At 45.4% G+C, this 144,179-nt stretch overlaps 1 protein-coding gene across 1 annotated transcript; it reads right to left on the minus strand.

The window, feature by feature from the left end:
• Nucleotides 1-5,219: 5,219 nt before the first annotated feature.
• Nucleotides 5,220-104,101, minus strand: LOC115098444 (vomeronasal type-2 receptor 26-like). Its single transcript, XM_029614954.1, has 6 exons — nucleotides 103,609-104,101; nucleotides 69,888-70,129; nucleotides 47,198-48,013; nucleotides 32,845-33,072; nucleotides 32,026-32,149; nucleotides 5,220-6,133 (listed from the first exon to the last, which is right to left on the minus strand). The coding sequence occupies exons 1-6, from the start codon at nucleotides 104,099-104,101 to the stop codon at nucleotides 5,220-5,222; spliced, it is 2,817 nt and encodes a 938-aa protein (XP_029470814.1).
• Nucleotides 104,102-144,179: the final 40,078 nt, after the last annotated feature.

Raw genomic sequence — 144,179 nt, forward strand, 5'->3', positions numbered from 1 at the left:
CTTTTCCTCTGACCAGCTGGCTGCAAAACCTGGAGGCAGAGTAAGAGGTTCCCAGCATGTTGTCAGGCTTTGAAGGGCCCTGCAGCACACTCACACAGGAATTATGCTTTAATAGTGGCTTTATTTGGAAATTGTGACAACAAAACAGTTCCTGACTATGCACTGCAGGTTAACTTAACAGAAAGTTCACAATTGGGTAAAGCTTATTTCCAGTCCAAGCATTTGGTCTGAGTCTTGTTTCAGTGGATTGTCTTCAAGAACAGCACACAACATTATTGCAGACAAGACTTCTGCTTACAGACAAGGTAAAGGACTTTGAGACTTAATGATACAGTATAACACGAATACACATCAGAGGAAGAAATCACTGTTTGAATCCAGAATCCCACATCTTTTTTGACCAATCTTGACCCGCAGGGAAGGAGCCAAACAACAAGCTATCTACTAGGGATGTGAATCGTTTTAGGACGATTAAGATTATCGTCCGATAATTTTAATATCGTCTTAAACCGTTATGGAACACAATACAATACAGATTCTAACGATTTATCGTTATAAATCGTTAGAATCGTGAGCCGGCACACTAAAACCCCCTAAAACCCACCCCCGACCCTTTAAATTAAATCCCCCACCCTCCCGAACCCCCCCCCCCCCAATAACTTAAATAACCTGCGGGTCCAGCGGCGGTCCGGAACGGCAGCGGTCCGGAACGGGCTCCTGCTCCTGAATCTTGTCGTCTTCAGCCGGCGCCATTTTCCAAAATGGCGCCGAAAAATGGCGGCGGCCATAGACGAAAAAGATTGGACGGCAGGAGGTCCTTCCGGACCCCCGCTGGACTTTTGGCAAGTCTCGTGGGGGTCAGGAGGCCCCCCACAAGCTGGCCAAAAGTTCCTGGAGGTCCAGCGGGGGTCAGGGAGCGATTTCCCGCCGCGAATCGTTTTCGTACGGAAAATGGCGCCGGCAGGAGATCGACTGCAGGAGGTCATTCAGCGAGGGTTCCGGCGCCTCGCTGAACGACCTCCTGCAGTCGATCTCCTGCCGGCGCCATTTTCCGTACGAAAACGATTCGCGGCGGGAAATCGCTCCCTGACCCCCGCTGGACCTCCAGGAACTTTTGGCCAGCTTGTGGGGGGCCTCCTGACCCCCACGAGACTTGCCAAAAGTCCAGCGGGGGTCCGGAAGGACCTCCTGCCGTCCAATCTTTTTCGTCTATGGCCGCCGCCATTTTTCGGCGCCATTTTGGAAAATGGCGCCGGCTGAAGACGACAAGATTCAGGAGCAGGAGCCCGTTCCGGACCCGCTGCCGTTCCGGACCGCCGCTGGACCCGCAGGTTATTTAAGTTATTTGGGGGGGGTTCGGGAGGGTGGGGGATTTAATTTAAAGGGTCGGGGGTGGGTTTTAGGGGGTTTTAATGTGCCGGTTTTTCGATTTTTCGATTTTTCGATTTTTAACGATTTTTCACGATATTTTACCCCCCCAAACGGCAACAATACGATTCCCTCCCCCTCCCAGCCGAAATCGATCGTTAAGACGATCGAGGACACGATTCACATCCCTACTATCTACCATCTGAACCGAGCTCTCCTTGAGCCAGTCTATTGCTCTGTACATAATGCACTGGTTCTGAGCAAAGCAGACCCTGGTTCAAACCAAGCACTATTTTATCCCCGACACCAGGCTACAGTGGGAAATTGTATGTGTAGAGTGTATATTATTGTATTTGTTTTAATCTACAGGATGGTGAGAGAATCCTGATTTTTGGGAATGTGAGAGGATCCACCTTAGCAGGCAGTAAGAATGCTTGGGAGAATATTATTTCATTTTCCATAAAATGTTGTTTGGTTTCTTACTTTAGGAAATGTTCACTTGGAAAATTGTGTGGTGACACCCTGAAGATGGGTGCATGCACAAGAAGGGCTATCGTTTAGAATGTAAAATAGTAGCGTTGGGATCACACAGAATGCCCTAAAACTACTAATTCGAATGGTTAGAGGTATTTTCTATGTGCTTATGTTTTTACAGTTGTTGCAGAATGCTGTGGCTCTTCTTATCTCAGGAATGCATGAGAGACCATATAGTAACTCCTGTCTTTGCTGATCTCCTCTGTCTCCTTATTCATTTGAGAATCAAATTTAAAACAGCACAGTTAGTGTAGAAACTTTTATCTCCTGTATTAATGTAGCACTCTGGGTTTATAATCCCACAAGAGCGCTCCATTCTAGAGATGTGTATCGTGTGATCGATCGTCTTAACGATCGATTTCGGCTGGGGGGGGGAGGGAATCGGATCGTCGCGGTTTTGTGTTTTTAAATATCGTGTAAATCGTAAATCGGGGGAGGGCGGGAAAACCGGCACACTAAAACATCCCTAAAACCCACCCCGACCCTTTAAAATAAATCCCCCACCCTCCCAAACCCCCCCCAAAATGTCTTAAATTACCTGGGGTCCAGTGGGGGGGTCCCGTTGTGATCTTCCACTCTCGGGCGTCGGGCGCGTTGATAGAAAATGGCGCCGGCGCTACCTTTGCCCTGTCGTATGACAGGGCAAAGCAGCACCGACGCCATTTTGGTTCCTGTTCCCCTACGTCACGAGCATAGGAGATCGCTCCCGGACCCCCGCTGGACTCCCAGGGACTTTTGGCCAGCTTGGGGGGGCCTCCTGACCCCCACAAGACTTGCCAAAAGTCCAGCGGGGGTCCGGGAACGACCTCCTGCACTTGAATCGTGTTGCCGTACGGCCGGCGCCATTTTGCTGTACGGCAATATGGCGCTGGCCATATTGCCAAAACTGAGATGTTTTGGCAATATGGCCAGGGCAAAGGTAGCGCCGGCGCCATTTTCTATCAACACGCCCGACGCCCGAGAGTGGAAGATCACAACGGGACCCCCCCCCCCCACTGGACCCCAGGTAATTTAAGACATTTTGGGGGGTTCGGGAGGGTGGGGGATTTATTTTAAAGGGTCGGGGTGGGTTTTAGGAATGTTTTAGTGTGCCGGTTTTCCCGCCCTCCCCCTTCCCCTCCCCCTTCCCCCGATTTTCGATTTTTGACGATAAATCGGGGGAATTCCTATTAAATATCGCCTCTAACGATTTTTGACGATTTAAAATATATCGGACGATATTTTAAATCATCAAAAAACGATTCACATCCCTACTCCATTCTGCGCAGATATCCCTTCAGTGCAGCATGCTCAGTTGATAGACACCAGGGAATTAGCATTTTCTATAGCCCCTCATTTTCATGAATCCCAAACCCCTCCTGAATCCTTTCAAAAATTTGCATTCGTGCCATGTGGTACAGGGACTATCGCGTGCATTATGGCATTAACGCCAAAATGCATTTTGATGAATGACCCTGTATAATTGGAACTGTGTACAGGGTTTTCTCTGTTTCCTTATTTACTGTCTTTTGATAATGTTTTGTATGCTTTATCGTATGCCATCTAAGGCCTTGGCATAGGTGGGATATAAATTAAATAAAAATAAAGTAAAGGGTTGGGCTAATCAATCTGTATAGTGATTATTACTAGATTAGTTTTTTGTTTAAAAGTGAGGTATAAGCCCACGTATTAGAATGCCGATACCAGATGTAGAGCCGATTGTGATTAATATGCACAGTCATGATAGAAATGTGTTATGGTATACCTTGCTTGTGAAGCAAGGTATACCATAACACATTATGTTTTCCAAAATTTGAAAACACTGGGGAAAGATATAAGGAAGAAGTAGATGATGTGCTCAGACTGTATATACACTCTTGCCACAGTCACATTGTGTGGATTTTTGACTTGGATTTCCTGAGTTAATCTCCAGTAGAGCATCATAGTGTATGCTGTTCCATGTTTGTTATTTTTCTAGGGTTAGGTCTCTGGGGTCTCTCTCTGAAATGAGTCTGATATGAGTAAGGAGACAGAGTACCGTATCCCTTTATTTTGTCCATGGTTTGTTGGCAACCTTTAGTTGATTGAGGAGGAAGTTTATTCCCTACCCTTTCTACCTATTTGGTTTTCCCTTTCAGTGAACTTTTGTTATTTTCATGTTTCTGAGGATCCAAGGGCCTGGGGACTCTACATTTGGGCTGTCTGAAGAGGGAGGTGCCTTTTTCCTAGAAAGGATCTGAGAAGAAGAGGTGTCATAGGTCAAGAATGGACTGTTATCCATTCTCAGAGAGGAGGAACTGGACAATCATGATTTGAGATCTTGTGCTACGGATATGTGGGAATTCTGAAGAGAAAACTGTGAAGTAGATGATGTGCTCAGACTGTATATAAACTCTGAAGAGAAAACTATGAAGAGAAATAGAGAAGAGTGCAAGAGAGGTATGAGAACGGGATTGTGTTTAGTAATGGAAGTAAATTTGGATACATTTCTACCCATGCCAATGGGAAGAATTGGAAATGAAATGGTGATATGAGAAAAAGTGAAAGGCCAAATTATCCCCAGAACTGGCTGGGAGTAATGGGAGAATTTTTTGCTGACATGGATGGTTTCAAATTTTCAAATTTTCATTTTGTGAAGCTTAATTGGACTGTTTTTAAATTAGGCTGTTAAGGACCATCAATTTACTGTTACATCATATCAGTAAAATTAAATTGGAACCCATCCAGTTTCCAGCATGGAAATTGTGCAGTTGTTTGGGGCAATCTTGAATCTTCATTTATTTAATTTATATTCTGACTTTTCAGGCACTTTAAAGTGGATTATATTGAGATACTGTAGGTATTTCCTTATCCCAGTGGGCTGACAATCTAAATTGTACCTGAGGCAATGGAGACTGAAATGTCTTACCCAAGGTCACAAGGAACAGCAGTGTGAACCCTGGCTTACAGCCCACAGCTCTAACTGCTAGGCTAATCCTCCACTTCATCAGTGCTGTTGTTGACAAAGGGACTGAAGGAGAGAGTTTGGGAGGTAAACAATGTAATAATGCCTTGATGTTGAGCTTCCCCCACAGGGGATTCTGGACACTCAGAGAGGTATATTAAGTGTGAGAAAACTGTGCAATTAGGGTCCAAAACTGAGATGTGAACCTTTAGGTGCAGTATCTGGGATTTTCTGCCTAGGGGTAACACTATCATTACTGTGAGACTGCTTATTGTTTTTAGCCTCTTGGGAAAGTATATTTATGGAGGCTGACAAATCTGGAACTATTTTGAATAATATAGTATGAAATTGTCTTTTCAAAATCCGTTCAGGTGATACAAATGGTTTATCATTTTTACTTCCTGCTTATGGTTTGTTTCTTACTAAATGTTGTCACATTTTCAGATCCCCATGTTAGCAAAATGATGTAGCACTTGGGCAGAAATATGCAGGCAAGGACACCAGTGCTGGAGGACAAAATGGCGAATATCTCCACGGCGACCATGTATTTCCCACGAGTGCTCAGATAGGCTGGTAGGAAGGAGGTCCAGACACTAAGAAACACCGTCATGCTGAAAGCAATCCACTTGGATTCATTGTAGCGGTCTGGAAGTTTCCGGGCTTGGAATGCTACCAGGAAACTGATGCCAGCCAGCAGGCTCAGGAATCCCAGCATGCAGTAGAAGGCGATCCGTGAGTTCTCATTGCACTCCAGGAGGATTTTGGCTGGTGAGTCCTTCCAGTTAATCTCTGGGAAAGGGGGATACATGGACACCCAGGTGAAGCAGATGATGGCCTGAATTGACAAACAGCTTAGGATGATAGTGACTGGGGTTCTATAACCTAACCACCTTCGGTACATGCTGTCTGGGGACCTGGCCTTGAAAGCCACCACAACCACAGTGGTCTTGGCAAGAATACAGGCCACACAGAAAGAGAAAACTAGGCCGAACGCAGTCTGGCGCAGAGTGCAACGAAGCTCCATGGGCTTCCCAATAAATATGAGAGAGCAGAGGGAGCAAAAGATGAGGGAGACTAGGAGGAGGTAACTGAGGCCTCGGTTGTTGGCCCTCACAATAGGGCTGTGTCTGTGTTGGATGAATATCACCAGGAGCAAAGCAGCAATCACTGAGAGGAAAATGGCAGCAGCTCCCAAACAAACCCCCAAGGTGTCACTGAAAGAAAGGAACTCCACCACTCTCCTGATGCACCGATCTCGCTTCTGGTTGCTCCAATGGTCATCTGGACACTTGAGGCACAAAATGGCATCTGTAAGAATATAAACAATAATTAGTGCAGTTTCAAATTATAGATTTCTAGAATCCATTCATGGATAAAAGAGGTGAAAAGTTAAGAGTCTGACAGAATATATCTGGACTCTTAAATACTGGATCAAAACCAAACTAAGCAAAGCAAGTTTCCTAGACTTCAGAATGACTGACTTCAAGAAAATTAATAGTTATGCTAAGGAAGCCTTATGAGGGCTAGGAGGCTGTAAGAGATACAGAGGGTATTATGGACATCATAAACAGTAGTAATGAAATTGGAATAAATATTTGAGGCACACATGATGATAACAAGGGAAAGAGAATGGTTCACCAAAGAGGAAGAGCAAAAAAGTAAATAAATAAAATTAATGACATTCAGACTATACAGACTCAGAAGGAGAACAGACTAAATTATAAAGTGAAGCAAGAGTAGGCAGGGGAGAGAGTTTGTCTGGCAAAAATGTAAATGATGGAGTATATTTCTCAATCAGTAAAGATAGAGGATAAAACTTTCTTTCTTTAGAAACGTAGCCCCTTTCCATATTTTAACTTCAAAGGGAGCTTGCTGGACCTGAAGTTTTGTTTCCAAGCAAGAGGGGAAGATACACTTCTAAGCCCATAGGGTTCAAACCCACCCCAACCCTTCCCATTTATTAAAATATGGAGGCCCCAACATGCAAAACCACTCACCATAGCTCACCCTCCCTAGCACCCCCAGGACTCACCAAAAGTCCCTTGTGATCTTGCAGGGGGCCCGGGAGCACTGGGTGCCTTTTTCCCCTACCATTTGAGAGGGACTACTGGTTCCATTGGGCAGCCCCTCTCACATGGTAGGAGGAAAGGGCGGTCGGCTCCATTATGATTCATAGCAGCTACCAGTGCAGGAGCAGGAGGTTGCTCCTGGCCCCTCTCCCCCCGCTAGACCAACAGGGATATTTGTTTAGCCCTGAAGGGGTGATGGGGTGGACTAGGGTGGACGTAGGGGTCTGCATGTGGGGGCAGGGCTCCATATTTTAATAAAAAGAAACGACCCTAGCTAGTCCAGGGTCGTTGAGGGTAACATGGGCGCGAGCAGAGCGACGGAGGAAGCGGGGCGGAGAGAAGGAAAGGGGGGAGCTGGGGGGGGGGGGGATGCGGCCAGGCACCAATGGGACGCGGCGAAATTCAAAAGCTGTCTTCCCATTGGTGCATCGCCGGGTCTTAAGGAAGTCAGAGCAGGATCAACGGCAGTTGGAAATCAGGCAGCGGAGCAAGCGGAGGGTTCTTTGCTTGCTGCGCGCCTGGGTTCCACCTTCGGCGCGTGCGGGTGTACGGTTTTCGGGTTGCGGTCGGTGGCGGCGCGATCGCGATGTGGCGCTCCACCGGGCAGCAGTGGTCTCGGCAGCGAGGGAGATCCGGTGTGCGGCCTCCGGCGGGCGGGCCGGGAGACAGCCGGGCAGGGGATGAGGTGGCGCGCGATCGGTCCCCCGAGGTGAGTTTATTGGACTCGGGCGCTGGAGCGGGGGTTCCGCATGCCCATTGCCCGCCCCCCCCCTCGGTCCTGGCGCCGTGCCAGTGGGAGGTTGACTCGGGAGAGAGTGGCGCGGAGCCGGAGAGCCCGCCCCCCTCCCGGCCCTGTAGCCCGGGCTCTCACTTCAGTCTGTGGCCGGCGTGTGCGGGCAGGGAGGGTGTGGCCGCGGACACGCGGCAGGCCTTGGCGCCGACGGGGCCTTCCTTCCTCGGGGGTTCGATGGCTGACGATGCGCTCAGTCTGCGGGATGCCCCCGGACACGTGGTGGCGAGGGGCTCGGAGGCCTCTGTGAGCGAGGCGTTGTCCACGGCGGGGGGGCGCGCCCTAGGCGGCATCCAAATCCCGGGCAGACGGCACAGAAGCGGGGTGAGCAGGCCTTCGCGGCCGGGGAACCCGGCCCCGCCCGTCCTCGTGGGCGCACGGGTTCGACCGGACGGCGGGGGAGCATGGTGCGCTGGGGATCCGGGTGGGGGGGGGGGGGCTCTCCGGTGGCCGTTCCCAAGAGTCGAGGCACCTCGCGTGCGGTGCGGCGCCGTTCCGTACAGCAAGGGGCGGCCCTTTCCCCCATGCCGCGGCTGTTGGCGGGGCACCCTCTCCCCCCCCCCCCCCCCGGAGAACGGCCCGGTGGATGCAGCGGCCTTCATTGCCGATATTCTGGGCCACATGGCGCGGGCCGGGTATAGTTTCCTTCAGGGGCCTACCGAAGCCGGTGGCCGTGGAGGCACGGGCACCAGGGGCTGGCCTGGGGGTTTCGAGACACCCCAGGGCGAGCAATTTTTCCCGGGCGCGTTAGGCATTCCCGGGGACGTGCGGTGCGCGGGAGCGCAGGGAGGGCGGCTCCCGGGCAGCGGCGCGGGCCCGAGCGGGTTGCCAGCAAGGGGTGCGGAGGTCCCACGCGGGGCCAGCAGCTTGGGGAGTTTCGTTGCAGCAGGAGAGGAGGAGGAGATCCCGGGCCCATCCAGCTGCGAAGCATGGCGGATGCAGGAGAGCATGGTGTTGGGAGAGGCGGCGGATAGGTGGACGAGGGTCGGTGATGGCGGTGCGGCGACGGCAGCGTGCGTGGAGGTTCCAGGACCGCAGGAGGCGGGCGCCCCTGGAGGGGACGCGGAGGCGGGTAAGTTAGGGTTGGGGCGCGGGCTCAGGGGCCGGGGGGGTAGGAGGCGGGGGTCGTCGGGGGATTCCAGTTCAGGCTCCTCGACCTCTATGTCGCCCTCTAGCGAAGAGGTGTGGAGCAGGAGGGGGGTGTTGGGCGAGGGTCCCAAGTGTGAGACGAGCAGCCCCACTTCGGCGGCTCTTTCCGAATTGTGGGAGGGGGGCCCAAAGCGATTGGTGAAGCGGATCAGGAAAAGGAAATTCGTCAATATATTTAAGCTGTTGGAGGGTAGGAGGGGGGGGAAGCGGTTATCCAAGAAAGCAAAAAAGCGCAGGCGGGAGAGCGGGTCGGAGCCGAGAATCGCCAAGAATGTAGTAAATTGGATGCGGGGTTTCTTACGGTTGGCGAGCGTGGTCAGCCACTTCGATCCGTCCCAGTATGGAGGGTTGCTGTCCTACGCGGACAGCATTCTGGGTGTGTTTCGGGACTATGACGGTTGGGCTTGGCTCAATTATGATGAGAAGTTCCGGGACAAGATGGCGGGGAGCAAACTCATGTCCTGGGGTACCCAGGATATCCATCTGTGGCTGACGCAGATGACCAACAAGGTGGCAGGGGGGGCGAAGAAGGGGCTAACGGGGGGCGTGGCCGGCGCGGCGGGGAGTTTGGCGCCGGTGGGAGGTGGGAAGGGGCAGCCCTTTTGTGGTGGGGGGGGCGCAGGCGGGCGGGACAGGAGCTAGGAGCGCTGGGGGGGGCGGCGGACATTTGTTGGCGCTTCAACAAACTCAATTGTTTGTTTCCGGAGTGCAAATTTCGGCACGCCTGCGCTACCTGCGGGGGGGCTCACTCCGCCATTAAGTGCGCTCAAGGAGCGGGAGGGGGGCCTGGTAAAGGGGCTAAGTAGTGACATGTTGGCGTGCAAGGTGGACTCCCCTATCTGTGTGGAGGCGCTGGAGGAGGGTCTGCGGGTTTACCCGGATCGGGTAGCTGCTGATTTGCTGCGGGAGGGTTTTAGGGAGGGATTTCGAATCCCATATCAGGGCCTGGGGCAGGGGGGAAGGGCACGGAACTCGAAGTCGGTGTATAAACTGGCTCATGTGGCCAGGGCAAAACTCCGGGATGAACTGGACTTAGGAAGGGTGGTGGGGCCGTTTCAGGACAAGCCGTACGATGCACTTGTCTCCGTTGGCGGTGATTCCGAAGAAGGCGGAGGGCAAGTTTAGACTGATTCTGAATTTGTCGCATCCACCGGGGGGCTCCGTTAACGAGTTTATCCCTAGGACTGCGTGCACGGTGAAGTATGCGTCTTTCGACGAGGCAGTGGCCTTGGTCCGCAAGGCGGAGAGGGAGGCTCAGCTAGCCAAAGCGGACATCGAGTCCGCCTTTCAGCTGCTCCCGATCCACCCTTTGTCGTTCCCGCTGTTGGGATTTTACTTCGAGGGAGGTTACTTCATTGATCGTTGTTTGCCAATGGGGTGCGCGGTGTCATGCGCCTTCTTCGAGGCGTTCAGTACGTTTATTCATTGGGCCACGAAGACCCATACGGCTTGCGCGGATTCGCTGCACTACCTGGACGACTTTTTATTTGTGGGGCGGGGTGACTCGGATGACTGTCAACGGCAGTTGCAGGATTTCCTGAGGACTGCGGAGCGATTTGGCGTGCCCATTGCGCAGGACAAGACGGAGGGGCCGGTCACCAGGTTGACCTTCCTAGGGATAGAGTTGGATTCGGAGGCCATGGTGTGTCGCTTGCCGGTGGGGAAGGTAGATCAGTTGCGGGACTTGGTGCATAAGGTTAAAGGGGTGGCGAAGGTCACCTTGCGTCAGATGCAGTCTCTCATTGGTTCCTTGAATTTCGCCTGTCGGGTGATCCCCATGGGGCGGGAGTTCATTCGTCGTCTGTCTGCTAGGACGGCGGGGATCCGGGCGGGGCATCACTTCATAAGGGTATCGCGACCGGTGCGGGAGGAGTTAGAAGTATGGGAGGCCTTCTTGCACTTGTTCAACGGGATCTGTGTGATGCCCGAGCCGGAAGTGTCCAACGTGGACCTGGAATTGTATACGGACGCGGCAGGGGCGGCGGGTTGCGGGCTATACTTTCGGGGCAAGTGGTGTGTGGCGCCCTGGCCGGCGTCCTGGATCGAAGGGGGCGTGGTGCGGCAGATAACTTTCTTGGAACTGTTTCCTATCATTGTGGCGCTGACCCTCTGGGGGGAGGACTTGGCTAATAACCGGGTAGTCTGGTGGTGCGATAATTTGGGCGTGGTACAGGTGGTCCACAGTCAGGCAGCGAAATGTCCCAGGGTATCGGCTTTATTGCGGGTCATGGTCCTGTTGTGCCTTCAGTGGAATGTGAATTTAAGAGCTCGGCATGTACCGGGGGTTCAGAACATTATAGCGGATGCTCTCTCTCGTTTTAAGTGGGACGTCTTTCGGGCGGCGGCGCCTCATGCGGCCCGGCGGGGAGAGCAGGTCCCAGAGCACTTGTGGAACCTCGGGGAGACGACCAATGGGAGTTGATCCGGTGATCTGTGGCCCCGGCAACGTGGAGAGCCTACGTAGCTGGGAACAATGCTGTGACTCATTTTCTGTTATCTTTGGGCTGGGGGGGCGGCCGGGTGCGGGAGGCTGAAGTGGTGCAGTTCATACTGTGGGCAAAGGGAGCGGGCTTTTCCTTGGCGTCCGTCCGAAGCCAGTTGGCGGGGTTCGCGTTCTTTTGCAAGCTGGAGGGGCGCGGTAACCTGGCGCGTTGTTTCCTAGTCAAAAAACTGTTAGACGGGTGGGGAAGGGGGGGGGGGCGTAGGGAGGATGTTCGGAGACCAATCCGGTACGGCGATTTGCTCGGGTTGGCCAACGGGTTGCGGGGGGTATGTAGTTCCGAGCACGAGTTAGTGTTGTTCCGTTTAGCGTTCTCCTGGGCGTTCTTTGGAGCTCTTCGCATTGGGGAGCTGGTCGCTCGGGCTAGCAGGGACGGGGGTCAGGAGGGGTTGCTGGTCGGCGATGTGCGCGTCTACGCGGAGAGGGTGGCAATCCGTATTCGGAGGTCAAAAACGGATCAAACAGGAAAGGGCGCGTGGATTGCTTTAGTCCGCGCGGAGAGTGAGCGGGTGTGTCCGGTGCGCTTGACGCTGGCTTACGGTCTGGCTAGACTGGGGGTTGGGGGTCATTTCTTGGTGCATGCGGATGGTTCCCCTCTTACCAGATATCAATTCGTGACGGTCCTGCGCAGAGTGGTGGAGAGTCTAGGGTGGGATGCGACGCGGTACACGTCACATTTGTTCCGTATTGGTGCAGCCACGACGGCGGCGGGGCTGGGGTGGCCGGCTGAGCGGATACAAGCGTTGGGGCGGTGGAAGTCGGAGGTTTTCAGGGCGTACGTGAGGAAGTGACGCTTCCGGCAGGTTAGGGGTGCGCCATGGCATTGCTGTTGGTAACGGGTTTGTTTGTATTGCAGATCGGGATCGGGAGGTGTCGAGACCGGAGTGTGCCTGGATTGTGGGTCATTCCTTTATCCGGAGAGCCCACCAAAGGGCTAAGCGGAGGCCTTCTGGAGAGAATTTGAACTTGAATCGTGCTGAAGTCCGGGTGCGCTGGATCAGAAAAGGGGGGATGAAATGGAACGAATTGTGCGACATTTTGCAAGGCAATATTGACAGATGGGGGGTCCCCAAATGGATCGTTATTCATTTAGGCGGTAACGATATCGGCAGGTTGACCTGTCGGGAATTCATCAAAATCATTCGTAAGGATTTGGCTTCACTTATGAATCGATTCCCGGACACTAAAGTGGGTTGGTCGGACGTGATTATTCGACTCAGGCACCGGGAGGAGCCCATCTGGCGCAACGGTGTGAAAAAATTGAATCGTCAAATTGGGAAATGGTTGGTGCGGGAAGGGGGGTTTTGGATTCGTCATCAGTGGTCCTGGGACTTGCTGGAGGGTTACTTTGTAGGGGACGGGGTGCACCTTTCTGAGGTGGGAATGGATCTGTTCAATAATGCCTTGGAGGAGGGGTTTCGTCAGCTGATGCGTTAAAAGGGTAGGGCCGCAGTGGGGGGACAAAGGCCGTAACTGGTCTTTGTTGGTGGCGGAAAACCCGAGCCATATGCTGTATTGTGTATTGGAATAATGTTATGGACTGTTCGGAGGGGGGGAGGAATGCCCGTGTAACTTGGGGCCGTTACACGGGAAGGCCTAAAGAGCAAGGGGGGGGGCCGATGCTCAGGCCGCAAAGCTTACCCTCGCTGATGCCGTGGCGGGGTAAGTTGGGGGGGGGGGGGGAGAACGCTGGCTTACCACCGGGCCGCGGTGGTAAGCGAAGAAGAGGAGGCAGCCAAGGAGGTGGAGGGGGGCATGGTTATTTGAAAGCATGTTAAGATAGCGGCTCGGGTTAGGTTAATAAACTGCGGCCTTTGTTAATACCATACACTTGTCAAGTAGTTTTTATTACAAGGGGGGGAGAGAGAGGAAATGCAGCTGCCGGAGCGAATGTCTCAAGTCCCAATGTTAAAAGAAACGACCCTGGCTAGTCCAGGGTCGTTGAGGGTAACATGGGCGCGAGCAGAGCGACGGAGGAAGCGGGGCGGAGAGAGAGAGAGAAAGGAGGGAGCTGGGGGGGGGGGGGGGGGATCTGGCCAGGCACCAATGGGAGGCGGCGAAATTCAAAAGCTGTCCTCCCATTGGTGCATCGCCGGGTCTTAAGGAAGTCAGAGCAGGATCAACGGCAGTTGGAAATCAGGCAGCGGAGCAAGCGGAGGGTTCTTTGCTTCCCGCCCTCCCTCCCTTGGATGTTTGGGAGTTTGAAATGTATTTTGGTGCTTGTCGCAGTAGGAGGCGGAAAACCCGAGTCATATGCTGTATTGTGTATTGGAATAATGTTATGGACTGTTCGGAGGGGGGGAGGAATGCCCGTGTAACTTGGGGCCATTACACGGGAAGGCCTAAAGAGCAAGGGGGGGGGGGGGCCGATGCTCAGGCCGCAAAGCTTACCCTCGCTGATGCCGTGGCGGGGTAAGTGGGGGGGGGGGGGGGGGCAGAACGCTGGCTTACCACCGGGCCGCGGTGGTAAGCGAAGAAGAGGAGGCGGCCAAGGAGGTGGAGGGGGGGCATGGTTATTTGAAAGCATGGTAAGATAGCGGCTCGGGTTAGGTTAATAAACTGCGGCCTTTGTTAATACCATACACTTGTCAAGTAGTTTTTATTACAAGGGGGGGGAGAGAGAGGAAATGCAGCTGCCGGAGCGAATGTCTCGAGTCCCAATGTTAATGGGAAAGGTTGGGGCGGGTTTGAGTTTTGTTTTATTTTAAACTTGTTTATTGGCTCCCCCACAAAATAAATTATAGGAAAAACAACACAAAATCTCATGGCTTTTCCTATTGCTTTTTTAAATTCCCAAAATACAACAAAATAGGAAATATCATCAGCATTTCCTATATCATTGCAAAGAAATCCCTAATTCCCACTGCACGCACCTGCTTCTGACTCTGAACAACAAGATTGGACCAGAACAGAACCAGAAGACTGCAGACCTAGAGAAGACATTCTCAACCAAACTATGCTGATCCACAGAAATATTGGGAAACTTCAAAAGACTCAAGCAGACTGCAGAGAAGAAAGAAACCTACTGATTTAAGTTAACTATAAAGGAATTTTGAGAACTAAAGAGTGCAATTAACTCAGAAAGCATGGCTTACAGCATAGGTACTAGGGATGTGCAGAAGGAAAAAAATTTGTTTCGTTTCATTTTTCATTTCGCTGGGACCCCAATTCATTTCATTTGGTTTATAGAAAAAAACCCAATTTGTTTATTATTTTCATTTGGTTTTCATTTGCCATTAAAGTCAATGGGGGAAGTATTTGCAGCCTATTTTTGGCTGCAGAATTGGGGTTTTCTTATCAATTTGGATGAAACTTCTGGGGAGCAATCATCAGAACAAGAAAAGAGCTCCAAGGTACTTAGACTGTGGCAAAGTGGCACCAAAGTGGCATGAATAGCCTAAGGTACTTTAAAGGGGCAAAGGGGTACCAGGAATGGCAAGAGTGCTTTAACAGAGATGCAAAGCAGCAGCGAGAGTGACAAAAGAGAGCACCAATAACAGTTGTATGAACTCTCGAAGGTAACATGACAGGCAAAGTGGCAAGAACAGTGGCAGCAACATCCTACAGCACAATGAAGGGGGAACATAGCAAGCAGAAAGAGTGTCAGAAAAACCACAAGGTGCCAATAAAGGGACAAAGCAGCAGAAAGACTAGCACCAACACACTGAGGAACCATGATAATGGCAAGAACACCACAAGGATTTGAGTGAGTCATCTCGTGTATGGCAGCAAGGCAGAGTGGCAGAAAGATGATAGGGGCAAGACAAGCTGGCAGAGCTGAGGTAGTCTGGTCCCTGTGGTTTTGATAGGGGCAAGACAGGCTGGTAGAGCTGAGGCAGTCAGGTCACTGTGGTTTTGATAGGGGCAAGACAGGCTGGCAGATCTGAGGTAGTCAGGTCTCTGTGGTATTGATAGGGGAAAGACAAGGAGGCAAGACAACATGAGGCTCAGCCCGCGGATGGCGTTAGGCTGGTAGCAGTGGCCCCCCGGCGCACCGGGACCAGGTCTTCTCGAGTCATGTTGTTTGTAAATGCAGCCGAAAGTGGGTAGTAAACTCCATCTAAGGCTAAATACCGGCACGAGACCATTAGTTAACAAGTAGTTCAATAAAAAAAAAGTACAGTAAAAAAAAGCCTGGCTGCCTGGCAGGCACAGCAGCAAAAAAGAACAAATATCTTTTTCAGCAATAGAAAATTAATTGTAGCAAACTAGCAATAGCAATTGAATAAAGATAAACCCAAGAAGAGGGGAGCAGGGTGAAGGGGGACGGGGCCTCTTGCATAAGAACATAAGAAATTGCCATGCTGGGTCAGACCAAGGGTCCATCAAGCCCAGCTTCCTGTTTCCAACAGAGGCCAAACCAGGCCACAAGAACCTGGCAATTACCCAAACACTAAGAAGATCCCATGCTACTGATGCAATTAATAGCAGTGGCTATTCCCTAAGTAAAATTGATTAATAGCAGGTAATGGACTTCTCTTGCAAGAACTTATCCAAACCTTTTTTGAACCCAGCTACACTAACTGCACTACACACGTGTGTGTGTCCTGCCTGCATGTGCATGTGACTGCTTATGCATGCACCTGTGTGTGTGCCTGTGTCTATTCATGTGTGTGTGGGTACCTGAGTGAATGTGTGTCTCTGCTTGTGTATGTCCGCCTGTGTCTATGTACCTGTGTCTACTTGTGTATGTACTGTGTGTGTGTGTGTGTGTGTGTGTGTGTGTTTTATCCTATGTGGGAGCTTGTGTCAGTGCTTCTGTGTGTGTGTGTATGCCTTTATCTGTGTGTAAGTCTGTGTGTATGTGTACCTACCTATGCATATATCTGTGTGTGTTTGCCTAGGTGTGGATGTGCCTATGTTTTTGTGTATGCATGTCTTTCTGCCTGTGTGTATGTGTTTCTGCCTTTGTGTGTCTGCCTGTGCCTGCCTGTGTATGTGTGTGAGCCTGTTTGTGTGTGCATGCTTGTGTGTGTGTTTGGGAGCCTGTGTGTGTATCTATGTTTGTGTGCCTATGTGTGCGGTACTGCCTGTGCCTGTGCCTGTGCCTGTGTCGGTGTTTCTGTGTGTGTGCCTCTATGAGTGGAAGCCGGACTGATAGGGCGCGACTGTCAACCAGGGCGTACTGACCACCCGACCCGTCTTGAAACACGGACCAAGGAGTCTAACACGCGTGCTAAGACCTGAAACATGATGAACTATGCCTGGGTGGGGTGGAGCTGTTGTGTGTGCAAATCTTGGTGGTAGAAGCAAATATTCAAAAAGAGCCCCGGGGAGAGTTCCCTTTCCTTTGTGCAGGAAAGGGCTCCCTAGAATGGGTTCGCCTCTAGAGTGGGGTGTTTCGGTTGGCATCTAGTGAGCTCTCACTGGTCTCTTAAAATCTCATGGACGTAGCAGATATACAAACGAGAATTTTGAAGGCCGAGGCGGAGGTTTCCATGTGAACAGCGGTTCAACATGGGTCAGCGGGTGTTAATAGATAGGTGACACCCAGGGAGAGTTCCCTTTCTTTTGCGCAGGAAAGGACTCCCTGGAATGGGTTCACCCCAGAGTGGGGCCCAATTATTCAAAGTGTGGTGAAGTGGAGAAAGTTTCCATGGGAACAGCGGTTCAACATGTGTCAGTGGGTACTAAGAGATAGGCGACACCCGGAAGAGTTCCCTTTCCTTTGCGTAGGAAAGGCTCCCTGAAATGGGTTCACCCCAAGAGTGGGGCACGAGCCTTCAAAGTGTGGTGAAGTGGGGAATGTTTCCATGTGAACAGCGGTTCAATATGTGTCAGTGGGTACTAAGAGATAGGCTACACCTGGGAGAATTCCCTTTCCTTTGTGCAGGAAAGGGCTCACTAGAATGGGTTCACCCAGAGTGGGGCATGAGACTCGAAAAGTGTTGCAACGTGGAGGAGGTTTCAATATGAACAAAGGTTCAACATGGGTCAGTGGGTGTTGAGATAGGCGATACCCAGAGAAAGTTCCCTTTCCTTTGTGCAGGTATATTGTGGTTTGATATGTCACTTTTTCCTGAACTGGTTCACTGCCAGAAGAAAATGGCATCTTTTTAATTTGTGAAAGATAATTCAACAGGGGATGCTTTTAGAGCAATAGAGACTGCCGTTTGTGAAGCAAGAACTGAGCTGGAGATTATTTGTGAATACTCAAAAGCTATTAACTGTACTTATGCACTTCAGCTGATGACTAAGGAACTTGAAGAGCTCTCAGAAATAAGAAAATTGCTACTTAAGTCCAAATCTACAATATCAACTTATGTTGACTTTATACCCTACACAGTACCTCTATAAACTATGGGAACACAAAGGATGAACTAGAGTACAACCACCACCAGTTTTCTATAGTACTAGAAACATTAATGTTGGCACCTAAGAAAGATTTAGGGAAAATGGCCCATATTATGAAGGTCATGAAAACTAATGAGATAAGAAATATGCAAGCTCCAAACATCTTAAGTCAGCTTTCTATGTTCTTACATTCCAATGTTGCAAAACAGGAAAAAGAATATTCTGGAAAGAAGTGATGCACAAATAGATGAAACTGAAATTAGAGATACTAGAACTAAACTCAGAGAGACCCAGCGTTTGGGATCAGGCCCTTGTAGTGACGTAAGGGCTGGACAGACAGGCACAGCATTTGGGGTTAGGGCATTGTAGTGATGGTAAGGGCTGGACAGACAGGCACAGCATTTGGGGTCAGGCCCTTGTGGTGACATAAGGGCTGGACGGGAAAGGCACATCAGTTGAGGTCAGGCCCTTGTACTGACATAAGTGCTGGACAGTGGACAGACAGGCATAGCGTTTGGGGTCAGGCCCTTGTAGTGACATAAGGGCTGGACAGACAGGCACAGCGTTTGGGGTCAGGCCCTTGTAGTGGTGAAAGGGCTGGACAGACAGGCACATCAGTTGAGGGCAGGCCCTTGTAGTGACATAAGGACTGGACAGTGGACAGACAGGCACAGCGTTTGGGGTCAGGCCGTTGTAGTGATGTAAGGGCTGAATGGGCAGGTACATCAGTTGAGATCAGGCCCTTGTAGTGATGTAAGGGCTGGACAGACAGGCACAGCATTTGGGGTCACACCTTTGTAGTGACATAAGGGCTGGACAGTGGACAGACAGGCACAGCGTTTGGGGTCAGGCCCTTGTAGTGACTTAAGAGCTGGACAGACAGGCACAGCATTTGGGGTCACACCTTTGTAGTGACATAAGGGCTGGACAGTGGACAGACAGGCACAGCATTTGGGGTCAGGCCCTTGTAGTGACGTAAGGGCTGGACGGTCAGGCACATCAGTTGAGGTCAGGCCCTTGTGGTCACATAAGGGCTGGACAGTGGACAGACAGGCACAGTGTTTGAGGTCAGGCCCTTGTAGTGACTTAAGGGCTGGACAGACAGGCACAGCGTTTGGGGTCAGGCCCTTGCAGTGACGTAAGGGCTGGCCAGTGGACAGACAGGCACAGCATTTGGGGTCAGGCCCTTGTAGTGACGCAAGGCTGGACAGACAGGCACAGCGTTTGGGGTCAGGCCCTTGTAGTGACGTAAGGGCTGGACGGGCAGGCACATCAGCTGAGGTCAGACCCTTGTAGTGACGTAAGGGCTGGACAGTGGACAGACAGGCACAGCGTTTGGGGTAAGGCCCTTGTAGTGACTTAAGGGCTAGATGGGCAGGAACAGCGGTTGAGGTCAGGTACATGTGCTGATATTATCTGGAGCATATGAGGCAGTTGGAGCTGCTACAAGGCTTTAAATTACTTTTATTCATCTTGCCATTCACAGGGAAAATCTGGAATCCCAAGCAAAGGCATGTTTATTTTCAAAAACACTAGCATTTCCACCAACTCTGGTGCCAGCCTTGAGCGATGAGGGCTCATGATATCCCGTCATTGAAAATACACGTTCACTGGGCATGCTAGTTGGTGGACATGACAGATATTGCTGAGCCACTTTGGATAGGTGTGGGCAGACAGTGGACTTGTGTGCCCAATATGCCAGCGGATCTGTCTGCATGTCTTCTATGGGCTCTGTGAGATATTGTTTCACTGACATTTCTGCTGGTGCCTCCTTTGCTTGGGTGGGCTGAGAGTCCTTCTTGCCAGCTGCTTTCACTTTAGCCTGTGCCAGAACAGATGATTTTTTAGGAGCAACATGGCTTTGGCGTACTGAAGTGGTGGAGGAAGTACTAGCTATCGCTGACAGAGTGCTGCTCCTGCTTCGGCTTGCACTACTCTCTGAAGTGCCTGCTGTTTTCTCCTCTGCTTCATGACTAATCTGTTTCTACCTATGGCATTCCTGTTCACGGACGTTTACTAAAGGAAAATTGGTTCTTACCTGCTAATTTTCGTTCCTGTAGTACCAAGGAACAGTCCAGACTGCTGGGTTGTGTCTCCCTTCCAGCAGGTGGAGTCAGAGAAAAAACTTGAAGGCACCCTCTGATAGCCCAGTGTGCCACCTGCGATCCCTCAGTATATTCAATATCAAAGCAGAAAATTTAAGTTGAACAATCAATGACTAAATCAAGAACAAAAAATGCAAGCAAAGAGGGCTAAAAACTATATACAGAAAAAGAGCACTGGTATAAAACAGTATCCAAAATCATCATTCTTCATAGTCTCCTAAACTTTGCAGAGAGAAAAAAGAAACAATGGAGCAGACTCTCCAGAAAACTACATCACTGGGCGGGCGTCTGGACTGATCCTTGGTATTACAGGAACGAAAATTAGCAGGTAAGAACCAATTTTCCTTTCCCTGTACGTACCAGGATCAGTCCAGACTGCTGGGATGTACCCAAGCTGCCCTAAATGGGGTGGGATCCGGAGAGTCCTAAGCATACTGTTGCCAAAGGAATCAACTTCCGGAGCTCGGACGTCTAAACGATAATGCTTAGCAAATGTGTGCTAAGATTCCCAAGTCGCTGCTCTACAGATCTCCTGCTGCGAAATGCATTGGTTCTCAGACCATGATGCCGCCTGAGACCTAATCGAACGAGCTTTCAGACCATCAGGTACTGGCCGGCCATGACAAATATATGCCGAAGCGATGGTCTCCTTCAGCCATCGTGCAATGGTAGCCTTGGAAGCCTGACATCCCTTCTTAGGACCGCTCCATAAGACAAAAAGATGGTCTGAGAGATGAAAAGCATTAGTTACTTCTAAGTATTGCAGAAGCACCTGGCATACATCTAACCTCCTCAATTCCTGAGCCTGAGGAGAAGACCGATCCAAATCTGGAAACGCCGGCAGCTCCACAGGCTGGTTGACCACTTTAGACAGAAAGGAGGGTACTGTCCGCAGCGAAATCCCCGAATCCGAGATGCGCAAGAACGGTTCCCGGCAGGACAAGGCCTGAATTTCCGATATACGCCTAACGGAGCAGATCGCCACGAGGAATACCATCTTGAGGGTTAAATCCTTCAGGGAAGTACGTTTAATAGGCTCAAAAGGAGGGCTGCAGAACCCACGAAGTACCAAATTCAAACTCCACGACGGACAGAGTGCTCGAATCGGCAGATTTAAATGTTTGGCCCCTTTAAAAAAATGAACCACATCTGGATGTCCTGCAAGAGATGTACCATCAATATTACCTTGCAAACAGCCCAGCGCCGCTACCTGAACACGCAGCGAACTGTAAGCTAGTCCCTTCTTTAAATCTTCCTGCAAGAATACCAAAATGTGCACTATAGTGGCTCGGCACAGAGACACTTTCAATTCGCTGCACCAAGAATCGAAAACCTTCCATACCGGAACATAATTAAGAGAGGTAGAGGTTTTCCTCGCGCGGAGCAGAGTAGAGATAACCGCATCCGGGTACCCCTTCTTTCTCAACTGCCACCTCTCATAAGCCAAGCCGCTAGACAAAAGCGAGCTGCCTGATCGAAAAATACTGGACCCTGCCGAAGCAGATTGGGAAGATGACCGAGACGCAAGGGACCGTCGACCGCTAGGTTGATCAGGTCTGCGAACCACGGTCTCCATGGCCACTCCGGAGCTATGAGAATCACAGGATCCCTGTGGAACTCTATTCTTCTCAAGACTTTTACTACTAGCGGCCAAGGAGGAAACAAATAGAGTAGCACATCGCGGGGCCATGGAAGGACCGCGGCATCTACCCCTTCCACCCCGTGTTCCCTCCGGCGACTGAAAAAGTGAGCCACCTTCGCATTCAGGCGAGTAGCCACCAGGTCCAGTTGGGGTGTCCCCCACCGACGAGTAAGGAGCTGCATTGCCTCCCCGGACAGCTCCCACTCTCCGGGGTCTAGCTGCTGGCGACTGAGAAAGTCTGCTTGAACATTGTCTACTCCGGCTATATGAGAGGCCGCCAAACGAACCAGATGGCATTCCGCCCAGACCATCAACCTGTCCACCTCTGTGGCAACCAGATGATTCTTTGTACCACCTTGCCTGTTGATGTATGCCACCGTTGTGGCATTGTCAGAGAGAACTCTCACCGATCGACGATGAACAAGTGGGAGAAAACTGTGTAACTCTAGACGAACCACTCTCATCTCCAAGCGATTGATGGACCACTTGGACTGCTGAGGTGTCCACTTTCCCTGAGCCGATTGCAACTGGCAGACTGCTCCCCAGCTGGAAAGACTGAAATCCGTCGTCACAATTATCCACTGGGGATTCTCTAGTTCCATCCCCTTCTGTAAGTGACTGGGAACTAACCACCATTCGAGACTGGACCTGGCGGGCTCCATGAGGGGCAGTGGGAAAGCAATGCCCTCTGCAATGGTCGCAGATGTGCAAACGCCCAGGGAACCACCTTAAGAGTAGATGCCATAGAACCAAGAACTTGCAAATAGTCCCACACCATGGGCAAAGGGAGGGCCAAAAGGCGGCACACCTGAGACATCAGCTTGAGCATTCTTTCCTGTGGGAGAAAAACCTTGCCCACAGCCGTGTCGAAATGGGCGCCCAGGAATTGTAATCCCTGGGAAGGTACTAATTGACTCTTTGCGAAGTTGACTACCCAATCGAGAGAGCGAAGATGATGTAAGACTGCCTGAACCGCCACTTTGCAAAGAGCTTCCAACTTTGCCTGGATGAACCAGTCGTCCAAGTAGGGATGAACCAGAATCCCCTCTCATCTGAGGGCTGCTGCCACCACCACCATCACCTTGGTAAACATTCGAGGAGCCGTCGCTAGACCGAAAGGGAGTGCCCAAAACTGGTAATGTTCGCCCAAGACCATAAACCGGAGAAATCTCTGATGATGCTCCTGGATTCCTATGTGCAGATAAGCCTCGGTCAGATCCAAGAAGGCAAAAAATTCACCTTTGTGGAATGCCTCAATGATGGACCTCAACGTTTCCATGCAAAAACGGGGCACCCGAAGCATCCTGTTGACCGTCTTTAAGTCCAGTATCGGACGGAAGGATCCCTCCTTCTTGGGCACCATGAAGTAGATGGAGTACTGTCCAGTCCGATGTTCGGTCATTGGGATCGGCACAATTGCCCCTAGATCCTTCAACCAGCCCAAGGTCTGGAATATCAACTGTTGCTTTATCTGGGGCCCGCAAGGCGACACCACGAATAGGTCCCATAACGGGTGAGAAAAATCCAACACGTAACCTTGTTCTATGATGTTTAGAACCCACTGATCCGAGGTGTTCTTGACCCATTCCTCGCGAAACAGAAAGAGACATCCTCCAATCTCCAGAACCGAGGAATGGGACGGCGCACCTTCATTGGGCAGACTTGGTGGCAGAGAAAGATTGGGAGGCTCCCTCACGCAGAGGCTGTCTCCCGTGAAAGGAATGGGCCCAAGCCTGGGACCTCATGGATGTCTGCCTCGGAGCAAAGGACAGGGCCCTACCTGTCCGGAAACGGCTTTGACCCTGAAAACGAGCCCTGAATGATCCAAATGTGCGAGAAGAACGAGGCTTGTCCTCCGGGAGCTTGTAAACCTTATTATCCCCCAAGTCCTTAATGAGATGTTCCAGCTCATCACCAAACAACAAGTTTCCTTTGAATGGGAAGGAACCCAGCCGCGACTTTGACGTAGCGTCAGCCACCCAGTGGCGGAGCCAAAGAAGCCTCCTAGCAGAAACTGCAGAGGCCATCGTGCGAGAGGAGGTAAGTAGAAGATCATATAAGGCATCAGCAGTGTAGGCCACTGCCAACTCCAAACGATTCGCCTGGTCCAGCTCTGCTGGGGGGAGATCTTGAGAGGTGAGCAACTGTTGCACCCACCGAAGGGTAGCTCTCTGCATGAGGCTACTGCAAACGGCCACCTGAACACCGAGCACCGAAACCTCAAAAATCCATTTGAGAAGAACCTCGAGCTTCCTATCCTGGAGGTCCTTCAGAGCAGTGCCTCCCGTCACCGGAATGGTCGTGTGCTTAGCAATCGCAGAGACGGCCGCGTCTACATTAGGGACCCTCAGCAACTCCAAGGACTCCTGCGGAAGCGGATAGAGTTTTTCCATGGCCCTACTAACCCTCATAGTGGCCTCTGGCGTGTCCCATTCCCGAGTAAGCAGCTGCCAAAGCTTCTGGTGAAAGGGAAAGGCTTTAGGTGGAACCCTCAGCCCTGCAAGAACAGGGTCCCCTGGGGAAGGATCTGCCACTGGCTGCGGTGCCGGAATATCAAGCTCTTCCAGAACATGAGGGAATAGAGGGTCCAGCTCCTCCCTGCGAAATAAGCGGAGCACCTGTGGGTCATCCCCTTCCACGAGAGCAGAATCTTCAACATCATCGCCCTCAGGGTCTGCCGTGGAAGGGTCTTGGGGCGCGGGGTCCAGGGGAATAGCTGGTGGCAGAACCACCTGAACAGGGGCTAGATGGGATATAGGAACTGCAGGATCTACAGGCCCTTCCGCAGGTCTAGGGACCTTAGCCGGTGGAGCCTGCTGCCAATCCAAATCTGCTTCTGCCTCCAAATACGCTTTGTGCAGCAACAAAATAAACTGTGATGAGAAAGGATGTTGCCTCTTTAAGAGCCCCCCCCCCTGGGGGGGGCAAGGCAGAAGGAGGCAGGGCTTTTGATTCCCCTTTTAAAGGCCGTTCGGGGTTTAAACTATGAGGGGGAAGCGGCGGAGGGAGATCCCCTCCTCCCAGACATTGTGCAGCATTGGCGCCCGAGAATTCCAAAATGGCCACAGTTCCCGTGCTTAGCGGGGACGGGGCAGGCCGATGGAGAGGAGCCGTCTGAGCCCTGCCTAAGCCGTGCGAATGCGGCAGAGATGCTCTTCTGCCTGAAACAGGCAGTTCGGAAGGCCCTTTGCCCCTGGGGAGGCAACGGTGACAGAGGCTCTCGCGGGAGTGCCGTGCTGTCGGCTCTCCACACGCCGAACACCGCGATCCCCGCGGCATGGCAGAAATAGAAAAAAAAATTCAGTAAATTCCTCCGGAGCGCCGGGTACTTAGAGCAGGCTTTAAAATTTATTTATTTATTTATTTATTTATTTTACAAAAAATGGAGCCGGTGCATCAGGGGAATGTACCTCCCTGGAATGTAACAGGAAATAGCTCCCTTCAGAGGAATGAAGCGTCTCTGGAATTGGAGGGGGGAGGGACCGGCCCACCAGTAAATCCCCCCTACCCGGGTATTAATAATTTCCTCTGGGTAGTAAGGCTTGTGGGCACAAGGCCCTTTATGCTGCTCTAACCAAAGTTATTTAATGGAAAGTAAATCCTCTTTTTTTTTAAGTACTTACTAAGGCTGATCTAGTCAATGATTATTAAGGAGTAAGGAACCTCTTGTTATTAGAAACAAACACTCAATTTCAGAAAGGGTCAGGACTGCAGGGAATGTTTTCCTTCACCTGCTGGAGTCAGAGAAATACTGGGGGATTGCAGGTGGCACACTGGGTTATTAGAGGGTGCCTTCAACTTTTTTCTCTGACTCCACCTGCTGGAAGGGAGACAGAACCCAGCAGTCTGGACTGATCCTGGTATGTACAGGGAACAGCAGGTTCTTAACAAATGTGAGACAATCGGACTTTAGGGCGAGTTTCCCTTTCACACGGGGATCACAGGCTGTGGTGAGCATGTATCTGTGGTCTTTTGTTAAAGGTCTTAATCTCTCTAGCACCTGCTTCTGCAACAAGTCCAGACAACACAGCACCTCTTCTGTCATTCCCTCTTCCTGTTTAAAGCCCTCCACATTTTTCTCCAGAAAATTAACTATAGGGTTGATATCAGCTAAGGTGGCACTTTTGGAACTCAGCTCCTACGTGGCATCCTTGAAGGGCTAAAGGATTTTTACCAGCTGACTCATGACTAACCAATCGTGATGTCCTAGGGGACTATGCACACCTATCTCCATTTCCAGAGAAAGGTCTTGAAGGGCTGTCTGCTGCTCCACTAACCTCTGCAGCATCATATAGGTGGAATTCCACCTGGTGCCAATGTCTTGAATGAGATGCTTGTGAGGCATCCTCAAATCAGTCTGCTTTTCACGGAGAACCTGCCCCGCCTTCACACTTCTGTGGAAGTGTGTTGCTATGTTCCTGCACTTGTGTATTAACGTATTCAGGTATTCATTCTCTTGGTGCTTGGACTCAAACTCTGGAGCTGACTTCACTACCAGGTGCAGAGTGTGTGCAAAACATTGGATGTTCTGAAAACCCCCGTCGGATATTGCCTTTACCATGTTTGCACCATTGTCTGTGACAAAGAACCTTGCCTGAATATTCCTGTCTCTCTGGTGTAGCTGCCAGCCCGCCAGCATCTATCTGATGTATGCTAGAATATTGGCTGAGGTATGGGCATTGTCAATCAGGTGGGTGTGCAGTAAAGCCCATCTCCACCCTGATACTTGTTCACTAATAGAGCTGCTGCCTGCCTCTACCTCAGCCAGATCCCACCAGTGTGCTGTCAGGGAAAGGTAAGAGTGTGCAGCATTCTTGGTGGTCCAGATATCACAGGTGAAATGCACACTCCCCTCTGCCTTAGCTAGCAGTGCTTGGATGCAATTTCGACACTGGTTGTACAGGCTGGGGATGACCTTTCTGCTTAATGTGGTTCTGGAGGGGACTTTGTAATTTGGAACAAAGACCTGCAACAAAAGCTTGAAACCCACATTCACCACTACCTGCAAGGGCTGGTCATCAAGGGCAATCATTTCCCCGATGCTCCTGGTTACAACTTTTGAGGCTGCCTGCCTCCTTCCCTGGGATAGCGTTACCGAATACCATCCCATTTCCTCCATGGTAGGTTGTCGCTTCTGACACATGGCTGCTAGAAGGGGCTGAGGGCATGGGATGACTCTGCTCTTTTTCAACCACTTTACGCTGCCTGTAAAAAGGGGTCCCCTGACTGGTACTGCCCCAATCCCCAGATGTCAGTAGTGTTGGGTGTTGCTTCTGCATATGATGCATTATGCCAAAATGAGTTAGATGTCCCATTTGCTTGCCTCTGCTAATATCCTTGGCACAGTAACTACACTGAGGAAAACGCAGGTCCTCCCTCACTTTAAAGTGGCTCCAGATCACAGATTTCTTTCGTGATCCCTTCTCTATAGCCTTCGGGGTGGATGCTGGCACTGGAGTTGAAGTAGTGGGTGCACCCTGAGAAGCAAAGCCAGGGACATCAGTCATTCTCTGTGCCTGCGCTGACTGCTCTTCCTCCTCCTCATCATCATCAGTTTCATGACTCCCCTCCACCACTGAAGTGGAGGCTAAGGCAGAACTAACTAATCCTCCTAAATCTTCTTCAGCTATGAAGACTTCCATTTCTGATGAAGAGAATCCTATACAAGATGATTCTTCATCAGAATCAGATTCAAACAGTGCCTGCGCTGCATTGTCAGCGCTAACTTGAGTCTGCTGTAGCACTGCTGCTTTTGGTTCTCGTTCTTTTGTTTTGCATGACTCAGCCTCACCTTCCCTCACCTCCAAAATAACAGGGTCATAAACAGGTGGTGGCGGTGTATTATCTTTAAATTTCATTTTTTTCCGGATGGAACTGCCTGCCCCTCCATAGATTTTAGTTTGGAACAGCTCCCTTTTTAACTTTATTGGGGGACTGGCACTGCCTTTTGAAGTGCCTCCTCTGCCAGTCCCTGACATCATGGATTTAATGTCACTGCCTACTAGGGATTTCAATTAAAAGAATTATTTCTTTATTGGTGACTGAACTCGTCTGTACCAATATATGTGAGTGTGGAAAACTACACACACACACATACAGACACACAGTGCAGTGCCTTGCTGTCCTCTACAACTGAGACTGCTGTATGTGCATAAAAAAAAAATTAAAACTCCAGATGCCTACTGGGGATTTGGATTAAAAGAACACCGCTGTACCAATATATGTGAGTGTGGGAAAACTACACACACACACAGACACACAGTGCAGTGTCTTGCTGTACACTACAATTGACACTGCTCTGTGTGCACAAAAAATGAAACTCCAGAGAAAAGACTGGAAGCCTGAGCAATCCCAATTCCTACAGTGTTGCTGCTTGTTCTTTGAAAATACCAACTCTCAGACAGCCACTGCAACTCTCACACTATCTCTCCACCCACACCATGCAAACCCTGCCTGCAACCTACCCCATGGGGGTAAGATCAGCAGCAAAATGCCCTGCTGGCAGCTTGTCTCAGTGGTAGAGACAGAGAGACAGGCTGAGTTCAATAAAAAAAAAAAAAAGTACAATAAAAAAAGCCTGGCTGCCACAGCAGAAAAAACAAACAAATATATTTTTCAGTAATGGAAATTAATTGTACCAAACTATCAAAGTAGCAAGCATTGCAATAGCAATTGAATACAGATTTGAGATACTCAGAGAGTAGCTCAAATAGCAGCAACCTCCTCAGACAAAAGCCAAGAAGAAAGTGCACTGCGTGGCGCACTGCGTGCTATGCTTGCTTAAGTTAGAAATACAGCAGGAACAGCATCAAAGAGCACTGGGGTGGATTTTAAGAGCCCTGCTCGCGTAAATCCGCCCGGATTTACGCGAGCAGGGCCCTGCGCGCCAGTGTGCCAATTTTACATAGGCCTCCTGGCGCGCGCAGAGCTCCGGGACTCGCGTAAGTCCCGGGGTTCTCCGAGGGGGGCGTGTCGGGGGCGTGTCGGGGGGCGGTCCCGGTCGTCGCGGCGTTTTCGGGGCATGTCGGCAGCGTTTTGGGGGCGGGTATGGGGGCATGGCTACGGCCCGGGGCGGTCCGGGGGCGTGGCCGCGCCCTCCGTACCCGCCCCCAGGTCGCGGCCCGGCGCACAAGAGGCCCGCTGGCGCGCGGGGATTTACGCCTCCCTCTGGGAGGCGTAAATCCCCCGACAAAGGTAAGGTGGGGGCTTAGACAGGGCTGGGTGGGTGGGTTAGGTAGGGGAAGGGAGGGGAAGGTGAGGGGAGGGCAAAAGGAAGTTCCCTCCGAGGCCGCTCCGATTTCGGAGCGGCCTCGGAGGGAACGATGTAGGCTGCGCGGCTCGGCACGCGCCGGCTATACAAAATCGATAGCCTTGCGCGCGCCGATCCAGGTTTTTAGCAGATACGCGCGGCTCCGCGCGTATCTTCTAAAATCCAGCGTACTTTTGTTTGCGCCTGGAGCGCAAACAAAAGTAGGCCTATTCGCGGAGTATGAAAATCCGCCCCACTGAGAGCAGCAAATGGCTGAAATAGAAAAATGCTTCACTCTGATACGTTGGCATTCTGGTCTCCTTGCCAACCTGTCTGACCCACTCTGTGGCAGGGCTGTGAGGCCACTTATGACTCACAGGAAAGGGCTGGTTGTTGCTATGGATACGCTCTCATGGCCTTCTCCTATTTCAAATGGCTGCTAAGAAAGCATTGCGAGCCAAAAGAATGAAACTAATATGATATGTTTCATTCATGGGGGATCACCATGCATTTCGCGGACCCACGAATCAAACGAACAGGGACCTATTCATAGTGGATTGCACATTCATTGAAAATGAATGCACATCCCTAATAGATACCACGAGGCAGCTCTATATGGGACAGGGAGAGAACTGCCATCACTGCAATAGGAACTGATATGCAAAAACAGCTCAGAATAGCAAAAGTTCCACACATAGCAGGGGGTGAGACTTGTAGGCAGGAACAATCTACAAGCTTCCATTTTATAACACATTTTTCTATTTTTAAAGGAATTTGATATAGAAAGTTTATTAATGTTGATACCATGTTTCTATCCACTATAATATAACAATTTAGATGTGCAAGAATGATTTTTAAATTATTATTATTTGAATTATGTATTTATATGTGTCATTTTTTATGTATTTTTAATGTATTTATACATTTTTTTTTATTTGTTTTTAATTAAAAACCATTATAGCCCCTGAGGCAGCTCATCTCAATGAGCAAAACTTGTCCAGAGTCAGGCTCCTACTGTTACTAGATCAATAAGGGAATCTTTGCTTCTACCGATCTTTGTTTCCTGGTTGCTATTGTGCCACTTTGGATCGGCTTCCGTGTTATTTCCTGGACGGTTAAATAAAGGTCAGTTATTTACCCTTTCAAATAACATTAAAACAAGAGTACACGCCATGAAACTAACAACCAGCAGATTCAGAACAAATTGTAGAAAGTAGTTTTTCACTCAGTGCACTTTCAAGCTGTGGAATCTGCTGCCAGAGGATGTGATCAAGGCAACTAGCAAAGTGGGATTTAAAAGAGTTTTTGACAAGTTCCTGGAGAAAAAGTCCATAACACATTATTAGCCATTAGAGATGTGAATCGGAACCGGAATCGGTTCGGATTCCGGTTCCGATTCACATGTGGTTTTTTTTTTCCTCGGGCCCGATCGCAGTTTTGTTTATCGGCTGCGCCCAAGTCGATAAACAAAAAACCCACTCCAATCCTTTAAAACTAGTCCCTTAGCTTCCCCCACCCTCCCGACCCCCCCCCCCCCCCCAAAACTTTTTACAGGTACCTGGTGGTCCAGTGGGGGTCCCGGGAGCGATCTCCCATTCCTGGGCCGTCGGCTGCCACTAATCAAAATGGCGCCGATGGCCTTTGCCCTTACCATGTGACAGGGTATCCGTGCCATTGGCCAGCCCCTGTCACATGGAGGGAGCACTAGATGGCCGGCGCCATAGCGTGGGCCATCCAGTGCCGAGCCGATAAACAAAAAACCCACCCCGATCCTTTAAAACTAATCCCTTAGCTTCCCCCACCTTCCTGACCCCCCCCCCCAAAAAAAAATTTACAGGTACCTGGTGGTCCAGTGGGGTTTTCCTATCGTTTTGGGGGAGCCCCCGGTTTCTGACGATTTTGAAAATATCGACAATATTTTCAATCGTCCGAAGCCCGATTCACATCCCTAGTACTAATAGCCTGTCTGAGTCCTCATCTTCCTATTGCCTATTGTATTTGGTCATACCAGCACAGTTCCTGTTTTCAGAACCTTATAACTGCGCATATAATGTTTATTATTATTCTATCCCAGTTTCTCAAGTAAAGAATCCTTGCATACTGCCACAGGAGGTCAATCATTTCTGCTTCACCGTCAAGAGGCGATAAAATAAGACACGCGATAAAATGGGCGCTCGTATTGAGCTTTCTTAACGCGCGCATATCCACCTTTCCTGGGCACCCAATGCTATATTTAAATGCTCTGCCGTGTTAAAAAGGACGTGCTAGGTAACAGTTGGGCATCCCTAGCACTCAAAAGCATCGGGTACACAAGAATTCCCTGTTAAAATGTAATTTCCAAACTTTACCAGTTTTTGATGTAAACCAGCATGATGTCCAAAACTAATGCCGGTATATAAAAATGTTTAAATAAATAATAAATAAATAAATAAATAACCGTGGTTGTGCATGCATCTCTAAGAGGTATTGTATCTCCTCACCCTTCATGAATAACCAATTTTAAATGTAGTTTAATATTTGTTTGTTGAATAAAAAGGCATTAGCTATTCATGATTGAATTCTTGATATCAAGCCTGCTTCTGTGAGGCTGTAGAATTGTGACTCTTTAAAATCAAAGGACCTATTTTGGTTGACCTTTGCCCCCTGCCAAGATCCAGGAAGTGAGGAAATGTTTTAGCAGGATTTTAGAAAATTTGTTTTGTTTCAAAAGCAGTATTTTTGGTTTTTTTCATGAGTCCTTGCCTCATGGTATGACTTAATGCCAGCTCCAAGGCTGGCGTTAAATTTGCCACATTAGAAAGGATGTGTTGGGCAACCGGCAATTTTCTGCATTGGGACCTTACATGTGGTGAGCACTATTGGCTACGTATTTGTTTGGATGCGCGTTTTGGATGTGCTAATCCTCTTATTGCATCTGGTGTTATGCTAGCGCATCCAAAATGCATGTCCAACTGCACATGGACCTATGCACCAGACTGAGTGTACTTTATTGCATGCGCTCCTCAGTGTTTCTCCTGGAAGCATGGGGGTTCCCAGCTGCACATTCCTAGTTCTGACCGTGAACAAGATTGGGTCAAACTGGTATCATAAGAAAAACCCATAAGCAGCACCAACAGCACCCAACAGAGCTGGTGCCCATGCTCCAGAACCAGTAAGGCTACTCTAACTCTTCACTACTGCGAAACAAAAAGGAAAGGGCAGAAAGATTTAACACAATAATTATTTTCATCAATTAAGCTCTATCCTAACAGTAGGAAAGTGAAGACCTGATAGTTAAGAAAAGGTGACCTCCAGTGCATTACATTGATTTTCATCACTGGTTAGGTGCATTTCAAGGTTTCCTTGATGCCCCTGTCTTTCCCCCTCCTCTTTTCTCTCTCCCTTCACTGAGGTAGGTCTCACCGGTTTGGTTGGAGATCTCTCCCTCGGGACAGGGGGTACAGTCGAAACAGCAGACAGGTCGTCCTTCCTGTGGAACTTTCCTGTACCCCGGGAGACAGCTCTCACTGCACACGGAGCGTGGGACCTGAGGGGGAAAGGGAAGGGAACATTAGTGCTGTCTAATGGTGAAGAGAGAGTTACAGAGCCTGACGATTCTCCTATACATTCCTGAAGACAGAGAAGAGATTCTCATGAAAATAGTGAGATTCTATTCTTTTCCTGAAATTCATTCTGTTCTAGTGGAGGATGATATTTAGAGCCATTTCACCTGGTCTGTCTAAAACTTACTGTCTTCAGGATGTCTATAAAGCATGCGTGAGGTTCACAGTGCACACATTTAATTGAGTCAGAAAGAGGCATTCCTGGGGGCTGTGTCTAGATGGGAGGAATAAAACAGCCTGCACACACAGCATTTTCCCAAGCCTGCTCACTGTTTTATCCCCCTCCGCCACCCGTACAAGTGGCAGTTGCATGGCTGCTTTTAATGCACATCCTTTCTGATAGCTAATTTATAAAAAGAAACTATCTGGGCAGCTTCCCCTTGGAAACTACATTCAAAGTGCAATAAACAAACCCTCAGCTACTGGGCTTTAGTTGTAAATTGCCCCCTTACTATTCTCTCTCTTCCTGTTTCTATTCTATTTTATTCTAGTCTACTCCATTATGACCTGTCCCTCTATTCTGTTCTTTTTATGTTCCATTCTTGTATCTATTATATTCTAAATTCCTACCTTCCTAAATATAATTTGTTTTGGAGGGGGTGGGAGGGTAGAATATTACCTGGGAGTATTTCCTTCCCCATTGAATGAGGCTCTTATTTAGGCTCAGCTTGCTGTCTTTTGATGCCAGGGGATCATAGAAGCCCACTGTCAGGTATCTGTTGCCACCATCAGGGGTGAGCTGCCAGTTTATGATGTCAAAGGCAGAAGAAGTCTCCCCAAGCTCGTTGAAGTACAGCTCTTCTCCCACTGGGTTCTGGAAGTGGACTCGTTTCAAGTGCTGGAGAACCTGGATCCCAGCAAGGTGAACAAAAAAGGATAACTGAATAAAACCATAGACTGTCTGGTCCATCTCTGACTCCTCCAACACCCTTCCTGGCCTTATGCAATGCTGTGCAATGAAAATATCAGCCAATCAAAGGTCAGCATCCTCGTTGATGGGGTATCCTCTTATTTCTATAAATGTGTCTCTTATATTGGATACTGATTTTAGATGGTGTCTAGGCTGTAGAACACACTATTCCTTTTTTAAATTTAAAAATAAACATTTATTGAATTTTAATGGCTACAATAACCATGAAACCTTACAGCAAAGCATTTACACAATACAATAAAACATAAATAAATAAATTTCACTCACTGCTTTACCCATTCCACCCTCCCCTACTAATGTAATTGTGTCACAGAAATGAAATCACACTTGTCTTTTGTCTGCAGTTTTTGGGAGGTAGGTCTGGGTTAAGCAGTGGGGGGGGAAGAGAATGAAGTGGTAGAGGGCCTAGGTAAACTGGTGGAAGTGTAGGTGAAGTGGAAAAGGTGTCCGAGAACTGTGATTAAAAATATGCAAACATGAATTTTCATAAGCAGAGTATGCACATACTTTATAAAACACCTGCATCTAAGCTTAAAGTGTAGTAAATACGCACCCATTACATTTCATTTGTGTGTACAATGTGGGCAAGATTTTCAGAACGTTACGCGCAATACCGGACTTGCGTGCACCGGGCCTATTTTAAAAAGGCCTGGTGACGCACATAAAGCTCCGGGACGCATCTAAGTCCCTGGGCTTTCAAAAAGGGGTGGGGAGGGGGTGGGGTGGGGCGGTCCGAGGGCGGGGTCAGAGGCTTCCGGCACAGTGCCCATTTGCCGCTGTGCCGGGAGATCGTGTGCCGGCAGTTGGCCGGCAGGCGCAACAGGGTAGGATAGTTTTTTTGATGGGGTTAACTTAGGGCTGGGGGGCGGGGGAATTAGGGTAAGGGAAGGTGGGGTGGAGGGGTAGGGAACGGGGGAAGGCAGCACGGCTCAGCGCGGGCTCGGCATGCGCAAGGTGCACAATTGTGCACCCCTTGTGTGCGCCGACCCCCGATTTTATAACATGTGCGCGCAGGTCTTAAAATCTACCCGTGTTGTTTCTTTTACAAAATAGATATAGAAAATATTTGACTCCCTGCATCAAAATAATGTGCACATACTTAAACACACACGTATTTTTGGGGCAGAGATGTGCGGTATTTTATAAACTCTCTGCCTCATGCCGCACATTTTGTGCACACTATTGAAAATTACCCTCTAAAGAATCCATTTTCAGAAGATTTTCTTGGCTAAAATTGGGTTTCAGCCAGATAGATCTTCCATGTTTAAAACTTGGCCCCTTAAGTGATTAAATCAAATTCTAAGACCAGTGAAACCACACAAATTTAACCAAGGAAGTTGAAGGTATTTCCGGGGCACAATCTCGAGTGATAACGGGCTAAATGTGCCCTAAATTTGGTTGCTTGCACTCTGCTACCTTCCTCTGGACCCTGACATTTTTTAAAAAGCTCCTGTGCCATGATTTGCCTCCTCCCTCCTCCTTCCTGGCCCTCCCCGAGGCACACACTGCTGCAATGCTGAATGCGGACACACTCTGCTCTTCTGCCGAGCTTGGCTTGAATTTATTTGGGATGAGTTTGTGGGGGTGGAGAGGAGGAATGGGGTTCAAGATCTTAGAGATGAAGGGAGGGAGGAATTGCTCCTCAGAGAGAGTTTTTTGTAAGTTGTCAGTTACCTGGAAGGAGGGAATGGGTGAAGATTGTTGCACAAGCACTTTTCAAAAAACGCTAGCCAGGATCAGGAGGGAGGAGGGAATACTGACTAGTTGGGGTTTTTTGTTTACAGAGAACTTAGTTTTGCTGATTTTCACCATTAACTGTCTTAAGGCCTAGATCCACTAAGTCGTAATTATTTTATTTTTTTCTACAGGAGGGATCCCACTATCACAGAGGGGGGGAGGGAGGTGTCAAGGTGATAATGGGGCCCCTCCCATGAAAAACATTGCAGCTCCATTTGAGGTATCCCTGACTCCTTAAAGCAGGGGTCAGGAACCTTTTTGGCTGAGAGAGCCATAAACGCCACATATTTTAAAATGTAATTCCATGAGAGCCATACAATATGTTTAAAACTAAATACACGTAAATGTGTGCATTTTATGTAAGATCACACTTTTAAAGTACAATAAGTCTCTGAAAATATTACACCAGGCCTTAAGACACCAATACATCTCCTATTAGGAAAACGGACCAAGTCAGGCTGCTATAGAGTCCTACACAGAAACTACACGCCAGCAGAAAACCTCACCTGAATCACGTGCTGTCCCTCACCTAACATAGAATAAAGAGACCAAAACGCATAACAAGAAGCATGCAGAAAAAAACTGAATTGGAAACTGCAACAAGCCAGAGTCTCTGTATGCAGTGTAACAAAGGAAAAAAGAAACATCACCCATCCTTATAAAACAAATCAAGAAATATAAAATCAGCAGCAGTAAAACTGTACTAACAAAAAGAACATATTTTGAAACAGCTGATGAGTGGAATATCCAATAATTAAAAACTCATATAAAACATTTCCAGATACCAACAAAATATTTCAAAATAGCAGACACAAAGACCTAGTAATGAAAAATAATAAGGATACAAAAATGCTTTTGCTCTGCATACCTGGGAACGTTTGATATCCAGGTGTCCTGAGATTGTTCTGAATTAGCAGGAGGTGGGGTGGTTTGCTTGGAGCTTTCTCCTCTCTCAGTCACATACCAGCGCTCTCTCTCACACTGGCTCTCAATGACACACCTATACACACATGCTCTCAGTCACTCACATATACACATGTTTTTTCTCTCTCACTTATATAGGCTCTTAATTACACATTTACACACATGCTGTCTATCTTTTCACGCTTACACACACACACACAGGCTTTCAATCACATAAATACATGCTGTCTTTTTCTCACACACAGACTCTCATTCACATGCTTGCAAACATGTCCTCTCTTTCTCTCATTTACACACAGGCTCTCAATCACATACTCACATGCTCCCTCACCTAAATCAGCTCTCAATCACACACAGACACACATGGTCTCTCTCTCTCATTTAAACACAGGCTCTCAATCACATACTCACATGCTCCCTCACCTAAATCAGCTCTCAATCACAGACACACATGGTCTCTCTCTCTCATTTAAACACAGGCTCTCAATCACATACTCACATGCTCTCTCACCTAAACCAGCTCTCAATCACACACAGACACACATGATATCTCTCTTACTTATACACACAGGCTCTTAATCATACATACACATGATTGATTTCTCTCACACACAGAGCATCTCAATCATACACACGTACTCTTTCACACAAACAGGTTTTCAATCACAAACTTACACATACAGGTTCCCAATGGTAAACTTACATTCATGCTCTCTCTCTCTCTCTCTCACAGGCAGGCTCTCAATCACAGACATACTCTCTTTCACATGTACAGGCTCTCAATCAATCATTCACATACATGCAATCTCACACACACACACACACACAAACACACGCCCCTCCGCGGCCCGGAAGAGGAAGTGGAAAGTATCGGATGCCTGCACGGCAAGAAGAGGCCACGCTAGTGCGCTCGGCATCGGCCCGAAGAAAAGAAGACTGCAGCGCGGCTCGGAGGAAAATGAAGAGGTTCAACCGCGGCCGATGGGACTCCGCCTCCGCGAGGGCTGAAAATGGTTAGCGTTGGGAGGAGGCTGCTGCTGCCGCGAGTTCCCGGGGTGGGGGTGGGGGAGAGAGAGAGTGAATAAGCAAGCAAGCTGTGTTTGCTCGCTCATTCACTCTCTCTCTCCCCCACCCCGCGCTGCAGTCTTCTTTTCTTTGGGCCGATGCCGAGCGCACTAGCGTGGCCTCTTCTTGCTGCGCAGGCACCCGATACTCTCCACTTCCTCTTCCGGGGGGCGGGAAGAAGAGAGCACGTCGGTGCCGCTGACTCCAGCTGTCCTGCCGCGTTCCGCCCGGGCTGACAGCATTTTAAGCCCGGGCGAGGAGGACCGGGGAGCAGCTGGGTCAGCGGGAAAGTGTGGCGACTGTCTGCGAGACAGATGCAGCCCTCAAAAGAGCCATATCTGGCTCGCGAGCCATGGGTTCCCGACCCCTGCCTTAAAGTAAAAAAAAAAAGTTTCCCATTCAAGCGAGGCAACAGACACCCCCATACCCCCAAAGGTAAAAATAAAGGGGTCTATTTTAAAACCTGTGCGCCCGCAACCATGTGTGCGAGGTTCCCAGTGCGCATGTTATAAAATACGATTCCCGTGCACACTTGCGCTGCCAGTTTTAATATCAGCGCACGTATGTGCTGGCGGGTGGCAACACACACACACACACACACACACACACACAACAGGGGGGATTTTACAAAAATATGTGTGGCGACGCATGTAGGGTTTTCCCAGTTCCATACCAGTCCGCTCCAATTAAGGACTTCCCTATACCTCTTCCTACTCTGCCTCCCTTTTCCCCTTTTCCTCTTCGACCCCTAACCCTTACCTAGCTTACGTGCATTTTTTTTATTTTCTTACTTACAGCTCCTTCGGAGCAGAAGTAACTTCTGCGCGCCCACTGGCTACCGACGTGCACTTCCCCAGGACAGCATCTAATGGCGTTGTCCCGGCCAGCCCCATCCCACCCCTCCCCTCCCCTCCAGCCTGCCCCTTTTCAATAGCCCAGCACTCTTGCGCATACCAGGAGATACTCACATGGATAGGCCTTTTCTAAAATACGCTTGGTGCGCGCAAGGCCGGCCGCGAGCATATTTCCTGGATTTTACACGTGCCGGGCTTAAAAAATTTGGGTGAAAATGCATTTGGGTTGCAGGGTGATACCCCTACCCCAATAATAAAATTAACTTGTTGGAGTATAGTGAACCCTCCAGGCACCTCTCTCCCAAAAGCCATCAGCAAAAATCAAAGGGACGCCCCCTCCCTCCTCCTCCCTCTCAAATGTATCTAAAAACATGATTGGGGTTCATGATGCCCCCCAGGCACATCCCCTGACCCTCCCCTCCCACACTCCTTGAACCTTTAAAATAACAAGAAAGTCTCACGATGGGGCCTGGGGTGCCCCAGCATCCAACTTGGTCAACAGCATTTTACAAATTGGTGGCCAGTCTGACCTTGCCCATGTCAACTGTTACTTTTTGCCATGGCACTTATTAGCATTTGCAAGGCTCTTTAAATATAACATGGCAGCCTCAGGACCTGTGATAGGGTCCCAGAGCTCTAACGTTACATTTATTGATTTTTGAATAGGTGTTGTTGCTATATCACGGCTGAACATTTTCTCTTTTGGTCACAATAATATATTAACATGAACTTGCTTATCAATGACCTTCTTTGCATGCATTTGCATTATTCATGCATGACAATTGCATGCATAGCAGGTCATTGTAATAGGAGAGGGGAAGATGGGCAGGGCCATGCATATTTTTGCAAATATCGCATGATATTGCAGTGATAGTGCTCTATTGCATGATATATAGAGTATATTGCATAATATACGCTGTTTAATATGTGTAGAGCACTACTGAGACTTGATGCATCAACCCAGCCACACATTTGTACCAGCTAGATTTAGCAGAATTTTCAGCTGAAAATCTGCCTAGAAATACCCAATTAAAATGACCTGGTTATCTTGGCCTTATAGAGGCTTTTTGTAAATCAACCACTAAGTCTTGGGAAGGGTAAAAAAAATTGTCAAAATTGCACTTAGGTTGCACCAGTTTCCAAAGTGGATTTATTCACATGGCAACTTTGAAAATTACTTCACAAAATGTATCTAGCACAAGTTACATCTGCTATTTGTTGCGCACAAAGGGGTAGATTTTAAAAGCTGTGCGAGCGCGTCCATGCGTGCTCACTACCCAGCGCGCACACATGGACATGTGATTTTATAACAGGTGCGCGCAGGCACGCGCATGTTATAAAATAGGGGCTTGGCGCGCGCAAGGGGGTGCACAATTGTGCACCTTGTGCAGTGGCAGATTCCCGAGGAAGACCGGCCCGGGGATTCGCCACCCAGGCCGGTCCAGGATGCATCACGTGGTCTGCCGAGCATGGTTCCGTCACGGCCGCGCACGGCAGACCACGTGACTGGAGCGACCGGCCCACCGGGGGATGCCCGATCCCCCCCAATAGGCCAATCCGCCCCTGACCTTGCGCGACGAGCCACGCTGCCTTCCCCCTTTCCCTTTCCCTTCCCCCTAGCCTGACCTTCCCACTCTTTTCCCTAACCTTTCCCCCCCAGCCCTACTGTAAACTCCCCTGACTTTTATCTTACCTTTTGTGCCTGCCAGCAGCCTGCTGGCACGCGATCCTACGACACAGCGGCAATATCCATTGTGGTCGGAGGCCTCTGGCCCCACCCTCGCCCGGCCCCCAGACCACCCCTTTAGTAAAGCCCCGGGACTTTCACGCATCCCGTGGCTTTATGCGCATCTCCAAGCCTTTTTAAAATAGGCTCAGCGCGTGTAACCACACCCCCCACCCCCCTTCCTACGTGCATAAATCCGATTTCAGAGCTGCCTGGGAGGGAACGGGGGAAGGCAGCGCAATTGTGTACCCCTTGCATGCGCCGACCCCTGATGTTCCCTCTGAAATCAGAATGGCCTCGGAGGGAACATCCCTACCCCCGCATCCCACCTTCCCTTCCCTTCCCCTTCCTCCCCCGCCCTTTCCCCCCCCTACCTTTTTGGTCTTCTTTTTTTGTTTCTAAACTTACTTCAGCCCTGGGGCTGAAGTAAGTTGCGTGCGCCAGCCAAATGCCAGCACATGATCCCAAGCACCGCGGCAAATGGCTGCTGTGCCTGGAGCCTCTGGCTCCACCCCTGACCCAGGACAGCCCACGCCTCGCCCCCTCCTTGCTCTTTTTGCAAGCCCTGGGACTTACACGCGTCCCGGGCTTTACGCGCATCGCCAAGCCTTTTTAAAATAGGCCCGGTGTGCGTAAGACCAGTTGTGCGCATGAATCCTCCGGATTTACGCGCATAATCTTTTTAAAATCCAGCCCATATTGAGCGGGCAGTTTAGTAAAAGGTCTATGCTGAGTGTAAAACAGTTTTATGTGCAGAAGTCCCTTTGAAAGTTACCCCCTTATTTAAGTGAAACGAAGAACATTTAACCATTTTCTTATTCATTTCCTAAAACATAGGAATGAACCATTGAGAAACAACTGACCCATCGGTAGAATGCCCGCTTTACTCCACATCTCAAAGGCCTGGGATGAGAACTCTTCCTTCAGCCAAGGAAATTAGATTGGAGGTAACACGAGAGATGAGTTTCTCATACCTCACTCCTGGTCTCTGGAGTTCCCTCCCTCTTAGTCTGTGCATTGGAAAGGACTTTGCCAAATTCAGTCAGGCCTATTAAGACATACGTCTTCTCACAGATTTTTGGTAATTAATTTTATTTGAATTGAAAGTGTGGGAAGCTTTTTTGGAAGAGTTTAATGGGGTGTGCATAATACCAGATAAGGAAGTAACAAATCAGGAATCGGAATTGTTTTCTGATGCGGCGAGGTCATCAGGCTTTGGGGTGTATTTTCAAGGTAAATGGTGTGCTGAGCCATGGCCGGAAGATTGGGTAGTAAAGGGTATCACAACGAACATAACATTTCTGGAATTATTTCCCATAGTGGCGGTGCTGGCTATTTGGGGTGAGGAGCTTGCTAACAAGCGAGTTGTTTTTCGGTGCTACTGACCTAGAGTTTTTCATTTTGCCCCCTACCCCTGGACCCCTATAAGGTTTGAAAAACCCAAATTTGAAACGGTTCGCTAATAATGATGCTGCTTTTCTAACTGGATAGGCTTTTAATCCTTTCCTCAATTCTTCTAAAACTATTGGAGAAAAAGCCTTTGCAAACCGCACCTCATTGCTTACCTCCTCTGCTCGGGGTAACGCTAAGACTCACTGCACATTTGGTTGCTGGTTGCGCTCCACTACAAACTGTGCAGACATGCCGGAACTTACAGTCCGGAAATAAACAAGTGGCTTTATTAAATCACCAGCGCACATCTCCTCCGCTCCCTGCTGGCTTAGCTGCTGCCCCCCTTTCGCCACGCTTCCCAGGCTCCGAAAGGAACTCACACCTCCGCCTGAACTACTCATCCCTCCTCCACTACCTACAACTTTTGGCCCACTGGCACCCTTGTTTGTCATCTGGGTAAGCCATAGATTAATATATTGCGTTCCCCAGGACATGTGCCTATTACCCTCCATTTTATCCCTAAGCCGCTCATCATAGTTTATTTATTTTTTAATTTATTTAATGTTTTTATATACCGAAGTTCGTTAATAACATCCCATCGGTTTCCAAAGAACAAAAATGCAGCATAAAGGCTTTACAATAAAATTGATTTTGAACCGGGGAGGGGAGATAATAAATAAAAGAAGTTAGGAGGTAGGAAGGGGGAGATAAAGGGGAGGGGGAAGCTGTAAATACATAGGGGGTGTTAAGGGATATTATAATAACCGCCTTAAAATTATGTACAATCAGTAGGTATATGATACTAATGTCAAGTGAAATACCGGTATGTAAGATACTGGTAACACGCAGGAAATATGAAATGGAATAAGTAATAATACGTAACAAGCAAGAGAATTTACATTTTACAAATAAATCAGAACGTTCAAAGCTTTGCATGGTACAGTAGGGGATTGTGAGAAATTGAGGGCTGTAGGGTTATGAGGGTATCAAGGGTGGGCTTGCTTGAACAACCAAGTTTTGAGTTTTTGCTTAAATTTTTTTGGACAAAGTTTTTGGCGTAAATCAGTGGGCATGAAGTTCCATAAAGCCGGTCCTGCAATGGATAGTGAGCGTCCCTTCGTGGAAATGAGCTGTGTGAGCCCAACCTTCATAATCCTTAAAAGCCCCCAGGATGCTGTTGGCATAAGCCAACAAAGGCCCATACTGCTGAGGCTCGAAATGGCCTACAACTCTGGCCAAACACAAAAAAACCCATAACCCAATTTAAGATATTTTTGGAAACCTTAGGTCCTGTCTCTCTATCCTTGTCCTTCTTCTTATTCTTCTTTTTGTCCTTCCTCCCTCCTCTCCTACCTTCCAACAATTGGAAAATATTAATATATTTGCATTTCCTAATCCGCCGTCGCAGCCTCCTGGGCACTTTCTCCCACAACCCTGTTAAGAACACTAAAGCTGGATGGCTCATGTCCTGCATTGGGCCCACCCTGTAACTTGATCTCTTTTCCCTCTCCGACTCACTTGACAAGGAGGACGAAGACTCTTCTGAACTACTATCTGACTCCGTACGGGATTTCCTATCCCTCCTCCTTCTTTTCTTTTTACACTTCTTGGGCTTCGCCACCAAGATACGAAACTCCTGGCTCCTCTGGTTCCTTAATGCTCGGCAGCCATCGTCCCATCTCTTGCCTCACCTCTGAGCATGAAAAAGCTCTGTCCCTCCATGCTTCTTGTTTTGAAGTGCCTGGATACGCTCCACTTTCAGCCTCTGTGGGAACAACAGAAAAGCCAGCAGAACTGCCCAAACATCTACACTCTGCCTGCCCTGCCCAACCTGTTCCCCTTGAAGTGGTAAATGCACTTTTCCCCTGTATGTCCCTTGGATTTTCTCCTTTTCTCCAGTCTGAATTTATAGAACTCCCCGGGCAAACATGGAAATCATCAATCTCCTCCTCAAACCTGTCTTGAGGCTCCCCAAACTAAGCACTTCTAACGCTACCCATTTCCTCCCACTGCCTACCCTGCATCGACCTTAACTGACCTTCATTTAGCTCTCTCTCAGGGTTGTAACTGCAGCACTCATGCCTGCCCACCTGGGCTCAGCTTCCCTTGGCTGAGGATCTGCTGCCAAAACTTTATATGCCCATAAGATGACCAGGTCAGCTTCCTTGTTGACCCCCGGCCTTTTCCTACCTCTCTGAGTGCCCCTGAGGAACCCTTAATCTGACTGAGACTCTCTCCCAGGCGCAAGACTCTCCTTCTGCACCTGGAAGCTTACCCTTCTGCTTTTTGCCTGTGCTCCAGTCCCTCTATTTGGACGACTCAGTGCAGTGGACTGTCGTACCCTCCCACCACGAGCCGGGGTCCCAGACTGTCCCCTCAAAACCCCTTTCTTGAACCTTTGCGAATCTTTGACCTCGGGCTCCAGCAGTGCATTCCTAACCGAGGATGGTGCAATTAACAGATCCCCTGAAACATCCAATGAAATGTCAGGAGAATCAAATTCCTCTGAGCTGAAATTCTGAGAAGGGGAGGGGGATGGCTTAGCCTCAGGCCCACTCTTCCCTGAGACGGAATGGGAGGGTGGAAGGCGGGGAGTGAAGGGAAGGAGCAGGTGGCAACGCCAGACTTGCCTGCAGCTGTGGCCCTCTGAAGCCTGGGGCCTCAGCCGAGGCAGACCGCTTCACATTCCCTTCACAATCAGGACCCGGACCGCCAGGTTTGGCTCTCGTTTCCCTGCACCTGCGCTGCATTTTAGTCACAGCCAGACAAGGACTCACAAAGAAAACCACAGCGATGACAGAGAATTATTTCTTTTTTTTTTTTTAACTCCCCGACTGCGCACCGGCATAACGAGACTCCGGGAAATGCTATATATATATATATATATATATATATTTTTTTTTTTTTTTTTAAATTTTAAACTCAGTGTGAAATGCGGCGGCAAAACCCTTTTCTGATCTCACCTCCCTCCACCACGATTGTCTGCCGGCAATGCTGAGCCCTGTCTGTTGCCTGCAGCCAGCCAATAGCAACACCGCAATTTCAAATCACTGGTAGCTTGCTATTGGCTCCCACCCTTTTCAGCTTCCACTTCCCCCCTAACACCCCCCCCCCCCCCCCCACCAGGACGTAGCCGGTGCGTGCCTCTTCTTCCATTATAGTTAGCAGCACGGGACAAGCCTGCACCGCTGCTCATTAAAGGAGAGAAAGAGAACACTTACAGAGAGTTGCACTATACAAAAGAGACAAAAGATAGTAAAGTAGTTTTTTTTTCAAACAGAAAAGTGGCCAACTTATCTGATAAGTACTCTTATGGGGTAAAGTACCGATTCTAATTATTTTCATTTTTTTAAATGTGTAGACATCGATTGAAATATAACAAGAACATTGTTAAATGTTGATCCTGACAGTTATTGCTGTTCCATACTTCTTAAAACTTGCTAAAGAGTAATAAATAAAAGTTAATATTTCCAGTTATTTGTATATAACTGTATTCCATCTAACCCATGGATTCATCAAAATGCTTAAATTTAATGGAAATAGCGCCCGCAATAAAAAATAGGGGGTGTTTATGCTAATTTCTCTGCTCCCGCATCACATAGGTAATTTCCACATTGATAAAAAAAGGGGGCATGGTGAGGGTAATTTCTCTGCTCCCGCATTGCATAGGTAATTTCCGCGACATGCGATACATTTATGTTAGGATCCTGCCTGCAGCTGCCCTGCAGGCAGTCCCCTTCCTTCCTTTAGTGAAGCCGTCGCCGATGCCGTCCTCCGCGGCCCAGAGGCCGGGGCTGTCACCAGTACCTCGCGGCAGGCTGAGCCGCCCGAAGCCGCCTTTGATCTCTGCGGCTGGAGCCGCCACTAGGGTCCTTGGTTGAGTGGCAGGGAAGCCGTCTTGGCCGCTGCCTGTCTCCACCAGTTCGCAGCAGGGAGCCGCTTCCTCTCGGGCCTTCTACGCGGCAGGGATGCCGCTGATGTCTTCTGCCTTCCAGCTTCCTCATAGGTGCAGGTGCATGCCTCTTCTCAATATTTAAAGGGCCAGCGACAGGAAAAGCCCTGCAGCCCTCACCAGTAATGTCATCACTGTTTGCCCGGATCAGCCCTATAAAAGGGCCCAGCCTCAGTTCCTCAGGGCCTTTGGATCCTGTCTTCACAGCGTCTGTGGTCTTCTTCCTGATCCAGGTCCTCTGTGGTCTTTCTGTGCCTTGATGGATCTTCGTTCCATGTTCTTTGTGTTCCTGAACTTCTTCGCCTTGATGTTCCTTGTCTTGTCCCTCATTGGACCTCCCTCGTCGCCTGTTCCATGTTCCTGATGTTCCAGATGTCCAGTTTTCCTGATGTCCAGATGTTCCATGTCCAGTTGTCCTGATGTTCTGTGTCCTGACTCCGTCTGTCTCATCTTCAGCTCTTCGTCCAGTTCCCAGGTCCTTCATCTATTCACCTTTCCTGGCGTGCCACCGTCATGGTCCGTGACCAGCCATGGGGGGCTATGTAGGGTGCCTCGTGGTACAAGGCCTTCTTCTTGTCTGCAGTGCAAGCCTCCAGAAGATTCCTGTTTATAATGCCTTGTTTTTGAGAATCCTGAGTCTTGAATTCTGAGTCTTGAATCCTGTCCCGGTCTTCGGAGTTCCTTGTGTCTGCTTCCGTTCATGCCCAAGACTCTTCCAGAACCTGCTCCACTGCAGCATGGTCCACAACCAGCCCCTCTATTGAATCTTTGTCATGTTCCAGTCTCAAGTTCCACTTCTTTGCCTGCAGTCTGCTTCGCGTTCAGCATGGTCCGCGACCAGCCACAGACAGCTGTGTAGGACGCACTACAATGCAGTTCTCACACAGTACTTTCGCCTGAGTCCTGAATCCTTGCCTGAGATCTCCAAGTAACCTAAGTCCTTGTATGAGTCTTCTGAATATCCTGAGTCCTCCGAGTATCCTGAGTCCTTGTCTGAGTCCTCCGAGTATCCAAGTCTACATCTGAGTCCTTGGAGTATGCTGTCTTCATCTGAGTCTTCTTGTTCCTGCCCTCAGCCTCCGTCTGGCCTCACACGCTCGTCGTTCCCAAGCCGCGGGTCCAGAAGGGCTATCGAGTGGACGGAGGGCTACTCTCAAGACCAGCATTCCTTTGCTGGGTCTCATTGGTGCATGTAGGTCCAGTGGAGGGCTGAGCCTGCCTTGTTCCTGTTACGGTTATTCCTCACCTTGTCTTCAGTCCAGCCTTGCTCCTGCTCTGCCCATACTCGTACTTGCTCACCTCTCACGGTCTGTCTTGGGGCTCCTCCCTGAGCTGCACCATGATCCAAGGGCTCACAACCTCCCTTGAGATAGGACCGCGCCTCTGCGCTCCTAACAATTTATTTTTCGCATCGCATGCTGATTAATCCACCGTAGAGAGAGAAAGGGTGGGGGGAGAGAGAGAGAAACCACCTCTGTAGAGGCCAACATGTAAGTCTACTATTTATACCACTGTAAGAGGGGGCACTATTAACTTGAGGTAGGTTTTGGGAGGCAGAGTAGGTTTTTTGTTTTTTTTGGGGGGGGCAGTTTTACATATACAAAGGTACGAATAGCAAAGTTGACATCAGTGAAGATTTTCTGTCATTTGGAGCGATGAAAGGTAAAAGAGGAGTTCATTTGTACAATGTACTCTCTTCCTAGCCGAAAAGCAAGATTATAAATGACCCCCTACATTATTTCCATTAAGACTCTGTCTTCCCTCTCTACTCCATGGGAGACTGCCTGGGTGCGTTCTGTCCCTTATTTCTTTGGAAGAAGACCCAGCAGGAAGAAGAGCATCATATTTTTCCTCTCTCAGTTGGTACTTTGATAACCTCTCATAGTTACACTATTTGAAATTTTCCAGTTAGCCACCGATGCGGAAGAGTCACTACCACGAAGTGTCCGATTGGTGAGAAGTGTATTTATCATGGAAGATACAGAATGGAGCAGCTGATCATTCTTACTCTTCTGCTTTGCAAAGCTCCACAATCCCAAAATAATATATACTTTATCATATATTTTGAGATTTTGTTATCAGTCACTTTTGTGCCTAGACCATTACCCTTTTTTTTTTTTTGGAATTCAGTATCCAGTTCTTGCCAAGGTGACAACCCATGCACTCCATTTAGCTCCAGTTTACTCAAGTGCCATTAGGTCATAATATTAATAATGATTGTTTCCTTCCTCATAATGTACATGTATACTTCTAAAATATTTAGTTGTAATTACAATATGTAAATGATATGCACTATGATTATTATGCTTTTTCACTTGTAGCACTATAAATACACTTGCATACACTATCATAGTTATAGTAGTTTAGTAAAAGCAGTCAGTCAATTCTCACCTGCCAAGGTTGAAAATCTCTAAAGCTGGAGCAATTTCCTCTGACAGAATTACAGGACAGCAGATTATGCAAGGCATGGGCCAGTGCATAGACAGCATTGTAGGCAGAGTAACCATACCGCATGTTCTTCACATCATAGGTGGAGCTTGGCAGGTCTTCCAACCTCTCTGTACCCATGCAGGGCTTCTTCTCTCCACTTGGAGCCTTACCAGTCTTATTAAGGCCCTCTTTCCACTCACACTCAAACACATGTTCCCAGAAGGGCCTGAGGAAGATGTCAGGAGAAGAGTCAGTGGGATGATTCTTATATTGAAAGTCGATGAAAGAGGGGACATACATGGAATGGATTGTGGCCCCAATGGTGCCATGCAGCACCTCCCATAAGCGCCTATTGAAGAATAATGGGGATACCATAAGAGATTTGATGAAGATCCAGACCTTCCTCACCTGCCCCAGTGCCATCTCTTCTAAGACTGGTTCAATCTCATTTGGGTATCCATACACAATGATAACTTCTGCACTTGATGTACTTAAGATTTTCACCAGATTCTGAATTCTTATTAAGCTCCCATCATTGCCAAGAGTTTCAGAGAAGGCCACGCAGACCTCTAAGCGAGCAAGCTCTGTCATCAGGACCTGGGCTCCATGCAAACCATATTCAGTGGAGGAGAACAGGATGCCCACCCAGGTCCAACTGAAATGAGCCATTAATTGGGGCACTAAGTAGAGCACGGCCTCCATATTACCAATCGTCCTCAGGAAGGAAGGGAACAGGCGTTTCTCCCCCAGGTCTGGGAATGTAGATCCAAAGCTGATCTGGACAAGAGCAAAAACAAAAGTTGAAATGATGAGCTTCAATATTTACAGGGGCAAAACCAGAGAAAAACAAAAGCCCGCAGCCTTCGCACCATGGCGGTGCGCCGGCTGCCGGCTTTTGCACCAAATAGTGCCACCGTGAAACTAGGTGCTATTCAGTGTGCTACTGCAGACAATAACGTTGGAAACCTTATCGCTGGCAGCGAACACACCGCCGACTCCTCCCCTCCCCACTCCGACTCCTCCCCTCCTCCTAATTTGCATGGCCTTTTTGCATGGCCTTATCGCACGCAATAAAGCTTTAGAAAATAACCCCCTTAGATTGTATGCCCTCTGGGGATAGGGAAATACCTATTGTACCTGAATGAAATCCACTTTGAAGCGCTGAAAAAAGTGCGAAAAGCGGAATATAAATCTAAATAAATTAAAAAAAAAAAATATCCCCAAAAGCCATTAAAATATTTCAAGACAGTAGATACATCAAATAGCACCCCAAAATTAAAACTAGTAAAGATTTAAACATCTCCTACTCTTTATACATGGAATCTTTTGATGGCCAATCACCCTGAGATTACTGTGGATAGTGGAGAGGGTGAACAAAGAAGGAGATAGATCACAAGACCTTAAAAGAAAGTTCTTTATTACAATTGTTGGGCAACTTTCACAATTGTAATAAAGAACTTTCTTTTAAGGGCTTGTGATATATTTCCTTCTTTGTTCACCTTACGGCTACAATAGATCATCTTCCTTGTTGCTTTTTGGGGAGAGGGTGGCCACATAAACTTTATTCTTGTGAGGGAGTACACAGGAAACTCCCTTCACCCACCTTAAAGGAGTGGCCACAGCTATCCAGTCTGATCCTCCATAATGATCAGCCCTGAAAGAGTTTTTGGATGAAGGGAGGGTCCATTCCAGTGTTGCCAACCTCGCTTATTTACTGCGAGATTGGGCTTCTTTTTCTAGTCATTCGTGCTTTTTTTTTTCCGATTTGCAGGTTGCTTTTAATTGGACTATTTTTTCTGCCAGTCCATGCCGTTATCCAGGGGTTACCCTCATTCCAACAGCATCATCTTCACTTTGACTGGGCTACTTTACAACTCACCTGGTGAGGCCAAGAGTGTAAGGATTCCTGCCTGGAGCACGTGAAACCTTCTTATCTCGTGACTATGGTCACAACACTTACAGGGCTTCCTCTGCAGTACATGGACTTTAAGGATGTCTTCTCAAAGAAAAAGGCAGAAATCTTGCCAGCTCACTACATGTACGACTGTGGAGTTTTGCTCCTCCCAAATACCAAGACCCCGTGGGGATGGGTCTACCATTTGTCACTCCCCAAGATTCAAGCCATGTCTGATTACATCTGGGAAAACTTGAAACCTGGGTTCATTCGTCCTTCTTTCCCAGCTGGATTGGTGTTTTTCTTCATTGTGAAGAAAGACAACTCCCTCAGGCCATGCATCGACTACTGCAGCCTGAACACCATCAGAAAGAAGGACCGTTATCCCTTACCAGTAATAACAGAACTCTTTGACCAAGGCACAAAGATTTTCCAAAGCTGGACCTCAGTGGAGCATACAACCTCATCCCTATCAAGGCTAGACTGAGTGGAAAATGGCTTTTAACACTCACCACAGACACTACGAGTATCTAGTTATACCCTTTGGGCTTTGCAATGCCCTAACAGTTTTCCAAAAAATGGTCAACGAGCTCCTTCGTGACTTATGCTACACATGTGTGGTCATGTATTTAGATGACTTATTGATCTTTTCTCAAACTCTCAGGACCCACCATCACGATGTTTGTACAGTCTTGCAACATCTATGAGAGAACAATCTATATGCCAAGTTGGAAAATGTCTTTTAGAACAAAAGGAGTTCCCCTTCCTGGGGTATCTTGCCTCTCAAGACAGGTTCTGCTTGGGACCTGACAAAGTAAAGGCCATCAAGGACTGGCCTCGTTTGGTGGAGTTTCGGGTTCTACAAAGATTCTTGGAATTTGCTAATTATTATCGTCAATTTATCCCAAACTCCTCCTCCGTGACAGCCCCCTTTACTGCTCTCACCCACAAAGGCACCAATACCAAGAATTGGCCATGTGAGTCTTTAGAGGCATTCCAAGAGTTGAAAAATACCTTTGTGGATGTCTGCGTCATCCAGACCCTATGTAGCCCTTTATCTTAGATGCTGATGTCTCAATTCTTGGTGTAGGGGCGGTCTTGAGCCAACATACCCCAGAAGGAGTACTTTGTCCATGTTCTTTCTTCTCAAAGAAGTTCTCCCCCATGGAGTGTAATAACAGCAACAGAGATCAAGAGCTTTAGGCTGTCAAATTAGCCCCTGAGGAATGGTACCATCTTCTTTATCACAAAATGGTACCATCTATGGATCACAAAAACCTTGAATGTCTACAACAAGCTCAGCAGCTAAATGCAAGGCAAATCCATTGGTCTTTGTTCTTTACCCACTTTGACTTCAAAGTACGGTATCATCTAACACTCAAGAATCAATGGGAAGATGCCCTCTCTCGCTCCTTCCAGTCAGAGTATGTCCCATAACCTCCCAAAAACATCATTGATCTTGTTAAGATAATCCTGGCTACTATGGTAACTATCCCTCAAGGTAAGATATTTGTACCTTCCAGACTCTATGAGAGAGTGTTAAAATGAGCACATGACTCCCATGTTACAGCTTACCCTGGGCGGGCATGAACCCTTGAATTGCTTCAGTGACACTACTGGTGGCTCCAAATGAAGCAATATGTAAAGACCTATATTGATTCATTCTCTTCTTGAACACAACAAAAGTGCTGCATGGCCAACCTAGGGGGCTGTTACAGTTGTTGCCAGCCTGTAGGGAACCCTGGATCCATCTGTTGATGGTCTTTATCATGGACCTTCCCATCTTATATGGTAACACCATGATTTGGGTGTTCATAGATCATTTCTCTAAGATGAAATATTTCATCCCAATATAGGGTCACACTTCTGTACCAGATTTGGCATGCTTCTTTAATCTCCATGAGTTTCACCTGCATGGCTTGCCAAAGCATATATTGTTAGATAGAGGAGTGCAATTCACCACACGATAGGGATTGCATTTGTTAGTTTCTGGATGTTCATTTATTTCATTTTTTTTGCACATAAGCGCATATATAATGAACAGATAAATGTATGCACAAAACAATTGGTATGCATTGTCTATCTAAAGTATGTCCATTAGGTGCACACCATTCATTGTGCATGCATTTGTTTATTTGTTAGATATGTAATGAATGTCCAAACAAATAAAACGAATGGACGCACAAATACACATTCCTACCACACAATACTGGCGCTCTCTCTTAAGAAGTTCACCATTATGTTAGACTTTGCAGGATTAGGGAAAATCAGTCCCTTATTTCCTTAAAAAAAAAAAAAATCCTTACATCAGAATGAATTGATTTACAGGTCCCTCTTTTGTCTTCAAAGCAACTGTCCTATTACAAACAGGCTGCAGAGAAATTAATTTCAAGACACCAGTATTTCTGCTTTTCTTTGTGCTTTTATTGCAAAAAGTCAACCTTGAACAGATAAAACTAAAACTAACAGTTGTTCTGCCTATAATCACATGGACAGAACATTATATATTTTTTCCTTAACATTAAAAACATTTCTAACCAATCAAATTGTTTCTTACTCCTTTCCTTTTTTTCATACACTTCTATTTGCATCACACCATGTAACCAATAATGGAGGGGTTTATACCTCCGTCCCAGATTACACTGATTAATAATAATCTGGCATAAGCTAATATACACCCTTTCTTCTTCTGTTCTATTTCTTATCCTTCATTTTAGATCCAAGGACAACGTGCCCTTTGGTCCTCCATTTTGGAAAGAGTCTATTTGATGTTTCCCCCTTTCCTTTGTTCAAAACATGTTTACCAGAAAGATAAAAAGCTGATCTTCTTGCTAGTTTCACAATTATTTCAGTCCAGGTGCATTCTAATAATAAAGCATAGTTTCAGAAAGTTATTTCTCAGTTTAAGTAAATGACCTATTACAAATGCAATAAACACATAATTGCTTAGCTTTGCTTATTTTTGTTCCACAATAGCATTTTTCATAGCTGACCTTTGTATAAAGACCCAAGATACTCAGAGCCAGATGGTCTTATCCTATCTAAGATTCCACAGTTCCTCCCTTAACTTGGATATCCATAAAGAGGTCAGCTAAATACCACAATGAGCACAAGATTCAATTAATCCAGTCACTGACATGCCACAATTTGAACACTGATCCTCATCATCTTTCCCCTTTTCTTTAACCTCAGTCATTTCAATCTGTTCCTGGAACATTGGTAAGTCAGTATTGACCTCATATATTTTCATGGCCATTAAGGAAGTAGCCATAGCCACATTCTTCTTACATATTGCCATAATATATTGGCACCTCACACAGAAAAGCAACATTCTCACTAATCCCACCACAATGATCAATATCCACCCCACAATCCGTTTGCCGAGACCCCCAAATAATATTCCCAAATTCAAGACATCCCAGTCATTCTTTTCCAGGTTTTCATATATTTCTTGGGCCTTATGTGACAAGTCATTTAATGTATATATAGTATGAGTGATTTGTCCAGAAATGTCTACATAGGTACAGCATGAAACATTAATTCCTGACAAACTCCTTCCTTTTCTGCCAATAATATGTCTAATGCCATTCTATTATTTAAGACTACTTTGCTAGGGATTTTAATTCCCCTTGCAGTCCTGTGAGGGCTGTACCTGTTTCCCTTGACATGTTTTCCATCACTTCAGACAATTGTTTCAAATTTACTGTCATCTTAAACACATCCATATTCAAAGTGATTACCCCTGCTTCTGACACCTAGAAAACCTTTCCAAAATGTTGATCCTGACCATTTTACTCTTTTTCCAGGGTGGAATGCAATTAGGGAGGTTTGTTCTTTAGTATCCTGGGCATGTGTGAGGGATTGGAGTTTAAAAACAGTAAATTGAGGCACTGTGTATCCCAGAGTAATTTGGTGATAATCATCAGATTTGTGCGTTTTAACTGATTGTGTAGAAGTTAAAAAGAATTGTCCCCTATTAACATATACCTTTGCATTTGTCTTATCCCATCTATTATTTGGGTAAACAATAAATGAGTATGTCTTTCTTTTCTGAGGGATTACATTTGGATATCCCATTTGAATCACGAAACTTAACCAGACTTAAAAGGTCTACAAAATAATTTTGTTCATCTGAGCAATTATAGGTGGCTATTGAAGTGTTTGATAAGGCCAAGAAGTTACCCATTTCTTCATTTTTTCTCACATATCCTTCTAAGCGTGCATAGGTATTATCACCTTTTCCATCATAATACACATCTATTGGCCAATATTCATTACATTTTTTGTCAGACATAGAAAAAGCTTCCTCATTCTCCCAACCTGTTGGGAGTCCATAACTACCATTGGAATAAAGCAAAAATGTATTGTCACATATTGAGTAATCTTTCTCATGCATAAAGTCAGGACCTTTGCCTTTTGGAAGAGCATAGAAACACCAATCTGCTGAGCCTGTCTGGTGAGCTAAATTAATTAGTGTCATGCCTATTGGAGGTATCACAGCATTTGGTCCACAAATTCCTTGTTCCCACCAACCAGTTAGATTTGATGCCACTGTTTGAAACAAAGAAGTGGCCAGGAATGCGGAAGCTGAGGCTGGGGTATGTGAGCATATCCAGCAATCAGTTAGGTTAAAAACTTGTTGATAGGCTTGAGTAAGACGGACATAGCAATAGTTTTCTGGAACCATAGGGGAGCCAGCTACCATCCTTGGTAGGAGAGCTAGCCAGAAGAGAGTAAGGAGATGCATTTTTACTTTCTTTATTGTGTTGGAGCCACAAGTAAGACACAGACCTTACTTGATTTCAGATGATTCAGATCAAGAAGACTCCTCAATTTCTTGAGGCTCCAATGAAGCAGCACCTGACTCCAGGGGATACATGGCTATGTCAGGGCACAAGTGAGGGACAGAAGATGCACCAGCTTGTTTTTTAATCTCTGCAGGGCCTGGTGTGCCTCACTGTTGCTGGCAATTGTTTTCAGTGACTCCACTGGGCTGCAAAGCTAAATATAAACAGTTCACAGGTCGTTATTGCTTTGTACAAGCATGGCTGTGTGAAACAGGCTGATCATTGATTTAATCAACAGTCTCGTGTTCAGTACTCTGCCACTGGGTCTTACGTCAGTCTAAAAGAATTGCTGTAGTAGGTTCATAAGCATTTTCCACATGGGCCACAAACAGTGGTTTCTCTTAAAATCTTTATAATGGATAGGTCTGTTTTAGGTGGACCTTGGAACACCAGAGAAATCTGCTGAGCAATCTTCTTATTCTGCAAGTGCAATTGTGACACATAATATAGAATAAATTCATCTTGAGCAAAATTCTTATCAATTAGCAATTTTGGCATCATAATCACAGGCATAGGTCTGCCAAAAAATATCTCATGCAGATTGAGTGCATGTTTACAGTTCTGCATATTTCTTATACTCATCAGGGCCAATGGTAAGGTATGTGACACATATGCATTGCCAGTCACCATGCAGTTGTGTCAGTACAGCAGATGCAAAGCCACGGCATTCATGACAATACAATGAAAATGGGAGATTATAATTTGGAAATCTGAGTGCTGGTGCAGAGGCCAGATCTTGCTTCAACTTAACAAAGGAAACTTCTGCATCTGAAGTCCAAGTAGTGTTTTAACATTTTGGTTTTGGGAGTCTTTTATCATCTCATACAAAGGATGATTCTTGCATGCAAAATCTAAAATCCATAATCTGCAGAAATTGACGGAACCCAAAAATGTTTACAATTGTTTTACCGTTTATGGCTTTGGGTTTGTGAGAATAGCTTGTATTCTATTTTTGGTCAAAGCCTGTGAACCATGTGAAATAGAAAATCCTAAAGGCCCGATTTTAAAAGGGCCATGCACGTAAATTTTGGGAGTTACGTGCTTGGCCGGACTTTGCCTTGCGCACGCTGTGTGCATTTTACAAAGGGCCCAGCCATGCGCGTAACCCTTGTTACATGCCAAAGTGCCGGGTCTGCTGAAAGGGGCAGACCAGTGGGTGTGGTCTGGGAGAGGTGGGATGGGGGCAGGCCGGGACAGCGCCATTAGGCGCTGTCCCAGTAAACTGCATGCTGGCAGCTGGCCAGCACATGGAAGATACTTCTGCTCTGGAGGAGCAGTAAGTATTAAAATAAAAAATTAGGGGCTAGGTAGGGTTAGGTTAGGGATCGGGGAGAAGAAGGGGAAAGGTAGGAAGGGTAGGTAGGGTTAGGGATAGGGAAGTTCCCTCCCAGTCTGCTCCTTAAATGGAGTGGACTGGAAAGGAACTGGGGAAGGCCTACTCATGTCGCATGCATACTTTATAAAATTTCCCCACTCTGCACGCGTGAGTCATAGTCCAGCCACACAGCAATGCGCTGTTGTTAAAATCCGGCGCACATGTGCGCATGGATATCATATTTAATCACATGTGCGCGGCAATGCGTGCATGTTATAAAATGATTGCGTACATGGACGCATGCGCGCGGCTTTGAAAATTGACCCTTTAATAAATAACTGACCGAAATTTGTAATTTACTTTTTGATACTTTGAGATCCTCTCCAGCCAATTGCAAAAGGAGCTGCAGCATATCAATTTTGGAATCCTCTTTGTTTTGTGAACATAATAATAAATCATCAATATACTGTAGTACAACTGACTTGCGTGGAAAATTAAAAGTTTCCAATACTCCATGTAATGCCAAGAGAAAATAGAGGGTAAGTGGACAAATACTTTGGGTGAGCATGTCCATGTATATCTTTAGCCCTCAAAAGTAAAGCAAAATAGGTATTATGAATCTTCTGATATACTAATAGCAAAATAGTTGGAGCATAAATCTATGATAGTAAAATAGTAGATTCTGATGGAATGTGTAAAACCAAGATATATGGATCTGGTACAACAGGTGAACTAGGGAATACTACAGCATTATGTATCTTAAATTTTGCACAAATCTCCATTTCCCAATATTTGGTTTTGGTACTGGTAAAACAGGAGAATTGCATGGGATGGCTGCCTCAGATGGCAATTTAATTATAACACCTAGCTGTAACAAATCTTTAAATTCTGGTTTAATCCCCTCTATTGCTTCTTGTTTTAAGTCAAATTGATTTTTCCAAGGTAACCTCTTTGTGGAGTTTACCTGAATATGTACTTGATCAATTTGAAGATGGCCTACCTCATTATTACCTAGAGCCCATAAGGATTCAGGAATATTAGAAAAATCAAAATGACATTTTGTGGTTTGCATACAGCATATGACATTAATTTCAGAAGAAGATGGAGTATCACAGACAGAACTCTGTGCTATATTTAAAGCAGCCTGCATGTCACAGAGATTTTTCTTTGGCACTGACAGGTAAACACCATTAGTATAATTTGTATAAAAGGTCTCTTCCCAATAAACTCATAGGTACGGATGCTGAGAGGAGAAAGGCATGAGTACAGGGCCCTGCCCTGTACAGGGCCCAATTGCACAGATACTGGTTCAGACAATGAAAGTATTTCAATAACATCTGCAACTCCTACAACATTAATGCAATTGCTTGAAATAGATAACTCAGGGACTGATGTTGTTTGCAATGTAGAGCATGTAGCTCCTGTATCTATAAGACACTGGAAAGAATTTCCAGAAGATAACAGTCGGGTCAATTACAGACTTCTGAATTTCATTTACATCTAACTGAGGGCAAAGAGGATATGTGAAAGGATAGCCCCTATCAGTCTCTGAAAATTCCTATGAGCCAAAAGGCATCACCACTGTATATGGAGTATATTCATTCACTGCAGGGGAGAGGGCTTGAGGAGGTGGAGGTGGCCACTTGCCATATGAGATTAGAACACTCACAATGCTTATGGCCAGATTTTTGACAAATAAAACAAATAATACTTTGACCTATCCCAGATTAGGGAGCACTTTGAATTTGGAAAGTTCCCATCATATCTCTTCCTCTTTCCTGAGTTTTGAATTTCAAAAATACAGACTTTGTAGAAATGCAGGCATACTTGGAGGAAGAACTGGAAGGCTGGCAGAAAATGGATGAGGTGGAACAACAGTGGCCACGTTAAAAGGAGCTGTTGCAAAGGCAACAGCTCTATATGTTAGAAAAGTAAACAAAAGTAAGTGGAATAAGAAACCAATCTGGTTCTCTAAGGAAGTGACTGAAAAAATAAAGGCAAAAAGAACAGCATTCAAGAAGTATAAAACATCCCAAGTAAAGGAACACAGAGAACAATATCTTTTAAAACTGAGGGAAACAAAGAAAGAATTAAGGAAAGCTAAAGGTCAAGTGGAAGAAAGGATGGCCAAAGAGGTAAAGTGAGGAGACAAAACATTTTTCAGATATATCAGTGAAAGAAGGGAGGTCAGAAGTGATATAGTGAAATTGAAAGGTGACAAGAAGGTGGAGAGTAACATCGAAATGGCAGAAATATTAAATACTTCACTAAAGAAGACCCTGGAGAAGGCCCATTGCTGATTAACAAGACTGTAGATGGGGATGGAGTAGACAAAATTCCATTTACAGACAAGAATGTATGGGAGGAGCTAGGCAAACTGAAAGTGGACAAGGCCATGAGGACATATGAGATACACCCCAGGATACTAAGAGAGTTCAGAGATGTGCTGGCTGGTCCACTGAAGGATCTGTTCAATAGATCACTGGAAACGGGAATGGTGCCATGAGATTGGAAAAGTATGGTGGTGGTCCCGATTCACAAGAATGGTAGCAGTGAGGAGGCCAGAAACTATAGGCCAGTTAGCCAAACCTCAGTGGTGGGAAAATTAATTGACAGTCTGCTGAAGGAAAGGATAGCAAACTATCTATAATCCAGTGGGTTGCAGGACCCGAGGCAGCATGGATTCACCAGAGGAAAGTCCTGTCAGACAAATCTGATTGATATTTTTGATTGCGTGACTAGAGAATTGGATTAAGGAAGAGTGCTAGATGTGATCTACTTGGATTTCAGCAAAGCTTTTGATACAGTCCTGCATAGGAGGCTTGTGAAATCATTGAGAAGTTTGGGATCGAACGCTAAGGTGGTGGCGAGGATTACAAATTGGTTGACTGATAGGAGACAGCATGAATTGGTAAATGGAACCTATTCTGAAGAGAGAACCATGTTAAATGGAGTGCCACAGGGATCAGTGTTGGCACCAATTCTGTTCAATATCTTTGTGAGTGACATTCCAGAAGGGATAGAAGGTAAAATTTTCCTATTTGTGAATGATACTAAGATCTACAATAGAGTGGACACGCCTGATGGAGTACAGAGAATAAAAAGTGATTTAAGAAAGCTGGAAGAAAGATTTAGCAGCTGGGATTCAATGCAAAGATGTGCAGAGTCATGCATCTGGGGTGTGCAATCCATGAGAGCTGTATGTGATGGGGAATGTGAGACTGATGTGCACGGACCAGGAGAGAGATTTTGGAGTAATACTAGTGTCTGGAGATCTGAAGATAAGAACATAAGAACATAAGAAAATGCCATACTGGGTCAGACCAAGGGTCCATCAAGCCCAGCATCCTGTTTCCAACAGTGGCCAATCCAGGCCATAAGAACCTGGCAAGTACCCAAAAACTATGGCGAAACAATGTGACAAGGCGATAGCTAAAGCCAGAAGAATGCTGTGCTGCATAGAGAGAGGAATGTCCAATAAGAAAAGGAGGTAATAATTCACTTGTACAGGTCCTTGGTGAGGCCTCATTTGGAGTACTGTGTTCAGTTCTGGAGTCCCTTTCTGAAGGGGATAAAGACAGGATGCAGGCAGTCCAGAGAAGAGCGACCAAAATGGTGTGATATCTGTATCAGAAAACCTATGAGGAGAAGCTGACGGATATGAATATGTATACCCTGGAAGACAGGAGGTACAGTGGAGATACAGTGGAGATATGATACAGTGGAGATATGATATATACCTTCAGATACCTGAAAGGTTTTAATGATGCACAATTGTCAAACTTTTTCCGTTGGAAAGAAATCAGTAGACCTAGGGGTCACAAAATGAAACTTCAAGGACAATGACTCAGAACCAATGTCAGGAAATATTTCTTCATGGAGAGGGTGGTGAATGCCTGGAATGCCCTTCCGGAGGAAGTGGTGAAGACGAAAACAGCGAAATAATTCAAAGGGGCATGGGATAAACACTGTGGATCCCTAAAAACTAGTGCATGGGGTAACTTGCTGGTGCGTTGGTTACTACCCTTAACCAATTAGCCTACAAACTGTTAACACAACTCCATCATTGCTTGCTGCTTCAACAGCAAGGGGTAACAAGTAGGGATGTGAATTGTTTATCTGACGATTGAAAATATCGGATGATATTTTCAATCTCGTCAGATATCGGGGGGTCCCCGATAGCGATAGGAAACCCCACGATTAATTTTGTGGGTTCTCTTATCATTATTGGGGGGGGGGGGGGCGGGAAGAAAGGGCATTTACAAAAACACAGCCAGACCCTTTAAAATTAGTTCTTTAGTATCCCCCCACTCTCCGGACCCCCCCCCCCCAAAGGTTTTAAGTACCTAGTAGTCCAGTGGGGGTCCCGGGAGCGTTCTCCTGCTCTCGGGCCGTCGGCTGCCAGTAAACAAAATGGCGCCAATGGCCCTTTGCCCTTAGCATGTGACAGGGTATCCAAGCCATTGGCCGGGCCCTATCACATGGTAGGAGCAATGGATAGCTGGCACCATCTTTAAAAATGGTGCGGGCCCCATAACGATACCCTGTCACATACTAAGGGCAAAGGGCCATTGGCGCCATTTTGTTTACTGGCAGCCTACGGCCCCAGAGTGGGAGAACGCTCCCGGGACCCCCACTGGACCACCAGGTACTTAAAACTTTTGGGGGGGTTGGAGGGGTACGGAGGGTGGGGGGATACTAAAGAACTAATTTTAAAGGGTCGGGCTGTGTTTTGGGGTTATCGGCTCGGCGCAGCCGATAAAAAAAACCCAACGATTGGACCATGGGAAAAATAATTTCCCGATAGTCCACGAATCCAAAACCAGAACCGATTCCGGTTCCGATTCACATCTCTAGTAACAAGGGAATTGGATTCAGACAGTAACCAAAGAGGGCCCTGACTTTTACAGTTTGGAAACTGATAAGAATGGGAATAACCTGCACGGCACGGCAGATACTACCATAAACTTGCTGGGCAGACCGGATGGACTATTTGGTCCTTTTCTGCCATCATTTCTGTTTCTATGTTTCTATGAGAGCTACCTCAAAGCACTCCCAGCTTGTGCACTGCAGTGTTTTATTTTAACCATGAACAGATGGATGTAAAATATTTTTAGCAGACGTGGCATGAGTATGCAAAATAAATAAACAATATTACAATTCCCTGTAGAGAGTATATTTGATATTGATAAACTGTCATAGTTGAAAGAGATTTTCGAAAAATATATGTGATTTAGTGTCTGATAGACTGTTCAATGATGGAGGTAATATCTACCTTTCTCTTTTTATTTATTTATTTATTTATTTATTTGAAAACATTTGTTACCCATCCTTCCTACTTTCAATGCGAAGTACAATATGAACATACACAGTCAAAGGAAAAGGAAAGAACAGGACAAAGCATCATTCTTAGGAAAAGAGGGACTAGCATAAATCTTCAGGAAGGGGGAGAAACAAATAAGCACCAGTCTATTGGGATGTCTGAACACATGGGGGCAGATTTTCAAAGCCCCTTGTGCATAAATCCAGGAGGATTTACGCGTATAGGGGGGGTTATGCGCGCTGGGCCTATTTTCAAAAGTCCCGGTGGCACGCGTAAAGCCCCAGGACGCGTGTAAGTCCCGGGGCTTGAAAAAATGAGTGGTCCAGGGGCGGGACGTGGGCAGGGAGGGGTGGTCCAGGGGCAAGGCGGAGGCATGGCCAGAGGCCTCTGTACAGCTACTGGGCTGGGGGATAGCGCGCCGGCACTTGGCTGGCGCGTGCAAGTTACGCCTGGCAGGCGTAACTTCAACAACAAAAGTATGGGGGGGTTTCTTTAGGGCTGGGGGCGGGACAGGTAGGGGAAGGGAGGGGAAGGTGGGGGGGGGGGGGAGGAAAGTTCCCTCCGAGGCTGTTCGATTTCGGAGCAGCCTCGGAGGGAATGGGGAAAGCCAGCGGGGCTCCCCGAGGGCTCAGCGCGCGCAAGGTGCACAAGTGTGCATCCCCTTGCATGCACCGACCCCTGATTTTAAAACATGCGTGCGGCTGCGCATGCATGTTATAAAATCGGGCGTACATGTGTGCGTGCCGGGTAGTGCGCACAAATGTAGGCCTCGCGCATAGGTTTTAAAATCTGCCCTATGATGTTTACAATCAGGGTATGCTTGGCAACATCCCCATTGGGGAGGACCTAAGTCCATTAAACCCTTTATATATATGATCAGTTCATCAAAAGGAAAATTATCCCAGGGCCCTTCTCTTGGTGATTTGTCTTTTCTTATAGGGCTCAAAGGTGGAGCAGAAGGTATTGTTAAACATCCTCTTTGATATGCTGATTCATCCAGCAGGTCAGACTAGTCCTCAGCCACCTTTCTTTATGGTTCTAGTTAGATACAATGAAATTTTAGGACATCCTGGTGGTTTATAAGGCTTAGTATTTTTCGGTTTTCCCATCATCAAGTTGTCTTTTAACCTTTCCCAGAGAATCTGTTAATCCTGCATTGACAGATTTCTAATTATGCATTTCTGCTTCTTGCTACCATGTAGAAAAAGTTGTTATCTGTTTCTGTAAAGCCTTTCCCTTCAACTTTATCAGTTTCCCTTTTAAGTAAGTCAACTTCCCTAATCAAATGTACATTCTAAAGGAAATTGTAATTTACCATTATCTTTTGTGCAGCCATGCCATTTCTGTAAGAATTCAATATCTGTCTGTTTGTGATTAGATAACACAATATCTGCAGTTGTCCCAGATGCAGGCAGAGCCTTAGAACATTTGAACATGCTCTCCCCATGATAAAGTCTAAAATTCAACAATCATGTCTGAACTGTATCATCAAGCATTCAAAAATACACACATATTTCACATTATCAGTGCCTTTAAAATTTCTCTTGATCTAGTATCTCCTCTTCTAACCAGTTAACATAAGACTACAACATAACACAATAACTTTAAAGACAACTGAAAAGGCAGCCACCCACAACAAAATCTCAGCAACCCCAGGGTACATCTCTTTTTGCAATACTATTGTAAAAATATGAGACTCTACTCAGAAACAAAGCCCCCGCCTCCCTAACTTTAACTGATCAGGGTTCCTAAAAGACACAATTTAGAGATTAATCTCCCCTACTTTAACTGATCAGGGGTTCCAGACGTATAGGGTCCTCCTCCCAGACTTTAACTGGTTAGAGAACAGGCAAAGGGCTCAAGCTGGCTTTAGTCACTACATGCCAATGAATGAAAATGTAGAGGGCTCTAACCTCTCCATAGGTACACTGGCTGACTAGAAAAAATAAAGATACCAGTGGAGTGACTGCAAAGAAACACACCTATAGCCTCCTTTTGTGGCAGAGTCAAAACCCAAAATGGTAACGGGCCCCCAAATCAAGAAGAAACAACAGATCAAAAGATTCATGAGTAGATAAACATCAGCAACAGAGAGCTAAATATATGCGGGTACATTTTAAAAGGAACACACATGCACCCATAAATGTGCGTATTGAAGCACGAGCAAAAATATGCCTCGTTTTATAAAGTATGCTTGTGGCATTTAAAATACTATTTTCTTGTGTACTTCGCAGGGGGGGGGGGGGGGGGGGAGAGAGAGAGAGAGAGTGAGAGAGAGAGAGAACCTCTGAATAGACCCCTCTGATACTCTATTTATAGGTACCACTGTAGAGGAGCACTTTAAATCAGGGTGGGTTTTTGGGAGGTGGGTTGAGGTTAGGGGGGTGTTGTTAAAGATACATTCAGAGATAATAAATGAAATAATATTCATTATAAAATTGACATAAGTAAATAATTATATTCCTTTTAAGTGATGAAAACTCTAACAAGAGGAGTTAATTTTTATATTGCAGTGCTAGATGCATTGTATAAATCTACTCCTTTTTATTACTTATAATGTAAGTATTTGCATTCCCTTTGTAAGACATTTAACATTTCTCTAGATTATACAACGGCATATCACCTTCAAGCAAATGGACAGTCCAAGCGAACCAATCATACACCGAAGAGTTTCCTTAGAACTTATGTGAATGGCCCTCAAGACAACTGGGCCGCCCTCCTACTGTGGGCAGAATTTTCTCATAACTCCTACTTCTGCACCACCATGGGATCTTCACCCTTCCAAATTGTGTATGGAAGGCAACCTTCATCCCTGTTGCCCATACCATTGCTATTCCTTCACTGGCAGCTCAACCATCTACCCAGGAGCTCCAAGAACTCTGGGTATGCACTAATAACATGCTCCAAAGGGTAGCTGAAAGGGCAAAGAAGGCTACGGATAGGCATCACAGATCAGCACCATAGTTCAAGCCAGGGGAAAAAGTCTGGCTCAGCACTCAGCACATCCGGCTCCGCATGCCCTTCGTGCAACTTGTGCCTTGATACATTAGGCCATTCCCAATCTTATGCCAACTTGGCCCAGTAAAGTATCAACTATGCTTACTTGCTACTCTTGGAATCCATAAAGTATTCCATGTTTCACTTTTAAAACCTCCAACCCTCACTTGGCCCTCCAGGAAACTACCTGAGCCTCAAGAGGTATCCTCAGAAGATGATGTTACGATGAGCCAAGAGATGGGGGTATCTTATATCATGGAAAGGATATGGCTTGCAAGAAAATACGTGAGAGCTTGCCTCTAATATTCTGGATAAGAACCTTTTGAGAGAATTTCATGCCATGCACTCCAAAAAATCTAAATCCTTGGGGGGGCTTTAGAGGAGAGGTACTTTACATTGGTGGCTTCAGGCCCCCCTCAAGCTGCCGCACTCACCTCCAGCCCCGACATGCTCCGATGTCACCAGACGCAGGGGGAGACCACCAAAGGAAGATGTGGCTGACTGCCATGTTTCGCCACCTCTGTTTCTCCTGCAACATAGTGTGGCTCCATCTCTGCCTGCATGGCAGGATGCCAGGCTCAGCCTGCATCCAACAATGCAAGCTGTCCGGGCTCTCCCTAGGTACACACACACCCAATCCTCTCTCTTTTAAAAGGCTAGTGGCAGGAACAGGAGAGCAGCACCCACAGATGACATCACCACTGGGAGACCATAAAAGGACTCAGCTGAAGTAGCCCCTTGCCTCGGCAATAGGTCATTTTCTTGGAGAAGTGCATTGCCTCTGCATTCCTGCTTTCTGACTTCTGTTCTTGGTTCCTACTGTGCTTTCCTCAGTCCCCATGCCTTTTTCCTGGTTCTGTTGGCAGTCTGGTTCATCTTGATTTCTGTGTTCATGGTCAGTCTTCCCCTCGTCTGTCTTCAGTGTCCCTTCTGGCTCCTATGGTTCCCTCCTCCTCATCATTCCTTGTCTCATCAGATTGGACTTCTAGTTTTGACCTTGGCTCAGACTTCTAGCTTTGACTTTGGATAGAACTTCTGGTTTGACCTCAAATTGGATCTAGACACTGCTTGACCTCCACCTGCCACTGACCACTGCCTGTTTTCCATTATTGATTGAACTCCACCTGTCCTGACAACTGCCTACACCTCGACTTTGAAAGAACTCTGCACGCCACTGACCACAGCCTGAAACTAATTCTGATTGCCTGCTGCCTGCCCTTACCACTTCTTGATCTGATTCCACTTTCTCTTACTGTCCTGGCCTGCAACATTTTCTATGTGATGGATCTTCATCTCCACAGAGGCATGTGCCTAAGCCCAGCTGGTCCTGGCAGCCAAGGGCTCAACATAAGGGGAATGAGGGCTGGTATTGGTGAAGCTCCAGTTGGGCCTCTGCTTCAGCCAGCTCCACCTGCTGATGGTGGGGACCTGCAGGGCTCCTCCTGCAGGTTGTGCCCACTCTCCTCGGCCCAAGCGTCCACTTCTGCAACACTTTTAACTAGTTTGCAATCCATGAAAAGCGAAAAGATATCACCTTCTATTCCAAGACTTTTTAGTTTTCTTAGAAGCCTCTCATGAGAGACTTTGTCAAATGCCTTCTGAAAATCCAAATACACCACATCTACTGGTTCACCTTTATCCACAAGTTTATTCACCTCTTCAACAAAATGTAGCAGATTTGTGAGGCAAGACTTCCCTTGGTTAAATCCATGCTGGCTGTGTTCCATTAAATTATGTCTGTCTAAATCTTCTTTGATTTTATTCTTTTTAACAGTTTCTATGATTTTTCCTGGCACTGAAGTCAGGTTCACCAGTCTAGAGCTCCTCAGATCACCTCTAGAGCCCTTTTTAAGTATCAGGGGTACATCGACTATCTTCCAGTCTTCAGGTAAAATAGATGATTTTAATGATATGTTACTAATTACTTGTAATAGTTCTGAAATTTCATTTTTTTTTATTTCTTTCAGAACTCTGGGATATATATCATCAAGTCCAGGCGATTTACTACGCTTCAGCTTTTCAACTTGCCCTATTACATCTTCCAGGTTCACTGTGATTTGGACTGCACTTATATAGAAACATAGAAACATAGCAATGACGACAGAAGAAGACCAAATGGTCCATCCAGTCTGCCCAGTAAGCTTTCACACTTATTTTTTTCATACTTATCTGTTACTCTTGTCCCTTATAATTAACATTTTGGTTCTATTTCCCTTCCACCCCCGCCATTGATGTAGATAGCAGTGCTGGAGCTGCATCTAAGTGAAGTATCTAGCTAATTGGTTAGAGGTAGTAACCGCCATAATAAGCAAGCTACTCCCACGCTTGTTTACCCAGCCTGTGCAATTCAGTCCTTGTTGGTTGTTTGAATATAAATCATCTTTTCTTCATCCCCCTGCCGTAGAAGCAGTGAGCTGCACTGGATATGTATTCCAAGTGAAGTATCAGGCTTGATTCGGAGTAGTAAGTGCTGTAACAAGCAAGCTACACCCAGGCTTATTTGTTTACCCAGGCTATGTAATTCAGTCCTTGTTGGTAGTTGTCTAAATATAAATCATCTTTTCTTCATTCCCCCTGTCGTTGAAGCAGAGAGCCAAGCTGGATATGCATTGAAAGTGAAGTATCAGGCTTATTTGGTTTGGGGTAGTAACCACCATAACAAGCAAGCTACTCCCCTGCTTTTTTGTGGATGCAAATCCTTTTTTCCACATTTCCTCTTGTCGTTGAAGTATAGAATAATGTTGGAGTCGCATTAACTGTGTGTATGTTTATTGAATAAGGATATTAATCTCCAGGTAGTAGCCGTCATTCCTGCAAGCCACCCCCATGCCTCTTTTCTTCATTCACATCCTCTAGACTTTATGGATCCACAGTGTTTATCCCACGCCCCTTTGAAATCCTTCACAGTTTGGGTCTTCACCACTTCCTCTGAAAGGGCGTTCCAGGCATAACTTCTAAGAAGGCATTTTTTAACAATGTCCATTCCTGTTGCACATTCTTAATCTATATAGCTGCACCTTTCAGTTTCTTTAACAATTTTTCTCATTTTATCAAAGTTTCCCTTTTGAAAATTTAGCTCTAGAGCTGTGGATTTACTTATTGCCCCCCTTCTAGTCATTAGTTCAGATTTGATCATGTTATGATCACTATTGCCATGTAGCCCCACCACCATTAGCTCTCTCACCATATCCTGCATTCCACTAAGAATTAGATCTAAAATAGCTACCTCTCTCATCAGTTTCTGAACCAATTGCTCAATAAAACTGTCATTTATTCCATCCAGGAACTTCATCTCTCTAGCCTATCTATATGAATTTTATTCTTTATAATAGTCTCTACCATTTACCCAGCACAGACGTCAGAGTCACTAGTCTGTAGTTTGCTGGATCACCCCTGGAACTCTTTTTAAAACTGGTGTTAAATTTGCAGTCTTCCAGTCTGCAGGTACTATAGACTATTTTAATGACAGTTTACAAATTACCAATAGCAGGTCCACAATTTCATTTTTCAGTTCTTCTAACACTCTGGGATTTCTACCATCTGGTCCAAGTGATTTGCTATTCTTTAGTTTGTCATTTTACCCTGTTACAACTTCCAGGTTCATTCTGAATCATCACCTTTGAATATCGTTTCTGGCATGATTATCTTTCTTACATCTTCCTCAGTGAAGATTTAAGCAAAGCATTCAGTTAGTCTCTGCTATGTCCTTGTCATCCCTACATGTCATCCGTAAATGCTCCTTTTACCCCTTGATCATCTACTTGTCCAACTGACTCCCTTGCAGGCTTTTTACTTCAAATGTACCTGAAAGTTTGTATTATCAGTTTTTGCTTCCACAGCAAGTGTTTCAAATTCTCACGTTGCCTTCCTTATCAATACTTTGTATTTAATTTACCAGTTCTTGTGCTGTTTCCTGTTCTCTTCATTCGGATCCCTTTACAATTTTCAAAAAGAAGTTCTTTTAGCTGTTATAACTTCTCTTACCTCACTTTTTAACTATGACTGTTGTCATTTAGCCTTTCTTCCACCTTTTCTAATGCGTGGAATACATCTGGTCTGGGCTTCCAAAATTGTATTTTTAAACAACATCCATTCCTGATGCAAACTCTTAACCTTTCCTAACCATTTTTCTTATTTTATCATAGTTACCCTTTTGAATGTTAAATGCTATCCTAGTACATTTCTTTACTGTCCTTCCTTCAGTTATTAAGTCAAATTTGATCATGTTGAGATCATTATTTTCAAGTGGCTCCAATGCTGTTACCGCTCACACCAAATCCTGTGTTCCACTTAGGACAATGTCTAAATTAGTTTCACTCTTGTTTGTTCTTGTACCAGCTGCTCCATAAAGCAGTTATTTATTTCATCTAGGAACTTTACTTTGATTTGACATTCATCCAAACAATACTGAAGCAATTAAAATCACCCATTATTACTGTGCTGCTGATTTTGTTAGCTTCCCTAATTTCTTTTAGCATTTCATTGCCTGTTTGTTCATTCTGGCCAGATGGATAGTAAAATACCCGCACTGCTATTTTATTCCCTTTTCACCTAGAATTTCTATTGATAAAGATTCAACATTGTATTTTGCTTCCTGTAAAACTTGTATCCTATCATTTCAATATAATTTGTACCCTAGTACCACAGTTTCCCATTGGTTGACCTCCTTCCACCAGGTCTCTTAGATACCAAGTATATCTTCATTCAGTTCTATACATTCTAACTCTCCCAACTTACTTTTTAGAATTCTAGCATTTGTATATAGATATCTCAAAGTATGTTTGTTGTTTGTCTTAGCAACCTACTTATTAGGTGACAGGGATAATTTAGAATCTTTAGTTAAAGGCACCTGGTCACGTTAGCATTTATGGCAACCTGTCTACTGGGATGCCCTAATTTTCCTATTCTGTTAGTATCCTTCAAAGATATATCATTCCAAACTATGCACTCATGAGCATCTGTCAGCTTTCCTCCATCATCTAGTTTAAAAGTTGCATTATCTCATTTGTAAAGATTAGTGCCAGCAGTCTGGTTCCACTCTAGTTAAGGTGGTGCCCCTCCTTTCAGAAAAGGCCCCCACCTTCCCCAAAATGATGTTCAGTTTCTAACAAATCTAAAACTCTCTTACCTGCACCATTGTCTCATCCATGCATTAAGGCTCTAGAGCACTACCTGCCTCTGGGATCCTGCACATGGAATGGGGAGCATTACTTAGAATGCTACCCTGAAGGTTCTGGATTTCAACTTTCTACCTAAAATCCTAAATTTGGCTTACAGAGCCTCCCTCCTGCATAATCCTATCTGTGTGATGCATGAGGTCTGCTACCTTTATACCAGCAAGTTGTTAAGAAATCCTCATGTCCTCCAGTCACTCAGTTATCTCATTCCTAATAATTGAATCCCCAACTACAATGGCCTCCCTCCTGTGCATGTTCCCCTGAAAACATATCCTTAGTGAGAGCATCATCTTGAAGCAGGATTGCTTCCTGCTTCACCAAGTTGATGCTCTCCTTCAAAGTGACCTTCCTTCTCCAAGGCAGCACAGGGCTGCCAGTTTGGAGGTGAGACAATTCTACCTTGTCCCTGTAGGTCTCCTCTGTATACATCTCTGTCTCCCTTTGCTTCTCCAGATCTGCTACTCTAGCCTCCAGAGATCAGACTCATTCTCTGAGGGCTTGGAGATCTTTGCACCTAGTGCACACATACAACCTCTCATCTACTGGGAGATAATCATACATGTGGCATTCTGCAAAAGACTGGATAGCTTCCCCCTCGCTGCTGGATTACTATCTAATTTCATTGATTTGTGATTGAGTTAAAATTTCTAAGGGAGGAGAGATGTAATTCTAATCTAAAATAGTTTTACTTCATTGATTAATTTTAGATTTGTCTATCAGTGACCCTCAAAACATTACAATTAATCTATTTATTCTACAAGAGGACAGAGATATGAAACTCTCTATCCCTGAAGTATCCACTCATCAATTTGTCAATCTAATCTATATTGCTATAGTAGATCCCTCTCTCCATGTATCTCAAATGTATTTGTGTGTCATCATGTTATTATTTTGAACATTTTTTATGGATGTTACATTGTTCTTTGCTTTGAATTATGGAAAATTTGGGCTATACATTTTTTAAATAGGTAACCTAATTTTCCTTCTCTCCAGTATCTATCTATCTATCTATCTGTCTATCTATCTATATATATCCCTACAGTTTCTCGTTTGTTATTTGTCTGTCATTCTCTTGCTCTCTGCTTCAGTATCCAATACCTGAGGCATCCTCTGTAGTCCCAAAATCCTCGCTATTTGAATGGACAAGCCAGAAGGGACATCTCCCAGGATGGCTGCCATCTTGGCTGCTGGCTGACACGTGTAATTGGGGATAGTGGTTTTCTGTCCTGACATCATCCACAGGACTCCTTGGGTAGCCATAGCTTCTGTGTAACAGGAGTCAAAGATCCTGAATCCCAGGGTCACATTAGGTAATATCTTTGGGTCTCGATTGATCTCCTCTGTGGCAAAGACAATAGCAAGAGCACATTGATACCTTTCTGGGTAGAATCTGGGGAAAAAAATGATTGGTTCTGAACTGTAGAGAATTCATGAAAAGGTAAGTAATAAAGTATTTGGTAGAAATGATACTTTTATTAGCTCAAAGAGAGCTGTAAAATATAAGCATTATGTAATGCTAACATTATCTCCTTAGGACTTGCTTGAATTAATGGTCCTAAATAGAGGCAAAAGGTTTAATTCTAAGACATTTTCTGAAAGCAGCCTGAGGAATCACATAAACTTAAATATTAACTGAAAATATTTTACCTTTACTCAGTCAATGTATTTGTTTTCTTGAAACATATTGTTCACAGGATAACAATTCTCCCTTTCAATCTTCTAAAATATTATGCATTACACATGTGATTTGTAACACTTTTTCTGTCCTACTTTGAACCCTGATACTTAAATAAAATGTTCTCAAAATATTTTTCCCCTTTATATTCCTAGGTTCCCATTTTTATCATAATTTCAAAGACTTATATGGGGGTTGCACATGTAAAATGTGTGCATATATGCATAATTAGCTGGTATGTGCAGAATTTTCAGAATAACGGAAGTATGTGCGTGTTATTGCCATGTGGAAAAGTATGAGCGAATAGGGTGTGTTGAGGACATTCCAGGGCAGGGTTTGGAAGTACTGGCACAAGTAAGTATTTTGGATACTGAGTACATGTATACATCATCAAATAAGCAGGGACACTTTTACAAACTCTATTTAAGGCTCTAATTTCAAACCTCACTTTTTTTAGGACCTGATGCTCAGTGTGGAGGTCAGTTTTATACATTGGAAATTGGCAGGAATTCTAGGAGCGTGTTTGGAGTACTTGTGTGGTAAAGAATTGCTTTTTTTTTGTCGACTGTTTGTTGTATGTTTGCCAGTGTCTTCTTTTCTGTTTGTCATTCACTTCGTCTCAGGCTGTGTTTGCTTTCTTCTTTTTAGTGTTTGTGTACTTTAGAATGTGTGTGAGCTGTACTTGGAGAGTGTGTGTGTGGCCCGGAGTGCATATTAATTAAGGGATGCTTGAATAAGTCGGGCTCGATCTGCCAAGTGGATTTTAAAATCACCAGATAAGCATGTATCTCCTGTAGCTTACACATTTCAAAAGTTGGCATGGTCTGGGTGGGGCATGGGCATGTTGGGGCCTGGCCAAGAGATGTGCACGTAAATACTTACATGCCCTGGTGCACACTCCAAGGTCCTCTGCCGCGTAACTTTACTTCTGCTGTGGAGGAGGTGTGAGTTATAAAATAAAAAAAAAAATAGGCAGATCTGTGGGGTTTTAAGGGTCGGGGGCTAACTGGGGGGAGTGAAGGCTATTAAACTAAGGGGGTTTAGAGGACCTATTCCTTAACTGGGAGAACTGGGAACAAACTGGTTTAATTGGCAATGGCATCAGTGCGTGCCACTTATAAAATCCCCCAACTTAAGTGGTAGAAGCATGATTTTCATGCACATGCGCAAGCCAACTTAAAATTTGGTGCACATGTGCGCATGGACAGACTATTTTGTAATATACGTGCATATGCATGCATATGTTATACAATGGCCACAGCCCTGGGCACGGCCTAATGCACACATGCAAATGTGCACTCGCGCACCAGTTTGAAATTTACCTTCCCTGGGTGTAATTGTGCTGGTTAAGGATGGAGTTGTAGAGGAGGAGAGGCTATAGCTTGTGGCTCAGAGTGTAGTGGTGGTGAATTAGAGTGTGCTGCAAGTGGTTGAGGGTATGCTGGTGGTACATGAAAGAGTAATGGTCATGCTTCAGATTGTTAGGGCTGGTGGGTCTGGGTATTAGTGATGATGGTGTCTAGTGCGGCATTAAGTGCTGTACATGTCCGGATAATGTAGAATCTGTGTCAGTGGAGGGAGAGACAATAGAGGAGGAGAAGATTCCTCCAGTTTCTGCATCTGTCTGAGGAGTAAGTCATGCGCAGTTTCAGGTTTAATAAGTAAATCATTGCATATTTCTGCCAGCAGTTGGAGGAGATGTGTGCCCTTCCCCACAGAAAGGACACACTTTGCCCTTCCACCTCAAAGTCTCAACAGGCCTGGCCTTTTATGCCACATGCGGCTTCCAGACACCTCTCAGGGTCACAGCAGACATAAGCCAGTCAGCCACCTGTTCTGTATTTCACAGTTTGAGTGCTTTTCTCAGGAGAACGCATCAATATATTTCTTTTCCTTATGAGAGAAAGCGCCAAAAGCTAACCAGAGTTTTAGGACATTGCTCATTTTTCAGTAGTTGTGGCAGCAATTGATTGCAGATACATAACGATCAGGTCCCCTGCTGGGAGTGAGGCCAACTATCTCTTCTACTGCCTGAAGATGCAATGCAGGTGCTCTGAAATGACAAAGCTCTTGGGTTTCCAGACTCCTGCCACGATGCCTGAATTCTGTCACAGGCTTCCATGACCACTTTGAGCATGGCCACATCATTGTGGGATGGCTTCTAGGTTTGCAGCTCACACAGTCACTACTGTACAACCCACCATTGTTCTCTTTCAGCATTCAGTTTCTAACAGATCTTGCAGCTCTTCACATGGAGTTCTGTACCTGTGCACTCCTCCTTTGACTCTCTAACATGCTTCTTCTGCCTTTTCCCCCATAGGTGATAGAGGCTATGCCATCAAAACCCAAGAGGGCACTAAGCTGAGTACATAAAATATACATAATAATTTAAATTAACTCTGACATACACAAATCATAGACACCTAGTGTTGTGAGTACGGGGCTAGTGGACCCTTGGGCCGGCCTACAGGAGACTTGGGAAGGACTTCAGTGGTCTCGACTGAACAGGCCGGGAGGGAGACTTCTGGTGGGCAGGTAGAAGCGGTTTCACCCTGGAAGCTGGCTCTCCCCCGGGAGAAGCCCTTGGGAGTCCAGCCGCTGGGACTTAGGAGATTCACCCTGGAAGTCGGAGCCCCCCCGGGAGAAGCCCATAGGGGCCCAACCGCTGGGACTTAGGCGACGATCGATGGAGCAGAAACAGGCGATTACCAGGCTTGGCTGAAGCAGGCAGACAGGAACTGGCAGGCAGGCAGGCGGGTACCAACAGGTAGGCAGGCAGGAACCGGCAGGCAGGCAGGCACCGACAGGCAGGCAGGCAGGCAGGGCAGGCAGACAGGAGGGTACTGACAGGCAGGCAGGAACCGGCAGGCAGGCAGGCGGGTACCGACAGGCAGGCAGGAACTGGCAGGCAGGCACCGACAGGCAGGCAGGCAGGAATGGAGTAGCCAAGACGCTGGCAGACTCCGGGGCCCGAGGCAACGGGGGACCAAAGGAACCCAGTTGCAAGGCCTTGATCGGGTGTCCGCGGTGGCCCTAAATAGGCCGCGGCGTCTGACATCAGACTTGGGGAGGAGCCACCCTCTGGCGGGAAACCGTCTAGAAAAGCGCGGGACGTACGCACGTGCGCGCCTAGAGGCAGGCCAGCAATGGCGTCTCCCCCGCAGGGACGCCCAGCTCCCGACACTGCTATGTTCCCAGCCGGCAAGAATACTCGAGGTAAGGACTGGGACGTGAGCTTCACGGACCGGACCGCAACACCTAGGGCCACATTTTTAAAACCTTCGCGTGCGAGGTACATTTGTGCACGCTACCTGGTGCGCATTTTTCATTACGGCAACACGATTCGAGTGCAGGAGGTCGTTCCCGGACCCCCGCTGGACTTTTGGCAAGTCTTGTGGGGGTCAGGAGGCCCCCCCAAGCTGGCCAAAAGTCCCTGGGGGTCCAGCGGGGGTCAGGGAGCGATCTCCTACGCTCATGACATCAGGGGACAGGAACCAAAATGGCGCCGGCGCTCCCTTTGCCCTGTCATATGACAGGGCAAAGGTAGCGTCGGCGCCATTTCTATCAACGCACCCGTGGCTCGAGTGGAAGATCACACCGGGACCCCCCACTGGACCCCAGGTAATTTAAGACATTTTGGGGGGGTTCGGGAGGGTGGGGGATTTATTTTAAAGGGTCGGGGTGGGTTTTAGGGTTGTTTTAGTGTGCCGGGTTTCCCGCCCTCCCCCTTCCCCTCCCCCTTCCCCCGATTTACGATTTTTGACGATAAATCGGGGGAATTCCTATTATATATCGCCTCTAACGATTTTTGACGATTTAAAATATATCGGACGATATTTTAAATCGTCAAAAAACGATTCACATCCCTACTGATCATTGCTTTGAAAAAGTTATATCACTACATAAAGAATGGCAAGATTTACAGTAATGGTTGGATAGAAACTCAGATGTGGAAGCAAATAAACGAAATTCCTGGATAAATTAGATGATTTATTCGATGTTGCACATGAAAATGCATTAAACACCATTAAGAACAAAGAGGATAAGCAGTTTTTATTACTGCAATGCAAGAAAGGACGCCATATTCCTTAGCTGGCATTGATTACAAATTTAAAGCCAATGAAGACAAAAAACAGGAATGCATCAAAAAGGAAACAGAGAATAAAAAGAGAACTTATGAGGAAATGGAATGAAATGTCAAGCAGTGATAGTGAAGATGAAGAAGAAGAAGACAGAGATCACATTGTCCGTGCGTGTTTCCTCAATGTTTCCTTGAAATGGAATCTTGAATACGACATGGAATCCCTCTATCAGCTTTGCTGCCTGTTTTTTGTATGGGTAATGATTCAGCTAAGTGAGCATGGCTTCAATGTTAATTGGGGATGTTAATTGGGGATGGTGCTTTAGTAAATATGCTGTCTTCACTTCAGCTTGGGATTACTCCCTGCGTTTGCTTTCTTATTGCACTTGATGTTTGGATGTGGTGTCATGCAAATTGAGCAAAGGTGTTTAAATTTTCAATCCTGGAACGAACATGATGATTTGTTGTACCTCCAGCATGATCCGTTGTTGTTGCTGTTATTAGCTGTTTGTCCTGCCTGGGCGTTTTGTTGACTTGGTCTAGCTGATGCCCGCATGCTGCTCGCTGTGTCCGGTGCCTTGCTCTTCATGTGCCTGAGCCATAAACTAACGTCTTGCGTGCCCCAAGACATGAAGCAGTTCTCTTCCATTTTGTCTCAGAAGCAGTCGTCGTAATTAAGCTATGCCCATCCTTCATATTCTCTGTATGCCTCCAAAATGGTGTCTGCATAGCTGAGCATAGGACCATATTGGGATGGGTCTTCATGTCCTATGACACTTGTCATCCACAAGAATGCCCTTGTCCAATTTATAATGTTTATAATGTTTCACATGATCGGTTTATCAGCTCCCGGTGCATGATCACGCTTCCTTTCTCCTTTCTTGTCACCTGGATTCCTTCTACCTTCCAGAATTCTAAAAATGTCAATGTAGGTCCGTTTCTTGATTTTTTTCCTCAAGTCTTTGGGAACATTCTCCCATAATTGTGATAATGTAATCAAAGCTGGGGGACCTCGGGATGCATCCTCTTCCTTTGCATCAGGTCTTTCTCGGTTGTCATTGCATGAAGAATCAGTGTCGGAAGATACTGAAGAGCTAGATGTGCTAGAGTCTGATTTTGATTCTGCTCTTGATTTTTTTTTTTTTTTTGCTTTTTTGCGACTTCTTGCTTCTTTCGCCTTTTTTATTGCAGTGACTCACCTTCGATACAGGCTCACATTCACCTATTGTGTCACTTGCCGACTCTCCTGCTCCACTTCTCATGTTCTCTGGCATTGCGTCAGTTGCTGGATCACCTTTTTTGCTCCTTCTGGGTGGTGTATTCTGATGCCTTCCCGGTCAATGCTGTGCTGACGGAGGAGGATGTCACATGCTGCGCTGCAGTCGACTCCTCTGGTTGTGGTCTGCATCTCACTTCGGGCCTGGTAGAGATGTCTTCAGCCGCAGGTCCGGCGCCGAGTTGTCCTGGCCACCCCTACCATGGGTGCTGGGGGATGTGATTCCCAGGTATGCCAGCGAGCCCAGGGTAAGGTCTTCCTGGGTACCAGTGGGCGAATGGGTTCATACCAGGCCAGGAATAATTAAAAGGTGCTTTTACGGGCATGTTGGGCTGCAAACAGCTCTGTGCTTGTCCATTCCCAAATCCTGCTCAGGGCAGCTGCCTGATGTGGTGGCCATATTTTTGATGCTGCCGGGGATATGGCCGATCCCTGGTGCACCCTGTGTTTGTCTTTAATCTTGGGGTTCCAGCTGTTCTGTCCCCATTGCCCCCTGTGCTTGCCCCTGAATTTGGGGTGCTGGCTGTTTGGGCTGGGGTTAGGGGTTTCTCTTGGGCTTCCCCTGTGTCAGATCGGGATTGCGAATTGTTGTTTGCTGTCACTATGCTGATGTAATTACCAGCTTCGGTGGATTCACAGTGATTACATTCGGTTCTCTGGTGCTTTTGCTGGTGGGAGGGCTGTGATGTATGTGGACAGGCAGTTGCTTTGCTAGCCTGAACTGCCCTTCCCCTGGTTTTCTCCCTGATGTCAGTCATGCCAAAAAGAATACCTTTTTCTCTACCAGGATTTGAACCAATGCACTGAGGAGCATTGCTTCCCCAGAAGTCCTCTGCTCTATGTGGTGAGCCATAGAAGGACTGCTTATTCTAAATTTTTTTTTTTTATACTTAGTTATTTTTTAGTTTTAAATTGCTCATAGTCTGCCTGGCTAATTCGCGGAGGGGTTGCGAGCCGAATCGCATGTACTGTGCATGAACTGCCTGCGTTTTTGAACAGCCCCTGATTCAGGGCCCTTCCTCCACTCTCAGCGGATCATGATACTTGCGATTCCGATATTTCACGTTCCCCCACCCTCTCCGACCCATGGTACTTGCGATTCTTTCAGGAGTTCTCCTCTGTAGGTGTCTCATGCCATTGCTGCCAGGGGAAAAGAGGGATGGCGGCGGTGGCTTGCGCTTTTATTGGCACTGCAATGCGTATTAAGGCCGATGACGTTGATTGAGCTGGTGACCAAGCGCACGTGCTCCGGATGGCACCCACGCACGGCCGCCCTAAGGAAGATCCGCGTGTTGACGGGGTGAGTGGGCCCTGTCCCCTGCAGCATCGCCGTAAGGGGCAGGCTTTCACGCATGGGGCGCAAGCCCTCGTATTTATAGTAGGTATATCATGATTAACATAGCAACATAATAACGACGGAAGAAAAAGACAAAAATGGTCCATTTTATGTATTTATTTATTTATTTTATTTATTAACTTTTATTTACCGACATTCGTGAAGCACATCATGCCGGTTTACAATGAACTCAAAGGAGGAAAATTACAATAAAACAATAAAACAATAGAGCAATAAAACAGGGGAGGAGAGTGGGGAAGGAGGATACGGAGGGGTGGGAGAGGGAGGGGATAGGGGGATGGGAAAGGCAGAACTGATAGAAGAAGTAAGAAACAAAATAGAGGAAACTATATACAGTTGACAATATGTACAGTTACAATCAAATTATGTAGAGCTAAGGAGGTATTGAGAGACTGGCAGTATTATCTGAGCGATGGTATTCACTTAAATATAACGTAAATTTGGGGGTGGTTAAGAGAATTTAGAGGCGGCATGGAGGAACAGGGGTAACTGGGGTAACATGGAGGGTAGTAGAGGGGCAGAGGATGAGTTGGGCGGGGAGGGGGGGTACAGGGGGTGGAAGGTCGAGCCGGGAGGAGCTGAAGAGGGAGGAAATTTAAGTTTGGTTTGTATCGGGGTAGGCCTGTCGGAAAAGCCATGTCTTGATTCCTTTCTTGAATTTGTGAAGTGAAGTCTCTAGGCGTAGGAAGGTGGGGAGGGAGTTCCAGAGGGTGGGGCCCGCGACGGAGAAGGCTCTCCCTCTGGTAAGAGATGAATGCGCTGATTTGAGGGATGGGGTGTGGAGGGTGCCTGTAAGGGCGGTTCTTGTGGGGCGGTCAGAGGAACGGTAATGAGGCATTTCATCGAGCCATCCAGTCTGCCCAGCAAGTTTCCTATGGTAGTATCCGCTGTGCTGTGCAGGTTACCCTCATGTTTCTCTTTTCCTGAGTGATGAGCATCCTTGAAATTTCAGACAATACTGCTTAACATGGTTGTTATCTGAATCCAATATATCTTTCTAACCTCCTCCCACCCCATCTTCAAAGCGGAGAGTAATGTTTCAGTTGCATCAAAGCAATCAAGGCTTATTGGTTAAGGCTAGTAATCCCATGCCTTATGATAACAACTGCCACTCCATGCAGGTTAACCCCATGCTTAACAGTTCCCCATACTGTAAAAGTCAGGGCTTCATTGGTTGTTGTCTGAATCAAATTCCCTTTTTCCCACCTACTTTTGAAGTGGAGAGCAGTGTTGCAGTTGTATCAAAGCATCAAGGCTTATTGCTTAAGGGTAGTAATCCCCATACCTTCTGTTAAGAGTAGTAACCTCCCCACTGGCAAGTTATCCCCATTGACTCTTTTCTTTATTTCCATCCTCTAGCCTTTAGAGATCCACAGTGTTTATCGCATGCCCCTTTGCATTCTTTGTTTTTGTCTTCACTGCCTCCTGCGTGAAGAAATATTTCCTGACATTTGCTCTGAGCCTTTCATGATTCCAAGATCTACTCATTTCTTTCCAATGGAAAAGGTTCAGAGTTTGTACATCATTAAAACCCTTCAGGTATCTGAAGGTGTATAAGGCATTAGAACAACATAAAGGCAAGGTTATGGGATCACCCCATTACAGGGATCAGACAATGTGTAGGGTATGGAGTTTTGTGACCCTCATCTGTACTGAAGGTGATTTTTGAAGAACATACGGACAACACAGCTATGCAATCCATTCCCACATATCCCCTCCCTCCCCCTCCCTCACTCGCACCGGCAACTTTATAGCCCTAAAGACTAATCTATTGTCTAAGCCTGCTACATTCGTTTATTTGTTAAACTCCGTTATTTTAAACTTAGTTATGTATAACTTATTATATTAATTGTTTGCTTTCGCTCTCTACTCTCCCATCCTGTAAACCCCTTGTTCTTTGTAACTTTATTTATTTATTCTCATAGTTAATTGGTTACCCCTTGTTTCAATGTAAACCGGTACGATAAGACACCAGTCTTGAGTATCGGTATATCAAAAGTATTTAAATAAATAAATGAAATACTTTTTAGCAATATCCTAGTCCCTGTGCACTTGGCTTTGCTGAAAGAAAAGACGATCTAGAGCTTGGAGGAGGAAAGACCTACAAGGGATGCATTTTGTATAAGAAAAATATGGGCGGAAGAGAAAACCTTTTGGGGGATTTTTTGCAATTGCTGAACATCCTTACAGCCTGCTGCCCGAGTAAGTGCTCATCTACTGTGCTGAACTAAGGGTGCAAATGGGTTTTGAGTCAGGAGATAGTTAGTGGACACACAATTATGCTGCAGTAGCTGCATTATGTTGTATGAGAGGAGATTTGGCAACTTCTACTGAACACTATATCTGTGTATAATAAAGATGTAAAGTTGTACCCCTTCCCCTCACACATACACGGATTACTTGTCCAGACTTTATTTGGTGGGAGTGAGAATCAATGAGGCTCCCCCTTCAGGAAGACAGTTTCAGTTAACTCTGTTTCCTGGCAGCTGCTGTGGGTGGTAGAGAACATTTGAGGCATGGAAGATCAGCTGTCAACAGAGGGCAATTGATAGACCAAGCAGCCTAATATTTTATGCACGCTTTCCTGATTCAAATGTTATGTGCTGCTAAGGACTGATTTGGGAAGGAGGATCCTGCTAACAGTGATCTTAATGCACACCTCCTGCTTGATGCTTGGCCCTGGGATTCTCATTGAAGCTCCTTTGCATATATGTGTGTGTGTGTGTGTGTGTGTGTGTGTGTGTGTGTGTGTGTGTGTGTGTGTAGTAATATGCCCTAAAAGGGGTTGAGTAAGGATCTACATAGCGTATAGTAGGGATGTGCATTCGTTTTCAATGCATTGGCAATCCGCAATGTTTAAGTCACTATTCGTTGTATTTGTGGGTTCGCGAAAATCGTCGCGATCCCCCAAGAATACAGCGTATCATATTAGTTTCATTCTTTTGGCTCACAGTGATTTCTTAGCGGCTGTTTGAAATAGGAGATAGCAAAAACCAGCCCTTTCCTGTGAGTCATAAGTGACCTCACAGCCTTGTCATAGAGTGGGTCAGACAGGTTGGCAAGGAAACCAGAATGCAACCTATCAGAGCTAAGCATTTTTCTAATGCGGACAATCGCCGCTCTCACTCAGTGCTCTGTGACGCTATTCCTGATGACGCAGCACTATTTATACATTAAGCACGCGGCGTGCCACACACTTTCTTGGCGGGGATGGTCTGGGAAGGTAGTCCGGGGAGGTGGCTGAACTCAGAGCTAGTCTGCGTGTCTCAAATCTGTATTCAATTGCTAGCTACTATGATGGGATTTTCCATTGAAAAATATATTTGTTCGATTTTGCTGCAGTACTGCCACCAGCTAGCCATACTTTTTTTGATCGCACTTTTTTTTATTGTTCTGAGACGGTCTCTCTGTCTGTGCCACAGAGAGAAGCTGCTAGCTAATATGGCATTAGCTGCTAACTAATATGGCATTTTTCTACTTATTTTACCCCTGGGGTAGTTTGCAAGCAGGATTTTGGTGTTGTGGGTAGGAGATATATTCAATTTCTAGCTAGTTTGATATAATTGCCATTGAAAAAGATATTTCATCGTTTTTGCTGCTGTGCAAGCCAGGCTTTTTATTTAACTGCATTTTTTTTATTGTGCTCTTTAAGCCAAGAAGGCACTGCCTCGTGGGGGTCTGGGGACAGTTTTCCAGACTCACCTATATTGGGACAGTGGTGTTTCTGAAGCCAAATCCCCAGGTGGCCTCTTTTGGAAATAATTCTTTTAATTGAAATCCCTAGTAGGCAGTGACATTAAATCCATAATATAAGCACAGAAACAAGGAGAAGGAAAAACAAAAATATTAAAATACTTTCTCAAAATTTATATATATAAGGAGAACGGTATCATAGAACCAAAGTGCCTATTAGTGTCAATCCACTGTCTCCCGCCCACATAGGGCCCCAGACAGTATCAGCTCTTATGGCACCATAAATTATAATCACATACCATCTCCCTTATATAATGTTTTTTTTTAATTTTTATGGTATTTTTTGTTATTTCACTTTATTATTAAATATCTAAAAGTGCGATAATACTTTATTTTAATTGTGACCTCTAATTACTTAATTTCAGAAAGATACTTAGCTCAAATAATGGCGCATGGATGTGATATTTTTGACACTGTATCATTCTGATCAATCCAATTATTCATAAATTGTTCCCAACACGGACCATGTTTCGGCTAAATTAGCCTTCATCAGGGGATATTTAATCAAACACTGTCATAACGCCACGAAATCTTCATATTTCCATACCCTTCTACGGAACCTGATAATTCTCAAAACAGGGCTCTCTTGGAAACGTAAATTTAACAATGGTGCCTTAGCATTTGCACGTGATGGCAAATAACCTTCAAAAAATACCACGTGATGGCAAATATATGGTCATGCTAGTATTTCATAACCCACACGTATCATATACATATGTATTATAAAATACGCGCATCGCTAACCCCACTACATATGCACATATGTATGCTTTCGCGTGAATAGATGCAATGCATTGAAAGTGAGTATTTCACTGCTTTGTATGCATGTACTATTCCTATTATTTTATGTTTAAACTTTTTTATTGAAAACATAAATAATGAACAACACATGACATGCTGTAGCACTGAAGCATGCCAGACCTAAAAAGATCAGTAATACATATATTTTATATTTTAACCAGCCCTGTAACATGAGAGCCAATAAACAATCATAAGACCTATTTTATAAATATACGCACACATATTTTACATGTGAAAACCAAAATTACATGTGCAAGTCAACATATTTTAAAACATGCCCACCTATTTGAAATTAAACAGTTTAACAATTACACCATCAGTTCACCAAGTTCTTCTCCAGATGATGAAGGCCCTCCTGGTTCTTCAGTCTAAACTCCCTCCAGTTCACTCAGACCTCCCAACCAGGCAATAATACACAGTAAACAAGTCAGATATTAGTTATGCCAGGGAATTACAAGCTGTGAAATTACATGAATAAGCTGCCAAATATATGTGCGTAAGTGTCCTTTAAAATAGCACTTACATGCTTAAATGTTGGTGCTGCTCCAAAATGCCCTTAGACTGTCACTTGTTTACACACACATATATGTTTACAAAATGTAAAGGATGTGTACTTTCTACTTTTATAAAATAGTGATTACACGAACACAGGCTACTGACACATATATATGCTCATTTTTACACATGCAACTCTTTGAAAATTACCTCAAAAGTTATATTTTGGATGTGTTGTTTTTCTTTTGCATGCTTTATTTTAGGGATCTGCAGAAGGAAAAAAATTTGTTGCGATTCGGTTTTTGTTTCGCCGGGACCCACATTCGTTCTATTTGTTTCATAGGGGGGAAAACCAATTTGTTCATTAGTTTTATTCGTTTTCTGATTTCCCATTAAAGTCAATGGGGGATGCATTTGCAGCCTATTTTTGGCTGCAGAATTGGAGTTTATTTATCAATTCTTATGAAACTTCTGGGGAGCAATCATCAGAACGAGAAAAGAGCTCCAAGGTACTTAGACTGTGGCAAAGTGGCACCAAAGTGGCATGAATAGCCTAAGGCACTTTAAAGGGGCAAAGGGGTACCAGGAGTGGCAAGACTGCTTTAACAGAGGTGCAAAACAGCAGCGAGCAGGGCCGGCGGAAGCACTAGGCGAACTAGGCGATCGCCTAGGGCGCTGAGCATTAGGGGGCGCCGAGCCGCTGATGGCCAATGGCCGCCGGTGGACGTCATCCCAATAGCGGCTGAGCGGTGAACTACTGCTATGCTGTGTGCCGAATACACACAGCAAGAAGATCGGCGGGGCCGTGGTGGAGCTCAAGTCACCACGGCTGGAAGAAAACAATCGCGTCTAAACATGCTGGTGCTCCAGCTCCTTCCTGCCAGCGCGGCCCCGGAAGAAAAATGTTGCCGGAGCCGCGCGGGCAGGAAGGAGGAGGATCATCAGCCAATGCAGGAGCTTCTCCTCCTTCCTGCCCGCGCGGCCCCGGAAGAAAAATGTTGCCGGAGCCGCGCGGGCAGGAAGGAGGAGGTGCATCAGCCAATGCAGGAGCTTCTCCTCCTTCCTGCCCGCGCGGCCCCGGAAGAAAAATGTTGCCGGAGCCGCGCGGGCCGGAAGGAGGAGGATCATCAGCCAATGCAGGAGCTTCTCCTCCTTCCTGCCCGCGCGGCCCCGGAAGAAAAATGTTGCCGGAGCCGCGCGGGCAGGAAAGAGGAGGAGCATCAGCCGCGTACAGAAGAGGAGCAGCGCGGCTCGAGAAGTCCGGGGCCGCTGCAGAGCCCATCCTGCAGCGGCCGTGAAGAGGAGGCCCAGAGGTGAGAGAGAGACTGAGGGTTTGTACAGTGTGTATGTGTGCGTGTATGAGATGAGTTGAGAGACTGTGTGTGGGAGTGAGGACCTGAATGTTTGCAGAGACAGCATGTGAGAGCCTCTGTGTGTGTGAGAGAGACAGCATGTGACAGTGAGAGCCTGTGCTTGAGCAAGACAGCATGTGGGAGTGAGAGAGAGCCTGTGTGCCAGAGTCAGACAGCATGTGCCAGTGAGAGACTGTGTGTATGAATGATTGTATGAGAGAGAGCATGTGACAATGAGAGCCTGTGCTTGAGCAAGACAGCATGTGGGAGTGAGAGAGAGCCTGTGTGCCAGAGTCAGACAGCATGTGCAAGAGAGAGACGGTGTATACATGATTGTATGAGAGAGAGCATGTGAGAGTGAGTGCCTGTGTATGTGTGTGTGTGAGAGAGAGAGAAAGCATGTGAGAATGAGAACCTGACTGTGTGTTTGAGGGAAGAAGACAGATGGAGAGAAAAGAAATATGTTATAAAAGGAATTGGCAAAAAAATAAGAAAGGGAAGGTGGAAAAAAAAAAAAGCCTGTGACCAACTGATTAGAAAACTAAGATCAGACAGCAAATGTAAAAAAAAATAAATTATTTTTTACTGATTGGAACATGTAATTTTTGGGAATGTGCAAGAGTAGCACTTTCTCTATGCGGATCTCACAATGTACCATGAGGCCTGCACAGAGGAGGCAGCAGAATGGGCTTCAGTGCCAATAGTAGCAATCAGCACCTCCGCAATAGCCATACAGCAACAGTGACAGTGGCAGCAGAGGAATGAGAGAGGCTCTGAGGTTGCTGGCAAAAGAAAGAGAGGGGGGTCTCTGCCTTTAGTGTGTGCATGTGTATGAATGGGAGTTTGCCTGGCGGTGTATGTGTGTGAATGCATGGGTGCCTGCCTGAGGGTGTGTCTGTGTATGAGAATGAATGGGTGTCTTCCTGGGGTTTGTATGTGTGAGAATAGATGCCTGCCTGTTTGTGCTGTATGCGTGTGTGTGTGTGAGAATAAATTGGTGCCTGCCTGGGGGTCTGGGTGTGAGAATGAATGTGTGCATGCCTGGGGGATGGGGAGGGAGTGGTGTGAAAATGAATGGGAGCCCGCCTGGGGGTCAGTGTGAGAATGACTGGGAGCTTGCCTGTGTGTGTGTGTGTGTGTTTGTGTGAGAACGATTGGAAGCTTGCCTGGGAGTGTGTGTTTGTGTGTATGTGAGGGAGCCAGTGAGAGCATGAGTGTGTATGAGAAAATCCAGGGGAGTAAGAGTTTGTGGGGGGGGGGGGGGTGTGTGGAGGGGGAGAGAGTGCCTTAGAGCCTGAGTGTGTCAGTGTCTGTGAGAGCGAGAGGTTATGGTTGGGTATAAGAGCATGAATGTGTATGTATGTGACAGTGTATGTGTGAGAGAGAATGGACATGTGAGTATGTGTGAGAGAGAGAGGATAACCTCAATCAAGAGCTCCCATGTATGGACAGCAGGGGCTTTTTAAAATCCTTATTAGTTTTAATTATTGTGTGTTATTTGATATATGTGCTGTTTTGAAATATTTTATTGGTTTTAGGAAATTGTAAAAAATGTATATGATTTTAATTAATAGAAATTCTATTTATCAGTAGTTTTAAAATATTATTTTATTAGTATGGTTTTACTATTATAACTGATGCTTTATGTTTCTTGATTTTATTTGTTTATGAAGAATGGTGGTTCTGTTTTTCCATTGTTAATACACAGAGTCTGGCTTCTTGGGGTTTCCATTTCAGTTTTTTCTAATTTGTGCTCCTTTATTTTGTATTCTGTATTTGGTGAGGGTCTGTCTCTGCTCTGTGTGTGTGACCATGATGAGAGATTCTGCTAGCATAGGGATCTATAGCAATCGGGTTTGTTTTGTTTCCTCAGTAGGTGGAGTATTGGTATTCTAGGACCCAGTGTAATATTTACCCTTGCTTATTCACAGGTAGGGTTATTGTTGTTTGAGTCCTTGGTGTTATTACTGTTATGTTATGATGGGATTGCAGTATAGATTTTGAGTGTCTTTTTTGTGGTGTTTTGTGTTAGTTCACAATGTGCCTGGCAGTGGAAGCTGTTTGTGCTGCTGTTACTGTGAAGTGACACCAGAATTTGAAAATATCTTTCAGTATGATGAGCTGTAAGGGAAACATCCAAGCTCCATTGTTTGGGGGAATTTCAGTGGATGCACAGAGTTACAGAACTGGAGGTACAGGATTTATATTGACATTCTGTTCCTTCCTATATATTCCTGACTTCACTCTCATAGCCACATAGAATCAGTTGACTGAGGCTATCAACATAATTTTATAGTGTGAAACTGGCCAGCTTTTTAAAATAACGCAGAGGACCCTTTGGACTTTTTTATTAACACTTTTTTTTAATAACCAATTTTAAAGCAGGATCCATGCTATAGAGGTGGGTGAGATGAAGAAATGTCATTTTGGCGCCCCCCCCCTCCCCCCCCAATTCTTCTGTCTGGAGACACCACTGATTTTCTGTGACCTTAAGCATTAGTACAAGAAGGATTAAGGGGGGATGCTGGAGAGGCACACATGCATTGGCCCCCGGGCACCGGAGACCCTTGGTGCGCCACTGGGTGCGAGCCATATGGAGCCGCAAGTGGTGGCAAAGAGGAGTGGAGTTTGGCAGGCCACAAGCAGTGCCCAACCTGCTTGCGACCCAGAAAACCCCAGTCAGCGGGCGTGATCGAGAATGAGGTAAGGGTCGGGGCCGAGACCGGGGGGGGGGCGCAAGGGAGAAGGCTCGACTAGGGCGCCAAATCCCCTTGCACCGGCCCTGGCAGCGAGAGTGTCAAAAACACACCACAGCTTCAAAAGAGAGCACCAATAACAAATGCATGAACCCTTGAAGGCAGCACAACAGGCAAAGCGGCAAGACAAGTGGCATCAACATCCTACAGCACAATGAAGGGGGAACATAGCAAGCAGAAAGACTAGCACCAACACACTGAGGAACCATAAGAACATAAGAACATAAGAAAATGCCATACTGGGTCAGACCAAGGGTCCATCAAGCCCAGCATCCTGCTTCCAACAGTGGCCAATCCAGGCCACAAGAAACTGGCAAGTACCCAAAAACTAAGTCTATTCCATGTTACCATTGCTATTGGCAGTGGCTATTCTCTAGGTGAACCTAATAGCAGGTAATGGACTTTTCCTCCAAGAACTTATCCAATCCTTTTTTAAACACAGCTATACTAACTGCACTAACCACATCCTCTGGCAACAAATTCCAGAGTTTAATTGTGCGTTGAGTAAAAAAGAACTTTCTCAGATTATTTTTAAATGTGCCCCATGCTAACTTCATGGAGTGCCCCCTAGTCTTTCTACTATCTGAAAGAGTAAATAACCGATTCACATCCACCCGTTCTAGACCTCTCATGATTTTAAACACTTCTATCATATCCCCCCTCAGTCGTCTCTTCTCCAAGCTGAAAAGTCCTAACCTCTTTAGTCTTTCCTCATAGGGGAGTTGTTCCATTCCCCTTATCATTTTGGTCGCCCTTCTCTGTACCTTCTCCATCGCAATTATATCTTTTTTGAGATGCGGCGACCAGAATTGTACACAGTATCCAAGGTGCGGTCTCTCCATGGAGCGATACAGAGGCATTATGACATTTTCCGTTTTATTCACCATTCCCTTTCTAATAATTCCCAACATTCTGTTCGCTTTTTTGACTGCCGCAGCACACTGAACCGATGATTTCAATGTGTTATCCACTATGACACCTAGATCTCTTTCTTGGGTTGTAGCACCTAATATGGAACCCAACATTGTGTAATTAAAGCATGGGTTATTTTTCCCTATATGCATCACCTTGCACTTATCCACATTAAATTTCATCTGCCATTTGGATGCCCAATTTTCCAGTCTCACAAGGTCTTCCTGCAATTTATCACAATCTGCTTGTGATTTAACTACTCTGAACAATTTTGTGTCATCTGCAAATTTGATTATCTCACTCGTCGTATTTCTTTCCAGATCATTTATAAATATATTGAAAAGTAAGGGTCCCAATACAGATCCCTGAGGCACTCCACTGTCGACTCCCTTCCACTGAGAAAATTGTCCATTTAATCCTACTCTCTGTTTCCTGTCTTTTAGCCAGTTTGCAATCCACGAAAGGACATCACCACCTATCCCATGACTTTTTACTTTTCCTAGAAGCCTCTCATGAGGAACTTTGTCATGAGGAACCATGATAGTGGCAAGAATGCCACAAGGAGATGAGTGAGTCATCTCATGTATAGCAGCAAGGCAGAGTGGCAGAAAGCTGATAGGGGCAAGACAGGCTGGCAGAGCTGAGGTAGTCAGGTCCCTTTGGTTTTGATAGGGGCAAGATAGGCAGGCCCCTGGGAGATTTCCCTTTCCTTTGTGCAGGAGAGGGCTCTCTGGAATGGGTTCACCCCTAGAGTGGAGTGTTTCCATTCTCATCTAGTGAGCTTTCACTGGTCTTTTAAAATCTGGTGGAGTTAGCAGATATACAAATGAGAATTTTCAAGGCTGAGGTGGAGGAGGGTTCCCCGGAATGGGTTGGCCCCTAGAGTGGAGCATGAGCCTTCAAAGCATGGCGATGTGGAGCAGGGTGCCATGTGAACAGCAGTTCAACATGGGTCAACAGGTACTAAGAGATAGGCTGGATGGCTACCCTGGGGAGAGTGCCCTTTCCTTTGAGCAGGAAAGGGCTCCCCAGAATGGGTTGGCCCCTAGAGTGGAGCACGAGCCTTCAAAGCGTGTTTGTTTTAATTAAGAATCCATGCTGTGAAGGATTAGTATTTTGAATTGCCAGAGACTGAGGGTTCCCTTTGCAACGAGGGTTCAGCCGTTAGTAACAAAAGAAGCGCTGTCATGTCCTGCCCAAATCTACAATATTTATTTTATTTATTTATTTAAAATTTTTATATACCGGCATTCATGTTGCAAACACATCATGCCGGTTTACATATAACAGGGGTGTACAGTAAACAATTCAATAACCTATTTGTGTAGAAGGAAGCAGTTACAAATAACAAGGTAATAGAACTGGGAGGAGAGAAGAAAAGAAAGAGAATAACATTAGGTATAGGTATTTACATTAGTAATAACATTTTTACATGTGGAAGTGGTAGAATCTGGCTGAATAGAATTAATCGGTGTCCGGGAAAGCTTTTTTAAACAGCCAGGTCTTAAGTCTCTTCCTGAAGGTTGGGAGGCTGGGCTCCTGTCTAAGGTCCGGTGGGATGGAGTTCCATAGAAGGGGGCCGGCTGTTGAAAAGGCCCGATCTCTCAAGGTAATGTGTTTGGTAGTTTTGGCTGGGGGCACTTGAAGAGATCCTCTGAGTGTGTCTCTTGTTGGTCTGGAGGAGTTATAAATTTGGAATGGGACTTGTAAGTCGAGTGGGGTGTGTTGATGGATGGTTTTGTATATTATGGAAAGAGATTTGTAGATATCAACCTTTGTTGACTTTATAGTTTACACAGTGCCTCTGTAAACTATGGGAAGACAGAGGATGAACTAGAGTGCAACTACCACCAGTTTTCTATAGTACTAGAAACATTACTGTTGGCACCTAAGAAAGATTTAGGGAACATGGTCCATATTATGAAGGCCAGGAAAACTATTGAGCATATGAAATATGCAAGCTCCAAACATCTTAAGTCAGCTTTTTATGTTCTTACATTCCAAATGTGGATGGACAGGCACAGCGTTAGAGGCCAAGCCCTTGTAGGGACGTAAGGCCTGGATGGACAGGAACAGCATTCAAGGATAGAGGTCAAGCCCTCATTGGGACATAGAGCTGGGCTGTACAGGCAGGCACAGCATTCGAGGATAGAGGTCAAGCCCTCATAGGGACGTAAAGCCTGGATGGACAGGCAGGCACAGCATTTGAGGATAGAGGTCAAGCCCTTGTAGAGACGTAAAGCCTGGACGGACTGGCAGGCACAGCATTCGAGGATAGAGGTCAAGCCCTCGTAGTGACATAAGGCCTGGACGGACAGCCACAGCATTCAAGGATAGAGATCAAGCCCTTGTAGGAACGTAAAGACTGGACAGACAAGCAAGCACAGCATTCGAGGATAGAGGTCAAGCCCTCATAGGGACATAAGGCCTGGATGGACAGGCACAGCATTCAAGGTCAAACCCTTGTAGAGATGTAAAGCCTGGGTGGACAGGCAGGCACAGCATTCGAGGAAAGATGTCAAGCCCTCGTAGGGACATAAAGCCTGGACGGACAGGCAGGCACAGCATTCGAGGATAGAGGTCAAGCCCTTCTAGGGACGTAAATCCTGGATGGACAGGCACGCACAGCATTTGAGGATAGAGGTCAAGCCCTCGTCAGGACATCAGTTTTCTATAGTACTAGAAACATTACTATTGTCCCCTAAGAAAGATTTCGGGAACATGGCCCATATTATAAGGTCATTTAGCATATGAAATATGCAAGCTCCAAACATCTTAAGTCAGCTTTTTATGTTCTTACATTCAAAATGTAGACGGACAGGCACAGCGTTAGAGGTCAAGCCCTTGTAGGGATGTAAGGCCTGGACGGACAGGCACAGCATTCGAGGATAGAGGTCAAGCCCTCGTAGAAACATAAAGCCTGGACAGACAGGCAGGCACATTATTTGAGGATAGAGGTCAAGCCCTCGTAGGGACATAAAGCCTGGACGGACAGGCAGGCACAGCATTCGAGGATAGAGGTCAAGCCCTTCTAGGGACGTAAATCCTGGATGGACAGGCATGCACAGCATTTGAGGATAGAGGTCAAGCCCTCGTCAGGACATCAGTTTTCTATAGTACTAGAAACATTACTATTGTCCCCTAAGAAAGATTTCGGGAACATGGCCCATATTCTAAAGGTCATGAAAACTATTTAGCATATGAAATATGCAAGCTCCAAACATCTTAAGTCAGCTTTTTCTGTTCTTACATACAAAATGTAGACGGACAGGCACAGCGTTAGAGGTCAAGCCCTTGTAGGGATGTAAGGCCTGGACGGACAGGCACAGCATTCGAGGATAGAGGTCAAGCCCTCATAGGGATGTAAAGCCTGGACAGACAGGCAGGCACAGCATTCAAGGATAGAGATCAAGCCCTCATAGGGACATAAGGCTTGGACAGACAGTCACAGCATTCGAGGTCAAACCCTTATAGGAACATAGTGCCAGCATGGACAGGCACAGCATTAGAGGTCAAGCCCTTTTCGGAACATAAGGCCTGAACAGACAGGCACAGTGTTAGAGGTCAAGCCCTTGTAATTCAACAGAGGATACATTTAGAGCAATAAAGACTGCCATTTATGAATCAACACATGAGCTGGAGATTATTTGTGAATACCCAGAACCTTCAAGCTATTAACATCTGAAGTCAGCTTTTTATTTTCTTACATTTAAAATGTGGATGGACAAGCACAGCATTCAAGGATACAGATCAAGCCCTCATAGGGACAGAAAGCCTCGATGGACAGGCACAGCATTCGAGGTCAAGCCCTTGTAGTGACATAAGGCCTGCACAGACATTCACAGCATTTGAGGTCAAGCAATTTTAGGGACATAAAGCCTGGATGGACAGGCACAGTGTTAGAGGTCAAGCTGTCGTAATTCAACAAAAGATGTTTTTAGAGCAATAGAGACTGCCATTTGTGAAGCAAGAAATGAGCTGGAGATTATTGTGAATACCCAGAAGCTATTAAAATCTTAAGTCAGCTTTTTATGTTCTTTCATTCCAAATGTGGACGGACAGGCACAACATTCGAGGTCAAGCACTTGTAGGGACTTAAGGCCTGGATGGTCAGGCACAGCATTAGAGGTCAAGCTCTTTTAGGGACTTAAGGCCTGGATGGACAGGCACAAGATTTGAGGTCAAGCCCTCGTAGGGACATAAGGCCTGGATGGACAGGCACAGCATTCAAGGATAGAGGACAAGCCCTTTTAGGACATAAGGTCTGGACGGACAGGCACAGCGTTGGAGGTCAAGCCCTTGTAATTCAACAGAGGATGCTTTTAGAGCAATAGAGACTGCAATTTGTGAGGCAAGAAATGAGCTGGAGATTATTTATGAATACCCAGAAGCAATTAACTGTACATATACTGTACTTCAGCTGATGACAAAGTAACATGAAGAGCTCTCAGAAATAAGAAAACCGCTACTGAAGTCCAAATCTACAATATCAACATATGTTGTCTTTGTAGTTTACACAATGCCTCTGTAAACTATGGGAATACAGAGGATTTACTAGAGTGCAACTCCCTCCAGTTTTCTACAGTACTAGAAACATTACTATTGGCAGCTAAGAAAGATTTCAGGAACATGGCCCATAATATGAAGGTCATGAAATCTAGTAGGCATATGAAATATGCAAGCTCCAAACATCTGAAGTCAGCTTTTTATGTTCTTATATTCCAAATGTTGCAAAACAGGAAAAGAAAATTCTGGAAAGAAGTAGTACACAAATACATGAAACTGAAATTAGAAATACTAGAACTAAACTCAGACAGGCACAGCGTTTGAGGTCAGGCCCTTGTAGGGACATAGTGCCTGGACAGTGAACGGACAGGCACAGCGTTTCAGGTCAGGCCTTTGTAGGGATGTACGGCCTGGACAGTGGAATGACAGGCACAGCATTTAAGGTCAGGCCCTTGTAGGGATGTATGGCCTAGATAGTGGACGGACAGACACAGCGTTTCATGTCAGGTACATGTGCTGATATTATCTGGAGCATAGGAGGGAGTTGGAGCTGCTGCAAGGCTTTCAATTGCTTGTATTCATCTTGCCATTCACAGGGAAAATTTGGAAACCCAAGCAAAGGCAGGCTTATTTTCAAAAACACTAGCATTTCCATCAACTCTGGTGCCAGCCTTGAGCGGTGAGGACTCATGGTATCCCCTGTCATTGAAAATACACGTTCACTGGGCACACTGGTTGGTGGACATGACAGATATCACTGAGCAACTTTGGCTAGGTGTGGCCAGACAGTAGACTTGTGTGCCCAATATGCCAGCGGATCTGTCTGCATGTCCTGTGTGGGCTCTGAGAGATACCATGTCACTAACAGTTGTGCTGGTGTCTCCTTTGCTTGGGTGGGCTGAGAGTCACTCCTGCCAGCTGCTTTCCTCTAGCCCGTAGCAGAACAGTTGATTCTTTATGGGCAATAAAGATGTGAATCGTGTGCCAGATCGTCTTAACGATCAGATTCGGCTGGGGGGGGGGGGGAAATCTGATCGTTAAGATATGTGAATTGGAATCGTTTCCGATTCCAATTCACATTGCTAATTTTTTTTTTAGGGAGGCCCGCGCCGCTAAAAAAAAAAAACCCACCCGACCCTTTAAATCGACCCCACTCTCCCGACCCCCCTAAAACTTTTAAAAATTACCTGGTGGTCCAGGGGGGCCTCGGGGGGGCCTCGGAGAGAGATCCAGAGGGGCCTCAGGGAGAGATTTCCCGTTCCCAGGCATCAGCTGTTCTAAAAAAAAAATGGCGCCGATGCCCCTTTGCCCTTACCATGTGACAGGGTATCCGTGCCTTTGGCCGGCCTCTGTCACATGGTAAGAGCATTGGATGGCCGGCGCCATCTTTACTCATCAGCCTATGGTTTTGGGGGGGGGGGTGGGGTCGATTTAAAGGGTCGGGTGGGTTTTTTTTTTTAGCAGCGCGGGCCTCCCTGAAAAAAAGGTCGGGAGGGTGGGGGAGGCTAAGGGGGGTTGATTTAAAGGGTCGGGTGGGTTTGTTTTTTTTATCGGGCCATCAGCTCCATTTTAATTAGTGGCCACCAAAATGGCGACGATGGCCCGAGAGCGGGAGATCGCACCGGGACCCCCCCCCCCCCCCACTGGACCACCAGGTAATTTAACATTTTGGGGGGGTTCGGGAGGGTGGGGGAGGGTAAGGAATTGGTTTTAAAGGGTCGGGGTGGGTTTAGGGGTTGTTTTGGTGTGCCGGTTTTCCCGCCCTCCCCCAAATAATTCCCGTGCCCTATTTAACGATACAATACAAATGCCCCTGATGATAAATTGGGGGCATTTTTATTGTATCATGCACTCTAACGATTTAGGACGATTTTAAAATTATCTGACGATAATTTTAATCGTTCAAAAACGATTCACATCCCTAATGGGCAACATGCCTTTGGTGTACTGAAGTGGAGGAGGAGGAGGTAGTAGCTGTCGCTGACAGAGTGCTGCTCCTGCTTGGGCTAGCACAACTCTCTGAAGTGCCCAACGCTGTTTCCTCTTCTGCTTCATGCCTAATCTGTCTCTGCCTATGGCGCTCCTGATCACGGACTTTTACTAACAGCAGGTCCTTCACAAATTAGAGACAATTGGACTGTAGGGCGAGTTTTCTTTCACACGGGGATCACAGACTGTGGCGAGCATGTAAGTGTGGTCTTCTGTTAAAGGTCTTAATCTCTCTTGCATCTGATGCTGCAAAAAGTCCAGACAATGCAGCACCTCAGCTGTCATTCCTTCTTCCTATTTAAAGCCCTCCAAATTTTCATCCAGGAAATTAACTATAGGGATGATGTCAGCCAAGGCGGCACTTCTGGAACTCATCTCCTCCGTGACATCCTTGAAGGGCTGCAGGATTTTTAACAGCTGACTCATGACTAACCAATCATGATGCCCTAGAGGATTCTGCACACCTATGTCCATTGTACCAGAAAGTTCATGAAGGGGTGTCTGCAGCTCCAGTAACCTCTCCAGCATCATAAAGGTGGAATTCTACCAGGTGCCAATGTCTTGAATGAGACACTTGTGAGGCATCTCCAAATCAGTCTGCTTTTGTCGGAGAACCTGCCCCGCCTTGATACTTCTGTGGAAGTGTGCTGCTATGTTCCTGCACTTCTGTATTAACCTATGCAGGTATTGATTCTCTTGGTCATTGGAATCCAACCCCAGAGCTGACTTCACTACCAGGTGCAGAGTGTGTGCAAAACATCGGATGTTCTTAAAGTGCCCGTTGTTTATTGCCTTAACCATGTTTGCACCATTGTCTGTGACAAAGAACCCTGCCTAAGTATTCCTGTCTCACTAGTGTAGTTGCCAGCCCTCCAGCATCTGTCTGATGCATGCTAGAATATTGGCTGCGATGTGGGCCTGGTCCGTCAGGTGGGTGTGCAGTAAAGCCCACCTCCACCCTGATACTTGTTCACTAATAGAGCTGCTGCCTGCCCCTGCCTCTGCCATGTCCCACCAGTGTGCTGTCAGGGAGAGGTAAGAGTGTGCAGCATTTATGGCGGTCCAGATATCGCAGGGAGAGTTAAGAGTGTGCAGCATTCATGGCGGTCCAGATATCACAGGGAGAGTTAAGAGTGTGCAGCATTCATGGCGGTCCAGATATCGCAGGTTTTTACAAGTGTGATAAAAGTAGTTAAAATGTTGCTTTGCAAGAATGAGTAAGTTTTGTTATGCCTTACATAATAGGAGATCCCCTGAAGAAGGCAGACATAACTGCTGAAACATCGATGTTGGGAGTTTGAACAACATATATGCAGCAGTGGGAGACAGCATTGCAATTAAAGCATAAAAACAAACACAGCAAGTATTTACAGCAAACGGCACCGGAGTATTTGAATTAAAATATAGCAGCGATAAATAACATTAGATGACTCCTGAAAACAGCAAGTACAGGAGTGAAAGTGAAAAGTAAAAAAAAAAAAAAAAAAAAAAGGGAACATGATTTGATTGTGAAATAATATTAAGGAGAAATGCTGGATGTGATTTTAAATTTAGGGTAACACGAGTGAGAGGTGGAATACATTTTAAAGAAAAAAATGTTTGGAAAATAAATGAAATGGATGGGAAAGAGTAAATAAGGTAATTGAGAGTGCTACATACACGAAACTGGTTGCAGCCCTATGCGGGCAAGAGCCAGACGACTATAAGGCACATGAATTGTCTGATACAATTTCCCAGAGCAAAAAAATTTTTTTATTTTGTTTTTGGAATATTTAAGTAATAAGTTCCTCCAATATTGGGGTTGTCTATTTGTAGTTTTGAATATTGACATCATCATGTATTGAACATATCATATTTTAAAACTATCTGTAACAATTGTTTTGTAACTGTGGGAAGAAAAAGAAGCACTAGGGAGAAAGGTATTTACAAAAAAAAACGAGCTCAAGAGGAGGACTCCTGCTGGGCTCAGGGGATATGGTGCTCAGGTAATGGGTGCAGGGCTACCAGTTCAAGAGCAGTTGTTAGCCACTCCTGAATAGCAACCATGTGCTCCAGCAGTGCAGCCAATCCCCTGAAGTCAGACACATTTTGGCACAGCCACTCTAGAGCTATTCCCACAGTTTCCTAAGAGCTGAGCTATTGCAGAGAAGCAGGTGCTCCTTGTACAGAGCCAGCCTCAGGAGCTGCAGGTGGCAGCACAGTGTCAGTGCCAACCTGTGACACAGCATGCTGGCCTTCCTCCTCCTCCAAAGGGAGACCCCAACTGGATCTTCACCCTCAGGATCTGGAGCAATAGGGGGTGTGGCCCTATGGTGGGGGGACAACTAAAAGGAGTATGGCTGCAGGCTGGCATGTGACTTCTGCTGTGGTACAGCCAAGGGATGGAGAAGAGGCCTGGGTCTGGTTTCCCTGGCAGGACTGGGTGAAGGCCAGAAGGTTGCGGTGATGCTGGTGCAGCAGCTGAAGCAGCAGGAGGGACCTGGTCCTCCTCCTCCTTCTCAGATTAGGTGCTGGTTTCTGCAAAAAGAGAAAGATGTTTGGGTTAAATAAGCAAATGGTGTGAAAGGCAGTGTGAACTGGAGGTGGATAAATTTTGTGAGTTTGTGGGCTAAGTGTTGGTTAGATTTAAGAGGAGGGTTTGTGGCAAGGGGTGTAAAGGAAGTAATAGGATACTGCTTAGTTATCTTGGATTAGGAGGCTGTAACTAAGTCAGGGCTTCAAAACCTTGTCCTGTGAGAGTCAGTAGATGCAAATTTATCTCATGCATATTCATTGTGGACATCCTGAAAATCTGACTGGCTGTGGGGTCCCCAGGATACGTTTGAGAAGCCCAAATCTAAGTAGTACAAGAGAATGAGGCTTCTATAAGGCAGGCATGAACAGCATGGTCACAACAAAGTTGGAGACCCAAGCTGCATAGCCCTGTAGAGGGCTAATTTTGAGAAACTGGTTCCATTTCCTTTGTGTCTGGTGAAATTGGCCTTGTGGACGTGGGGAAAATATGTTAAAATGGTCGGAGAGTTCCTGTAGAAAGTAACAATAAGGAATAAGTTGGACATTGGCTACAGTTTGAGCCCTTCCCATCTGAAACCCCAATGTAACCCCTGGTCCACTGGGGTTGCCTTCTCAGCTCTGGGGGGCATGGGATGAACCCACCTAGAGGGAGGAAAAACAAAATCTCTCTTAGGTGTGGGATGGGGACAGGACAATCTACAGGGCTAAAGTGGGCCAAGGACACACAAGCATGCCTTCCTACCAAATAAGTCCATTGTTCACACTGAACAATTGTGCTCCAAACTAGAAAAAAATGTTTATTGTAGAGAGTTCTTCAATCAATCACAAATACAAAAACAGTAGGGTAAACCACAGTCCAATACTTTTTAAAGGATTGTTGCATCAATTTTAGAACGTCATATCCCTTTTACAATCCTTCCTCTTCAGTCTACCCAGGCTCTGTTACTTCCATATACCCCAACTTAGTTACTCACAGTGTCCTGCTCAACTCAAGGAAGAAATCCCTTCACAAGTTCCTGCTGGCATAGTTTGCCTCCTATTCCAAGCAAGTTCCCAGCAGTTAAAATACTCTTTATTCAACACAAAATCATAGCTCTTCTTTTTTACTTCAGGCTTCCTGAGTCACTGGATGAGTATCTCTGCCTGACTCAAATCAAATTTGCAGATGATACAAAATTATTCAGAGTAATTAAATCACAAGCAGATTGTGATAAATTGCAGGAGGACCTATGAGACTAGAAAATTGGGCATCCAAATGGCAGATGAAATTTAATGTGGATAAGTGCAAGGTGATGCATATAGAGAAAAATAACCCTTGCTGTAGTTTTAAAATGTTAGGTTCCGTATTAGGAGCTACAACCCAGGAAAGAGATCTAGGCGTCATAGTGGATAACACATTGAAATCGTCGGTTCAGTGTGCTGCAGCAGTCAAAAAAGCAAACAGAATGTTGGGAATTATTAGGAAGGGAATGGTGAATAAAATGGAAAATGTCATAATGCCTCTGTATTGCCCCACAGTGAGACTGCACCTTGAATACTGTGTACAATTCTGGTCGCCGTATCTCAAGAAAGATATATTTGGACTAGAGAAGGTACAGAGAAGGGCAACTAAAATGACAAGGGGAATGGAACAGCTCCCTTATGAGGAAAGACTAAAGAGGTTAAGGCTGTTCAACTTGGAGAAGAGACGGCTGAGGGGGGATATGAGAGAGGTCTATAAAATCATGAGAGGTCTAGAAAGAGTAGATGTAAATCGGTTATTTACTCTTTTGGATAATAGAAGGACTAAGGGGCACTCCATAAAGTTAGCATGTAGCTCATTTAAAACAAATCATAGAAGATTATTTTTCACTCAACGCACAATTAACCTCTGCAATTTTTTGCCAGGGGATGTGGTTTGTGCAGTTAGTGTAGCTGGGTTTAAAAAAGATTTGGATAAGTCCATTTCCTGCTATTAATCAAGTTGACTTAGAAAATAGCCACTGCTATTATTAGCATCAGTAGCATGGGATAGACTTAGTTTTGGGGTTCTTGCCAGGTACTTGTAGCCTGGATTGGCCACTGTTGGAAACAGGATGCTGGGCTTGATAGACCCTTGGTCTGACCCAGTATGGCAATTTCTTATGTTCTTATGACTCCTGCTTCTCCCTCCCTTTAAACCTTGGAGAGGATCACAGCCACATCCTCCTGTTTGCCTGTTCACTCTGGAGAAGTCACAGACAAAATGTAGTCAGGGTTTTTATAACCTTCTCCTGAACTCAAGCCATAGGGACTGTACCAAACTGTCAAAAAGTATGCGTAACACCCTCTGACCAAAAGATGACCTTCAGTCACTGGAACTTTCCCAGCTCCATTAGCTCAACCCTATAGGATTTCCCTTAGGAGTAAATTCACCACCTTAACATAACACATTCACATTATGTGAACTTTACACACTTTCTTTAGCACACAGGTGTTATTGTTAAAACCTTTACTAACATTGAAAAACTTCAGAACAGTCTTACAAGCACTAATATTTGCTAGCACCGACTACTGTAATGCCCTTCTCCTGGGATTACCATACTCAACATTAAGACCACTCCAAATACTACAAAATTCTGCCGCAAGAATTACTTACTGGTAAATGAAAAAATGATCACATTACTGAAACGCTAGCAGAACAACACTGGCTACCCATCGAATACAGAGTTCAATACAAGACACTTTGCACAATACATAAATTAATACACGACGAAAAAGCAGAATGGCTGAACACAGCACTACGTGTTCATGTCCCACATAGAAACCTCAGATCAGCTAACAAAGCACTCCTACCCATCCCTTTGGTTAAAACAGCCAGACTGACCCAAGTTAGGGAACGGGCTCTATCCTTAGCTGGACCAATACTGTGGAACACCATGCCCTTAGAAATTAGACTACAGAGAGATTTTAAACTATTCAAAAAGAGTTTAAAAACCTGGATTTTCAAGCAAGCATTTTACAAAGAGAACGGTAAATAGTGGTATATGAAATCTGGCTGCAGAACACAGGAATGCAGCACCTTTTTCAGCTCAATAAGCGAGTTTTTTTATTAAGCAAAACATACATTCCAATAGAGTTAGATTTACAATTGAAACTGAGATATGTAGAAAAAGGACAAGATCTTTAACTTTTTGCAAAATAGTTTTTATTAAGAAACTATGTTACCGGACTTCAAATGGCACCTTCTAGAGATAGTTTTAAATTATACATCTTTTATAAATGTATATATGTGCCTCTATGTAAACAGTTGTGATGGTATACCACTTAATGATGGTATAAAAAAAGATTTTAAATAAACAAGTAAATAAATACTAAAAATACCCTGACTTTATGTATTTGCCTCCATTCCCCTTAATAGGAACATAAGAAATTGCCATGCTGGGTCAGACCAAGGGACCATCAAGCCCAGCATCCTGTTTCCAACAGGGGCCAACCCAGGCCACAAGAACATGGCAAGAACCCAAACACTAAGAAGATCCCATGCTACTGATGCAATTAATAACAGTGGCTATTCCCTAAGTAAACTTGATTAATAGCAATTAATGGACTTCTCCTCCAAGAACTTATCCAAACCTTTTTTGAACCCAGCTACACTAACTGCACTAACCACATCCTCTGGCAATAAATTCCAGAGCTTAATTGTGCATTGAGTGAAAAAGAATTTTCTCTGATTAGTCTTAAATGTGCTACTTGCTAACTTCATGGAATGCCCCCTAGTCCTTCTATTATCTGAAAGTGTAAATGACCGATTCACATCTACTCATTCAAGACCTCTCTTGATCTTAAAGACCTCGATCATATCCCCCCTTAGCCATCTCTTTCCCAAGCTGAACAGCCCTAACCTCTTCAGCCTTTCCTCATAGGGGAGCTGTTCCATCCCCTTTATCATTTTGGTTGCTCTCCTCTGTACCTTCTCCATTGCAACTATATCTTTTTTGAGATGTGGCAACCATAATTGTACACATTATTGAAGGTGTGGTCTCACCATGGAGCGATACAGAGGCATTATGACATTTTCTGTTTAATTAACCATTTCCTTCCTAATAATTCCTAACATTCTGTTTGCTTCCTAACATGTCTGTCTATTGGTGCATTAGAGGGTAAAGGGACAGCTTTGTGGAAGCATTTCAGTATGACACAAAGGGTTAATTTAGCTTCATATGAGATAGAAACAGTTATGATTTATTCACAGTTAAAGCATGCAGCTTTGTGCTTACGTTCACTAAAAACTTATTTGTGTTAGCTCTCCCTTGCAGCCCCCTAGTATAATCAGAATTTAGTACTGACAAAAGAAAAAGGATGTAGAGAAGAAAGTATTGTACAAGGTCAGCACCAGTGTGTTTGGATCTTTTAAAGGAAGAGAGAAATATTACTGTTCAGAGAATCTGTATGGAGAGATCCAGGAATTGGCATTAGGGAGGTATCTGGGACTCTTGCCTTATCTCTTTCCAGATGAGCCAACCTGCACAAATTTACAATAATTCTTCTATTGTAGCTACTCCTCCCTTAGGAACAGGTATTCTGTACTACCTCAGACCTTGGCTAAAGGAGACACCACCCAGGAAAATGATTTTGGTGTCATTATGGATAATATATTGAAATCCTCAGCTCAGTGCTTGGTGGAGGCTAAAAAAGCAAATAAAATGTTGGGGATTATTTGTAAAGGAAAGGAAAACAGAACTGTGAATAACATAATACGTCTGTCAGTTCAGGTCACACCAACTCAAAAAGGTAGAGTGGATCTAGAAAAAGAATAAAGAACTGCAGAAAAAATGATAAAGGGGATGGAATAGCTCTCTTATAAAGAGAGGATAAACAGGTTAGGGCTCTGCAGCTGGGAGAAAAGATGACTGAGAGGCGACTTGAGAGAGGTTTATAAAATTATGAGTGGGGTGGAATAGATAAATAGGGAACTGTTATTTACATTTTCAGATAGTACAAGGACTAGGGTGCACTCCATGAAACTAATGGGCACAGTAGCAGATTTACAACACATCAGAGTTAGAATTTTATACATTTACTTAATATCTCCTTAAAATTAAAATGCAGAATGAAAATAAGAGAAAAGTTAAGATCTTAACTATTTCATCTAGCTGTTTGCTGAATTATGTAGGACATATTTTTCTAGGGTAGTAAATTTTACAACACTTATCATGGAGGAAGTAAAACAAATATTCTTACTTGTGACAGGTTCTGGGAGCAGGAGATTCAGTGAAGCTGTAAGCAGGAGCCGATGTCTCTAAGTGCACTGGAACCGACACTCCAAAAACAATATCCCCTTTCTTGGAGTAATCCTGGAGATCTGGACTGGGAAGGGAACAGCTGTTTTGGATGGGGAGGAGATGACACCACTGAAGGAGCAGCATTAAGATGAAAAAGATTATCTGAGGTCTAGCTGTTCTACTACTGTATGTTGATGATCCAACCAGGCCGGAGGGTTTAGACAAAGTCAGGAAGTGAAGAGTAAACTGGAAGTGGTCACTAGATGCACTGATTGCCTCTGTCCTAATTTGTTGGACATCACAGTCTAGATTCTCCATAGAAGCTAAAGAGGACATGTCTTCTTGCAATCTGTATCTCTCCTGTAAAGCAGCCTTTTTATAGATCCTAACCTGTGATTTTTGAGGGATCCCCTGGGAGAGGAGGTGGATTTCAAGGTCTAAATTTGGTAAAATGTGGCACAGGCTGTATAATTATTTATGTCCTGTGAGAGGTATACTGCTGATGGGATAATCACCAGCTACAGAATAGAATTATTTTAATGATGGGCTTTGCAAATTGAAGTATTTCAAACACTATTATTAGGGGAGATAACGTTGTGGGACTTTCAGTTATGGACCCAATAGAGTTGCTAACCCTCCAGAATTTTCCGAGAGTCTCCAGGAATTAAAAAGCAACTTTCAGGAAAATGTTGCAAGCAACCCTGGACAAAAAAACATAGCAAAATCTAAAAAAAAGAATATTGACTTTTGTGTAATTTTTATCTGGATATCACTTTCTCATTAGATTCATATATTCTTTTTGATTTTAACTTAAGGAGTATTTTCATTGTTACATGGTAACATGGTAATATATTAAATGACAGCAGAATAAGACTCTTTGGTCCATTCAGTCTGCCTGTTATTCCTATCTACACTGTAAAATATATACCAGCTGAACAGTACCTAGCTGCACCAACTTGCTGGCCTTGTGGAGGAATTGGGGTGTTATTAATCCTAAAGCAATTGTCTCGTTCATGATTGGTGAGCTTTTGATCTGCTGTGCAGTTCGTACTGCCCAGCTCATGGAAAACGGACCAGGTCTATGCAGGCAGAAGCAGACACACAATAGATTGGAGTGTAGTTATTGGAACTGTAAACCCTTGAGCCAGCTTGAGAGCAGATGGATCCACCGAGGGAAGGCCCTCTAGTGGCTCTCATAGCTGGGAGGTGGTGCAGGACCAGGAGACTAGACTGGAGCTTCACCTTTACCAGCCGCCATTCCATGCAGGTTGAGCCCTTGGGTGCTGGGGCTGGCAGGACTTAGGCGAAGGTCTCCTGGCAAAGAGAGTCCAGTAGTCGGTCCGAGTCAAGGCTGGCAGAGATTGTCTTTCAAGATCCAGAAGAACGGAGACGGTCCAGGAGTCGAAGCGGGCAGCATCGGTGCAACATGGTAAACCAGGCCAGAAGTTGGGACAGGCAGAAGGCAAGCAGGAACCAGAGAACACGCCAGAGGTCAGGACGGGCAGAAGACAAGAGAATCAGGATACCAAGCCGAAGTGAGAGCCGAGGAGACAACCGAAGACAGGAACTGGAGGTGGAGCGGAACCACAGGAGCAGGAACACAGGAACTCAGGAAAAGCACTGGAACGAGCTGGAACATAGGAACAGAGGCAGGAATAAGCAGGAACACAGGAACAGAGACTGGAACACAGGAACAAGCAACTAGTTACTCTCTCTAGCTGACCTATTGCCAAGGTAAGGAAGAGAAGCATGAAGTGGGCTTAAATAGCCTCAACCGGTGATGTCAGCATTGGGGGCTGGGCTGAGATTTCCCACCACGGCCCCTTTATATCCCCAGATAGGCTGCATGAGCACGCCTAAGGGGGAGGAGCCCTTGAAGCAGTCGGTGGCGTTTCCCTCATGGGGAGAACGCCGCAGCAGAACTCCCTCATGGGGAGAACGCCGCAGCAGAGGCCCGGTGTTGCCTGCCCAGCAGGACTGCAGAGGAAGGCAGAGGCCAGCATCTGCTGGTTAAGGTAGGAGGACCCGGCTGCGGTGGTCCGCAGCTGGGATTCCCAACAGTACCTTATGCCCCCCTCCGAGAAAGACCAGGCTTGTTAGGGTGCTCACGATGGAACTGGTGGAGGAAGGATTTGTCCAAGATGTTGGAGGCAGATTCCCAGATGTTTTCCTCTGGGCCAAAGCCCTGCAAGAAGATTAAGTACTCCCAACGTCTGAGGATGTACCTGACGTCTAGTATGTCTTGGACTTGATAGGTAGGGTCCTCATCAGCTACCACATCCAGGGGTTCAGGAGGCTTCCGATGAAATGCTGACAGGACTAGAGGTTTCAAAGATGAAACATGGAAGGCATTGTGGATTTTTACGCTTGATGGCAAACGCAGATGATATGAGACTGGACCTAGGCACTCAGTCACGGTAAAGGGCCCGATGTACTTGGGTGCAAAGCGCATAGAGGGCACCCTCAAGCGGATGTGACGAGTGTTCACCCTCACTCGATCTCCAGGTTTAAAGAGTGGAGCCTGCCGACGGTGTTTGTCTGCACCCTTCTTGGTGGACTCAGCCGCTTCCTGCAGATGAGTCTGTGGTGTTCCAGAGTGCATGTTGTTGAGCCGTGAGTTGAGCTGCCAGTGAAGCCATGGCCAACGGTAAAGGCAATGGTGGCATGGGTTGCTTCCCAGAGACAATCTGAAACGGAGATGCTCCAGTCGCAGAGTGGATGTGATGGTTATACGAGAACTCTGCCCAAGGCAGAAGGGGTGCCCAGTCATCTTGTCGGTGTCCCACGAAGGAGTGGAGATAGCCTTTTAAAGTGCAGTTGGTCCACTCTGCAAGACCGTTCCCTTGCAGGTGAAAAGCAGACATAAAATCCAGTTTAACTCTGAAGTTTTTACAGAGAGCACACCAGTACTTGGCGGTAAACTGTGATCCATGGTCCGAGGCTATATGTCTGGTTAGACCGTGTAGACGAAAAACATGTTGGGCGAATAAGTGGGCAAGTTCAGGTGCCAAAGGAAGTTTCGGAAGAGCCACAAAGTGGGCAATTTTCGAGAATCTTTCAATGGTTACCCAAATAACTTGCTTCCCTTCAGATACTGATAGGTCCACCACGAAGTCCGTGGAAATGTGGGTCCATGGCTCTTCAGGAATGGGGAGCAGCTGCAAAAGGCCCCATGAGCAAACGGCTTCTGTCGGGCACAAGTGGGGCAAGAGCTGACATAGGCCTGGATGTCTCAATTGATGTGAGGCCACCAATAGTAGCGAGTCAACAGTTCCAATGTGCGGGCCCTGCCAGGATGACTGGCGGTCAAAGAGTCATGGGCCCAGGATAGGACTTTCTATCAGAGACGGAGTGGCACCACTGTCTTGCCTGAAGGGACTATGTTGGTAGCAGCAAGATGGACCTTAGCTGAATCCAAAATATATTGGGGTATGACCGGGGTATCCTCAGTCTCAGATGTGTGGGAGAGAACGACAGCTCTGATGTTCTTCGAAGCTGGGCAATATTGGAGAGAGAAGTTGAATTGGCTGAAGAACAGGGACCAGCATGCCTGCCGAGGATTCAGCCGCTGAGCCCGGCACAAGTCCTCCAAGTTTTTGTGGTCTGTATATACAGTTACTGGGTGTTGAGCCCCTCCAGCCACTGCCACCACTCCTCAAAGGCCATCTTTATAGCAAGAAGCTCTTTATCCCTGAAACCATAGTTTCTCTCCGTGGGGGAGAATTTCCGGGAGAACTGGCTGAGCACGGCCCCTACTGTGGAGTCAGAGGCATCCACCTCCACTTTAAATGGCCGAGAAGGATCAGGATGATACAGGCAGGAGACTTGGAGAAAGGCCTGTTTTAATTCTTCAAAAGCTTTAAGCGCTTCTGGTGGCCAATCTCTAGAATTGGACCCCTTTCTAGTAAGTGCGGTGAGTGGAGCTACTATGTGCGATTAGCAAGGAATGAAGTGCCGGTAGAAATTAGCAAATCCAAGGAAATGTTGGAGAGCCTGGATTCCCACAGGGCGTGGCCAGTCTCTGATACTAGTGATTTTCTCTGGGTCCATATGGAAGCCAGTGGTGGATACAATGTACCCTAGAAAGAGAAGAGACTCTTGCTCAAAGAGGCACTTCTCAAGCTTAGCATAAAGGTGGTGTTCCCGGAGCACACGCTGTACCTCTTGGTGATGTGAGAGAAGGTCCTTAGAGTAAACGGGCACATCATCCAAGTAGACAATTATGCACGAATGGAGCATGTCCCAGAAGACCTCATTCATGAGATTTTGGAAGACCGCCGGAGCATTGCATAGTCCGAAGGGCATTATCAAATACTCATAATGGCCATCGCGGGTATTGAAGGCGGTCTTCCATTCATCGCCAGGCTTTATATGTATTAAATTGTATGCCCCCGAAGGTCGAGTTTCATGAAGATTTTGGCTCCTTGCAAGCGATCCAGGAGCTCGGGGATGAGTGGGAGATGGTACCGGTCCCGACGGGTGATGGTGTTGAGGCCAGGGTAATCAATACATGGCCTAGGGAGTCATCCTTTTTAGCCACGAAGAAGAATCCAGCTCCTGCCGTGGAGGTTGAGGGCCGGATAAACCCTCTCTCTAGATTGTCTTGGATATATTGAGCCATGGCTTGCATCTCAGAGGATAGACTCGACCTCAGGGAGGAGTAGAATCGGGTAACAAGTCAATAGCACAGTCAAAAGGCCGATACTCAGGTAGTGTTTCGGCTTTCTCTTTAGAGAAGATGTTGATGAAGTCAGCATATTGTGCTGGTAAGGACATAGACGAAGTAGCCAACAGTATTCAGGACCAGGGTAATTCTGGTAGGCAGGTGGAGAAACAAGCCGGTCCCCAAGCTGCAATCTGCAGGGTCTCCCAGTCAATACAAGGAGAGTGCTTTTGGAGCCAGGGTAGCCCCAGCACTACCGGTTGAATCTCCTTTTCCAGTATGAAGAAGGTGATCAATTCCTCATGGAGAATCCCAGTGTGGAGAGTCACTGGAGTGGTGATGGAGGTCACACGACCAGGAAGGGGACTCCCGTGAATGGAGGAAATTTGCAAGGGAGGAGTTCTCGGAAGTACCGGGAGCTGTAGCTGTTCCACCAATTCCGCCAAGATGAAGTTCCCTCCGACTCCCAAGTCAATGAAAGCCAGTGTAGGGAATGGTCCTCCTGAGTACTTCAGGGACACTGGAACCATGCATTGGGGAGCAGGATTCACATAGCCTAGGGTCAGCTCCCCTGTGACTCCTAGGCTCGGGAGTTTTCCGGACGTTCTTTGCACTGAGCCAACAAGTGACCCTTGCCGCCACAGTAAAGGCAGAGGCCCAGAGAGCGACATTGCTACCTCTCTTCAGGAGTGAGAGGACTGCGGCCCAGCTGCATGGGTTCTTCAGCTCGTGACAAGTTAGACTCAGTGGGAGGAGGAAAAAAGGAAGTCGCCAATGGAACGGACCTATGTTCGGGTTTCAATTCTCAGGCTCGTTGCTATAAGCGGCGGTCAATCTGCCTTGTCAAATCAAACAAAGATTCAAGGTCATCAGGCAGTTCCCGGGCTGCAAGCTCGTCCTTGATCGTCAAAGGCAGACCCTCCAGGAAAATACTTTTCAGGCTGTCCTCTCACCAGACCAGTTTTGAGGCAAGCGTGCGGAAATTGACCGCATTGTCGACCAAGGGTCAGGAACCCTGGCGTAAATGGAGAAGCACTGTGGCAGCTGTGATTGTCGAGCAGGCTCATCAAAGACCTGTTTGAACATTTGGACAAAGCACTGAAGGTCCCAAGCAGGGAGTCGCCTCGTTCCCACAGGGGGGAGGCCCAAGCCAGGGCCCTGCCATCCAGCAAGGACAGAATGTACATTGTCTTGATTTGGTCAGACGGGAACTGCATTGGTTGGAGCAAGAAGCGCATAAAGCAGTGGTTAAGGAAACCCCGGCACTGCTTAGGATCCCCAGCATAGTGAGGTGGTGCTGGCAGATGCAGGGAAGCCAAAGGCACTGGTACTGGAACTGGAGGCGGAGGTGGTGCCGCAGTCTGAGGGGTGGAGTCCAGGCGGTTAGCCAGCTGCTCAACGGTGGCAGCCAAGAGGTCCAGGCAGTGTTGCTGCTGCTGCAAATGTTGAGCCATGCCCAGAATGGCCTGGAGGCCGGAGAGGACCGCCGGGTCCATGGCCTTGGCAAACTGTTGGAACTGTGGACCCTTGACCTGGCTTGAAAGCAGATGGATCCACCGAGGGAAGGCCCTCTAGTGGCTCTCTTAGCCGGGAGGTGGTGCAGGACCAGCAGATCAGACTGGAGCTTCACTTTTACCAGCCCTCATTCCTCGCAGGTTAAGCCCTTGGGTGCCGGGGCTGGCAGGACTTAGGCAAAGGTCTCCTGGCAAGGAGAGTCCAGTATACGGTCTGAGTCGAGGATGGAGGAGATCCAGAAGAATGGAGACGGTCCAGGAGTCGAGGCGGGAGGCAGCGGTGCAACACAGTAAACCAGGCCAGAAGTCGGGGCAGGCAGAAGACAAGCAGGAACCAGAGAACACGCCAGAGGTCAGGAAGGGCAGAAGACAGGAGAATCAGGATACAAAGCCGAAGTCACAGCCGAAAAGACAACCGAAGACAAGAACTGGAGGAGGAGTGGAACCATCGGAGCAGGAACACAGGAACTCTGGAAAAGGCACTGGAATAAGCTGGAACACAGGAATGGAGGCAGGAAAAAGCAGGAACAGAGACTGGAATGCAGGAACAAGCTACTCTCTCGAGCTGACCTGTTGCCAAGGCAAGGAAGAAAAGCAGGAAGTGGGCTTAAATAGCTCCAGCCGGTAATGTCAGCATTGGGGGCCGGGCCAAGATTTCCCGCCATGGCCCCTTTAAATCCCCAGCTAGGCCACACGCCTAAGGGGGAGTAGCCCAGGAAGTAGTTGGCGACGTCTCCCTCGTGCGGAGAATGCCACAGCAGAAGCCCGGCGCAGCCTGCCCGGCAGGACCGTGAAGGAAGGCAGAGGCCGGCATCTGCCGGTTAAGGTAGGGGGACCCGGCTGTGGCGGTCCGCGGCTGGGATTCCTTGGCTTAAAAGAGCACTGCTGTATCAATATAGGTGAGTCTGGAAAACTGCCCAGAGACCCCCATGAGAAGGAAGTGGCTTGCCTTCTTGGTTTAAAAGAGGACTGCTGTACTAGACCAATAAAAAAAAGGGTAGATTTTATAAGAGTACGCCCGCGCAGCCTGCCTCCGTTCCCTCCGAGGCCACTCCCTCCGAGGCCACTCCGAAATCGGAGCGGCCTCGGAGGGAACTTTCCTTCCACCCATTCCCTCCCTTCCCCTCCCTTCCCCTACCTAACCCCCCCCACCCCAGCCCTATCTAAACCCCCCTACCTTTATTTTAAAACTTATGCCTGCCAGATTCACATCCAGAGATAGGATCTCTGAGTTTATAATCCCCAGTGCTGGAAAGACCGGTCTTGTCTGTCTCATTATACTCCGAGTATGATAAAGCATTAATTATGAAGTATTACTTTAAAGCGATAAATGTTACCTATTTAGGAGGGCTCATCCGTATATTTCCTGATTTATCCAGAGTAACTCAGTTACGCAGGAAATATTTCTTAAAAATGCGCCCAGAGGCTCGTGCACTGGGTGCGGAATTTCTTTTGAGATATCTGGCAAGATGTGTAATAAAATACTCTGGAAATGTTTATGTGTTTTATAATCCTGAGCATTTAAGGGAATTCTTAAACGCCAAGAAGGCTAACCCCGCGAATTAAAAGATATGCTTGCGCTGAATTAGTGATGGTATAACAGGAGAGCTTTGCCTTTATTAATTTGTTTTTCAATTTAATTACTCCTCTTGTATTCTATCTCTCTCTCTCCCATAATATTTCCTGAGAAAATGTGAAAGTCAATTTATTTTCTATTTTATTTCAGACTAAATGGAATATATTTCTTATGTGTTAATCTTTTGCTGAATTTCTAAGCAAAGTTATCTTTGTTTGTTATTATAAAACTTAATAAATGAAAAAAAAAATCCATAATGTCAGGGAAAGCTAGACTTGGTCAAGTGATTGGGACTGGCAGAGGAGGCACTTCAAAGGCAGTGCCAGTCCCCCATTAAAGTTATAAAGGGACCAGTTTCAATCTAAAAACTCTGGAGGGACAGGCAGTTCCATTAAGAAAAAAATGAAATCTAAAGATGATGCATTGCCACCACCTGTTTCTGACCCTGTAGTTTTGGAGGTGAGGGAAGGGGAAGCTAAGTCATGCAAGACAAAATGGCGACACCCAAAAACAGCAGTGTGACAGCAGTCTCAACTTAGCGTTCACAATGTAGCACAGGCACTGTTTGCTTCTGATTCCGATGAAGAATCATCTTGTGTGGGATTCTCATCAGAAATGGAAGAAGTAATAGCTGATGAAGGTTTAGGAGGATCTGTTAGTCCTTTCTTAGCCTCCACTTCAGTGCTGCAGGGGAGAGATGAAACTGATGACGAGGAGAAAAAGTCAGCGCAGACTCAGAATGTGACTGATGCCCATGGCATTGCTTCTCAGGGTGCACCCACTACTTCAGCTCCAGTGCCAGTATCCACCACGAAGGCTATAGAGAAGGAATCACGAAAGACATCTGTGATCTGGAGCCACTTTAAAGTGACAGAAGATCCGCGTTTTGCTCAGGGTAATTACTGTGGCAGGGCTATTAGCAGATGCAATCAAATGGGACATCTATCTAATTATGGCATGACGCTTCATATGAAGAGGCAACACCCAACATCAGTACTGCCATCTGGGGATGGTGGCAGTACCAGTCAGGGGACCCCTTTTTCCAGGCAGCATAAAGTGGTTTAAAAAGAGCACAGTCACCCCATGCCCACAGCCCCTTCTAGCAGTCAGGTGGCAGGCTAGGAGCCCCCTGCCATGTGGCAGAGGTGACAACCCACCATGGAGGAAATGGGGTAGAGTGCTGTAACGCTATCCTGGGGAAGGAGGCAGGCAGCCTCAACAGTTGTAACCAGGAGCATTGGGGAAATGATTGCCCTTGATGACCAGCCCTTGCAGATAGTGGAGAATGTGGGTTTCAAGCATTTTATGAAGGTCGTAGTTCCAAATTACAAAGTCCCCTCCAGAACCACATTTAGCAGAAAGGTCATACCCAGTCTGTACAACCAGTGTCGCAGTCACATCCAAGCACTGCTAGCTAAGGCAGAGGGGAGTGTGAATTTCACCTGCGATATCTGGACCGCCATGAATGCTGCACACTCATAAGAATATAAGAAAATGCCATACTGGGTCAGACCAAGGGTCCATCAAGCCCAGCATCCTGTTTCCAACAGTGGCCAATCCAGGCCACAAGAACCTGGCAAGTACCCAAAAACTAAGTCTATTCCATGTAACCATTCCTAATGGCAGTGGCTATTCTCTAAGGGGCGGATTTTAAGAGCCCTGCTCGCCGGTGCGCCTATGTTCAATAGGCCTACCGGTGCGCGCAGAGCCCCGGGACTCGCGTAAGTCCCGGGGTTTTCCGAGGGGGGCGTGTCGGGGGCGGGGCGGGGCCGAGCGGCGTGCCGTTTCCAGGGTGGGACGCGGCGTTTCGGGGGCGGGCCCGGGGGCGTGGTTTCGGCCCGGGGCGGTCCAGGGGCATGGCCGCGCCCTCTGGAACCGTCCCCGGGTTGAATCTAGGCGCGCGGGGATTTACTTCTCCCTCTGGGAGGCGTAAATCCCCCAACAAAGGTAAGGGGGGGGGGGTTTTAGACAGGGCCGGGGGGTGGATTAGGTAGAGGAAGGGAGGGGAAGGTGAGGGGAGGGCGTTAGCGAATTCCCTCTGAGGCCGCTCCGATTTCGGAGCGGCCTCGGAGGGAACGGAGGTAGGCTGCGCGGCTCGGCGCGCGCCGGCTACACGGAATCGGTAGCCTTGCGCGCGTCGATCCAGGATTTTAGCGGCTACGCGCGTATCTACTAAAATCCCGCGTACTTTTGTTGGCGCCTGGAGTGCCAACAAAAGTACGCCAACGCGCCGTTTTTGAAAATCTACCCCTAAGTGAACTTAATAGCAGGTAATGGACTTCTCCTCCAAGAACTTATCCAATCCTTTTTTAAACACAGCTATACTAACTGCACAAAGCACATCCTCTGGCAACAAATTCCAGAGTTTAATTGTGCGTTGAGTAAAAAAGAACTTTCTCCGATTAGTTTTAAATGTGCCCCATGCTAACTTCATGGAGTGCCCCCTAGTCTTTCTACCATCTGAAAGAGTAAATAACTGATTCACATCTACCCGTTCTAGACCTCTCATGATTTTAAACACCTCTATCATATCCCCCCTCAGTCGTCTCTTTTCCAAGCTGAAAAGTCCTAACCTCTTTAGTCTTTCCTCATAGGGGAGTTGTTCCATTCCCCTTATCATTTTGGTAGCCCTTCTCTGTACCTTCTCCATCGCAATTATATCTTTTTTGAGATGCGGCGATGAGAATTGTACACAGTATTCAAGGTGCGGTCTCACCATGGAGCGATACAGAGGCATTATGACATTTTCCGTTTTATTCACCATTCCTTTTCTAATAATTCCCAACATTCTGTTTGCTTTTTTGACTGCCGCAGCACACTGCACCGACGATTTCAATGTGTTATCCACTATGACACCTAGATCTCTTTCTTGGGTTGTAGCACCTAATATGGAACCCAACATTGTGTAATTATAGCGTGGGTTATTTTTCCCTATATGCATCACCTTGCACTTATCCACATTAAATTTCATCTGCCATTTGGATGCCCAATTTTCCAGTCTCACAAGGTCTTCCTGCAATTTATCACAATCTGCTTGTGATTTAACTACTCTGAACAATTTTGTGTCATCTGCAAATTTGATTATCTCACTCGTCGTATTTCTTTCCAGATCATTTATAAATATATTGAAAAGTAAGGGTCCCAATACAGATCCCTGAGGCACTCCACTGTGCACTCCCTTCCACTGAGAAAATTGCCCATTTAATCCTACTCTCTGTTTCCTGTCTTTTAGCCTCTCCCTGACAGCACACTGGTGGGACCTGGCTTAGGCAGGGGCAGGCAGCAGCTCTATTAGTGAACAAGTATCAGGGTGGAGGTGGGCTTTACTGCACACCCACCTGACGGACCAGGCCCATACCGCCGCCAATATTCTAGCATACATCAGAGAGATGCTGGAGGGCTGGCAACTATACCAGCGAGACAGAAATCCTCAGGCAGGGTTCTTTGTGACAGACAATGGTGCAAAAATGGTAAAGGCAATAACAGAAGGGCGCTTTCAGAACATCCGATAGTGGTAGTGAAGTCAGCTCTGGGGTTGGAGTCCAAACACCAAGAAATGAATACCTGCAGGACTTAATACAAAAGTGCAGGGACATAGCAGGGCACTTCCACAGAGGTGTGAAGGCAGGGCAGGTTCTCCGACAAAAGCAGACTGATTTGGACATGCCTCAGAAGTGTCTTATTCAAGACATTGCTACCCGGTGGAATTCCACCTATATGATGCTGCAGAGGTTAGTGGAGCTGCAGACACCCCTTCATGAACTTTCTGGTTCAATGGATATAGGTGTGCAGAATTCCCTAGGGCATCATGATTAGTTAGTCATGAGTCTGCTGGTAAAAATCCTGCAGCCCTTCAAGGATGTCAAGGAGGAGCTGAGTTCCAGACATGCCACCTTGGCTGACATCATCCCTATAGTTAATTTCCTGGATGAAAATTTGGAGGGCTTTAAACAGGAAGAGGGAATGACAGCTGAGGTGCTGCACTGTTTGGATATTTTGCAGCAGCAGGTGCAAGAGAGATTAAGGCCTTTAACAGAAGAGCAGACAGACATGCTCGCCACAGTCTGTGATCCCCGTGTGAAAGGGAAACTCACCCTACAGTCCAATTGTCTTTCATTTGTGAAGGACCTGCTGTTAGTAAAAGTCCGTGATCAGGAGCACCATAGGCAGAGACAGATTAGGCATGAAGCAGAGGAGGAAACAGCGACGGGCACTTCAGAGAGTTGTGCAAGCCCAAGCATGAGCAGCACTCTGTCAGCAAAAGCTAGTACCTCCTCCTCCTCCACTTCAGTACGCCAAAGGCATGTTGCCCATAAAGATTCATCTTTTGTGCTACGGCCTAGAGAAAAAGCAGCTGGCATGAGTGACTCTCAGCCCATCCAAGCAAAGGAGACACCAGCACAACTGTCAGTGACATGGTATCTCTCAGAGCCCACAGAGGACATGCAGACAGATCTGCTGGCATATTGGCCACACAAGTCCACTGTCTGGCTATACCTAGCCAAAGTGGCTCAATGATATCTGTCATGTCCACCAATCAGTGTGCCCAGTGAATGTGTATTTTCAATGACAGGGGATATCATGAGCCCTCACTGCTCAAGGCTCGCACAAGAGTTGATGGTAATGCTAGTGTTTTTGAAAATAAAGCTGCCTTTGCTTGGGTTTCAAAATTTTCCCTATGAATGGCAAGATGAATAAAACGTTGTGCCTGTCCGTCTACTGTCCAGGCTATACGTCCCACAAGGGCCTGACCCGAAACTCTGTGCCTGTCTGTCCATTGTCCAGGCCATACGTCCCTACTAGGGCCTGACTTGAAACGCTGTGCCTGTCCATCCACTGTCCAGGCCGTACGTCCCTACAAGGGCCTGACCTGAAATGCTGTGCCTGTCCGTCCACTGTCCAGGCTGTACATCCCTACAAGGGCCTGACTTGAAACGCTGTGCCTGTCCATCCACTGTCCAGGCCTTACGTCCCTACAAGGGCCTGACCTGAAATGCTGTGCCTGTCCGTCCACTGTCCAGGCCGTACGTTCCTACAAGGGCCTGACCTGAAACTCTGTGCCTGTCCATCCATTGTCCAAGCCGTACGTCTCTTCAAGGGCCTGACCTCAAACGCTGTGCCTGTCTGAGTTTAGTTCTTGTATTTCTAATTTCAGTTTCATGTATTTGTGCATCACTTCTTTCCAGAATATTCTTTTCCTGTTTTGCAACATTTGGAATGTAAAAACATAAAAAGCTGACTTCAGATGTTTGGAGCTTGCATAGTTCATATGCTCAATAGTTCTCCTGACCTGCATAATATGGGCCATGTTCCCGAAATCTTTCTTAGGTGCCAACAGTAATGTTTCTAGTACTATAGAAAACTGGTGGTAGTTGTACTCTAGTTCATCCTCTGTCTTCCCATAGTTTACAGAGGCACTGTGTAAACCATAGAAACATAGAAACATAGAAATGATGGCAGAAGAAGACCGAATGGCCCATCTAGTCTGCCCAGCAAGCTACGCACTTTATCCTTTTTTTTTTTTTTTTTAATCTTTTACTCTCTCCCACCTGTTACTATTGGCTTCCAGTACCCTCCAGCCCTAATTCCCCTCCACTCCACCACCAATGAAGAGAGCAGCGCCGGATCTGCATCCAAGTGAACATCCAGCTCAATTAGAGGTAGCAACCGCTGCAATAAGCAGGCCACACCCCTGCCCCATACTCTTACCCACCCCTGGTTTTTTGTTTTGTTTTTTTTGGAGATGGCAGCCCTCCATCCTTCCGCTCCGTGAAGGTGGAACACCAACCACTGGCATCCCGCTCCATGAATGCCTCTGTGGCTACTGCCGCTCCGTGCAGTGTTTTGCTGCCTCCTCTTTATTCACGTCCTCTAGACTTGATGGATCCACAGGGGCGGATTTTAAAAGCCCTGCTCGCGTAAATCCGCCCGGATTTACGCGAGCAGGGCCTTGCGTGCCGGTGCGCCTATTTTCCATAGGCCTGCCGGCGCGCGCAGAGCCCCGGGACTCACGTAAGTCCCGGGGTTTTTCAAGGGGGGCGTGTCGGGGGTGGGGCCGATTGGTGCGGCGTTTTGGGGGCGGGACGCGGCGTTTCGGGGGCGGGCCCGAGGGTGAGGTTTCGGCCCAGGGCGGTCCGGGGGCGTGGCCGCGCCCTCCGGAACTGCCCCCGGGTCGCGTCTCGTTGCGCTAGCGGCCCGCTGGCGCGCGGGGATTTACTTCTCCCTCCGGGAGGCGTAAATCCCCCAACAAAGGTAGGGGGGGTTTAGACAGGGCCGGAGGGGTGGGTTAGGTAGAGGAAGGGAGGGGAAGGTGAGGGGAGGGCGAAAGAAAATTCCCTCCGAGGCCGCTCCGATTTCGGAGCGGCCTCGGAGGGAACGGAGGTAGGCTGCGCGGCTCGGCGCGTGCCGGCTACACAAAATCGGCAGCCTTGCACGCGCCGATCCAGGATTTTAGCGGATACGTGCGGCTACGCGTGTATCTACTAAAATCCAGCGTACTTTTGTTGGCGCCTGATGCGCCAACAAAAGTACGCGAAGGCGCACTTTTTTAAAATCTACCCCACAGTGTTTATCCCACACCCCTTTGAAGTCCTTCACAGTTTTAGACTTCACCACAAATTCAACATAGGTTGATATTGTAGATTTGTACTAGAGTAGCAGTTTTCTTATTTCTGAGAGCTCTTCATGTTCCTTTGTCATCAGCTGAAGTGCATAAGTACACTTAATAGCTTCTGAGTATTCACAAATAATCTCCAGCTCAGTTCTTGCTTCACAAATGGCCGTCTCTATTGCTCTAAAAGCATCCTCTGTTGAATTATCTTTCAGAAATGAAAAAGATGCCATTTTATTCTGGCAGTGAATCAGTTCAAGAAGATGTGACAGATCTAACCACAACATACCTGCACAAAGGAAATCCTCTAATTCTGTGCCTGTCCGTCCAGGCCTTAAGTCCCTATGAGTGCTTGACCTTTAATGAGTGCCTGTCCATCCAGGCCTTATGTCTCTATGAGGATTTGACCTCTAAAGCTGAGCCTGTCCATCCATGCATTATGTCCCTAAAAGGGTTTGACCTCTAAAGGTGTGCCTGTCCATCCAGGCTTTATGTCCCTAAAAGGGTTTGATCTCTAACGCTGTGCTTGTCCAACTAGGCCTTAAGACCCTATGAGGGCTTGACCTCTAATGCTGTGCCTGTCCATCAGGCCTTATGTCTCTATGAGGGTTTGACCTCTAACGCTGTGCCTGTCCGTCCAGGCCTTATGTCCCTATGAGGGTTTGACCTCTAACGCTGTGCCTATCCATCGAGGCCTTAAGTCCCTATGAGGGCTTGACCTCTAATGCTGTGCCTGTCCATCAGGCCTTAAGTCCCTACAAAGGTGTGACCTCTAATGCTGTGCCTGTCTGTCAGGGCTTTATGTCTCTACAAGGGTTTGACCTTGAATGCTGTGCCTGTCATCCAGGCCTTATGTCCCTACTTGGGCTTGACCTCTATCCTCAATTGCTTTGCCTGTCCATCCAGGCTTTAGGTCCCTACATGGGTTTGACCTCTATCCTCAAATGCTGGGCCTGTCCGTCCTTGCTTTATGTCCTTAAAGGGGCTTGACCTCTATCATTGTTTGCTGTGCCTGTCCGTCCAGGCCTTATGTCCCTATGTGGGCTTGACCTCTATCTTCGAATGCTGTGCCTGTCCATCCAGGCTTTATGTCTCTACATGGACTTGACCTCTATCCTCGAATGATATACCTGTCCGTCCAGGATTTATGTCCTTAAAACGGTTTGACCTCTATCCTCGATTGATGTGCCAATCCGTCCAGGCCTTATGTTCCTAAACGGGTTTGACCTCGAATGCTGTGCCTGTCCATCCAGGCTTTATGTCCCTAAAAGTGCTTGAACTCTATCCTCGATTGCTGTGCCTGCCCATCCAGGCCTTAAGTCCCTACGTGGGCTTGACGTCTATCCTCGAATGCTGTGCCTGTCCATCCAGGCTTTATGTCCCTACGTGGGCTTGACCTCTATCCTCGATTGCTGTGCCTGTCTGTCCAGGCTTTGTGTCCCTACATGGGCTTGACCTCTATCCTCGATTGCTGTGCCTGTTCATCCAGGCTTTATGTCCCTATAAAGGGACACCCTGTCACATGCTAAGGGCAAATAGCCATCGTTGCCATTTTGTTTACTGGCAGCAGACGGCCCGAGAGCGGGAGAATGCTCCCGGGACCCCCACTGGACCAACAGGTACTTAAAAATTTGGGGTGGGTTGGAGGGGTCCGGATGTTGGGGGGATACTAAAGAACTCATTTTAAAGGGTTGGGCTGTGTTTTTGGGTTATCGGCTCGGCACAGTCGATGAAAAAAAACAACATTTCCAGTACTGGTATCTCCCCAACATATTAATTAATAAACACAGAAGCAAAGAATTCATTTACACTTTCTGTGATGGCTTTCTTAAGAGCACCTTTAACCCTTCAGTCATCTAATGGTCCAACCGACTCCCTTGCAGGTTTCCTGTTTCGGATATATTTTAAAAAGTTTTTATTATGAGTTTTTGCCTCTATGGCCATCTTAATTTCAAATTCTCTCTTATACTGTATTATCAATGTTTTATATTTAACTTGGCAATGCTTATGCTTTTTCCTATTTTAGTCAAATGGATCCTTCTTCCAATTTTTGAAGGACTGTTTTTTTGGATAAAATAGCTTCTTTCACCTCATCATTTAACCATGCTGGTAATCATTTCACCTTCCTTCCACCTTTCTTAATGTGTGGAACTGTACTTCTAAGATAGTGTTTTTAAAAAATATCCATGCCTGTTGTACACTTTTAACCTTTGCAGCTGCACCTTTCAGTTTTTTTCTAACTATTATCACTATAATCTTACCCAACACGCATGGGATTTCTACCCATATAGATTCTACTGAGCATTTAGTCTCTTGTATGATCTTTCTCCTGTTGTACTCTATGCCCTTCTAGACATAAAGTGTCACGCCCCCACCAAGTTGATCCTCCCTATCATTATGATACAAAATATATCCTGATATAGCACTGTCCCATTGGTTATCCTCCTTCCATCAGCTTTCTGAGATTCCAGTTATATCTAGTTCATCATTCACTGCCATACACTTTAACTTTCCCATCTTGCTTCTTAGACTTCCGGCATTGGCATATAGATATTTCAAAGTGTGCATTTTATTTGTATTAACAACTTGCTTTTCAGTTGATTGGGATAATTTGGAATCCTTTTGCTAAGGTGATTATTTATGTAAACTGCTGCCCCTGTGGGGTAAAGAATGCTGTCGTGGCCAAGGTTGATGTTAAGAGTGTAGTCATGTGACCAGGGCAGCAAGCTCGCAGGTGTTTCCCACAGGAGTGCAGTTTAATGACTTCCTCCAAATTAAGTCTCCCACAGGGATAGAGGTCAATAACCTACCCAGCAATTTCCTCCAAGTTAGGAAGGGGAGACAAGGATATATAAACACTAGGGATGTGCAATCATTTTTCCCGAATTAGGACATTTCAACAAAATTGCCTAATTTGCAATGGTTCTGGAGAACTGAAAAATGATTGAATTGTTTCCGAAATTTCAGAAAAAATTCATTTTTGAGTTAGTGCGCGCTAATTTTGTTAGTGTGCGCTAACTCCCAATAGTGCACACTAACCCGAAAATCAGGGCCCCCGAAAAAAACCCCCGAACCACGGGAAAAATGAAATTCCCATGGGGGGGGCCCCGAAATTAAGCCCGGCATGAAATTTTTACCCGAAGCACATCTCTGGTAAACACAACAGATAAAATTCACGTCACTTCACAGTGTTATGAAAATGAAGACGTTCTTTTATTAAAGTTAAATAATTATTCTTTCTTAGTGTGAAATATGTTTCTTTAATAAGTTTACTTATACTATAATACTATTTCTATATTTTCTTTCTTTGCACAGGTATTAATAATTCTACTTTCACACAGATCTTCTATACCTATGTAAGCTTACCAAAAGGACAATGGAACAAATACTATTAGATAAGTCTTTAACTATTAAAATAACTACTTTTGTCTTAATAATGTTTTACCTTAAATAATTTAGACTTTGTGTCCTTTTTCTGTCTTTCAGGTCAACAAGAGCTTTCTTATGTTTTTGTTCAGGTAAGTATATGACTTTTAAGTTTTAAGTTAATATGTTTTCTTTCTGTTTTCTTCTTTCTAAGTGTGTTTCCTTCTTTTTCTTTGTGTCTTTTCTGTATCTTTTGTCTCTTCCTATATATTTGTTTGACTGTTGTATACTTTAAGCTCAGAGTTGATATGCTTGTCCAGTGTACACTTAGCGTTATGCTTCCTGAGACTGTTGCAAGACAGGTTGAAAGACTCTATAGTCTCCATTGTTCTTCTTGTCTTTTCCTTCTTGCTCTTCCGAACTTCTTTCCACTACCAAGCTTCTTCCACAGACTAGTTATGTGATGAGTTCCTTAGGTGTAAAGTTCCTCAACAGCTTAGTGAACTGTTAACTAGCTTTATAAAAAAAAAAATCAACACACAATATTCTGTGAGAAGGAACATCATCTGTATTCATTCACACCATCATATGTTAAGCACTGAAACCTTGCTTTACTTGCAACTTAAAACAGCCCATCTCTCCTCCACACACGACCGTACCCTCTCAATTGCTGGCCCTTCACTCTGGAACTCCCTCCCTCCAAACTTATGCCTTGAACCATGCACCATCAAATTTAAAAAGAAGTTAAAAACATGGTTATTTAAACAAGCCTATCCGGATTAGCCCTCCCCCTCCCTCCTATGATGCTATACTATCTCCCATATAGACTATCCTATATTCTTTATATTAAGGAGCTCTATGTTCGCCTGTTGTTAAGCTTTTATGTTCGCCTGTTGTTAAGCTACATTTCTATGCTGGTCTTGTGTTATCCCCCTCCCAGTTCTTTCTCCCTGTTAATATGTACTTTCAAACCTGCTGTTCAAATGTGAACTGGTATGATGTCCCTACTAATACCGGTATATAAAAGTCTCTAAATAAAAAATAAATAATTTGCTACTTAACGATTTGAATGCTCACAGAATAGTGTTTCTCTGTTGCTTTAAATTTCAATTTGGCAACTTTGTCATGAAGGGATGTGAATGTGATGAAAGTTATTGTCACTTTCTTTTGTTTCTGATCAGCTTTTTCTTTATAAGTTAATCGTTAATCAAACCTCTTTTGCAGGGCTGATTCTGAGATATTTGTGCCATAACAGTTTATTTGTCCCTACAACAAATCTTTCTTTGCTCACTGCCTGTGTTTTCTTTCAGACATATCTTCCAGTCTTACACCTGTTTAACTAGCTGCTCAGAATCACGTGGAGCAGCTTAACTTTATCAGTAACTCTTTTCTTTTCTTCCCCTTACCTTTACAGAAACCTTTCTTCTAAACACACTCATACATACTTCCCAGTCATGTTCTATTTTTCATTTTACTGTTCCTTTGCTTTTTTTTTTATGTTCTTGATACTTTTACTAGGCCTGGGGAGCCGAGCACTACATCAGCACCCCTGTTTTAAAAAGTCTGTTTGGTTTTTTTCCTGGATTCTAAACTGTCAAATAGTAGAGATGTGAATCGTGTCCTCGATCGTCTTAACGATCGATTTCGGCTGGGAGGGGGAGGGAATCGTATTGTTGCCATTTGGGTGTGTAAAGTATCGTGAAAATCGTTAAAATCGTGAGCCGGCACACTAAAACCCCCTAAAACCCACCCCCGACCCTTTAAATTAAATCCCCCCCCCCCCCGAACCCCCCCCCCCCAATGCCTTAAATTACCTGGGGGTCCAGCGGCACACTAAACACGGCACACTAAAACCCCCTAAAACCCACCCCGACCCTTTAAATTAAATCCCCCACCCTCCCGAACCCCCCCCCAAATGCCTTAAATTACCTGGGGGTCCGTAGCCTTAAATTACCTCCGTAGCGGCGGTCCGTAGCTAAATCGGGGGAAGGGGAGAGCAGGAAAAGCGGCACACTAAATCGTGTAGTCTTCTGCCGGCGCCATTTTGCAAAATGGCCGCCGCAAAATGGCAGCGGCCATAGACCAACACGATTCGACGCAGGAGGTTGTTCCGGACCCCCGCTGGACTTTTGGTAAGTCTTGTGGGGGTCAAGAGGCCCCCCCAAGCTGGCCAAAAGTTCCTGGGGGTCCAGCGGGGGTCCGGGAGCGATTTCCTGCCGCGAATCGTTTTCCGTACGGAAAATGGTGCCGGCAGGAGATCGACTGCAGGAGGTCATTCAGCGAGGGTTCCGGACCCCCATTTTGCGGCGGCCATTTTGCAAAATGGCGCCGGCTGAAGACTACACGATTTAGTGTGCCGCTTTTCCTGCTCTCCCCCTTCCCCCGATTTAGCTACAGACCGCCGCTATGGAGGTAATTTAAGGCTACGGACCCCCAGGTAATTTAAGGCATGGGGGGGGGGGTTCAGGAGGGTGGGGGATTTAATTTAAAGGGTTGGGGTGGGTTTTAGTGTGCCATGTTTTAGTGTGCCGTGTTTTAGTGTGCCGCTGGACCCCCAGGTAATTTAAGGCATTTGGGGGGGGGGTTCAGGAGGGTGGGGGATTTAATTTAAAGGGTCGGGGGTGGGTTTTAGGGGGTTTTAGTGTGCTGGTTTTCCTGCCCTCCCCCTTCCCCCGATTTACGATTTTTTGACGATAAATCGGGGGAATTGGTATTTTATCGTGGCCCTAACGATTTTTGACGATTTAAAATATATATGGGACGATATTTTAAATCATCAAAAAACGATTCACATCCCTATCAAATAGCTTTACTAGCATTCTGGAATGCTTGCTGCAATGACATCATTGCTCTGGGAACTTCATGGCTGCCTGACACTTCTTTTTAAACCAGCCTTCCCAGCTGGTCCACTCCTGCCCTGCCAGACCTGGGACCCAGGTAGCCTTCTTTTCCCTTTCAACTTTGGGCACCCTATTTGCATTTACTTATAGGCACATGGACTGCATTTGTTTTATTGGAACCTTTCTGTTGGGATGCCCTAACTCTCCTGTTTCATTAGTATCTTTCACAGCTACCTCCCTCCAAACCAGGCAGCTTTCTCCCTTGTTCTAGTTTAAAAGCTGCTCTACCTTTTAAACTCTGGGATTTCACAGCTTCGCTTCTGAGCTGTCTAAATGCTGGGAAAATCTTCCAAGTGCTCCCATGCTGCTTTTGAATCCCTTTAGGACCAATCCAGATCCTCAGAGCCAGAGAACAGGCTTTGCCATCTGAATTTAATGCTCTTTGAGCCAGTCTGTGGCTCTATAAATAATGCAGCAGTTCTGAACTGAGAAGAAGTGGTTCAAGACCAGGAGCTATAATTATTTCCCTGACATTATTCTCTCCATCCTCAGGGATGACCTCCATGCACCCCAAATTTTCATCAGGCTGTGGCAACAGCACCCAGCAACCCACTATGCCAGGCAGCTATGGGCTTCCTTAGAGGCATAACAAGAAGTCCTGAAATAGAAATAGGTACATTAGTTCTGGATATAAATAAATACACACCTAAATGGATGGAGACGTTTCTGGAGCCACAGTCCCAGAGTCAAATATTATAGAAATAGGCTCTGGATCCATGACTGCTGAAACAAAAACAGCTCAGTTAGTTAAGACTGCATATGGAAAATGATTCAGCATCTCAACTTGTCCAATTTCTCTGAACCCATCTCCCCAGATACATAGGTCAGATCTGGATGCAACAACATGCATTGTCTGATGTGGAGTTGGACTCTGAAAGAATAGGCACTGCATCTGTTTCAAAATCCAGCTTTGCAGGCAAAAAAATGTTCGTGCACCAGGTGCATATCCATTAAAATCCGGGATCGGCGCGCGCAAGGCTGCCGATTTTGGGCAGCCTGCGCGCGCTGAGCCGCACAGCCTGCCTCCATTCTCTCCGAGGCTGCTCTGAAATCGGAGCGACCTCGGAGGGAACTTTCTTTCGCCCTCCCCTCACCTTCCCCTCACCTTCCCCTCCCTTCCCCTCCCTTCCCCTACCTAACCCACGCCCCCAGCCCTATCTATATCCCCCCCTATCTTTATCGCTGGATTTACGCCTGCCGGAGGCAGATGTAAATCTGTGCGCGCCAGCGGGCTGCTGGTGCGCCATCACCCGACCCGGGGGCTGTTCCGGAGGGTGCAGCCACGCCCCTGGAACGCCCCTGGGCCGAAACCACGCCCGCGGCGCCGCCCCCGAAATGATGCGTCACCCGCGCCATGCCCCCGAAACGTCGCATCAGTCGCGCCACGCCCCCGAAACGCCGCATTACGACCGCCACGCTCCCCGGCACGCCTCTCCATGCAAGCCCCGGGACTTATGCGCGTCCCGGGGCTTGCGCGCGCCGCCGAGCCTATGCAAAATAGGCTCGGCGCATGCGGGGGGGGTTTGGGGTAGGTTTTCGGGGGGTACGCGTGTATCCTACGCGCGTACCCCTTTGAAAAGCTACCCCTTGTTTCTACCGTTCAAAAATATCAACCGACATGTTTGCTGAGCTTGGCCTCTAGGAATCTCCTGGAGATACCATCTCCAAAGCTCTTAAAACTGGTCTTGTCAAGGAAAAGAATGTTCAGCTCAGTGGCCCCTGTTCTCTAGAATGAAATACCTGATGAGATCAGGGCAGAGAGACCTGTGCCATTTTAAGAAGCTGCTAAAAATGCATCGTTTTTCTCTTGCCTTCAACATCTAGGTTTCTAAACAGCAGGGATGTCCCCAATAAGATGGATTTGTATTGTGATGCTGATACGTATGTTGGTGCTTTTGTCAGTGTTCTGATATTTTGTTTTTATTGCTGTTATAATTTTATATGTTTTGGATTGTACATGTGTTTGATCAATGTATCTTGATTATAAGTGTAATGATGTAATCCACTGAGACTTGTAGATCAGCAGAATATAAATCGTTTAAATAAATAAATTAAGGTAGAGTGGGGCAGTCCTTCAGGGGCCATCACCAGTTTTGAGCTTCCCCACTGAGCAAGAAGCTCAATGCGTGGATGAGACGATGGTGCAAGGAAGAGGGATTCAGTTTTGTTAGGAACTGGGGAACATTTTGGGAAGGGGAAGTCTCTTCCGAAGGGATGGGCTCCACCTAAACCAGGGTGGAACCAGACTGCTGGCACTAACCTTTAAAAAGGAGATAGAGCAGCTTTTAAACTAGAACAAAGGGGAAAGCCGACAGTCGCTCAGCAGCGCATGGTTCGGAGAGAGGAATCTTCAAAGGAAACTAATGATGCATTAGAATTAGGGCATCCCGACAGTGAGGTTCCAATAATTAGAAAAGTAGTCCAAGTGCCTGTAACTAAAAACTCACCTGAGCTAAAACATTCTAACTTATCCCTATAAATTAAAAAGCAGAATGAAAATACAAACAGAAAACAAACTTTGAAATGTTTGTATGCTAATGCCAGAAGTCTAAGAAGTAAGATGGGAGAATTAAAATATATAGCAGTGAATGATGACATAGACTTAATTGGCATCTCAGAGACATGGTGGAAAGAGGATAACCAATGGGACAGTGCTATACCGGGGTACAAATTATATCGCAATGACAGAGAGGAGCACTCGGGAGGAGGTGTGGCGCTTTATGTCCAGGATGGCATAGAGTCCAACAGGATAAACATCCTGCATGAGACTAAATACAAAATTGAATCTTTATGGGTAGAAATCCCTTGTGTGTCGGGGAAGACTATAGTGATAGGGGTATACTACCGTCCACCTGGTCAAGATGGTGAGACGGACAGTGAAATGCTAAGAGAAATTAGGGAAGCTAACCAAATTGGTAGTGCGGTAATAATGGGAGACTTCAATTACCACAGACTATAAACAGTTATGTTGAACCACAACGAATTCAAATCTCACCGAAAAGACGTCGGGTAATTATATTTTTCTTATATTTCAATGTGCATTACTGTTATTTATAGAGCCATCATAACACCTGCAGGCATACCAGCATATTTAGCTTGAAGGTTTTGCCACTTCAGGTCGTATTTAATCATTGGCTCAAGTCCTTTATTCTTCAACGTATTTTTGTTAATTTTTGTTTTTATAAAATTCTGTATCGGGGTAAATGTATTCCTTAAAGTAACTCGGAGTGTCAAGGAAGTTTAGAGCCCAGTCCGACGCGCGTTTTGCACTGCTTCATCAGGGACTGAAACACAGATTCTCCGCTTTTATTATTATCAACGGAGAAGAGTTGCCCCGTTACTCAGTTGCTTTTTGGCTTGCTTCTAGCCTTCTGTAAGGACAGACATCTATTATTTAAAAGCTGTGCAGCACATATATAAGTAAAAGAAATAGGCACATACCTGGGTAGAACTGAAGTGATATCATTTAATTCAAAAAGAGGATAGCATACATCTTTTAATCATTTATTGATACAAAACTTTATTAACAAAAATGTGTCCAATTTAAAACAACACACATCCATACATACACACTCACACCTTAAAAATGTACATTTCAAGGAAGGTACACGTAAAAGCCCACTTAATACCCGTATTTACTTAATTCAAAAATTATTATTCCCTGTGGGAAAATCCCACTTACAATCTATCTTCACACTTTATATTTTTATACAATATTAATCTACGACGGGCTGACTTCTCCCATGTGTCCTCCCTTCTTGACGCTTGTTCTTAAATTTATGTCTGGCTTGTCTCGATGTAATCAACCCCAACAAGCGGCCCCTGTTTCGCAATCGTTTGCTTCCTCAGGGGGATGAAAACCTCTGAGAGAACCAAACGAAACATAAAATTAAAAAACCTAGGACACATCCCCGTATTGCAAATTGCCTCTATATTATTACAAAAAAATCAAATGACACCAAACCGTTTCCACCCTAACACTTACCAAACCAGTACTCTTCTGTGCTCAATTTCAAAACCTCTCCAACGCGATCTTCTTCATATCAAACGTAATGTCGTGGCAAGGGTATTCCATCTATAACATATCCATACATATCGCTATAAGATACTATTGTTTCAATCCTCCTATACAATTTAACTATACCCCTATTGAAACTCACATACCTTACAAACACTTTTTCAATTGTCCTTAAACGTCCAAAAACGCCCAGAGGCGTACCACCATCTTGCACTGCGTCAATGTTTGTTAACCCTATACTGACAACTCCAAATTTTATTGTCCCTCGTCGACAACCACTCCCATCTACGTCCTCAAATTTAAAATCACATGATTACGCAACCATGCGCCCCGCTGGATCAAAAACAGCAAACCGACACGCACCGTCTCCTACCTATTCAAACAGCATAGTAGAGGGCAGAACGCTTAATACCAATGACAAAATTATATATCAACCCTAATGCATCCCAAAAGAATACTTTACTAAATGAACCCACTTCCAACCTCCCTTACTCCACCACCTACTCCTCAAATATAAACAAAAATCACCCCTACCTTGAAAATCTATCGCCTCGATTTTTTACCATGACTGGGATACACTCTAAAAGCAAGCCTGCCATTCGATTTCAGCATTCAAACCAGTCGGCATCAAAGTCTGCCACTTAAATATACATTGTTGCTCCCATTTAATCAGTAATCGATGAACATCGCCCTCTTTACTAACACATTGTCTTATAACAAAGTATTTAACATCCTCCACAGTATGTTCCATCTGCAACCAATGTGTTACCAATGGGGCAAATTCCTTTTTTGTTCTGATGCAACTTTTATGTTCTATTATCCTCTGTCTGATAGTTCTGGTCGTATGGCCAATGTATATCATGTCACAAGGGCAAATTATTGCATAAACCACTTGCTCCGAAGAGCATGTGTAATGACCTCGCAATTCATATGGAGCTGGCAACATTTTACATCAGTATTGCTTAATTAGTAAAACATTGTTGCATACAGAACAATGTCCACATTGGAACTGACCCATGGCGGCAATATCTATATCCACTGGTTTTCTATGCTTCAATCGTTGTCTTAAATTTCTACCCTTCTTGGTGGCAAATATGGGTAACTCAGAGAAACCCGGTAATGACGATATAATTCTCCATTGTCTCTTGATACTCTGTTTGATAGCTGTAGTTTTCGTGGAGTATGGAAGGGTACAAACTACTCTGGAAATTTTAACCTTAGCCTGCACTGATAACAAATTATCACGGTTGGCAAACAAACCCCTTTTATACGCTTTCTTAATAATCCTTTTGCTGTAACCTCTCTCCATAAAGCGATTAGATAATTCCTGAGCCTTGACTTTGTACTCCTCCACTGAAGAGCATAACCGTCTGTATCTAAGAAATTGGCCAGCTGGAATATTATCTTTTAACCTGCGGGGGTGAAAACTCTTCGCATGGAGCAAGGTATTCCTATCTGTGGGTTTCTTAAAGACTGATGTCTCAAAGTTGTTCCTGTGTCTAGTTATGGCTATGTCCAAAAATGCTGCTTTCGTTCTATCTTTCACAAATGTGAACTGTAGATTAACATCACACATATTCATGTAATGACAAAATTCGGCTAATGTCTCCTCATCTCCGATCCATATAAAAAAAAGGTCGTCAATATACCGCTTCCAGGTTGTGATGTGAATGAAGAGGTCAGAGGAATATATATGAAGATCTTCATATCGGGCTACATAAAGTCCCGCTACAGTTGGTGCCAAAGGGGATCCCATAGGGATACCCCTCACCTGTTTATAATAAACCCCCTCAAAACGGAAATAACTCTCAGTCAACACAAGTTTGACTAATTGCATTAACAATTTATGTTTCCGATAAGAAAAACCCATATCTTCCAATATAGTTCTCACTATCAGAACCGCCTCTGACTGGGGTATGTTGGTATAAAGTGATGAAATATCGGCTGTAACCAACCATTGTGCTGAGAGTGCCAATGTGTCAGTTAAACTGGATAAAAAATCCATGGAGTCCCTCACATAAGACTGTACCTGAACTATTCTTCCTTGAAGTAGGCTATCAATATATTTAGCAATGGGCTCAAAGATGGACCCAATACCCGACACTATAGGCCTACCCGGAGGCCGCTCCAAAGATTTATGAATCTTCGGGACCGTGTAAAAATACGGAACAGAAGGATGTGCTTGAAACAACCATTTAAATTCCTGTTTAGAAATGACATGCTCTTTTAAGGCCTGATCTAATAATTCCTTTATTCTAGTACATAACATGCCAGTAGGATCCTGCCTCAAAACGATGTACGTAGATGTGTCCATTAATTGTTGCAATGCTTCTTCATAATACATTACAGCATCTAAGACAACAACTGCTCCTCCCTTATCCGCTGCAGCTATTACTATGGAGGAATCAGATTGTAATTCCCCAATCGCTTCATATTCCACTCTACTCAAATTATATTTGAGAGTCTCTTGTTCCGATTCAATCTGAACCAAATCATCCAACACTAAATGTTCAAAAGCAACTATGAGTGGATGTGGAGGAACCGGAGGCATCCAAGTAGATGTACAATATAATTTTTTATCAGAATCACTATCGATATCTGTAGGGCCAAAAAAATCCCTCAATCTAATTCGTCTAAAAAATCTCTGTAGTTCTACTCTGGTGTCAAAAGGAGCATGTCTTTCCGACGGAACAAAAGTCATTCCTTTACTTAAGACTGATATCATCTCTTTAGATAATGTCTTATTAGAGATGTTAATAACTGTATTGGCATCTTTCCCTGCATTATCTACATCCCTTAATAACGTCGATATCGGTTGGATCCCCCCTTGTGTACATTTCTTTGTCCTGTGTCTCCTTGTGTCTGTTTCATCTGAGAACGTAAAAAAGGCACTCGCTGATTACCATCCCCAGACACGGCTCTATCCCCCGTTCCTGCTTGAAATGTTACCCTCCTAGGTGGAATCTCTTCCCCCGGTTTATCGTCATCGGAAGAGTCTCCCGAAGATGAAAAGCCAGCTCGGGGTCTGGTATTATACTTTTTACCCTTTTGCATCCAAGCATATACATATCCCTGGGTGTAATCTCTCTCGTCCCTGTAATACTTGCTCAGTTTAACCTTTTTTATCTCTTCCCTAAAAGATTCCAATTGTTTTTGGTAATCTTCTAACTGTACATCATAACCCTCAATGGGACATGAACTGGCTATACTCTGTAATTCCTTAGAGGCTGATTCATTAATTTCAACCACTTCCTCCTTAATGTATGAAATAGTAAGCAGCATAAGATCATATGAACACTTACTTAGTATAGCGTTCCATTTGGTAACAAAATTGTCATTATTTGAATAAACAGCGAAACAGGGGCCGCTTGTTGGGGTTGATTACATCGAGACAAGCCAGACATAAATTTAAGAACAAGCGTCAAGAAGGGAGGACACATGGGAGAAGTCAGCCCGTCGTAGATTAATATTGTATAAAAATATAAAGTGTGAAGATAGATTGTAAGTGGGATTTTCCCACAGGGAATAATAATTTTTGAATTAAGTAAATACGGGTATTAAGTGGGCTTTTACGTGTACCTTCCTTGAAATGTACATTTTTAAGGTGTGAGTGTGTATGTATGGATGTGTGTTGTTTTAAATTGGACACATTTTTGTTAATAAAGTTTTGTATCAATAAATGATTAAAAGATGTATGCTATCCTCTTTTTGAATTAAATGATATTGTATCTATAGAGGAATTCGTTCTATTCACCCAGTGTTTATACCTAGAACTGAAGTGATAACAGTGAATAAACTCACCCAACCTTGCCGCCGTATTACTCTTGCTGGCGTCTGAGCAAGGTTGCCGCGGGAATCTCGCTGATTTTAAGTGATTTTACATTCGGCAGCTGTGTGAAATCATGCCGATTCAGCTGGGTGTGTGACGTGTTACACTTGCCCAACCTTGCCGCTGAATTACTCTTGCTGGCGTCTAGGCAAGATTACCTCGAGAATCTCGTTGATTTTAAGTGATTTTTTATTCAGCAGCTGTGTGAAAATCCGGCTGGTTCAGCTGGGTGTATAATGTTTACATAAAGTGGACCCATTCTATTTCTTTGTTGAGTCCAGTAGGATGCACTGTATTTAATGTAAAAATCCATCGTTGTTCACTTTGGCGTAGACGTAATAGCCTATCACCTCGCCTCCAGTGTGGTGAAATTATCTCCAAGATGGTCCATTGAATGTCAGCGAAAGTGTGTTTATGTTCCATGAAGTGTGTGACCAATGGCTCCTCAATTCTTCTTGTTTTTAAACAGCACTTGTGTTCTGTTAGACGGGTGCGAAGAGGACGTTTAGTCATGCCCACGTAAATAAGTGAGCAAGGGCAAAATATTGCATAAACAACATGTGACGTTCTGCACGAAGATTGTGGTAATGGTATTGATCGTCCTGTTGCTGTACTTATTGTGGTTTTTGGTGATTTGAGACTGCAGAACGTACAATTTGCACAATCATTAGCTGCAATGTGAGGGGTTAATGGCTCACGTAGACATGAATGTACGATTTGGTCCTTGATGTTCCTTCCTCTGGAATAAGCTATGCGTATAGGCTCTTTAAACATAGGATGAAGATCCTGCAGAATTGACCAATGCGCTCTGATGGCTCTACTGATGGAAGGGGACGCAAGTGAGTGTCTCATAACCTGAGTCTGTGGGTTCGAATCTGGCAAACTCTTTGGCAGGAACAAATAATCACGATTTGAATATAGTGCTCTGCGATATGCCCTCTTCACACAAGATGTGGGATACCCTCTCTGTAAAAATTGTTTTGCCAGTTGCTCTGCCTGTGATTTGAATTCTTTCTCTTCTGTACACAATCGTCGGATGCGCATGAATTGCCCCACTGGAAGATTGGACTTAAACGTATGCGGATGAAAGCTGTCAAATCTGAGAAAATTATTACGCTCATTCTGCTTCCGGTAAAGGGTGGTAATAATGGTATCATCGCTTCTAGTAATAAGAATGTCTAGATACGCTACTTGATGCTGATCATAGTTGATAGTGAATTTCAGCAAAACAATAACTAACTATGTAATATATGCTGCAAGATAATGATGTTATATTATATGAAAATTACTACTGTAAACTGTTAGTGTGATTTAAACATAAATGTAACTATAGAGATAAGACTTCAGTGTTGGCAAGAGATCTGAATTAATCAGAAACTTCTGATGGCCAAATGGTCCAATCATCGGTCTTATAATCTCTAATTTTTATTTTTGTGTATTTTATTTAAAAATTCCTTTTATTATGACTTATTACTGTAGTGCACACTTACATTTTATTTTATTAGTGTTACATTTTTCTATAAAATTGGTGTCTGTTAGCAATGATAAAGCAACATTGTGATTTAAATATTCTAAATTTACTTTAAAGTTTAACTTGATTCACTTTAGTTTTTAAGAAACTTGTTTCCTAAATGTTGATAAAATTAGTATTTGTCATTCATTATTGAAATCTTGTATGCTGTGTTACCTCTTATCTGGGAAGCTATTCAAATGGACAGGCACGTCTCAAAGAGGTAACATAGTGTTGCTATTCAGCAACTTGATGACATTGATGAGATGAAGTGACAAAACTTTCACTCAGCCGGGCAATTGGCTGTGTTATGCTGAAGGATTCAATTATCTCAAAAAGGTAACAATGTTGATGTTCAAACAACTTAGTAACAGTGGATTAACCACTCAATGATACTATGTAAATAGACCACAATGTTGACTGATGGAACTGTTTAAAACTAGTCCATTGGCTTTGTGCCACAAATTTTGGTGCAAAATTCTCTGCAGCCGAATATATAATGCAACTTAAGCAATGAAATTTCAGTCTTGCAATTAATTACGGGACGGGCGGTATAATTCACTCCGTCTCTCATGGAATCTTGTATCCCGACAATGTTTATAAACGGCAGAACACTTATCTTGATTTTGGTGAGTTTGATGATCACAAACGTTACGAATTGTTCATTCACTCTGTTCTGCCGTAACTGGGACCCGAAGGGTCTAACAACCGCCGCCAACGCGGCCGGCGTTTCGCAAAAAACGCTGCTTCAGGGCGGACTCTAGAGTTAAGCAACAATTGAATAAAAATTATTTGCCTTTTGTTTTAGAAAGCAAATATTGTATGAAAGCAAATTTAAAGTCACTTACGATTTGTAGAGAGAAACTCCTTCTACTATGGTCGGGTTCAGACTGAAATTGTTTTCAAAAATGGCCGCGCTAGATTTAAACTGTTGATTGGCTTAAAAAGTCACCAATAGGTGTTCTCAAATGAAAGCTGCCAACGTGCTGACGTTGTGTTATGCTGTTAATGCCATACGTATTGTTGCAATGTAACTCTTACTACTTGTCAATAAAGATCTTTGATGTTAAACTCAATACAGACCGTCATACACCTACTTCTTTAATGTAATGGAATAAAATACTTTGTGATAACTTGACGAATGAAGATGATTTAATGAATGAGACTATTCCATTCTATTTTGGAATTCAAACCATCAGGTTCTTCAGATTTTAATTTGAAGATCCATTCTTGCTCTTTTTTATACAATAATCTCTCTCTGTCACCTCCCCTTATGTCACGTTTAATATGTTCTAATACAAACCATCTCAGCTCTTTGATATCATGGTTTTCCTGCATGCAGTGCATCACTAATGGAGCAGATGTTTTTTTATTCTTCAGACAGCTTTTGTGTTCACCTATCCTTAATTTAAATGATCTCATTGTCTGTCCCACGTAAATTTTGTTACATGGACATCTTATAATATATATCACATGATCTGTCTGACATGTGGTAAAATTGTACATTTTGTATCTGTATTGTGTACATGTACATATGTACTCCTTCATTTCCAATGTTTGGTCACAGATTTTACAGTGTCCACATTTGAAGTGACCCAATGGTATTGTACCATCTATTGTTTGAGGGTGTTCAATGTCTTTCAACGTGGACGAACTTAAGATTTCCCTCAAATTTTGTGATCTTGAATAAGCTGCTCGGAATTCCATATTTTGCATACCAGGTATCATTTTAATCAAAAACCAATGATGACGCATGGCTTGTATGATTTTGCGTGACCAAGGTGAGTATTGGGTTACGCACGTGATCATATTCTCATCTTGAGATCTTGATTGTGGTGTGAGTAATGCATCCCGATCATAATACAGTGCACGTTTGAATCCTGTTTTGATGCATTTGTTGGGATAGCCTCTATTCTTCAAATCCAATTTAAGCTTTTCTGATTGTTGTCTGTATCATGCAATGTTCGAACAATTCCGTTTGTATCTCAAGAATTGCGAAAAAGGAAGATTATTCTTCAATGGCATGGGATGTGCACTATCAAAGTGCAACATAGTGTTACGATCAGTAGGTTTTTTAAATACACTAGTAATGATTCCACCATCTTCCATTTTTTTCAATAGAACATCCAAAAAAGAAATTTCGACAAAATTGTAATTTAATACAAATTGTATATTTTCATCACAAGTATTGATCCATTTCTCAAATGAATGTAGTTCTTGTTCAGTGCCACTCCACAAAATGAAAATGTCGTCTATGTAACGTTTGTAAAAAACAATCTTGGAAACAAACGGTGAATGGTGAATCCACTCTTGTTCAAATTCTGTCATGAAAAGATTGGCAATGGTGGGGGCCATTGTTGCGCCCATAGCCGTTCCGGAAATTTGCTGATAATATTTGCCCTGAAATATGAAAAAATTCTTTTTAAGAGCTATGGAAGCCAATTGTAATAAAAAATCACTGGGTACCCGGTGGGGTCTGAAACGTTTATCAAGATATATTTTGATTACTCTTAGAGCCTCTTCTTGCGGAATTGAAGTGTATAATGATTTAATGTCTAAGGTGACAAACCATAAATCTGTGATGTTAACAGTCAAATTTTGAATCAAATTCAAAAAATGTGATGTGTCTCTGATGTAAGATACACTGTTGGATACAAAATCTCTCAAAAAGCAATCGATAAATTGTGAAAGTGGTTCTAGTAATGATTCGTTAGATGAAATTATTGGCCTTCCTGGTGGATTGATTAATGTTTTATGTACTTTTGGCAGTACATATATTGTGGGTGTTCTTGGGTGTTTTACATTCAAAAAATTATACTCTTTATCTGTCAAGAAACCTGTTTGCTTGTCCGAATCAATTAATTTTTTGATCTGTCTCTGTAACTGGATTGTTGGATTGGCTGTTAATTTAATGTATGTAGTTTCATCCTGTATTTGTCTTTTGATTTCATCAATGTAATCCTCTCTATTTAATATAACCACTGAACCACCCTTGTCAGCCTGTTTGATGATGTAATCATGATTTTTAGCCATCAAATGGAGAGCAGAGCGTGCTTTTTGATTTAAGTTGTTGCAAAATTTATTGTTGTCATGCTCCATTGATTGTACGTCTCTCAAAACCAGTTTATGAAAAGTGTCAATTAAAGGATGTACGGGTCCGGGTGGTAACCAGGATGATGGATTTTTGATGACACTGGCATCACTATTTGTTGTTTCATTGTGATGAAAGAAATTTTTTAATGTTATTTTTCGAATGAAGCGTTGCAAGTCAATTCTGAATAAAAAAGGGTTATGCTTTTCTGTGGGGACAAATGATAGTCCTAATTCCAAAATTTGTTCTTCCTCTTTAGTGAATGAAAATTTAGATAAATTGATTACTGCTTTTTCTTGCCTCTCGTCGTTCCTCTCGACCGCGTGGCTGCTTATTGATGAGGAAGTCCCGCTCACTGTTGGTCAAAAATCCTGAGTCATGTCCTCTATTTACTAATTGTGTAACTTCTGCTAGAATCTCATCCGTTGGATCCGTTTGTAATTCCTGGTAGAAAGATGTGTTGGACAGTTGTCTCTGGATTTCCGCAATGTATGCTGTGAAGCTCATGATGACCACAGCACCCCCTTTGTCTGCAGGTTTGATGATGATATCCGATCTATCATGTAGGTGTTGAAGTGCTTGGTGTTCTTCTTTAGTCAAATTGTAATAGTTATGAGATTTCGTTTTTTCCATTCGTTCCACTTCACACATGACTAGTTGTTGAAACGTGATGATGGCTGCATCTCCCGGGGGTGGTGGACTCCATTTAGATTTGTTTTTGACTATGGAAGTGATTGATGCTGGAGAAATCTCAAATGGGCTGAGTGACAAATATACCTTGCGTTGCAATTGTCTAATGAATTTATAGAAATCACAACGGAATTGAAAGGGATCATGACGTTGGGTGGGCACAAAATTCAATCCCTTGTTCAGGATGCTTTCTTCCATGTCTGAAATTGGGTATCCCGATATGTTGATAACAGCCGATTTTATTTCCATCCTTTTTGATTCACTGATGGGGGGTTGTTTGGCTGATACTGTGACCTTGTTCTTGGACGATTCCAATCTGTATTGTAGTAATTTCGGGACCCCCGTCTTCGCCCTCTGTTCGTTTGTCCACATTGAGGTGCTTGCTTGAACCCGTCCCCCGACGGTGTTTCTTCGTCGCTGCCTGAAGACTGATCAGATGTATTGAAAGTGACTTGTCTAGGTTTTGTAGTGCGAGTGAGCCATGGATAGATAGGGCCTTCTTTGTAGTCTCCCTCGTCTCGTTGAAATTTATTGAAATTTATTGATCTTGGCTAGTTTTGCATCAGCGGCAAGGTTGGGTGAGTTTATTCACTGTTATCACTTCAGTTCTACCCAGGTATGTGCCTATTTCTTTTACTTATATATGTGCTGCACAGCTTTTAAATAATAGATGTCTGTCCTTACAGAAGGCTAGAAGCAAGCCAAAAAGCAACTGAGTAACGGGGCAACTCTTCTCCGTTGATAATAATAAAAGCGGAGAATCTGTGTTTCAGTCCCTGATGAAGCAGTGCGAAACGCGCGTCGGACTGGGCTCTAAACTTCCTTGACACTCCGAGTTACTTTAAGGAATACATTTACCCCGATACAGAATTTTATAAAAACAAAAATTAACAAAAATATGTTGAAGAATAAAGGACTTGAGCCAATGATTAAATACGACCTGAAGTGGCAAAACCTTCAAGCTAAATATGCTGGTATGCCTGCAGGTGTTATGATGGCTCTATAAATAACAGTAATGCACATTGAAATATAAGAAAAATATAATTACCCGACGTCTTTTCGGTGAGACTTCAATTACCCCAATATTGACTGGGTAAATGTATCATCGGGACATGCTAGAGAGATAACGTTCCTGGATGGGATAAATGATAGCTTTATGGAGCAATTGGTTCAGGAACCGACGAGAGACGGAGCAATTTTAGATCTAATTAGGGAAGCTAACCAAATTGGTAGTGCGGTAATAATGGGAGACTTCAATTACCAGAGTACACTGGTGCAGGAAAAATTATATCACCACCAAAAATTCCACAAAAGTCTTTTATTGCACTTCAAAGCAAAATCAGGTGAAACAGTGTTGCAGTGACGGCAACTCCACGAATTAAAGGCTTTTAAGAGAGCTCTTTATACACATAGGGACTGGTTATTCCTTCCCCCTACCGAGTCGGATGAAGCTGTGAATAATTGCATTCTTCCTTTTTCCATTCTGGGGAACACTATCGCCACCATGATTCGCCGCCACTGGGGTTCACTGGCACTGTCGGAGCTATTGCAAAGTCCCCTGCGTTTCACTTTTCGCCGGGGCTCCAATCTTCGTGACAGGCTTGTGCACGCAGCCTCTTCTCAACACATTACCCACTCCACGGCTGACTCTTCTATGCTTGTTACCCATAGTCCGTGTGGACATTGTAGTATGTGTTGCCACACTGAATTATCCACAGGGTTCATTCACCCCTCCACGGGTCGGCTGTTTAAGATTCGCACCCCATCCGATTGTGTCACAAAAGGTGTAGTCTACGTCATCAAATGTCCCTGCTCTCTTCTGTATGTTGGGAAAACCACTCGGATGCTCAAGACCCGTATTATCGAGCATTGCTCGAACATCCGTCTGGGTAGATTAGACGAACCCCTGGTCACACATTGGCTGGAACACGGTCACTCCATTTCGGACCTCTCCTTCTCGGTCCTCGAGGTGGTTTGCCGTCCCCTTCGGGGGGGTAACTACCCCGAGGTGCTGGGTCGGAGGGAACAGAAATGGATCTTCACTTTGGATACAGTTTACCCTAAAGGTTTAAACAAGGATATTGAGTGGCATTTGTTTCACTGAGCCCGCAAACTTGGCTGCAGCATTCCTCCTTTACAGTTCTCGCGAGAGTGTCAGCAATCAACTCTGACAGCTCACGCGAGAATGTCAGCTTTCGCGCCTTTTCCTAGCTTTAAATGGCTGTCAGTGTCGAGGGCGCTTGCGCTCCATTGTACATTTGAGAAGGTATGTAAGTTTATTTTAGAAAATTGTTTGGCCATTTTTCACCACCCCGTGAAATGATTGTATATTATTGTGTTTATATTTTAGACTTTAATGTACATGCTGGTCCCTCCCGATGCAGCCTAGCGAAACACGGTCCATGTCGGGGGATCGCTTTAAAGTATGTGTCCTTTAATTCGTGGAGTTGCCGTCACTGCAACACTGTTTCACCTGATTTTGCTTTGAAGTGCAATAAAAGACTTTTGTGGAATTTTTGGTGGTGATATAATTTTTCCTGCACCAGTGTACTCTGTTACTTGCGTATATGCAAGGCTTTTTTTGCTTCGGTCTTTTCTAGACTTCAATTACCCCAATATTGACTGGGTAAATGTATCATCGGGACACGCTACAGAGATAATGTTCCTGGATGGGATAAATGATAGCTTTATGGAGCAATTGGTTCAGGAACCGACAAGAGAGGGAGCAATTTTAGATCTAATTCTCAGTGGAGCACAGGACTTGGTGAGAGAGGTAACGTTGGTGGGGCAGCTTGGCAATAGTGATTATAATATGATCGAATTTGATTTAATGATTGGAAGAGGAACAGTGTACAAATCCAAGGCTCTCGTGCTAAACTTTCAAAAGGGAAACTTTGATAAAATGAGAAAAATTGTTAGAAAAAAACTGAAAGGAGCAGTTACAAAAGTAAAAAATGTCCAAGAGGCATGGTCATTGTTAAAAAATACCATTCTAGAAGCACAGTCCAGATGTATTCCACACATTAAGAAAGGTGGAAAGAAGGCAAAATGATTATTGGCATGGTTAAAAGGGGAGGTGAAAGAAGCAATTTTAGCCAAAAGATCTTCATTCAAAGATTGGAAGAAGGATCCAACAGAAGAAAATAGGATAAAGCATAAACGTTGGCAAGTTAAATGTAAGACATTGATAAGACAGGCTAAGAGAGAATTTGAAAAGAAGTTGGCTGTAGAGGCAAAAACTCACAGTAAAAACTTTTAAAAATATATCCGAAGCAGAAAGCCTGTGAGTGAGTCAGTTGGACCGTTTGATGATCGAGGGATTAAAGGGGCACTTAGAGAAGATAAGGCCATCACAGAAAGATTAAATGATTTCTTTGCTTCAGTGTTTACTGAAGAGGATGTTGGGGAGGTACCTGTAATGGAGAAGGTTTTCTGGGTAATGATTCAGATGGACTGAATCAAATCACGGTGAAACCTAGAAGATGTGGTAGGCCTGATTGACAAACTGAAGAGTAGTAAATCACCTGGACCAGATGGTATACACCCCAGAGTTCTGAAGGAACTAAAAAATGAAATTTCAGACCTATTAGTAAAAATTTGTAACCTATCATTAAAATCATCCATTGTACCTGAAGACTGGAGGATAGCAAATGTAACCCCAATATTTAAAAAGGGCTCCAGGGGCGATCTGGGAAACTAAAGAACAGTTAGCCTGACTTCAGTGTCAGGAAAAATAGTGGAAAGTGTTCTAAACATCAAAATCACAGAACATATAGAAAGACATGGTTTAATGGAACAAAGTCAGCATGGCTTTTCCCAGGGCAAGTCTTGACTCACAAATTTGCTTCACTTTTTTGAAGGAGTTAATAAACATGTGGATAAAGGTGAACCGGTAGATATAGTATACTTGGATTTTCAGAAGGCGTTTGACAAAGTTCTTCATGAGAGGCTTCTAGGAAAAGTAAAAAGTCATGGGATAGGTGGTGATGTCCTTTCATGGATTGCAAACTGGCTACAAGACAGGAAACAGAGAGTAGGATTAAATGGACAATTTTCTCAGTGTAAGGGAGTGGACAGTGGAGTGCCTCAGGGATCTGTATTGGGACCCTTACTTTTCAATATATTTATAAATGATCTGGAAAGAAATACGACGAGTGAGATAATCAAATTTGCAGATGACACAAAATTGTTCAGAGCAGTTAAATCACAAGCAGATTGTGATAAATTGCAGGAAGACCTTGTGAGACTGGAAAATTGGGCATCCAAATGGCAGATGAAATTTAATGTGGATAAGTGCAAGGTGATGCATATAGGGAAAAATAACCCATGCTATAATTACACAATGCTGGGTTCCATATTAGGTGCTACAACCCAAGAAAGAGATTTAGGTGTCATAGTGGATAACACATTGAAATTGTCAGTTCAGTGTGCTGCGGCAGTCAAAAAATCAAACAGAATGTTGGGAATTATTAGAAAGGGAATGGTGAATAAAACGGAAAATGTCATAATGCCTCTGTATCGCTCCATGGTGAGACCGCACCTTGAATGCTGTGTACAATTCTCGTCGCCGCATCTGAAAAAAGATATAATTGCGATGGAGAAGGTACAGAGAAGGGCTACCAAAATGATAAGGGGAATGGAACAGCTCCCCTATGAGGAAAGACTAAAGAGGTTAGGACTTTTCAGCTTGGAGAAGAGATGACTGAGGGGGGATATGATAGAGATGTTTAAAATCATGAGAGGTCTAGAACGGGTAGATGTGAATCGGTTATTTACTCTTTCAGATAGTAGAAAGACTAGGGGGCACTCCATGAAGTCAGCATGGGGCACATTTAAAACTAATCGGAGAAAGTTCTTTTTTACTCAGCGCACAATTAAACTCTGGAATTTGTTGCCAGAGGATGTGGTTAGTGCAGTTAGTATAGCTGTGTTTAAAAAAGGATTGGATAAGTTCTTGGATGAGAAGTCCATTACCTGCTATTAAGTTCACTTAAAGAATAGCCACTGCCATTAGCAATGGTAACATGGAATAGACTTAGTTTTTGGGTACTTGCCAGGTTCTTATGGCCTGGATTGGCCACTGTTGGAAACAGGATGCTGGGCTTGATCGACCCTTGGTCTGACCCAGTATGGCATTTTCTTATGTTCTTATTTTCTTATTGACTTTACTTTGTTGGCCTCTTTTCTATAGGAAAGGGGTGGTGAGGTGGAGAGTGCTGCATCTAGGCATAGCACTGATTAAAGAATTTTTGAAGTTGCTCTCCAGTGCCATCAAAAGACATTGCAAATAATGGTTCAGAATTGGTAACAGCAGCAGTACTAACATGATTTGTAGGAGGTGCCAATTCTTTTGTAGAAAATGATGAAAAGGTTGGTTTGGTGATATTTTAGGTTCCCCAAATCTCTGCTCAAGTGCTTTCAGGAAAGCTTTAGAATCCCCTTGGGGTGTGGTCTGGAACTAGTTCTGAGCAAACGCCTTTGTTAGTCCTGGGCGTCTCTGGCAATAAAGTCTTCATAAAACCAGTAGCAGCACCCATCAATAAAGTTCTGCAGGTCCTTTGGGTTTCTCCAAAACTCTGTTGGTTTCGATGGTCTCATATTTTGTATACAAGACACAAGTTTTAAGTGCAAGGAAGTAGAAGAGAATTGTATGTCACAGTGGTAGAAGCATGAAGTCGCTGTTCTTTATTCCAGCATTAAACAAAGATTGGATTATGAACAGGATTGCTACTTATCTTCAAGTAGAACAGCTTGCAGATTGTAGCACATTGCTTAGGCAGAGAAGTCAAAAGCAGAGCTGACTGCAGCCTAATTCGCTCACTTCTGTAATCTTTCGTTTTCCAGCACCACATACAAAAAAAGCAACTCATAAAACAAAAATTCTAGCTGTAACAGAGCACTACCTACCTACACCTTTTAATTTTCTAACGATCCCCAGACCAGGACTTATATCCCTTTAGTCTGAAAACAAAAAGGACATATAGATTGCAGATTACAGTGACAAACAAACATTCAAAGATTTTTTGCACGTTTCCTCTGGCCAGCTGGCTGCAAAATCTGGAGGCAGAGTAAGGGGTTCCCACCAAGTTCTCAGGCTTTGAAGGGCCCTGCAGCACTGAGCACACTCACACAGGAATTATACTTTAACAATGATTTTATTTGGAAATTGTGACAACAAAACAGTTCCTGACTGTGCATTTCAGGTTAACTTAACAGAACGTTCACAATTGGGTTAGGCTCACTTCAAGTTCAAGTATTTGATCTGGGTCTTTTCACAACTGATTGTCTTGAAGAACAGCACACAACATGATTGGAGACAAGCCTTCTGCTTACAGACAAGGTACAGGACTTTCAGACTTAACAATATAATATAACTTGAATACACATCAGAGGAAGAACACATGGGTCTACTCCGGGATCCCACACCTTTTTTGGCCTCCATGCTGTTCCACACTGCTTTGAATCCCCTAAGGACCAATCTGGAGCCTCAGGGAAGGGGCAATACAACAGGCGATATACCATCTGAACTTAATCTCCTGGAGCCAGTCTGTGGTTCTATACAGAATGCACAGGTTCTGAACTAAGCAGACCCCCATTCAAGACCAAGCATTCTATGTTTTTTTTTTCTCTTGACACCAGGCTACAGTGGGATGGGGAGTGTGTATTACTGTATTTGTTTTACTCTACAGGATGGTGCGAGAATCCTGATTCTTGGGATTGTGAGAGCATTCACCATAGTCTAGCAGTGAGAGTGCTTTATAGTGGAAGAATATTATTGCATTTTCCATATAATGTTGTTTAGTTTCTCACTTGGAAAAATGTATTGTGACACCCTGAAGATGGGTGCATGCAGAATAAGGAGTATCTTTTAGAATGTAAAGTAGTACCTTTGGGGGTCACACAGAATGCCCTGAAACTATCAATTAGAATGTTTTCAGGTATTTTCCTATGTGCTTATGATCTAAAATGCCTTACAGTTGTTGCAGAATGTTGTGGTCTGACTTACCTTGGGTAATCATTGGATAATCAAATTTAAAACAGCACAGTTAGTGCACAATCTTTTATCTCTGTATTAATGTAGTGCTCCGGGTTGCATTAATCAGGTGAGCCATTAGAAAACAATGGTGTACCTTTCAGAATATAAACTCAGTATTTTCTTCTCGTCTACATATAGCCTATACACATGGACGGAACATAAGAGATCAAGTAGTTCGATCAAGTGATTATTTCCCAGTTCCAAACCTGGTTGAAAACAACTTGTTCCAGTGTAATTTATGTCAGATGAAATTCTCTACTGCTGACCCATCCTTATTTGATGGTTATCAAGAATTATCTCCCCTGGAATTTTCTTGCAGGTCAACGTTTGTAATGTACTGCATCATCTGTCCATGCAATTTAAAATAAATAAGTATGTCACAACGAACTGTTAAAGTCAGGATGACTGAACACAAAAGCTGCCTCAAAACTCATAAAGAGAAGGCACCATTAGTTGACCATTTTCTTAAAAAGGATCATGATTTTCATGATTGCAGATGGACCATTCTGGAAAAAGTGGCAGCACAATGGCGAGGTGGGGATCGCATTCTGAGATTGGCCCAACAGAAACAAAAATGGATCTATTGGCTCAACACCATGGATTCACGGGCTCTCAATAAAGAAACTGAATGGACTGCTTTTTTGTAATTAGCGCGTAGTCACGCTGCTTCCATGGATATAAATAACATACAACATCACGCTCAGTTGCGTGCTGTCATGTGAAATGTTTAAAAACCCATATAGAGTAGACATTTTTCACTTGGCGTAGGAATGTTTGCTGAAGCGCTGGACGCCTGAGTAAGTCACTGTACTTCACAGCTCTATTAATGCATTGTATGTTGGGACACTAATAAATATATCTCTATTTTTTAGAAGACAATTATGGGACAAAGAATTGATTAATCAGTGAGAATGGCAAAAGTATTCACTACAAATTGATGCCCCTGAAGCAGCTCTAGTGAAACATGATATTGTGTCGGGCTTGGCAAGATGACAGGGTAAAGAAGGGGAAGTAAAAATATTTCTTTTGCTTTGGTGAAAGTTATCACGTTTAAAATTGTTAGAAAAAAAGGACAGATGATTATACAAGACCCTACAGGTTGTTAATGTGAACAATACCAGGTTCCAAAAACCATAAGGGTGGTTTGAAGGTCCCATAGATATATTCAAAGTCTCTTTCTCATTTATATCATTGCTATTTGCAATTCGTGTTTACCTGTTATTGTATGCCTTGGCATAGGTGGGATATAAATTAAATAAAAATAAAGAGGAGGGCTAATCAATCTGTATAGTGATTATTACTAGGTTAGATTTTTGTTTAAAAATGAGGTATAAGCCCATGTTTTAGAATGCCTATACCAGATGTAAAGCCTATTGCGATTGGTGTGCAGAGTCATGATAGATTCTCTTTATGTCTATGTGGTGTTATGGTATACCTTGTTTGTGAGGTAAATTTGTAATTGTTTTCCAAAATTTGAAAACACTGGGGAAGGGTATATGGAACCATAAGATTCCCTATCAGAAAGATTTGACCAAAATTCAGGGGAGGTAGAGAAAGATTTGTTGGGAATCCTGGCCGCAGCAACCTGCGGTCGGTCCCTCTTACCCGCACCGCAGGCACTTGACCCAGACTCCCTCCTTTATGGCCCGGGGTGGCCGGGTCCCAAATCCAGTGACGGCATCTCTCCCACGTGGCCCCGGATGCCGCCGACTTCCTCTCAGTGTGCGCACCCCTAGGCGCGTGCATGTGGGGCTTGCCCCTACTTAAAGGAGTAATGGCAGGAAACCTTGGCCCGGCCCCCAAAATTGACATCACAGGTCAGGGCTATTTAAGGTCACATCAGCTTCCTGTACCTTGCCTTGGCAACAGCTCCTACT

Source organism: Rhinatrema bivittatum, chromosome 1, assembly GCF_901001135.1.
Source record: "Rhinatrema bivittatum chromosome 1, aRhiBiv1.1, whole genome shotgun sequence".
In the NCBI taxonomy this organism is placed as follows: Eukaryota; Metazoa; Chordata; class Amphibia; order Gymnophiona; family Rhinatrematidae; genus Rhinatrema; species Rhinatrema bivittatum.

Excerpts from the sequence above, each read along its gene's own strand:
- LOC115098444 (XM_029614954.1), bottom strand. The coding sequence starts at position 104,101 with ATGCACTCTGGAACACCACAGACTCATCTGCAGGAAGCGGCTGAGTCC. Across the intron at positions 32,150-32,844 it reads GGGGAAGGAAATACTCCCAG|GTCCCACGCTCCGTGTGCAG; the intron begins GTAATATTCTAC and ends TTTCCCCCTCAG. Across the intron at positions 6,134-32,025 it reads AGAGATCTCCAACCAAACCG|ATGCCATTTTGTGCCTCAAG; the intron begins GTGAGACCTACC and ends ATATTCTTACAG.